Source organism: Contarinia nasturtii, unplaced genomic scaffold, assembly GCF_009176525.2.
Source record: "Contarinia nasturtii isolate CC-2019 unplaced genomic scaffold, AAFC_CNas_1.1 Cnas_scaffold_350, whole genome shotgun sequence".
In the NCBI taxonomy this organism is placed as follows: domain Eukaryota; kingdom Metazoa; phylum Arthropoda; class Insecta; order Diptera; family Cecidomyiidae; genus Contarinia; species Contarinia nasturtii.
The window spans coordinates 4,558,665-4,670,440 of NW_022197705.1; the positions used below are offsets into that span (position 1 = coordinate 4,558,665).

Consider the following 111,776-nt stretch of genomic DNA (forward strand, 5'->3'; position numbering starts at 1 on the left):
ATATTTTGTACAATGTTATACAGTTAATTATTTTTTCGTGTGTAATAAACAATACCAGTAAAACTTTATTATCATCACATGAAAAGCGAGGTTTTTATACATATTTCGTGAGAAATCAAAAATCAAATATATTTCGTCATACCATATTACGCATCATCATTGTTATCTAATAGAATTGTATATTAGTGGGAAAACCTTAACTTCTATGTCGTCAGAATGATTTTTGGACTCTGAAAAGTGACCCTGAAAGTTTTTTTTGGAGGCAGCTAAGTTTTCCAGATCGGATTGAACTAGTAAAAGAGGGAAATTGTTGGTGTTCATTCAAAATCCGATCAAAATTTAAGTAAATATAGTTTTATACAATGTCCTTCCAGAAATTCTAATATAACCTAAGAATAGAGGACTTTGAGTAAAAAAGAATACATACCTGTGGACATGGTAATGTGAGTGGCCAAAGAGAGAATGGTCGGTTGTGTCGTGCCGATTGAATTTCAAGAAAGTAAAAAACAAATGTAAATGCGACACTTGACAAATAAGTTGAAGTTCAAAATAATAATCAAAATAAACCAACAAAAAAATCGTGTAAGTAATAAAACAATAAAAATACAATGGAAAATATGTACGTTATCAATTTCGTGTACTGTCAAATTTAAATTATTTGAAATAAAATAAATATTTGAGAATGATAAATTTTGCTGCAAATTGCAAATTATTTAAGTATTTTTCAAACACGAATTCTGTGAAAATGGATCATTATTCTTGTCCACAAATTAAAATGTTCTTGGGTAGCCCAGAGCTTTTGTTATCTTCACTTCTCTACCAATCACCGGCAAAAGTGACTAAAATCAAGATTTTTTTGTGAGTGATCAACTGTGATTGATGAATACAGATTCTGAGAAGATCAAACCGCTCATTTACAAACCACTTCATTAGTACATTGATGAATCTATAATGATGTCCTCACTTGTGGCTATACCGTAAATTCACTATTCAAAATAAATTGTCCTTTATTTATTTTTTTAATTTGAAGTAGCCTTTCGATGACAATCCGATCAATTCTTTTTTTGGTAGCATTCAGAAAAAAGGTGATCGATATATCACAGTGAATCTCTCAGTCTCCTATGTGCGTATCATTAATGTGATCATTTTTTCTTTCATTTTTCTCCATCGATTTATCTAAATGACACTACTGTCTATCTTTGAAAGTGTACTTCAAAACAAACATGATCTTGCGATGGTTTGAAATTCGTCACGTGTGCAAAATCACATTAAGATACCAGAAAAACAATTAACTCGTGAAATTTATGATGTGGAAATGGAATTTCTCGTCGGACTATTCGAAAGTTGTTACGTCACAATGTCCATTGAAGACCAAATCGATCCCGTTTCAAAACGAACGATATATATTCAACGAGTGGCGTATCGAATGTCATAAATTTTGTAGGACACGACAAAAATGTGGTAAAACATTGTCGAGTGTCGTGCGTATTTGAAATAGAATAGAATCGGAATGTGCGGCGCTTACCTTTTTTTGTCTGGCTATCACTTTTTACGATTTATTTTTCTGTTCAATGTTAAATTTGCAGGTAAACGCAAACAACAACAACAAAATAGAACCGAAAAACATACATAGTGTGCAGCGTATTGTTGATGGCGACAAGGAGCCAGTAAAACAACAAAAATGGACATATAAAACACTGTAAACTGTCTTTTTTGGGAGTTTTATTTGGACTATCTTCTAACCGATTCTCGGTGCGACATTTTATGCGTTTTTTTTTCTATACTTTCTTCTATATTTCTGTATCGGTCATTTAAAAGTACATAACTTATGGCAGTGAAAGTGTCAGATAATTAAGACTTTTCGGTTTTGTTTTGTTTTCTCTTTTCATCAAGTGTTATCAATGACGCGATGATGATTCAACAAGAAGATTTGCGCAGTGAGACTTTTTTTTATGTCAAACGGAAGATATGTACCCAATCGGGAAGTGAACGGATATAGACGATAAGTGAATTGCGCCTACGGATGGTTGAAATTCATCTTCAGGCGGCGAAATGTATTGAGAATCGTTTTTTTTTGTAGTATTTAATATTCAATAACTTCACACTGTCAAGTGTCTCGATTCATGCCTCATTTTTTTATGCAAATCGCTTATTACAGTTGGTTGAATTGAAAGAAATTCGATCACTTTTCCTTTTAGTTCATCCAGCAAAATGGTTCGAATATAATAAGTTTTCTCTCTGTCTCACTCCCATTACGTCTTCGAGCCATAAGGTCTCAATGCATTGGACAACTGTTGTTCGAACGCGCGTTCCCTTTCAATCATTCACTGTTAGCTTCGTGATGCTCTTCTTCATTTCGGCCTCTCAAAAATCGTTCTCTTCGCGCAGAATACACTAATTTCGGTTTTGCATCGAAACATTTGATGATCGATGAAAGTAGTCTTATTGTTAGCCGTGAATAAATTGGATTATTTATTGAACGGAACACGTGCCAATATTTGACCACAGATTGATGGGTTACCTTTTGAGCTTCAGTTGAAATTAGAAAAAATTTCACCAAACAAAAACATCATCATTCGGGATTTCGAGCAAATGGTTCGATTGTTGTAAAGTCAAAAAAAGAGATGATGAACTCGATTCTTTGTGCACCTTTTAATGCGTTGGGTTGTTGTTGGTGTATTCATTTCTTTGGTTTCCGCACGAAATTCGAGCAACAGATGGGCTCATCCACCATAGACTAACCGAATTTCCAAAAAAAGAATATTACAAAAGAGGAAAACATCCAAAACACAAAAAAAAATGAATGCAATTTGGTCAATATATATTTTTTTTCTTGTTCATAATTCGAAGCTTAATTAATATTGGAAATCATTCATTTTTTTCGGGTTGTTACCTCGTTGTGCGAAATGCAAAAGCAGAGCGACTTAATAAACATGTGTAGTTTAATGAGTTGGAAATGCAAGCACACGCACGTGAAAAACATATGACATTTTTTTATATGTCCGACGCTCATCCTCACTCACACTGAACGAAGTATTGACGAATGGCTTTCGCACAAAAGAGTGATTGAAATGATCACAGACCATGACGTCGATCAGTGTGTTGGACCTGATGGTGTTCGCGCCACAAGGTAAAGTTATAAAGTCAATAAGAACCAACAACCAACATGAAATCGGAACGGTTATCCATTGCACATGTAAAAATGTCGTTGTAAACAAGGAAACACCGAATACCGAAATTCATTTCAAGTAAATTCTGAATTCACCGTCGAACTGCATCCCGCTAATCCTAGTGAGAGACAGACATCGTATAATTTAGCTGAATTGTGCATTATGCTTGTGAGCTGTCTGTGCACATGCACTTTACACTGAAAAAACCAACCACCGTAATTTTCACCGTCAGTTTGCTGGTAAGTAAATAATGACTTGTTTGAATTTTAAATTAGTCCTTCGCGCACTTAATCATTTTCATTGACTCGCACAAGCACAAATCATTGAAATGGCAAATAAAAGAACCACCAAACTGTTTCAAAAAGAAACAACGAAGTATTGTGCAGAAAAAAGGATGCTCAAAATATTTGGAGCGAGTGATCGGCGATTGTTGAAGTAGTTTTTTGCGCAGTGTGCATTTAACTCTGACGTAAAACGATAATAACGTATTTGTAAATTGCCAGTTGAGCAATCGTCATTCGAAGTGGACGTTCGAATGCGATTTATGCGCATTTCGACTGAATTAGTACATTGCGCGGTTTTATTCACGATTCCTTTGCTTCGCCAAATTTTTTTAATGAAATAATAGCCTTTCAAATTATTTATTTTGAACATTTTTACGCTTGCAAATTAAATTACGCATTACATTTTCGCTTTCTTCAGTTGCTGCATTCACCATTTTTTGCGCGTATTGTTTTTTGGTGGCAACGCATATCTAGGTGCAATATGCATTTAAAAAAAGAACGAAACGATGAAATAAACACAGGAAATGTCAATTTTATGCATGTTCAGGGCAATTATTTCTCTTTCTCAATTCAATCCTCATTCGATTGTTGTTTCAATTTAGTGGAAAATTCAAAAAAAAAAAAAACGACTCATTCTTGTGTCCTTTGTGCGTAACTTTGACGAATTTTCAAAGGTCTCTCATCATTTTAATGAATTAATTCGTCTCTCAAATAAGAAAAGTCGAACATTTAGTAAATTCGTCACAAAACAGTACCGATATTAAAGCGTGCAAATTGGATCATTGTTTGAAGTTTCTTAAATCATTGTTTGGAGTTAATTACCAATTTTATGCTTGATTCGGTTTAATTCCAAAGGATAAAGGTTAAGCATAAGCCAATATTGAATTACATTATCAAATTCGAAACCAATCAATCGAATATACAAATCGAATTTCCGATTTTCGAACAAAGGGCGCATGAAACAATTTAGTCGATTCCCATGATCACTCAGCAGATATCAGCAAAAGGATACGAACGACTTTTCCAGACGCTCAATTTCTCATATAAATGCGAAGAAAACCAATCCATGGTCTTTTGAATCCTTATATTACCTTCTAATCCTGGTGCGATTTGAGTCACATCAATCAAGCAGTTCAGTATTTGGAATGAATAAACAGCAGCATATCATTTTATCAATTTAATATGTATTACATATCAATTTAAGTAGAGCTCATACAGTCGAGACACTTGAAAATTCTATGCGGTTGATCGAATTTATCGAATGAAAAACAAAACAGTAGACAAATTGCACAATTTATCAAAACAAAAACACAAAATATTGAATTTCGTCAAAAGAGAGGGAGAGAGAGAGGGAGAGAGAGGGAGAGAGAGGGAGAGAGAGAGAGAGAGAGAGAGACGAGGAAGTAAGTTGAGTCATTCAAATGGAATTGAAGAAAAACGGTAAAAGATTAACCACCCGTAGCCGTTTGTCTCTGCCTACTGTTTGCAATACTTGACTCTTGTTCGATACAATGACGACCTATAAATCAATCAAGCTGAAAAGGACCTGTTGGTACTGTCGGCTATACAAGGAGTACAATGTCAGCTAAATAATCCACATTTTTTTGTGAAAAAAATATTGTTTTTCTTTTTTTCTACACACTTGTGCTCGAATGCATGACCGCACATATATTGACGCAGTCAAATTTGTAATACTAGTAAAAACGATTCGAAAGGGAAAACAAAACCGTCAACAATGATGCGTACAAGTATCAAATTGAAGCACTTCAGGTTTTTCTTTCAAATCGCGAGTGTCCTACAATCACAAACTTTTGCATAATAACAATAAGTCTTGCATTTGCCTTTTGAAATCATATTCAAGTCAAAGTTTTGTCGCAACCGCAAACACATCAAAGAAGCCTCCAATCAAATCATTTGTTCGAGTGAGTTTTTATGATAAGATAAATTATTATTATTTTCTTCTTTTTTTTCGAAAAAATCTCACGCACCCTAAGCAATTTTTTCCCGAATAAAATAAAAACAAGTTTTTGTGATGAACGACTCTGAACGAATCAACAGAGAAAAAATATTCCATTTTTTTCCCTCCGCTGATACAATAATGTTGATCAAAGGGTCCTTTTGTCGATGAGTTTGATATGAATGTAAAACTGCGCACGAAATCGAATTGGCACAGAGACGAAGCAGAGATATAGCCTGAATGTGAAGTAGCCAGTCAGTCAGCCAAACAAAACAATTCGAAAGAATGGAAACGAAGAGTAATAAAAAAACGTAGTAATCGAAGAAAAAAAATAGCAGGTAGATTATTGTTGCCGATTGAATCGAGAGATGATACAGGCAAAAGACATACATACGTATGATCTCTCTTTGATCGTAACCACGAAATGATGAGAGAAACTGAGCTGTTATGAGAAAAAACACATTCGTTCGATTCCTTTTCGATACAATCTTCAGAGCACAACATTCTCTCTCCGGGAAGGCGGAGCTTGCGCAAGAGAGTGAGAGAATAAAATCAAAGAGAAGAGAATAAACGAAATTTTGTTGTGCCGGTTGAATATAGCACGTTACCTGTGGCAGAAAGAGCAAAGATGAAGAACTATCGAAAAAAAGAAAAAAAAGATTTTGTTATTCTCTTGAATCAGCACACGATTGAATGGGAAATGATAGCACGCAGCATGCAAGGTGAACTTTCTTTCGAGCGATCAGATTTTAGTAAGATCAGTTCATCATCCCACTCTGGAGCGAGCACAAGTGTTTTTTGGAGCTGAAAAGAAAAATCAAGGTTCTTTTTTGTGATTCAGTGAATGCGATTTTTTTCGATAAATCAAAGAAAACAGAACGCATCTTCGATAAAATTAAACAAAGTTTTTTTTCAAATTTGTTTACAAAAACTAAGTTTTTTTTTTTTAAAGTTTGTTATCTGAAACAAAAAATCCACAATGGCATCATACGTGAATTATCATCCTGGAAATTACACCAGTGACTATTACTACAATCAATACAATCCAAACATTTACAATGAAAATATCAACAGCAATGCCATCGAACAAACATACATCGATGATCAATTGTCCGATGGATTGAAGAGTCCAAAATCGGACTCATCGCTTTATAGCGATAGTTACAGTCCGAAATCGAGTTCAAATTACTACAGCGATTGTTACAAAACAGAAATGATTCCATCGCCAGTGTCGATGTCATCATCAGGATCCACCGATTTGAAATTTTCACCAGTTCCAGATTTTTATTCAACGTTCGAAATGCAAAATCAAATGGTCAACATAAAACCATCAAATACCGTTATACCAACTAAAACATCAACCACCACATCGTATTCAGTTGCCACAAAAACAACGAAAAAAATGAAAAACACCATACCAAAAGTTACACCCGATGTTATGAAGAAACGACGATTGGCAGCCAATGCACGTGAACGCCGAAGAATGAACAATTTAAATGATGCATACGAGAAACTACGTGAAGTACTGCCGAATATTGGAGCTGATAAAAAATTTTCGAAGCACGAAACATTGCAAATGGCAAAAATGTACATGAATACACTTAAAGATCTTCTAACAAAGTAAGGCAGAATATTTTTGTTATCGGTGCACCAAAATTATCAAAATAATGTGTAAAATATTACAGAAATAACTGTGTCATATTATCCAATTAGAAATTTATACGATTTACAAAAAATTTCGTCCAATTTTCAAATGTTCATTCAGTTGGATTAGTTTTTTAAGGATTTTATATGATTAAGAAAAATAAATTAATAATTAAGTTTCAATTTTCGAATAAGATGAAAAAAGATAGGGAAAAATGTACAAATTGTTTATTTATTTTGAGAAAAAATTGAATTAAAATTTCAAAAATTCAGAAAAGAACACAACATCTTTTTTTTGCATTTGCGCTTTCAGCTCTTTTTTCAGCCTTTTTCAGATTTAATTGCAGCAATACAAGAGAAAAACCTATGTGTGTATTGAACTGGAACAATATACCAGTCTCAAAGGTAATGTTTGATTGATTGTGATTCGAACGAACAAATCTTTGATTTAACCCCATGTCATATGGAAATCTCGTCTTTTCTCTGTACTTCTTCTAATTTTGAATGGCAACACTTTGCACTTTACTTGGGAACAAAACACGTTCAATGTAATCGATTTCAAAACCCATAGAAATTGCCTTAATTAAAAATGGTAAGTATTGCATGTGATTTACAGGAACAAAAGTCATAAACGAAGCTTATCAAATTTGACTCAATGGGCTGAATCATCCCTTGAATAGGCTGATAATTTTTTTTGTTTCTTCTTTTTTACACTTTGGTTCTTCTTCTCTTTTCATACGGGTACTTCTTCTTTTTCTCCAAAAAACGAAACAATTTTGCTGCGATGCCGTTTTTTCGGTATCTAGTGTGTTCATGGGAAATTTATGGTTTTATTAAAAGACATTAATTTTATAATTTCCAAGCACCGCCGTTGTATTTTAACTCGACAGAATTAAGCGATAAAATTATGTGAAACAAATACCGACATCACGAACCGTTTTATAAATCGAGCACGATCCGATTTGTATCAAAAAGTGCTATACAGTGTGAGGTAAAGAAAACAGTTTGCATTGCAATGAATTATTATCAAATATACAAACTGGCTCGAAAAATTATTAATTCTTTTGCATTGTTTAAGTTTCGAGCTGTGTTTTTTCACGCTTATTTAGAAAAAAAAAGGTAAGAAAGGGCAGAAATCGGTAGGAAAACTGTTCAACGATAAACATATTTTTTTATGTGAAATATATGGGTCAGTTATAAACTGTGGTGGTCTATAGCGTGTGTTTTGATTCACGAAGTAACATGCACACCTACACGTGTTATACAAGTCACATGACGCGGCTACAGTTGTTGATACCGCCGCGTATCGAGCCTGTGTTAGGGGCTCATCTATTTGTGCAATTTTACGATCAAACATGCATTAAAATTTATTGCTTACTTTCGATGCACAGTTCCAAATGAAATCATTTATCAATTCTGAATGGTCAGTATTCTCTGTGCACTGAATCAAAGTGAGCCACACGTTGATCAAGAACGAAAAAAAAAACGAATTGAATTCTTTTGTGTAAAATATTTCGGTGCTTTTGTTTCGATGCCAATTAAATGCTCTTCTGGTCCCGACCATACACATTGTCATGCAATCGGCTTGATCAAACCGAAAATCTGCTTTTACAAATTGGATCACACCGAACATCGTCGAAAAAATTATACCGACTGTGTCAAGAAGAATATTTTGGATATATAACGCCAGCACAATAGGATAATCATGATAGTCTTTTTGTTACTAGAAAGGGTTTGTTGTCCTTTCAAATGTCTTTGAGAAATGAAAAGGAAGGGAAAATATTTTTTTCGGAGATAAAATTAACGGATCTTTTGAAATAAAAAAATAATTCGTCTATTTCTATTGTTTCGATTCAAACGGACCATCCAACCGTTTCACAATCAAAATATTATCGAATTGATATATATTGATTTATTTCACCCTTTCATTAAATCGTATTATTAAATGTTATTATCGATTTTGAACGATTTTAAACGATTTTAAACGATTTTAAACAAACGCCATCATTTAAACACTTTTTCACAGTTCATTCGTTGCAAAGAGAAAGATTGTGTGGTCCCAAAGAACTAATTATATGTTTGTTTGTTTGAATCGTTTAATTTTCCTGCATTAATTAAGAAAGCAAACCTTTTACATTAGCGTCTGAGATCATTTTGTGTTTAATCAAAGAAGAACTTCATCGATATGTATCACTTAATGGAATTCTATTCAAAAAATATCTTGAATCATTTGCAGGAGATGCAGCAGCCGGCATTTGGTCAGTCAAGGGCAGTTTTTAGCGATTTTCAATGGTTTTCCAAAACGTTTTTCACTTTCGCCAAGTATCTCCTATCGAATATCGTCTTAAATTTAATTTCCTCCTCAGCGTAACCACACCATCATTAACTGTTTCCAGTGTGAAAATCAATGATTGATCGATTTCGATCCGTTGTTTAAAAACCGTGCTTTTTTGAAAAGGAAAACTAACAATGTTTCAATTAAATCAAATATTGACACAGGATTCCCTGTTCGTTTGCTCTATTCTCACTTTTTTATGTATATACTGAATAGATTTTCGATTCCGTTACATTGTTATTTCATTGTTCGTCTATTTTTCGTTTTTTCTAACGTTTCGTTCCCGTTAACAAGCAATACGGAAACAAAAATAGTTGAAAATCATAACTGTACAAGTTGGTTTTATTGAACAATTCAAAAGACCAAATTAGTCGATTGGTTTTTATTGGTATAGAAAAAAAAGGTACCGTAAGACGTTTTTAAATACGACCCACGTCTTTTCAGGTTATTGCTTCGTCGTTTCCTGTAAAATGAACGAGATCATCAATATTTTCTCTCGTTTCGATCAATATCCTTTTTATAATTGGCAAATGAATACATACAAAGAAAACTCTCGCCTTTTGTTCGGTTCACACGGCGCAGCCGCAGAGTTACGCGAATGAAAAGTAGGTGATTCAAGAAACAGATAGATATCAGCGGATATTGGCTTTATTCAAAATGATGATTTTAACAAGCCACAGAAGAAAAAAAAACAGTTTTAATGAACTACGCAGTGGGAACAGGATGCACTATGACCATACAATGGTGTTAAGAGGTCACATTGTCTGATTTTACTTTTTTTCGTGTTGATTCGTCACTATTGCATGAATATAACAACAAATGTAATTAAAATTGCGTGGATTTCAACGATTAACGAATTTATTTAAGAAAAACATCTTTTTTTGCTCTTGAATCAAGAAGATAAGAATTTTGCAAAACCTTCTTGTAATTCAAGCCAATGTCCAAAGTGAAACGCGAAAAAGGATAGTACATAAAAGTTAATTATCAAAGGATTTATACGCAATGTATCTAGTTGTTGTCTCTCTTGTTCTCTTGTTAATTGAATTGCAATCGGATGAAATAAAATGTATTTGCTGTAATAGCATTTATCATAATTACATCATCGTTTGCACTAATTTGTGAAATGTTAATAGCGTGAAGTAAAACAACCGCCAATCAGTTCAATTGAACCGATGATTCTTTTTAATTAAAGCCGATACATGAGCGCAGTAAATGTTCTGCGATTGAATTTGTTGTGCCGATGGTGGGCACTTGTTGTTCACTGTCTGTTTTGACTTTGTTTGTCGTCGGTTTCCGCCGAATCATTCGAATTGTTACGATATGTGTTGCAATTTCATCGGGTCTTGTTATCAACAAAGTGATAAACTAAGAAACAACGACCCGAACGACAGAGCGAAAAAAAAACTCGCGAAATAAGCGATGTTAACACGGTTCAATTCGAATTAAAATCGTTGAATTGAATTTTTTAGCTCTCTCTGTTGTTTTCATCGTGCTATTACCGCATCTCATCATTCAGTCTTGATACGTCATATCCATCGTGCATCGATAATACATGATTGTGTGTGTATCAGTAGCATTTTGATGAGTTGTGATGTGTCGATTATTACGGTTGTGTGTTGTCGTTGTGCAAATTATCGTAATGCAAACCAACAGAAAATTAAATTCTAACTAAATGCTTCTGCAGTGCGCACTTGAAAATTCCACTAGAATCAGCCACAATCACCGGCCAACAACAGCAACATCAAACGCACCGATATCGGTAAAAGTATTTAAAAAGTAAACAATTTTTAAATTACGCGCAATTCGATTGTACGCGCGGCACTATGTCGATGCTACCTTTTGTTCTCAATTCATTTTTCTCAGTTCATGTGTTTTTTTTTTCAATTCGTTGGCTGAGTTCGGTTTCTGCTTTTCGCACTCGAAGTGCACTTGATCGGATTTCCAACCGTTTTGTATCGAAAACCAGAAAAATCAACTTCCAAAGAATCCATTTAATAGCGGAAAAGAGATAGCCTGAAAGGATAGTGCGTTTTTTTTTTTGTATCTCGCTTATGACCGAAAGTGTGAGATGTACATGAGCATAGCGCTTGGAATACACTAAATCAAATCAATTGATGGCTGAAGTTTATAAAAACGATTTTATACAAAAAATGACAATAATTTGCGGTTCAGACTGAAGGAGTAAAAGAAATATATTACATTCTCGATCACTTTTTTGATTCAATGGTAGTACCGTTTGACGCAAGCGCGCTCAGATCTCGTTGTAGAAAGTCCTGATTTCTTTTTAAATAAATAAAATCAGTGTTTTTTTACTGCAATATCACAACAAAACCGGAAAAAGACTGCTCGCAATAAATGAAGACGATGCACAACAAATCATTTTCTTGTTGCGATTACATTTAAATTAAAAACGCATTCATTTGGCGCACTTTATTTTTTTGCGTACCTTTTTTCGCGTAAAAAATTGATTTGCCGCGTTCCATTGGAGTTGAATTTGGGGTTCTCTTGAGATAAATGCACAAAAGTCCATTATATAATGATCTTCGGTCTGGTTTTTACAGTCATTGATTATGGATTGAAAAAAAAAAAATCAACTTTTTGACTTTGCCAAAAACGTTAGTTAAATCTTAAATATGTTGAAAGCCAATAGATTCCTGGTGTTATTTCTTTGAAAAACTTGAATGAGTCAACGAACTATTATCATAATTTAACTCCGTCACTGATGCTAAACCGTAAATTCGGCTACAAAATGCCCATTCATATCGATTGTAGCTGAACTTTGGTTTATCGTTACGAATTCGCCGAAACAGCCGATCGTAATTTAACAATAATTATTCACGCCCGTGGTAACGAATTTAACGTGATAATTACGGTGTTCATAATAATCCATCAATTAGCTAACGTGCTGTTGATATATAATTCGGCTTTGGGTCATTTAAACTGATTTGGTTAAAAATTCAAAACTAATTATCACACGGATGAAATCTACAATAAATGGTTTAGGCGTTAGTTTGATTTGTTTTTGAATTATGTTTGCCAGCGGTGATTTCATTTTGCATATTATAAAGCCGGCATTAGTTTCAATGTATAAATTCCAACACTTTCGAGCAAAAAAAGAAGGAAGAGTGTGAAGGGATCAGCGGAAGAGTGGATTGCATTTCGCTTTAGTCAACAAACAATAATAAATGCAGTATGTGTAATAATTAACTGGTTGTCTCGTGCTCGGCAAACTGCCACTGTTTCACCCGGTTTCACAGATGATCTCCATCATATTCTCTCTTCAAATGCACATGACTTTCGTTTTCGTTTACCCTGATTTAATAGTTTTTTTTTCTCTTGGCATAAGCAGACAGAATACATCACACATTATCTAAATGCCGGTTGTACAGAAAGGAAACGCATTTGTTACTTTCAAGCATCTGAATCGCATGCCAAAACTAATTCCCAACGTCGGGAAAAAAACGTAACCCTTCAGTTATTGCGTGAGGTTAATTTGAATCAATGAATAAAAGTGCGAGAGAAATAGAGACAGACAGCGCTCAAATTCGAAAGAATGCACTGAAGGATTTCTAACAACTGTCTCAGTTGCCGAGCACGAGTTATGGAAGCAATAAAAAAATGATTTGCGGCTTCTTATTATGTTCGGTTAAGTAATTTTTTTTTGTTTCAAATCATTAGCCAATTATAGTGTTTGGTTTTTATTGGTTAAGTACAACACGCTCATTGTTTCTATGCAGATTTTTGCGAATTATACCGAAAAAAGGAAGATGTGCAAATTTTGAGTGCGTTAAATTATGAAAATGTAGTTTATTTTGAATTTGTTGTGAATTACACTAGCGAACGTATACTGGAAAACCTTGAAGCAACATACATCATTAAAAAAACGAATGACAAAACGAGAAATATTTTTTCTGTATTTCTGTAATTTGATGTTTGTTTGAAATTACTTTAATTCTTTGGTTTTTCTTTTTTTTAACTACTTTGTTGCGGCTGCCCAACATTGTAAATTTTTATTGAATAAATCGAGAGAGTTTTCGTGTCGGTTTGCAACAAAGAAATTCTGAAAAATTGCTTGCGGTGAAATACTTAGAATTTGGTGAAATGATATCGTTGCGGCTATGATAAATGGTGATGTCTTTGCTACTCAGTTTAATGGCAGAAAATTCGCATGCATTTTGTTTACAGCATAAAACAACTGGTTCGCGAGCCACAAAACTAGCCATAGATAATTGCTAAATATCATCTCTAAAAGTAGGCTTATTAACGACTGTTAGCACCTATTTTTTCCTGTTTTTTTTTTTTCAAACAAAAAACAGAGTCCGCTAATCACAATAAATCAATCAAATGCACACGATCACTCAAATCTCAGGTCGATTTTTGGCAAAGTTCCTGTTGAAAGCCGTCTTTCTCTTCTTTTTTTTTTGCAAATATGTTCATTTCTCACCAATTCAATGCCATATTGATTTGTATTGATCTACTAAATTCACATGATAAACTTACATTTTCGTTTGGTGTTATTGTTGTTGGTTTGAAGGATGCGTGACTTATTATATGTCCATAGAACGTTTATGGTTTCTTCTCTTGTTTCGGTCGGGAACGAAGGTCTTTGTTCTTTTTCACTTTTACCGAAATATTTTTCAGGTTTTGCTCTATTTTTCACACTTGTTAATTATGTGGTGCAATGTGTTCATAGCATGCGAAAGTCAATCTTCGTTTCTTCTTTCATTTCGTCTTCGCTTTTCTCAATAACAAAAATTGAAAATGCAATGCCAAAAAAAAAAAAATATATTTCTTTCGATTTGAAGCGGTTTTTTGGGAATGTTTCTTGATTCATCTATTTTGAAACACTTGTAATATGTGGTGTGATTGAAACAAAGTAGACGCAGTTACGCACATATGACTCAAATGAACTAAGACTGATTGATTGAATTGAATGTGGCGCTATATCGTAAATTACAGGGCAACATAAACGTTTTTAAACGGTTTCTGCACAACCCACGTTAAATGTTTTCTTGGTGTTTTGGCCTTTGTTCAAGGATGCCGATTTGACTGATCTATTATTAACTGCATTACAAATCGGACATTGCACGCTGAATTAGTGCAAAAAAATGAGTTTTTGTGGTATTTTTCATCTTTGATTATGTGTCATTTTATGTATTCACACACTTTGTAGTATAGTACTACTGCTATTGATGTTACTTTGATGTCCGTAGATTATGGAAAATTGCAGTCAAATTATTGGTAAAGTTTCTTCCATGCCAATATTTCAAACAAAAACTTTCTTCTCAGCCAGCTTGTCAAAAGAAACAAAATGAAACGATTTTCAAGCGCAGACATTTTTGCACCGAAGTGTGTATTCGCACGTTAAAAGTGTGTGTTTCAGGTGCATATAAAAATCGTGCACAATAACAAACATTCATCCCAAACAATAATCACTAAATTGATGTGTTTTGAAATTATGATTTTTTTTGTGTTCGTTTGATCGTAATATTATGTCAGTTTTTTTCTCTTTACAAAGATTTGCACACAGAATTTCTTAACTTAAGTGATTATTGTTTGCGTGATTGTGCATTCAAGCTCAAAGCACAAGCGATAAATTGAAGTGTATTTAAATATCCATCACATCCTACCTGTTTTGACGGGCATTGCCTATTGTGCATTCGAATCTGAGGCCTCTTCACAAGCATTTGAAAAAGATGGAATATGCATAGAACATCGAATACGCAATACCTACCTCTCATATCCAAAATGTATCGAAACCTTTTCAATTCGTTTTTATTCATTTCATCATAATTTTTTTTGTTCTATGTAAGTAACAAGCGAATCCAATGAATAGTATTTTTTTTTTAAATAAAACGCACTGTGGTTCAAGAGGGCCCTCTCAATTGATAGTCTTCGCATAATTGACTTTATCAAAATGAAACATAATTCCTCTCTCTCTCTCTCTCTCTCTTTCGGTTCATCATGCCAAAGGATCAATAGATAATGATGATGGTTTCGTGTGTGCGCTACCAACAGCACACTTTTCTTAACTCGATATATATTAGCACTAATATTACGAGAGTTTATCATGCATTTAATTTTTGAAAAAGACGAAGAAAAAAAAGGTTTAATAGCTGCGTGATATCCTTGTGTCTTGCTGATCTTTCGAGAGGAAAACAAATTGTAAAAGACAACAGTCGCAGAGGAAGTTTCGTGTTTTTTTTTTTCTTTCACCCAACTATGATGAGGTACTTTTACTTTGAGTAGAACGAAATAAAAAATCACTTCGAAACACATTCAATTCGATAATAATTTGTTCCCTGGTTTTTGATGTGGACTAAATTGTATGCGGTTAAACACATCATTGTCTAGTAATTTTCGTTAAACGTTTCGCTTATTTTTGGATTTTAACATTTCTTTTCCTATTCTCACCGAAGAGAGAGTGAACTGAATTACAAAAATTGCTCCAGATTTATATCGATGTTAAAAAAGGAACCAACAAAACAACAGTTTTGTGGGCGGCTTCCAATTTTGATCTTTATTTTTTCATATTTGTTCTGGTTTGTCGAAATTAATTTTTTTTTTTGATATAATTTGTTTGTTATGCCATTGCGCCATGAGATTTTCTCTTCCTGAAAGTCTCTTTCTACTACTCTTTCTCTTACACGCTCGTTCTCTCTCACTCTTCTATCTCAAAAACCTTACTACACATTGATTATGGTTTCATATAAACCAAAACATAATTGTGTGACGGCAGACAATCATGATTCTATGCATGCAAGTTTTCCCAAAATGAGAGTGAGAAATTGGAAAAAAGGAAGGAAACAACAACAAATTTCTCATGAAATCGGAAATTAAATCACGGTAAATAAGTTTCGAATTATTATACGTCTTGCTGTGTTTGCTCAATTTGAGGTAAACACTGTTTATAAGTTACTTATTAATCAATCTCACTATTATCTCTCGATTTTCTTTCATTTTCATGTGAAATAAGATGAAATTTATAATAATCGGCTTACAAAACGATTCCTGAAATAAACCGTCTTAAAGATTATCCTCAGCCTTAATCAATGTGTTTATGGTCCCATAACTTAATTTACTTTTTTTTCTGCGGAACGCGAAATAAATTCGATTTTATTTGCTAAAAGACGAACTTAACTTTTTTTGGAAACAGAACACATTAACTGAAGAAGCAGTAAGAAAAAATCGATTCGAAATGTTAAGCACGTACGTGATGGTGATGATAACGTTTATTGCCGCACCGCGATGACGACGACTTTGCCAATTTTCTTCACGAATCACGTACTAGCTAAATTAACACTTTGGTTTTGTTAAAACAAACACGATATTACCGAAATTTTCTTATTATATGAAGTTATCAACGCACGGTATAGCACATCATTCAGCGAAAGAGGTGCAGATATTTTATGTGTTGAATAACACACGTTTTCATCATCATCTTTGGTAGCTTATTGGTTTTTGGATAATCATTCAAACTTCGGCGGAAGGATTTGTTTTTTTTTTTAAATTGCCTTCCTTTGAAAACATACAAAGTATTGATAATTTGATTGAGTGAAGATTTTACCTTAAGGCATTTTCTATCGCAACATTTTTAAAACAAACACCTAATTAAATACATCAAATAACGGAGTTCCTTGATGAACTTTAAAAAAAGGTGACTTATTGGCCCATAATATAAGATATTTAATCTTGAAGCAGTCTCTATTCCAAGTGAGTTCAAACTATTGACTGATAGCTTATATAGCGGCAATATCAAGAAGACTTTTAATGAAAATTCAAAATGATTCCTTTCAACAAGAACCGGTTATTTCAAAAGGATTAACTTTTTGGTTATTCATAACTTCAACTCAACGTGCATTCTCCACCTTTATAGGAAAAACAGCAAAAGCCGATATTCGTCAAATTCAATAGAAACCGAAGATTTATGAGATAGTGAAATGGTTCTCAAAATAGAAAATTAGCACGTGAATAGAACAATAGACTTCTTTCAAGCACCCACAGGGCGAAAAAACGTTTAAATTCACCATAAAAGTCGATTAATTCAAAATTGTAGCGTAAAATTGACCGTGATTTGATAAAAAAACAAAGTGCAAAATAATGCTGATTCACTAAGTATTCTTTTCTTGCTTCTGATGTCTTTATTTGAAAAGGGGCATGATTATTACATTCCGTGAATAGCTTCGATTCGATTTTAGCATTTGAATTTGGTCAAAGAAAAAATAACAATATCGTAACCCTCCGTATCGTATAAAAGATGCTTTTTTTATATACAGGTGAGAAGAATGAGTAGTAAGTATATTTTCAGGCGCACATCAGTACTTAACGTGAGTGATTGTACTTTGGTGTTTGATACAATGAAGTCAACAAGTCCTTGAACTTACATTTTTACGGTTTTGAATATAAACTTTTAAAATTCGTATACAAAAATTAACAAAAAAGATATACTTACTTTATCTCTTGTTTCTATCAAATGAAATAAACTACAGAACATTTGGAAGTGTCAAATCACAATTCATATTTTTATTATCTGTTTGATTATCTATTCTAAATAAGCACAAAAAATCCGCACTGACAATGAATGAAACGTAGAACAATCTAAAAATTCGTCTTTTTACGCAAAGAGATTTTTTTTTTTAAATTTCAAACAATATAATTTTCAATTTACTTAATAATGTGAATTTTCTTTTCATTTATCATCAAATTGATATATTTGATGGTCTTATTGATTTTTGGTAATAAAAAGATAAGTTTGAAAAATTGACCATTATATTCGCCTCTGTAAGCCTCATTTGAAAAGCGCAAATCCTAGTCTGAAATTGGAAATAAAATACAGATCAATGATAATTTGGGGGATTATTAGGAATTGGGAAAGAATCTTTAACGCGACCACTGTGAGCTCTTAATGTATAATGATCGATTAATATCCAGTTGTTCTCGAATTACGTTTCAACCAAAATGATGCATTTTTTGGTGTGACATGTCTTTTCATGGTTTCAATCTACATACATGGTGAAAAAAACTACTCTTGAACTGTATCGACAGATTTTGTGAAATAGTTGCGGTTATTTAAATCATATATGAGAGGCTGAGAGCAAAAATAGCACGTCGCATCCCACCTCCTTCTCTTGATTACAGAAATTCCCGTAAGTTTGAGCAAGAGATGAGATGCGAAGTGCTGTTTTTACTCTCAGCCTCTCATATGTGATATGATGCCTTCATAATCAAGACGTTTTCGATAAGCTGTTGTTATTCCAATCTTGAAGCGTTATATCGGTGGCAAATTGGTGATCTAGTTCTATCGGATCACTAGTGATAATGATCAAACTGAAATTGATTTCGTATATTAAAGAAGATTCTCGAATTTGGATAAAAACTCTTGTGAAACCTTAGTCTAATTACCAATTTGGGTTCAAAATTAATTTGGTATCACCAGAATGAATACGTGCCAAATGACACGTATGACACGCATTATAAAAGTTAATTTAAAACTTCTTATCATTATTATATAACAATGTTCTATGTACAATTGTACAAGTTTGAAATATAGATAATCTAACGATTAAATTCATCGATTTGTGATAAATAATCGTGTGTTCGAAAATATCATTTATTTTTGGGTGCCACCTTTTTTCACTAAAGAGTTGTGTTGTTAACACGATTATATCACATGCAATATTTAAAATAAGCTAATTACGAAAATTCAGACGATTTCTATTTGTTCTATAACTTTTACAACAGAAGTATTTTTTAACTGAGTTGCTGGTGACCTAATTATAAAATGATCCTACACGTGTAAAACTTCTTCAATCATTCAGTTAAATAAACTTTATCTTTTTTTTATTTACATTGAAATGTGAGAAAAACGTCTGGGGGGTATAAAAGGTGGCACTAATCGTTTGGAAAGGCACAGTTTTTTTTTCATTATCAAATGGAATTATAATTCTACTGTATTTTAAATTTGTAAGACTAAAGTTTTCTTCAATAAAAACTCACAATATCAACGTTGTATTTAATATACGAATTCCGATTCCATTTCTGCATATATCTATCCTTCTAGAAGTACAAAACCTTTGTTTCAATGGCATCATTACCAATTATCTTGACATATTTGACACTTTGCGTTGTCTCCAATTTTTTCGTATCGGTGACTTGTAATAATCATACTTCGAGTAATATCGGTGTTAAATTGATTGCCGTTCCCAGTAATACCAATAACTTGGTACATTTTGCTAGCTCAATTTCACCACGCGGTGATGACATTGACGTTACCCTTACTACTAAACATACATTTACTGTTGGACATCGTGTTAATGGTAAGTGTAAAACGAAAGCTACACCGAATAGCCGCAAAAAGAAGAATAGTTATATTTGGAAAAATCATTATTAACATTACATTTTTAACTTTAGGTGATCGTTTGTTGGATGAATATGTTCATAATTTACTTGAAACTGGATCTGAACAAGATGTCAAAACCGAAATGAAGTATCCAAATATGTTCCCAATGTCAGTCATCGGAGTGAAAATCACCTATGTCGAAGTCATCGTTGAACACTCGTCTAACTCTACTGGAATTGCTTACGTAACTGATGGTGGAATCGGGCAAAATAAAATTACATTCTGTATCGAAGTTAAACAGACCAAAGTTTTCCGAGCTGACGTAAAAATCTACGGGCATTAATCTGATAAAGGAAATGTTTTTTTGATATTTGTAATAAAATTCAGAACAGATTAAATCCTTTAAAAAATAAAGAGGTTATCCAGAAAAAAAAACAGTTATCTAATTAATAAATTTATTCCTAGCTATTGAGCGAATCCAACATATGTATAAATGAAAAGTCATCATCTTGTTAAATTACAAAATCAGTCATTTTTAGATGTTGTATCAAGTTAATTTTCGACTGAACGAAATCAATTTTGCAATGTGTCAAATATGATTGTTTTTATCTTGAGAAAGCTCAAATGTATTTTACATAGTAATTTACCTGGTGTTCTATATGGCTCAAAATATGAGTTAAATTACATTGGTTTTTTTAGGATCCCTGCCCTTCAAGTCCCCTCACCCCTTATGGGGGTCGGGGCTCAAAAACCCCCAAGGTGTGATTTTTTTTTTACCTGAAACCCCGAAATTCGGAATCAGCATGCAAAATTACCTTAGAATTCATATTTTTCTCATCCACGTTTTTTTAAAAATTCCGGACCAAAAAAAGTTTAAAATCGACTTTGTAAAGATTTGACCCCATATGGGGCACTGAAACTTGGCCAAAAAGGGGAATGAGAAAAATATCAATTCTTATAATAATAGTGCAGATTTCGCGAGTGGGAGTTAGTGCATGGTTTAATATAGTTTCCTGACATAAAGCAAAAATAATAGATCTTTTCCCACCAGCTCTCGGTCTATTTCAAAATAAGTCATTTTTAGATGTTGTATCAAGTTAATTTTCGACTAAACGAAATCAATTTTGCACTGCTCATACAGATTCTTACGAGTGTTAGGCTTATAAATGAATAATACTTCAAAAAACAAAGCGTTCAGTGGCAGATTATTAATAACATTGTTTACAATAAGTTAGAGTTGAATGTATTATATACGTTCTACAGGCACATGTGTTATTAAAAAAATTCCGAAGGTAAATTTTCTATTTGTTTTACAATTCAATCGTTACGGCGAACAAATAGCTCTTCTTTTTTTAAGTATTTTTTAACATTTTTTATTCGAATAAAGAGCTGGCGACATAATTATATCTTTTTATTTGTATTGAAATGTGAGTAAAAAAACGTCTGGTGGGTATAAAAGGTGGCGTGAATCGTGGAAAATACACAGTTTTTTTATCAAAAGAAATTATAAATCTATTGTTTAAAAAAAATAAGACTAAAGTTTTTACAACATTAACTATGTATTTTAAACGTTTAATACACAAAAGAATCATTTACGTAGTGTATATATTGTTCCAATTCAACGAAGCATAAAAGCTTTTATGGGAAGTATACATTCAGGCGTATACGTGACTGATGTGCTGCAAATGATTGTATGTAAAATTACGTCCATCGTTACCTATGTAGAATGTTCCATTTTGTTTGTCACCAAAATCTGCTGAGTGTATGAAAACTAAGCCATAGAAGATGAAACGCTGACTTTTTTAGTAGATATAGTTTTATTATTATTATTTATTCCATGTTATGCTTAGATCGAATGCATATTTTTCTTACACGTCTAAATATTACATGGATAATTTAGTATGTGTGAATGCTTTTTTTTAAATTTATTTTCTTGATATATATTTAAAAAATAAAATAAAATAGATAATTTGTTGTAAACGATTATTCCGTGAATTAAACGAAAAACAAAATCGTCATCATCTATTCTTTGTTTTCTTTTTTATCGCTTTTCTAATGTCTCTTTATTTCTGTTTTAAAAGTTTATACCATTATTATTTTTTATTTACGGTGTGAAACAATAAATAGTACAATTAACATCCATTAGATATTTTTTTACTACAGAATATTTTATTATTTTCGTTTCTGTTTCTTTTTCTTCTTCTTCTTTACTCACACAGCCATTCTGATTCATTTTTATTTTTACTTTTTTTTTCAATCGCATGTTGCTATCATTTTAAATTTTATTAATGTACATTCATTTCGTTTTCAATTTTGATTTTTTGTTTGCCTATCAACCAATCTCACATTTTTTTTCTCTCAATATGATTTTGTTTCAAATCGGGTAATTTCTCTCATGATTCACCGGAAATCGGACTAAACCATTTCATCCACAAGCAATTGGTGCCAAGTGTGTGTCGTTTCCTTTTTTTAATTATTTAAAAATAGATGGATCGAAAAAATGACACATTTAATGAGTATACCAGCACACATTACGTGACATATTTTAAATAAAATAAAAATTCACATTTATGTTTATAGAAAGCAAATATGAATTGCAATTGGTCTACGGTGTTCGTGTACATAAAGGGAAAAAACCATTTTCAAACACGAAATAGGATTTAATTACAAATGCTTCAATTTGCATGAGCTGCTTGTGAATTGCTGAGTAAATGGAACAAATGAAAGAAAAAACTATTTATTTTAATCAAATTCGGACACATGAAAAACGTAACTGCATTAATTCGTATAAAAATGTGAAAAATTATAAAAAGAATTTTCCAAATTGAAATCCGTCATGAAGAACATAAGGCGACATAAAAAAAAACTTCGCAAAAATTAACGCGTTTCCTGTGAACTATTTAAAAAAACTCTCTGAAATGGAAAATAAGATAAGGACGAAGAATTAAAAAAAAATACGAAATTTCATTTGATTTTTGTCTGATTGGACTTTTAGATAGACATATATATTTTTTACAGATTTTTTCTTCATTTTTTTATTGACTTCTAATGCATCACAAAGAATATGTTCTTTTTTTTTCAAATAGTATTAATTTATCAGTAACATATAGTATTTTAACAGAAATTAAATCTATGTATGTGTTGTTTTTTTCTTCATTCTTTTTTTAATGACTTCGGACAGAGAAAAAAAAATGATTTTTTAAATTTGCATGAATGTGCTATTATTATTTTGCTTATTTGTTTGTTTTCATAAAAGTTTTACAATATTATTTGCTGCTTGAGTGTGTAAGACTGTGTCAGATTCGTCAGAAAATGGTAGTAATATTATATTTAATATGAATTACAGTTCATTTTATGTAGTTTGTTCAATTTTTTTTTTTATTATTTTGTTGTATTTTTTTCGGATGTGGTTCCTTTCTATTAGCTCTCAATCTTAATATCATTATACATTTTAAATAATAAGTTATTGAATCTTATTGCGAAAGTTTTTAGTAGTAATTAAACTATCAACATTTTATATTATTGCAGTCTAACACGTCGATCAGGTGTTCACAATACAATCTCAATTAAATATATTGTTTCTTTTTTTATATCTTGGATTTTCATAATTTACAAATCAAATATTGTTTTTTTTTTCTCATTTATGTTCATTTTTATTTAATCATTTTGTTGGTTCTTATTTGCAAAATAGAATCGTTCCCATCTTTTTGTCAGACGTTGAACGTATTCTGCATAATGTTGCTGATCGATTGTGGCAGCTGAATTCATGTCATCCACATATCGTCCATGTATAAATTTTTGCTGCACATCCAACACTGCTGTGTGTGTGTGTGTGTGTGCGTGTGCATGTGAAACACCCAGCCGAACAAAAAAAATTGGCGACCACAAAAGATTTTCCCTATCTTCTGCTTATCACACGTCCTGTTAGTCGAGAACTGTTGTGTGAATGTGTTTGTGTGTATGTCTTTTTGTCTCTGGCATCATCAAAGTCCAGCCGTGTTCATTTAAAAATCTTCAATTTTTGTTGGAGAAATTATCACAAAAAAAAATTATCAAATATATTTGCTTGTTCATTCAATGCCTATGTTGCTTCAATGGATATGCGAATGTTTTCAGTTGTGAATGATACAAAAGCAAATGTGTTGTTTTTTTGTTATGTTATCGCAAATATTCTTTTGTTGCACCAAAAAAAGCCGAAAAACTTAAAAAAATATAATTCTCATGATGATGATGGTGGTTTTGTTCCGCTGATGCAAATTAAAATCTCAACGTTCGCAATTCAATCGAAAGCAGTGATCATTTTTCTAAGTCGAGCATTCGTTAACATTGTTTGCAAATGGTGTGTTTGGATTTTTCTAGTACAATTTGCGATAAATCATTTCTCATTCATTCATTTTGATAGATATTTTTCGGCGAAGAGAAAGGGGAAAAACGACGAAAGCGCATATTTATATATAGATATTTTTTTGTTGATTTGGCGCATCAATTAAGAATTGTTTGTCCCATTGTTTTCGTGTGAGAGTATGTTTATGATATTGTGCATTTGTGCTATGAACACGGCTTATGAAATTGGTCCATTTGATGGGTTTGAGTTGGTCGCAGTATGTGTTGTTTTGGTTGGTGCGGCCGTTGTCAATTTTGTTAAAGTCTCTTGCGATGCATTCGCCTTCAATATCGTATTTTCAACTTCAAGCTGATTTATCCGATCCATCAATTCGGATATTTTCTCCTTGAGTACTTCGACTTCTTCGCGCACAGCGAACATTAAATGCGATTTTACAAGATCCTGCAATGAAACGAACAAATAAAGAAAAAAATTATTTAGTACATTTGAATTGAATACGAATTATTGTATATTGTTGTTGTTTGATTGAATGCTATGCTTAACAAGTATAATTGAACAGAAATGGCAAACTCATTGACTTAAAGTTCATTGAAAAATACAATATATATAACAACGTCGTTTTTTCATTTAGGACTCGTTCGAAACGAGTAATGCCAAGAAGGCAGTCACGAAAAAAAATATAAAGAACCAGAACACCGATTAAAAATAGATGACAAGTTGTGCCAAGTTGAATAAGGTTCTTGGTTCGATTTTGCGACTTATGTTCAAGTGAATGTTTTTCGGCATGAAATTCGACCATTTAGATATCGTGTAAAATACTACGCATCTAATGCCATCCCATTTACAACCGAATCAGGAAGTGTTTTCGTCGGAAAATTCCGCTTCCAAAATATTATGCGTATATTGCGTACACGTGCCGTTCAATTTTCCATAAACAACTTGTTTTTCCCATTTTCTCTATCGCCCCCCCCCTCGGGAGAATGGAAAAAATGCGGCAAAACAAACTTTGTTTACAAAATTCGCTTCAATAAACACATTTTCTGGATAAGAAACATGCGCACTACGGCATTGCGTTCGATAAATTGCGTTTTCCATCTCTCCACCAATCCCAAGAGCTGGAAAACCAAAACAACCTCATCTGTTCGGCACGTGTAAACAAATTTCGCATAACTTTTTTTCTTTGTATGCTCGCTTGGTTTTTCGCTCTTTCGAATCATATATGCAATGGACATATTACTTTTTACGAGATGATTAAAGACAAAATGAAAACAAAACAAAAATGCGTTTCGAAAATAAAAGACACCTACTCTTGCGTGTGGAACCATAACGTAGCAGGTGCTGTCGTGGCCCTTTTGACGAATTTCGTACAGCCAATTTTCTGGCTGTGGATTGTATGTGAGTGTATCAATCATGTTGGCTGTGTTACTTTGAACGGTATTTGTGCAGCACTTCATTCGGTATGGGTTTTTTTAAATTAAAATTCTCAGTTTTTTTTTTTTGCTTTTCAAAATTACTGCTTTTGTGGCTGCTTCTCTGTTATTTCTTTCTTGAAGTGCTTGATAACGCTTATCAGGAATGTTTTAGTTCAACAACGATTAGATTGGGCGACTCGTCACTTCTTCTCTCTTATTTTCAATTGTTCACAAAAGTCTATCGCTTTTATTTTGTTTTAATAATTTTAAAATTTTGTGCACTTTTGTGTATCTCGCGAGCAGTTTTGTTGCGAAAATTGATGTGAGTGTTTTTTTTTTCTGGTATAGCCTTGACTAGTTTTGCTTTGCTTGTCGTTGTCGCGAACGAGAATGATAATTATAATAATGTGTATTTTTATATATCGTCGATTTTTCTTCTCTTGGGCTTTATTCAGTTGCAGTTTGTGATTGCAGTGTTAAACGATTTGTATTTTGCTTTTTTTATAACTGGTTTTTTTATTTGTCAAGAAAATGAACAAATTTATTCGCTATTTATTTCTTCCTTCTTTTTTTTTGCTTCGCGTATTTGCGTTTTGTTCAATTTAAAAATTCTGTTATATTTTTTTCTCTTTATTGATAGAATCACAAGTTCTTACTGCTATTCAATTTAAAACTTCACGTTTTTTTTTGTTTCTCTGTGTCAAGATATATAATACTGTTCGTTCAAAGTGTATTTTGTTGTAGCAAATGTTCAGGTTTTTCTTTTAATTTTACAACGATTTTAAAACGAGTTTTTATTTTGAGATAATGTTCAACTTAATAGCAAAATCACAATAATTTCAGTTCTTGAGTATTTATCTCTTTTTTTCTGTCACTGTTCAATTTTTTCAGTGTAAAATGATTTCAACACGATTTGCTTTTATTTTGCTTCAGTTCAAAAATTCTTCTCTTTTTTTATTTGTTTCGCACGTAACAGTGGATACGTCTTCTTGGTTTGCGCTTCGCTTTGCGATTGAATGGCAAATCGTTCCCCAGCTCGGTGTTTCTATATAGCACTGGTTGCTCGCTTCGATTCGTAAGCTGCTGCTGCAGTCAATTGGTTCTCTCCGTGTGTGTATTGGCGGTTGCTGCTACGTCGCAGATAATGAAAAAAATATTAAAGGAGAAAGATACGGACCGCGATTGTATGTTTACGTTAAAGACGACGTTGTCGTTTTTTTGTCTTTCGTTGCGTCGAAATGAATATATGTATGAACTTTACAATGTCTTCCGCCTTGGCGAGTACGCGTTTTTTGAATCTTTCTCAAATACTTTTTGAATCGACTTTTCGAAAAGAAATGTTGTTTCGTTTTTTAATTTTTTTTCTTCCAACACGAATATCTATTGAATAACTGAATCGTTTTGAACGAATTGCTTAGAATATTTATACACAAGTTGTTTTCTTTAGTTCAAGTAATTATTTCGTTCAAAATGAAAATTTCAATTGATCTTTCAACGATTTGTGTTTTTGTTTTCTCTCAATAGTTGAGTTGTTCTCTCTATGATATTTAGTCGGCGACTGAATGTCTGCCATAAATCGCAGACCCACTTATATGGTAATCTCGAGAGCGTTGTAATTTGCGCATTATGTGTGTGCTGTGTGTGTGATTCGGATCCGTCTTGTTTTGGTTTGTTTGTCTCGTTTTATTCTATGCGCGCTTTATCGCTGCTGCTTTTTTTTTCTGTTGTTATTATTGTAAATGTGTTAGCGCGGTACGGAATGTGTAATCGATGTTGCTGTTGCGCTTCAAGCACTCTTCTTGCTGTTGTTGTTTTCGTTTCTCATTTTATTATAATTTTATTTATTTATTTTTTTCATGCCCCGCATTCAGACCCAACTCGGTGTCACTGTGTGAGTACGCGTGTATGCGCTTATGGCTTGTTTGTACAATTTTGCCCACATATTCGATACGCATATTAGCGTACAAATGAATCGAAACTATTAAAGCGTTCGGCAAAATGTGTGTGTGGTTTTTTTTTACTCGTTCGGCAGATTATATATTTTTTTTTTTTTTCAAATTGTTCGATTTACTTGGAACCGGTCGGTATTTATTACATTCGCATTCGGTTTTCTCATTTGTAATATTTGCATAGAGAAACAGAAAAAAACTCATTTAAAACTACGTCGTAAGAGAGAAAGAGATTGACCCCCACTTTTTTATTTATTTTGTGTCTTTCATCACCGTTGGAAAATATTGCTGAATCAAGAATAGAACTTTATAACTGCAACTCATGTTTCTCTGCCGCATCAACATGCGACTTTCATTTTTTTTTGGAAAATTATCAAGGTGACGAAAGAATCGGAAAAATTACTGCAATAATTACTAAACGTAATTTGTATGCACTGTTTTCGACTGACAAATGACAAAGCACATTGCAATTACAAGAAATAATATGACATTTTTTTTTATTCAGTGAAGAAAAACATTTATTCGTATCATATTTCAATTGAAATGTTTTTTTTTTAGCATTCTAACTGGGTTTTTGAGGATCCATTACTCATATTGGTTGTATGTGACAAACAAGCACGTAATATGATTTTCCTCGTTTTTGTTTTTTTTTTATATAAATTAAGTCGTTATGAATTTTGTCCATTTCAATTCGTATGTATATTAGTATCACCGTCAATCACCTATGAGTTATAAGGCAAATGGTGATAATTTTTATTAAAATATGTCACTTGAAACGAATGAAAAAAAGAGTCACCCGTTTCTTGTCTTATAAATTTGCGGTTAATTGTAAATCATAAACAAATTTTTGTATGCATATCGGTTGCAAAACCGAGTAAACAGTGGAAACTAACGTAAATCCATTGACTTGATTCATTTCAATCACGTTTGCAGACAGTGTGACTAGTTATTTCTGTGTTTTTTTTCGTGTACTTTCAACGTCATACGGGGGCCATAAAGTGATCTATGCAATCTAGGCATGCAAAATAATTAAAATGTGCAGTGCACAAGCGTTTTTTTGCTTCTCTAGCTGTTGCATGCCCCGTTCTCATCTAGTTGAATGTAGCTCATTTGCGGTGTCGTCATATGACGTATGAAGTAAGTAATTAGCCATGTATTAATGATCAATCGCACTATTCGGAGAATTCTTCAACTCAATTAATTTTCTACGTTGTTCGAAGCAATCGAACTGCATCTAAACTACATTTTGCCAACCGATTCAAATTAATTCTCGATTCGAAACTGTAATTTTCCGCCAATATGTTAAGTTAAGTATTTTTCCCATATGAATCATGATTCTGGCCATTTTAGCATGTTGATTGATTCATAAAATTGAATACAATCACAGTGTGAATCAAACGAATATGCCGTCGAATAGAAAAAAATTAAAGCATTGTAACTAACGCCTTTGTGCGGGAATATAACATTCCATTTGATTGCATAAATAAATGCGCGTGCGAGCCGTAAACAATTGTTTGTAATAAATACGTTTGATAATTGAAAGAGTTCTGTGATCATATCAAATCAACAGGGGAGGGATGACGAATAGCGGTGACATTAAGTCTTTGCTGCATTCAACTGAATGTGATCGGTTTTATTTTTCGAATATAATATTATATGTTTCGTATTGTCACTCTCAATATTCGATGCAATCGATCAGTTTTCATTACGTCGATGGAAAATTTGAGGTTAGCAAGTGGAATGCGCTGCAAATGAATGTATTTAAATGGTATTTGCATTGAATTTTCTTTCACTCACTCGCAAGCAACGGCATGAAAAACAATTCACTTTAAATCACCGTTCATTCTCCGAATGCAGCTTCTCAGTCGCTTGCAAAATAACTTTGGCATTTAGTCAAGTCGGTTACATCGAGAGAGAGAGAGAAAGAGAGAGAGAGAGAGAGAGAGAGAGAGAGAGACAAAACCCGAAACAAGTGCAAAATAGATGTACAAGCTAGCTTGAGAGGGCAAAAAACAAAATGCATTTAATTGTTCACTTGTCGACTCAAATCGAAAATAAAAAAGAAAAATAACTTGAGGCGAAAATCGCGAGTTGCAATCGATTTAATTACACGCGAGAGGATGTTTTTGTTTTGGGTTTTTGGCACTCAATCACACTTTTGAATGGTGTAAATATGTGTTTACGTGATCTTGTGCATAATAAAATTTGATGCTGCCACTGTTGCCGACTCGGCATTCAATGAAAATGTTCCCCCCATTTATTGTGTCGCATTGATGCGTTACAACATTGGATCTATGATCTTCTTCATCTTTTTTATGTCTATATTTCTCGTGAATTTTGCGTTGAAACTACTAGTTTGATTGCATGTGCCAAGAAAGATGAAGACAAAAAAATAAACATCAAGCACGAAAACAAGGAATAAAAACACGCAAAAATTGCACAGAATAAGCTGCAAAATATTTATTGCAATGACATTTATATTGTGTGGTGATGATGATGATATGTTTATACGAGCGGTGTGTGCACTCGCAAAGTTGCGCCCCGCAAAACTCACACACACATTTTTCGCCGCTTAGAACTTCTTTTGAAATGGACATATCGTAAACGAATGATGACAATGTCATTGTAAAATGTGATTTGTTTTGTAGATTATATTACACGGCACCCATCATTTTGATTTTTGCCTGACACACATACACAGCGTAATGTGAAATGATTCATTTATTTTGCTGCTTTTGTTGAGCGCATTCAGTTCGGTGTGCATTTCTACATCATTATATTATACTGCCGCCTTGTGGTCTCTCTTGTGTTTTAAAACGCTCAAAATGATTAGTTGATGTCATTTAGAACAAAACAAATAAACACTTTAATTGTGAGCGCGGAATGTTTTTCTTTTAAATCTCGCATTTGCAAATGTTTGACTTTTATTTGCTCGACTGTCATATCGCTTTGTAATCACCATGTAATATATTGTGCGATATATTTTATTAGATACTCTTCGATATGAATGTGTGAATGCAGTTGATGCATTTTCAGTCGATGGAAAGTTTTTAGCAAAACCGACATAGAGTGAGAGAGCGAGGAAGAACGAAAGAAATTTTTGATCGAAAAATGCCACGCTGACTGACTTGTACAATGCATGCTTCCGACAGTGTGCCGTACGGCGGAATGTGATTTTAACGTTCCAACAATTATTTATAGAGAAATATTTTAAAATTTCATATATATATTTTTCTCGCAAATATCTTCAAGTTTCACTCTGATTGAAGTCAATCAAACCAAAACTGTTGTGCTGAGTCCGTAAAACTTGAGCTGTCAACTTTGACAGTGCGGTGATATTGGCACATCAATTCAACTCAGGCCGGTCCATATGTACTTGACGTGTAACTATTAATTATAGTTACGAGTGAAGGAAGTTCATTTGCGGCCTTTTCGAGCGAATCGACAAAAAATGCGTTCAACATGCATTTCGACTGAGTCAAGAAACGGCTATCATCCCATTCCACGTATTTGATCACGTTAAGAGGCATAGGGCTATTCTCATTTTTATTATCGGTCAAATTCATATAGACAATTCAAAAATTTTATTCAAACAAATAACAAAAATTCGAGAGAGAGAGATATCGAACGCAGCGACAGCTTTGTCTACATGCACTTTTTCAAGTGCTTCTGTTGATTGAACGGCCTTGGTTTATTATTTGCATTCTTTTTTGTTTCATTTTCTTGCTTCTCTTTGTTGCTGTTGTTGTTATTTCAATCATGCGCCGATACGAGAAACGAAAAATCTCATGAGAATTTTTTTTTCAGATTGAGTATGTCAATAGCTTTGAGCGCAATGGCAAATATTTTTATTTTCGACAGATATGTAAGCGCATTCAAGTGAAATGTAAAATATAAGTGCCAATCGACCGGCCTGGATTCAAATGCTTTAGAGACAAACTTCGAGCACATCGCAGAACAGGCATAGATACTGCACCGCATTGATAAAGTTAATAAGAGTTTGAAAAAAGCTAGGAAAAATGGCTCTGTTCCAGTAAAATGTAGTAACGAAAATCGATTGAAGGCCTGTCTAGTTAGTAACTGTAGGGATGCGCACGATCACCATCAGTGCAGAGGATGAATGACGTGTGTTGACAATGCTCGATTGATATTTCAAGACTTCTTGACTTTTTTCGCATTCGTCTTCATTTCTCGCACACGCTTCCATGTCATATTTTTTTTAGATCGTATGCCGAGTGCATTTGAAGTGTGCCAAAGAGGTATACTGATTCTGTGTCATATTTTTTTCAAGAATCTTGACAAGAAAGCACTCAGAATATTGCCGCGTACAAAATCTGAGCAAAAATATAGGTTGAGAAAACTCGAAAAAATCACTTCACCGGTTTCTTTTGTACATGTCAAAGACGGAAGAAAAATGTATGTGAAATTTAGAACGAAATCTTGTCACATCAAACCCAAAATAGATAAAAAATGATTGACGAAAGTATAACTCATGTCGATGAATGTCAGTGTGCCGTTCTTCCAAGAATAAGACTCATTTCTGTCCCCATTTCTTTTTCACATCCCAAGTAAGCTCAATTTCACTTGACAATATCGACGCAAGATATTTTTAACATTTACAGCATCTCCAATGAGAAAAATTAAGCATTTTAGCGACTTTTCAAGTAATTTTTGGCCATGGTTTTCGTCTATTTTTTTGAATTGGTCGCTTTTGTTTTTTGCACATCGTTATCGGAATGCATCACAAATGAAATTCCAACGATGCATAATCCAATCACTTTTTCGCGAATTATTGGTGCAAAAAATGTAATGAAATATTGAAAAATTATCGCTAATAACATCATGAAATCAACAATTTGTTGATGTTGTCTGTCTTTGTGTAAACAAAGCATTCAGGAACAAAATGAAAAAAATGACGAAACACAAAGCACGTTCGGAAAGAATACGAGAGTGTCTCATGTTTCGTTATCGCACCAAAGTTTCACTGAAACTCATCGTAAATGATTTAAATGTATGTAAGTTTAATTTATCTCATGCAAATTAGTCAATATCACAACAATATCAATTGATTTATTAATCAATGCACGAACGAAAGACGAAAACGTCTTAGTTTGCGTACATTCTCAGTGATCAATTACGATGCAAATGTGTGTGATTCTCTCTCTTGCTCACTCTCCCTCTCTCTTAATCTCTTACTCACTCTTTCTATCTGAATATTCAACTGGACTCATGATTGAAGTATTTATTCCGGCTATGAAGGCGAACAAGCACACTTTATTCAACAAATTATTGCATATGTGCATATTTTGCTATAATATTCTATCGATATAGATAAAGCTTTGTGTGGACAAATATGGTGATTGTTTTCTTTCAAAATGATTCATGTGATTGTCGAGAGAGAAAACGAAAAATTCCATGCCGATTTAACTTGTAAATTACATTTTATCTCCGAAAATTCGAATTCCCTGGGAAACACTTGCTACGTGTAGATAAAAAAAACACGTATACATTTTACTATACGTACTGATTGCTCGTATTAAAGATTGAATATGAGAACTCACACACATTTTGTGTGAATAATCATTGTCAATTTGACCCGAATCATAAATCATGACATCCCTAAAACGAACAAAAATGTGATACATGTTGACTGATTATAAAATAAATATACTGAATTTTTGTCCTGTCAACAATTGATTTGTCGCATATTGCACAATTTTTTTAATTGGTGCGACGTTTGTCCAGTTTATTTGTTTACAGAAAAGCTTCGCCAGTGTAAAGCAACATTGATTGGTATGTTGTCACTAAAAGTTGGCTGGCGGGTTGAAAATCGCATAAAATTTAGGTTATCGCTTCAAATTGATACTCATTCGCTGAGCCTTATAGTCTGTTAGCGATGAATTATGTGATGAGTTGAGTGTCTAATCAGTGCACGCCAAGAAAAATATAATAAACAACTCGTATGTTCGTCAGCATTTCGCCAGCGCCATTTTCATTTCGAGAGAGAGAGAGATACTTTACTCGAACCGCAAATCAAAATTTATCATCGCTTGAAATGAACCGTGTGAGCAAAATGATTTGCATTGAAATGAAAATCAGCATGAATCGATTCAACTTTTTTTCTATCAATCGATTACATTCCAAAGGTAGTGACAGTGAAATGAAGAGAAAAAAAAGCTTCTAATTTCAAAGTCATACATATTTTCGGATTGTAAAAGTGCAAAAATAGTAATCTGGATGTTTGAAAGATGTGTCAATGTTTCATTGCACTGATTAGCAGAACATTAGCGGTTGAGTGAAAAATAAAATAAAAACCATCGTCTATTTTAAGTCTTTGAAATGATCCTGATGTTTGATTTAACATGTACACTTCATCGCACATAACATTAATTGCGCAGTTGTTCTTTGAAAATCATCATATTTTTAAAAAAATCTATTCAGTTTGTTGCGTGTGGCGAGTGAGCGTTCATTTTTTCGTCTCACATTACTGTCAAACCGAATCAGTTCGAGGAGCTGAACTGTGTCAATCAAAGCCTTTTTTGTGTATAACATGAACATCGTGTGCGACGATGTGAAATCTATTTTCAGCAAATGTTCTCACTTTTTTTCGATCTCATTTTTTGAAATTCAACTCTGAATTCCATTCATGTTCCTTTTTTCGCTTGTACACTTTTCTTTAAAAAAAATATAATTCGAGCGGTCTTCGTCCCTCGCATTTTATTCTTTCTATTCATACGAATTTAAGCGCAGAATATATTTATTTTTATGAACGAAGAAAACAAGAATGAAAATTTTCCGAACAACTTTTATAAATAAACATACGGCCAGTGAATACTGTATTGGGCAAACATTTTGTTGAAGTGTTTTGCCAGTGATTGATTTAATTTTTTTTTTGGATACATATACAAATAGATAGAGAGAAAGAGAGACATTATTAAAGATATATTCATAATATTATTGTTTTTATTTATCAATTAAGGCAAACACATTCCTTCGGACGGTTTTCTTGGAAGTCGAATTTTGTTTGTTGACGATCAAAATGTGAAAATTTTTGTTTCGTTTGTTTCGGGACTGGCACACATCCATCAAAAGAATCCAAAAATGAAATTCAAACAGATGTTTGTGACACGAGTTTTCAATATGCGAACGAAATAAAAAAAAACTGTGTCGATGGCAAAAAAACAAATTCTTCTTCGATCAACCCATTGTTTTCGATCGACTTTTTTAAATATGGTTTTCGCTTAAGCATACGATATTTTTTTTCGACAACAATTGACACCGATTTAGTTAATTATATACAAAAGTTTACTCAATGCATGTGGAGTTTGGTGTTTATTTAGTTTGATGCTTTAGATAAACATATCGACACCGGATGGATCGATCAATGAAAGAGAAAAAAAAAGAACAACAACCGGACACCTTACATACACATTCATACGTAAACATCAATAAAATGAAGTGCTTTATGATAAACCACCACAAAAATGTGCAATGCTCATGATAAAAATATGGTCGGTACATGGGCGAAAAAGTAATAATATGAAAACACTTGCTACTTTTTGCCGCGTCGCTTTTTTATATTTTGCAACGCAAAAATGAGTCAATAAAAAAACACAATTTCCATATTATTTTCTGGAGGTACCTTTATACCTTCTTTTTTATTTCGATCAAAATATTTACCGTTCTCGAATGAATCATTTGAGCAAACAACACACATGAGACAGGATTCACACAGTGCGAAATTAAATTATTGTACAAAATGGGTTACGAAATGAATTAAAAAACAACAACATATTTGTCGAAAGTTCGATCGAAAATACGTTTCATTAAAATAGAACTGAGTTGAAAGTGAAAATGTTGCGCATCGGAACCTCCATATACAAAAAAAAAAATATCTTTCGTCTCGTAATAGAAAAATCGAACGTAATCAGAAAAAAAATCGCATTTGATAAGTCAACTATAATTATCGATTCAGTTTTGAATAGAAAAAAAAAACCATGTCACGCTGCTAGATGGAAGTTACGTGCCCAATGCCGATTTTCGATTATATGTTAAGGCAATCAGCCGAAGAGATAGAAACAAATGCCATTATATGAATGAACTGTCACACCATTGCAAGCCATTAAATGGTCGAGGTTTATGTCGCAATATTTTCGCGTACCCAATAATTTTCCGAAACCAATTTGTTTCTTCAAATCGTTTTTTTTTTCTTATAACATCAACCGTATAATTATCAAATAATTATTCAAAAACAGCTGCCGGATAGAGTTGGCCTAATGCATGATATACGCTAATTCTGCGAAAAGCCTCTGTAATCCGATTGAATCACCGAGAGGTACGCGATTGCTGCATTGCATTTTGCATTATCGATGTCAAAAATCGAATTTCGATAAATGCAAAAGAAGCAGAAACAAGAGATAGAGAAGGAAGGCATCGATATGGTTCGATCGTTGTATATTTTGCTTTCAAGATAGCCAACGTAAACAATGTGATTGCAATTTGTCTAGATCAGCTTGTCAGCTGCGTTTCCCGTGCACAATCACATAAAATATTTACTTTTCACACAAAAAATACACTCAAACATTGACATGTGAAATGATAAGAGCTCTACTCTTCTTATCACGTACACACAGACACACACCACTGCAAAAAAAATGTGCACGGAAACTCCAGAACGCTGAATAAAGCGTGTTTGACATTCAACGAACCGCACCATTCGTTTAGAAGAAATAGTATACGGCTTAAGAAGGAATTTATTTCAACAATTCGCGCGATAAACATTGAAACAAAACACAAAAATGTGTAAACAAAGCAGGTTTACGATTTCGGTCTAATCAATTTTGAATTAAATGGCGTACTACATGGCAAATGGAAAAAAGAATTGTGTTATACGTTCACTTTTATAATCTCATTATAAATTACAACAAATCGGTGATTCTTTCTATTATTCTTTCAAACGATTTGCGAAGAAATTGTGAATCACTTGCCGCTTCAATTGTTTCAAATGTGAGGGATTTTTAATGGAAGTAAATGGATGCGATGAAATGATCGTAATTGGTGGCGTGATCATAAAGTCGATGACTACACTAAAAGGTTTAACAACCTATATCAACATAAAGTAGCGGGTCAATTTACACGTATTTTGTTGATCATTCATGCCGATTTTTGTTTTAATGACAAAATTGAAATGCGCTTCGATGCTATAGGCACGTTTCCCAATCGGTCGCTGCAAACAAATACGAGGGAGCAAGCGAGATGGAAATAGTGAAAGACGCAAGCCACGTGCAATAGAATTCAATTCTCACCTCTGATATAATGTTCTTGACCGAATGAAAACCGTTAATTTAAACACCAACGTTCTTCTTGCCGCCGTTTTTTATGCGATGAACGTGATGTGTGACAAAATCCAATTCAATCAAAGCATGAGATCGAGAGAGAGAGAGAGAGAGAGAGAGAGGGAGAGAGAAAGAAAGAGAAGTGCAAGCAAAAAGAATGAACAATGATTCGATATGATTGTCGTTTCCTATTCGCCAACCAAGTGATCGCGGTTGTCGTGCATAAGTCATCGCCAATTGATATGCAATGCCTGAATAAGAGTGATAAAGACACATTGTATCTGGTGTGTGTTACCAATTGAAATTAATCCCATTGATTATTATTTTTCGCGAAACGGATGCAACAGAAAACTTGTATATCTAACTGATAAACGTGTTTTTTTTCATACATATATTTTGTCGATCTGGTCACTGTTGTTCGTTTTTTTGGTCTCGACTCTCAACAAATCCACTTTCCAATGTATTCAAGTTGTGCAGTTACGTGCTGATAATGTGCGGAAAAATACCGAGAAGTACGAAGTCGAACCATATCAAGTCGAGACAAGTCTACTTGCGATGCAGTAGCAAAAAATTGTCGATTAGGAATTCGACGCTGAAACTGTACTCTCGGAATCGATTCACCGCGCGTCCAAATAAAATGGGCCATTCTGAATATGAGGCGTGCACGCGACGACAACAGAAAACTAGGACCGAACTTTAAGCGACTCTGTTTTAGAAAGAAATTTGCCATTTTGCCACAATTTTCTCTGTGAACAAGAAGTGAATGCGTCTAACGGAATAGCATAGCATCGATTTGATGCCGTCTCCGACACTATGTGATGAAGTTTTATGATCTAGTTTCACATTGGAGCGGACTAAAGAAGTGCATAACTACTGTTTGCCAGTTGCGGCACAAGTGACAGGTTGCATGCCACACAAAATCGTCTATTGACATATTACAAATGGAAGAGATAAATCATGTTTGTTATATTTCAAGTGAAAGACGAGATGGAAGAAAAAGTTTTCATCACGATCACTTTTTTTTCATAGTTCTCTCAAGTTTGAAAGACTACATTTTGATTGATGCAGTCATAATTATGAGTCGGTTGGAGAGTCATTTCTTCTTACGCCATTTGATCTAGGCGAGTGTAGAGCGGATGCTATTAACTATCCTTCTTTCTCTTTCTCATTCGATTCTTTTTTTTACGCTTATGGTTTTATGTAATTTTCGACATCAATGTGACTCTTTCACTCTAACAACATCAATCAATTTCGTCACTTCCTATGCGTCAATGAAAAGTACATGATTCGTAACCGAATTTACAATCAAACGTCATTCCAAATATTTAACGACATTTTGTTTTATAGTGGCATTTTTGTTTAGGGCGTTTGTGCTAAACCATGCGATAATTTTTTCAAATGCAGAAACAGAGAGTTGGTTTGAAAAAAAACATACATTTCCTGATGGAAGCCGATAAATTTTACAGCCATAATTTCGAGAATATAATTTTTATAGAAAGCACAAGCTTTTGCTTTTCAAATACTATTTACAATATGTTGTACGTTTGTATGACGTACATGCAAAATGCCAAACAACATCAAATCATATTTTACATATTGACAGCAATAAAAAAAAATCATTCTCAATCGAGCCACGAATAAAAACGAAGGAGAAATTAGGGATTGACGTGATTGCTGCACGAGAGTTTTGAGTTAAGAATTTTTTCTTTCATCAAAAATTAAATGACCATGTTTTACACATGTTTTTGTTGTTGTGATTTTTGCTACTGCTGCTCGATGCATTTGATTTTGGATTTATTTCTAAATGGTTCTTTTTCGTGTTACACGGTGTACTGCCTACTCCGTATATTATACGCTGACCGATTCGTGTATATTCATAAAATATGCGGATTGCATGTTGCATGCAATTATTTTTCGACATTTCTCTTTTTTTCTCTTGCGCGCGCGTTTCACGTAAATTATGCAGCATTTTTTTTTCTCGCGCACACATATTTTGCCGTTGTTTTCTGCAAATGCGCTTAGTGCATGCAGCAAATGGAAACAAAAATATTTCGAGCATATTTTTCGATGCTCAGGGTAAATACCGAAAGAGATGGTTATCGTTTGAGGAAGTCGGTCACACAAGGGTGTGTGTGTATGTTTATTTCAATGCATTTTGTACTTCCAATGTAGTTAGGGAATTGCCTTCACATTTTTTTCCTCTCTTCTTTGGCTCATTTGTTTGGGTGCGACCGCAACGAAGGACATCATTTCATGAATTATTTGTTTTTTCCGCCAAAAAATACAACTGAATCATTACTTTTTATGCAGAAAAAAAAAGTTTTGTGATTTTTGAAATTGACCCAACAAACATTTTTGTATTGAGGAAAAATTGATGGAAAGTCAGTCTGACATTCATTTTTCAATTTATATGAAATGGAAAATGTGTATTGAGTTGTTCGCAATCTAAATTGATTCATTGACATCAAAATGAAATAGAAATCATTTTCTAATGCTTGACTTTTATCCGGATATGGTTAAATAGAATGAGAATATGGTCAAATGCGAGTGAATACTGAGCAAACACCATGACAATTGTATCTGGTGATTTCAGTGAATTTAAAACTAGAATTTTATGTCATCGAGCCGCTGACATGGTTTGACATTCACTTATTGTGCACCGGATATATTTAACCAGATTTCATTCTTTCGAATGTAAAAGTAAATGCGGAAAAAACGAAAAATCTGGAGAAAAAACGGAACCAATTCTTAAAATCGATTAACTACGAATAATTACACTGGAAATGATGTAGGAAACGATGAAATTACATCTGTTTTGACCTTTTTCGCACTTCTCGGAATCAAGGTGAAAGACTCCATCATGTGTGGTGTCTGCTTTGGTTTGATAGCCCGTACATAACAACGATTTATGACTGAAAGATTGATTTTAATAATTTATATCGAGACATACAACAATTTCACACAGAAAATTGAATGAATGAACAATGTGTACGATGAATATTCTTATTATGTGCAATCGGCTCCACGAAAGAAGCGGAAATTCAATTAATGCTTTTACATTCCCATTCATTTCAATTGAAGTCCGGAGTGTCGAATCTGTTTGTTTTATGGGTCATGTAAGACGTTCAAGAGCCGCTCAATTTATGAATTTACTTAATCTGACGGTTTTGTTGACGTTTTCTAGACATGAATGAATAGCACGCAACATGCTTCGCGTATTATTTGCAGGCATTCGAAGGAAATCGGTGTAAATTACTCTTCATTCATGGCAAACATTTTTGGCCGCCGACTTTGTTTCAATTTTTGCATTGTATTTACGTTAATTTAGTGTATCATGTGACAACATAAACACGACTTATGAACGAAATTACTGTTATTACTGATAAAATGTGATTCCGGCCAAATACCAGCCACGACCACTCTCAATGAATTTTTCATCACAATGCATGTCTACCATAATTTATGTATACATTTCTAAATTGTTATGATTTTAAGTTTGCCATTACTATTCAAACATAAGTCTATTCTAAATAAAATTGTAAGTGTACTTACCATTGCTTGTTCGATCTTATTGTCAATTGCAACTGCACTGGTTCCAGAAGCGCTAAAAAGAAAGAAAAAAAAACATCAATACCATTAATTGAAGCATTTACGATTGGTGATGAGTGTGTCTTGAGCGATTTATCGCATCATTTGTGATCATCTGTCATCTCGAGCAAATATTCTATTGCTAACTAAGCGACAAAGTATTTAATTTCAATTGAAAACACTTACGGTTGAGTGGCAACAGCAAGAGGCGTGTGCCAAGCGAAGTATTTAGGGGAAACCAATTTAAAAACAAGTTGCTTAAACCGCAATCAATGTGTATTCGTTAAGTGTAAAAAGCATAGCATTTTATGTAAGTCATGTATATTTATAACATTAAGTGTGGGGCGGTGAGACACTTCGTGTTCGGCTATGGATGAGCTAGAGCGCGAATTACGGAAGTAAAATAAACGCACACGGCAAGATCCGAATACAGTTTGTGTTTAATTGTCACTGTCACATATCTCAATCTGTATGCGATACGTGAAGCCTTAGTTTTTTGTTTCGAACAAAAAATTAAAGCATCGAAGTTTGTGTGCATAAATTCTCTGTTCGAGCACACTAAAAATAGCATTTATTATCGCACTCAAACTTGGCAATGGGCGAAAAGAGAATATTTATTAATATTGTCACATTCATTTTTTTCTCTCTTCTCTCGCTTCCTTGTTAACATATTTCATCGATAAAGACGGTAATTTATCAACGCGCAAAGTAATTAAGATAAAAAAAACAATTTTACAAAAAACAATTGATCTTGGTTCATGATCATAAAAACGCTATAAACAACATTGCTATGATAACAGCTGTGTTTTCATCGTCATTTAGTGGTCTGATAATTTTGGTTTTCAGATTTTTTTCAGTTTGTAATATAATGAATTTAGCCTATTTAAATGAGGAAAGAAATGGTGCATATATAAGTAATTCAATCAACTTAAATGGTGGTGTGCACGAATCAAAGAGTAAAATGTAAGCTATTTGCTAACTGGTCTCGTTCACATCAAATGGCTAATGGGATTGAAGTAGAAAACAACATTCATATTGATACCGCGAGAGAAGTCGTACAAATTTGGCCCATATTTTCAAAGTGTTATTTCACAGGTTTCTGTTTGAAATACCATTTGAGTTTATATGCTTTTTGTTTATTTCGTTCGACCGTTTTTTTTTTTGTTGCACGCTTTTTTTCAATTTCAAATGTATTATTCAACGTTATTTTAAAAACACTAGACTAACTGGTGCATACGAAATGATTTTTCATCTTCTACTTCGTTTCATACAAAGTGAATTTGGCTTTGTGAAAAGACGACAGAATAAAGCGAAATATTTCAGTCTCGTTGAAATGTCCTTGGAATTTACGTTCGTTTCGCCCTTTGTTTCCACAACGATGGCGATGGAACAAAAGACGAAGAAATTGTTCTTATCCGTTTCGGTCGCAGAGTGAAAAGAAAACTGGTTTCATTTATATGCAGATGTTTTAAAATGTTCGTTCGTGCAATTCCTTTGCATCGCTCTGATTGGAACAACTGAAGCGTGCATCGACAAAAAAAAATATGCTTTCAAAATTAGCAAGCGAGAAACCAAAGTTAGAAGAAGGTTATTTGGTCCCTAACAAATGACTTTTGCAACAACATCATCATCATGCAAGAATGCTTCGACTTTGGCATCGGCATGTGTATCCTTGGACGGTTGTTTTTAATTTTCTGCTACAAACAAACAAACCCAAATGGATTGCAGACAGAAAATGAAGAGATGAAAAAGAACAAACAAACGAAACATTCTTAATGTATTGCGCAATCTCAACGCCTTTTCATCCGTGCTGTTGTTGCATCAAAACAATATGCACTTTTTTTTGCGACTCCTTTGCATTTTGTGTGCAGCCACATACGAAAAATATCCAAAAACGAGAGCGAATGGAATTGATTCGGCTCTGTTTTTTTTTCGGTGAAATTCAATACACACGTGAAGAACATTTTCGTTGCGTCTTGTGAGTATGTTTTTGGTGTTTGTGCAAAGTCTGAACGCATGAGATCACCATATTTGTTTGATGTTTGTACACAAAAGAGAAGTTGTTTTGCTTCATTTTTCTTTCTGGCTCTACACTCAAAGAGTAAAATTCTACAGTGGTATTTTGTTCTCATCGTACGTTCTGTACGTCGTTCAACATAATGACATCACTTCTATTCTGGATTGACTCATATGGACGAGTACGCAAACAGGCGCACACACAATTATAAACAAATATATACAATGAAACCGCCGATAAATTTCGTATGCATGCGACGTTGCCAATTTTTGCGCCATCGCAAGCGCTCTCCTTCTCTATCACTCGCCCGTTCGCCAGCTTTAAAAAAAAAATCATTTGCGTTTTTATAGTTTTGTTTTTGTCGAATCTCCGGCAAAACTCCGCACACTACAATATATTCATTATTCCAAAATCCACACGCGCTCACGTTTTATGTGTTATTTAGCTAGTTTGCTTGCCGAATCAATCGACATGGAAAAATAGTTTACAGCACTCCAAAAAACAACAACAACAACAACACACAATATAACAAACCATCAACGCGAAATAAATGTATGGTTTTCTGTTGTGGTTTATCAACTGGAAGGAAACCCGTGCGCTGTGTACATTATGGGTAATTCAATGAATTCACGTTTTCGTCGAGCTCTGCCATTTATAAATTATTGTGCAATTAAAAGCATATGGAATGGAGCGCGCAGACGATTTTTTGTCCCCGATCGCCGGCATACACAGCCGATTAATATGTGATAAGGAATTGCATTAACTCCATGTGAACCATGTGGTTTTGTTTGTATACATTTTGGCTAATGACGCATGTTTATCAAGGTCTCAAATCATACGCTTGTTCTAGAATAATAGAAAAAATCATTCTCAACACATCATTTTCAATATATTCAAAACCAGATCATCTTCAATTTTACAATCAAACGTCATTTGCATATGACATTAAATCTCGATCAAAAACAAAACCCACATTTCAATGGCACTTGTCAAATTCATGTATAAAATCTCATATCTTTCGAGAGATTAGTTGTGATAATTTGATGAATATATGGACGAACGATGATGATTTATTATACAAAAAAATATCGGATCAAAGTATAAACATGTGTGTATATCTGTGTAAATTTTTCGACTATTCAGTTTGTTAAGTATTTTTTTTTACTTTGATGCGAATTACCGGAATTAACACCGGCAGCATGTATTCGGTTCTATTGTTGAATCTATAAGTTAGCGATATCAAGACTTTTTTTGACGTATTCACTATAAATAATACTTATTTGGTGAAATGATGAGACCGTGCCGCGAATCGAAAATAACAAACCAATCAAATAAGCATAGATGTGGCGAATGAAAAAAAAAAACGTACTAATAAACTGTAATATCCATTAATTAGCATAAATTTTTGTATTCTATATTGATTGCGACTGCCAATAACAACATAACAATTATGACGTCATTGATTTGTAAGCGTACGTATGTGTCGTACGACTTTTTTTTGGATGCGGCAGCCGATTGTGAAAAACAACTCTCCAAAATGGATGCGAATAGATACAAAAAGTGATTCACCGCCTGTAACACCTTTTCGCGTACGATGCTTTTGGTCGATGGTGAGCGATTCGTTTTCGAGTTAATGTATGTATTTAGTTTTTTTTGTTGTTGCTGTTGTAAGCATCAAAACAATATGGCATAGTTTTTGAATCGATTAATTTTTGTGTATGTATCTTACGATAGTCCTACTTTCAACACACTCTTCCAATTGTTGATTGTAGTTGAACTTCAGTTTGAATGTTTTCGACATTTAAATAGTTTGACTGATTGACATCGATTCAATTCAATTCGTATTTCTTCGGTTCAAATGGAGTTTTTCCATTCACTCGATATTCGACAGTTAGAGGCATATCAATTCAGCAATTAAAATTGCTTTGATTTAATGATGAGCGGAGGTTTCGGTTCAATTACCTTTTGCTTCTTTCGAAATTCACAAGAATTGCAGCTATCTTGTGTGTGTGCATGTGATGTAATTGAATTTGGAACAATGGACACATAAACACATTGGCTCCAACACCAATCCGGTATTGAACAAACAAAGCACTTGTGGGATTTCGGTTGTAAATGGATGGTGAAATGGTTAATTAGACTCAAACAAAAAGAAAACCTTTTGAACTGAGCTGTTGCTATGACGATAGTTGTCGTGTCGAAAAGTAATAGCGTGTAATTGGAATTGCAGCAAGAGACGAAAAATGATTACAATAAAACATATATATCGTTAGTTTGATCAAAGGTTAATATGACAATGTGTCTCATAAATGCATATTGTACATCATGATGTCAATCAGACCACAATCATCCAACTAATGAGAGTGCAAAAGCGTGCGGAAAGCAATCAATAATGCCCAGTGCTACGGTTGCATCTGCGACTATGCATACTAATTAAGAGCAGCAATTTGATACAAAAAAAAAACATTGTAATCGCTTCGACTTTTATGAGCTGCACGTGTTACAACTACATCCAAATAGAAATCCATTAACACCCTCATATGTACAGAGAAAAAAAAGCGCGATCAAAATGATAGAATTCATTGACGTAATTTCACCAGCAAGTTATTAGTTTATGGACCTCTTCGGTGAAACAACTAGCCGATGCGATGTGAACCGGTTTTTTTTAAATCAATAAATCGGCAACACCAAATATGAAATACGTTTATTGCTCAATGTCAATATAATAGTTTTTGTTAGTGTTGTTGGAAACTATGATCATAAATGTGCATGAGTTTCCATTGGTACAAAGTCGAATATCTGAAGGGGCTCCAAATTGAGATTGAATGGGTTTTATTGCATCAGAAAGGCATGGTTTGATTGCCAAGTGTGTAATTATCAATCATATAGTTCTGAAATGGGCGTATTTTCACCTCAAAAACTACTTGAAAATCAAAACGGTTTTCGATCTGTTTTACTTTTTGAATGTTGTTTTACAACCGCTTTGATTAAGAACTAGTTGAATGTACTTTGTTATTTGAACAAGTACACACGATTAAAAGTAAACTTAATAAAACTCATTTTGTTTTTCTTTGGAACGAAAAAAAAAAAACCAAATGGGTTTTGCCCAATTGAGAGAGCGGTAATTTTCTATACATATCATGCACTGATCAGTGAATGCAGTAGCACATTTTAATCAAACATCTAAATCAAAAATGCAATAAAAACAAACGCTCGTGCATATTAAGCCAGAAAAATAAAACATTTTGATCGAATCGCATTCGTCTCTCTTGCATTACTGCCTCGAATTGTGTAAAATTGATATGTGATAAATTATTTTCTATTTATTGTCATGACACACAATATATAATATTTATATATAAATATGGTTGCAATGACAAGATTTCCAGTTGAATAACGAGAAAGAGATAATTTGTTTCAATTACAACAAGTTCGAAACGATGAAAAATTGCATTTCATTTTGACATGCCAATATCATCTGATATTTGTCCCTGAGATAATGAAAAAACGAACTCCATATTGTCTCCCATGTATCATTTTCTGTACACGTATCACCGAATTGAAAAAAAATAGTACTCGCTCATTTTATTCGGTCGAGTAAATTTGTGTGTGCATTTTAAATTCGATGCAGTTAATAGGTTTGGCACTGCTATCTATCATCGTATGCGAAACACTCGTAGCGATTCTTCAATTAAACAAACAATTTCGATTAATTAACTTTGTGCATTCTATATGGATATTGAATTAAGTCTTCATTGTAAAAATCGCTCTTTTTTGTCCAATAAAAAGTTTGCGTGCACGTGCCACTTTTCGTTCGATATAAACTTTTTTTTTTATTGTCAGCTGTCAGACAAATCAATGAACTAAAAGGAGGAGATCGAGAAAAAAAAATAATTGTGTTTCCATTGCTTATGTTTTAAAATTTTGTGCGTATTCTATCGATTTTTATCGAAATCAGCAAACTTAAGTGCAACGAAAATGAGTGCGTAAACTCGAATGCATATGACATATGTCATCAATAATTTTTTTTTACTTACATTGGATAAAAATGGTCAATATATTTGCTAACCGCTTCTCGTAAAATATCCGGTTTACCAGCCGAAACCACTACCGGATACTGTTTACGTTGCATTGCCACTATGTTCGATTTCATTTAATTTTTCTTCGTTTCTTTTCAAGCAATAAATTATAAAAGTTTTCTTCTTCTTCAAAGTTCCAGTTTTTTATGATGTCATTTACTTAAAATGCCATTTGTCGAAGTGGTTACATCGCTTTTTTTCTATAAATTTCTGATTTAATGTGCTGTTTTTTTTAATTACGAAACTAATTCAATTTGATAATACGTTGATTAAATCTGCTGCGGGCAGACAAATGCCGTATGTGTTCAATTGAATAGAAAAAAAGATGGAAAAATTGTCGCACATAAAAACAAAGTACATTGCTTTCATTTTATGGGCCACCGGTTTTCCACTCTTTTTGAATTCTCTCTCTCTCTCTCTCTCTCTCTCTCTCACATCTCAGTGCAAACACGAACAGAGTTTGCCAGGGCACAAAAAATGAATTGAATTTTTTTGTTACTTTCGCTTTTAAATGCCAAATGTGAGCTACATTTTTCTACATCTTTTAATTAAAATCGAGTGTGGATCGTGTGCTATTTTCCCGGTTTCGGTGTTGAAGCAACAAAAACAGGAAGGAAATTGAAGTCGATTTCTTTTCCAAAAATGCACCGTAACCACGATCATGCATCAAGTGAACAGAGAGCATGTGAACAAATTCACATTTACATTATGATACAATCAAAGTTCAGGTCATTGTAACGGTTACAGGCAGAGAGGGAGATAGACAACTACGAACAATACGAGACATATGCTCAAAACATTTGTAAGTTGTACACGGCGATTTTATTTTATTTCTTTTTTTGTCGGTAAATGAATTGGCTTATGCAATGGGCAAAAATGCATGCTTAAATGGGTTGCACGCGTGCAGCGCAAAAACCGAAGCAAAATCAATTCCAAAATAATTTGTAATTGAAATTTTTTTCGTGTGTGTTCCTCTCTCGCTGCACTGTCTGCTTAGCGCTTTGTTTTAGTTCATATATGTAGTATGTCTATGCATGAACTCATTTTCGGTTTCGAAATGAAACGAAAAATTCTCGCTATGCTTTGAAATCGAAACACAAAAAAACGCAAATATTTCCCGTGTTTTTTTTTCGTTGCCGGAATGAAAGAGTGGCTGGTAATCGTCGATTGACGACAATAACCATTTTGTTTTATCTATTTGTTGCAAACAGCGCGGTGAAAGGCTGAATATGTGAAGAAAAAACACCATACGACTCAAAGACGAGAGGAGAGAAAAAATAACGTCGGCAAATTTATGTCTATTGTTATGGAACGGTCATAAAACGGAAATCGATTCATTTCCAATATTTTTACGATCTAATGACATGAAATGGAAACATATTCTATATTCGAAAATGTTAGTTGTCTATTTTTAAACTTTGATATCACATCAGAAAAAAAACGCATAAATTATATCGATTGCGAAAAGCATGTGTAAAACTTCCGCCGCAGTGCAAATGTGTGAATTTTATTGAAGTTTTTACTATCAGCATTCAGTGCCATTCACAATGTTTCACGGTTTGACACCTGAGGCGGGCATGAATTTATGGACGTTCGATGGTTTTTTTTCTTCTTCCAAGTTTTATGTCGTCTGCAAAATAAGCTCGATAAAAAGTGTGCCTTCATTTTACACATCTCTATCGAAACAACAGACTGAACTTACAAGACCCACTGTCTGAGCAGAGAGTCACGTAAAAATACGCGGAGAGAAAGAGAGTGATATGATAACTGTGACGAAGATGTATTTTTATGAACGCGAAAAAAAAAACATATCGCGCGTCGTTAGGTTTCACATGTTTTATTGCTTCGACGCTATATATCTAAAACATACGTAGACATGAGTACCGAGAATGCACACAAAATGGCGGCGTATAAAAACTCTCACAAACCGATCGAGGTTCGGAAACCATTGCGTTTTTTTTTTCCTCGCACAAACATTGTGGTGTATGAATAAGAAAACACCATGATTCTGAATCGAATACGACGGTATTCGTATCGTTCTCACTGTCACACTGCACATGCATGCGGTTGGTTGACAGTTTCATCATTATCGGGTTTTATGTTCATGTTGGCTGTCATCTTAATTTATTAAAAATGACATAAAACAAAACATAAATCCAAACTGAAATGAAACACGAACCACGAACCACTATCACAGTTAACACTTTCAATCAAAATAAACGACATTGTTTCTTTCAAAGAAAATTCAATTTGTTTCACCTTATCGATTTTAATTGTACGCGCATAAATGCACGAAATTTCAATTTAAATTGTTTATACATAAACTATGTCACTAAAACCGTTTTCTTTTTTCATTCATTGATCAGTCGTCGCTGACATATTTGATAATTTTCGGAAAATTAATTAAAAAAGAAAAGAAAAAAAAGAAAAAGCAAATCAAATCGAAATGCACGCATACAAATGAATATTACAAAAAAAAAACGCTTGCACTACTGTCAAATGTACAACGAAAACTGCGCTTATGCAGATCGTCGTTGAAAATTCATGTCGTTGATGGACGAGTTGCGGGCATATTATTGAGAATTCAGTGTGCAATTGTTGTTGCTTATCGTCATTGCGTCTTCAATGTGTTGGGCTTTCTTTGTCGATGAATTGTGAGAAAACCGCAGCCTATTGCTGATTTTCAAGCGAAAAACAACGGCATGCGATGCGTGTATTTGACGTGTGTGTTAAACGTATCAGCGGACACACAGAGAGAGAGAGAACATGGTTTTGAAAAGAGAGTTGCGATTGTCTTGGCTCTCAAAAACAGTATTTTAGTACGCATGTCAATGAATGTACGGCTATTTTCCCTTTTTATTCTCGATGTCGATGTGAAGACGCGATTGCAATGAGAGAATTTCACATGAAATATGCGCTCTTATTTACACATACAGTGACGAACGCGCGCTAGCTCACTGGTACTTCTTTCCACCGTTGGATGTGCGTTGAAGAGCCACAACACACAATCACAGAGACATTTGTGAGCATTTTCATTCCAATATACATAGATATTTTGGTTTTGACACAGCTGAATGCGTTTTATGGTAAGCATTTCAATGCATCAGCTGTTTTTCCGTTCAGCCTAAATCGTGTTCGACAGTGCGTATGTGTGTATGTGTTTGTTGTTGTTGTTGTTATTGTTGTGTTTTTGTAGAACAATTGCGAGCGACCGAACGCACACATTACGTGTAGTATATCATTAGAAAGTATCCATAACACATTCCGCGCTCTCACGTACAATCCAATGCATATATTCTACGCGCGCTCTCTTTCTCTCGCTTCAAAGTGATATGATGTGTCGGTCGTCTTTGGTTTAACTTTCACGAGAGCCGTTTAATTTGCGACCGAACCGTTCTGATAACTATTACCGGTTCATGTTTTATTAAACTGAATTGCAAAGTTGGGAAGGCGAAAATAGAAAATAAAAAAAATCAATAGAACGCTCATCACTACAAATTGCTGGACATCTAGTTTGTTTTTTGAAGTTGGTCAACACTTATCGTTTGGGCCTTCGATGTACTACTGTGTGCATACTAAATATTTTATGAATTTTTGAGAAATTTACTTGTGCAAATCATAAATAACGGTACAACCACTCAACATTTATGATTTTGTGTACTTTTTTTCAGATTAAACCTTTTGATGGTGATTTTTTTTCCGAATGGCACATTTAGTATGGTCGAAAGTTAATGATATCTGTGTGTTTGTCTTGTTTTCAAATGGCCAAAGAGATATTTGTTCGTTTGTCAAAATGCCACTTTTCAAGTAGCGAAGTGGCGTTGTGTCCATTCATTTTTATTGATTTACTTTCGAGATAATGTCAACGAGGCATTGAGCAATAGACCAAGGTTTATTCTGATTATCATTTATGTTTCTTTCCTTGCTTATGTTTGCATCGCCGCTCACTGTACTGATACGACAATATCACATGATTTTACATCAAACAAATGTATATACTCCAAAAGCAGGAAAAAAAACGAGTTACACATGTACATCGAACAGTGTTTTAACAGAATGTGAAAAGGTTTGTTATCAAAAAGTCAACTTAGCTGATAAATTCGGAAGCACAACATTCATTTTGAAATTCTCGCAGGAATATCGAAATCAACACACTACAAATGTGAAATTGTATGAGCCATCAATCATCAGCCGGCAAAAAAAAACTGTACACAGCTGTAAAAATGGCTTTCCTAATCAAATGTTTTCAATGTACAATTTTTATGTTGAGCTCTGAACAAACCATCATATTTATGTAGAAGAAAACACACTAATTTTTCATCAGTTCAGAGCTGGTTTTTAACCATGGCTGAAATAATCATGTGTTGTTTTTTTAGCAAGCAGATAAACCAGATGAAACCGGCTACCGAATAATTTACTCAACATCAACAAATAAGATTACACATAGCCCGGCGCTTATCCGCCTCTGTGACATTTTAAAGTTTGTCGAAAACATGGCAGAATTCGAAAAATTAACGTCATCAAAAAGCGAACAGAGATGAACAAAAAAAAATAATTAACCAAAAACTTCAAATTGGTGGCGAGTGTGGATTTATTAACACATAAACGAGTTTTTGTTGCAAGTTTGCGGTTATTTCAACTTGAACTTCTGCACTATTTTGCAGTGCGAAAAAACTCTTCGAACCTTCTTTTTCGGTTTATATGGCATAATTACGCATATTATAATCAGGTTTTTGACCATTACATACGATGATCTTTTGAAAATGTGTACACGTGTTTCAAGCATCTATTTTTAGAGTACTCGAATTTTAAATTGCATCATGAAATAATCATTCGGCAATGATTATGTGAACGTACACACACATACACACACACACAATTTAAGGTGTGTTCTGCGATTCAAAAGTCGTCAAAAACCATTCGAATTTCAAGTTCTTCTTCGTCATTATGCTTTCAATTTACGTCAAAACGCTGTTCAATGTAGATTTTTTCTCATTCATTTTTGAAAACAAATTCATGATAAAAAAAAAGGTAAAATGAATAGAATTGATGCTGGAAAGTCGAGATCAATCGATACAAAAATATATCGCGTCATATTCATCAATATACAAGTTTGATGGTGTTGGTGTGTTTTGAATATTGTTTTGCATGCTATTTGCTATCGAAAAAAAAATCGTGAATCGCAAATGGGCGAATGTACAAATAAAACAAAAAAAAAACGCCAACCAAATGTAAACAAATCGTTATGATCGCTTAACATGTATTCTATAGACATATGGATATTTGAGAAAATATCTTTTATGCGATTTGATATACACAAAATCACATGCTGAGGTGCGATCAACACACGATTGCCTCACGAGATATGTGAGTATGTGTTTCGAATATATTTTTTGTGTGCTCGTTCTCCATTTTGAGACGAGCTTAATGCAAAAAACACACTTAAATTGAATAAAAACCGACTAAAAAGTGCGTGTACGGACTTTGTAATGATGTGAAAACCAGTTTTTATACATCCAACAAAGCTGTTGAAAACATTAAACTGTTGTCTATGTATTGAACAACGAATTCGCCTCCATGTACGTATACATACCAGCATTCAAAAGGCGTTCTTTTGTTCAAGTTCCATATTTTAACAGAGAGAAAAATATTTTTTTTGGATTTTGACTTTCATATATCCTTTAAATGCGCCAGTTGAATGCTTTTTTTTCGATTCTAAATCTTTAATTCAATTTCGATTCTTTATTTTTGATTATTTCGCTTATCGACGAAACAAAAAAAATTAAAATCTGCGCATTTCGAAAAGAAAATCACAACATATGACATTCACGCGTTGAAAAAGTGCTACATTTTAACATCAATTTTAACAAAAAGCATAATAATAATAAACATATGTCAATCAAATGTGATATTTACTGCTACTTGCTTTACGTTGCTTTTGTTTGTTTTCAATTTTATTCGGTGATTTGTTTGGTTCCCATCGTTTGGTAAATACATGCATTACCGTGTCGATGATCGTTTTGTCAAACAAAATTTCTATTGTTTTTCATATGGTTCGTCGTATCTCAAAATATTTGTTTTCATTTAAAATTGTACGGTAAAATCATTTAGTTCGACAGTGTTGCTTGAGAGACAATGTGTACTTTTGGTTGAAAAACACAACGAATCCCGAAAATGAAATCGATCAAAATGCAAACAACACAAAAAGTACAATCAGCCTTTGTAAACGTATCGAATTCATGTTGAACATCACATCGACCAGAGCAATGCTAAACAAACACCCAATTTTCAAATCTAATCTAAATGAATTTTAATCGGTCCTTCGACCCTGGCTAACTTTTTTCTCTCTCGCTGGTATGTCTGTTTTACGTTAAGTACATAAGCAAATGATTTTTTTGTTGATTGAGCAAAACAAAACATAAATTGAGTATCTCATATGAAATACGATGCCGTTGCAAAGTAAATAGTTGATAGAATATCCATCGTCAAAAAAAATATCGTCAAATAATGATGTGTTGTTTTGACAGTGCCAAATGGGCAATCAAAAAGCATATGTATAAAGTTTTTCTCAAACATATTCTCAACCCAAATATCAAAAGAGAATAGACAAGAGCCGAACAAAAGTACAAAGTATATGATTTTTGGGCCCAAAAAAACTGGTTGTTATTGAAATATCAATGTTTCGTCTTTGCATTTTATGTGCTGTTTTCGACAAATGATTGTTAGTCTGTGCCTTATTCGTCTCACTGTTGTCGTCATCGTCGTTGCTGCTTCTTGCTTCAGGCTTAACAGTTAATTTATTATTCCACATTGTCTACAATTACTGGGCAAAAAAAGCATATCATACAGTGTTTTTTGTTAATATCATACACGCATCGTATCGCTTTGTTCTCTTGTTTCGATGCGGTTTTTTCGTTGGCCGCAATTTTTCTCTCTCTCTTTCTTGCTTTTAATCCACAGGCACACAATAGTGCAGGCTTTGAAACAAGGGCATAAACGACATTTTAATGGTAATTACAACGCATTCATTTTTCAAAATTGTGTGGTTTGTTTTAAGCTCGTCGCATGCATATTCATCAGTTGTTTGGCTTGATTTAAGAAATGAAACTTTTGATAATTGACTTTTTCGTTACCACATGATGACATTGATTCAAAATTAATTAGATTGTGTGGATCTATTTAAATTCCGATGGTTTTCTTGGTTTTTCCAAAATACACGTTCTTTTTGATCAATCAAAATTCCAGACACATTTTTTATCGAACAATTTATAGTTTCTGAGGACTTCAATTAGGATGAAATATGAACAAAAGCAAATATATTCTTGAACAATAACAACAAAATCGATGAAAAACATTTCCGAGAACGATATTTGATCTATAGATTGTTTACCGATACATTCGTCGTCAGAAAAAGTGATCTGCCTTTGTGTAACTGTTTTGATCGTTTAACATTTGGAACAAGGACAAAAGTAGTCGACTATCTTTGAATTATATTGTCAACTAAACTCCGAAATTCTATAAGCGAGATAAACAATGTTCGCAGCTTTTGATTCACAAAACGTTAGAAGAATTTTCGTTGTTTGTTTTGATGTTTGAAAAACAAAAGCGGACACACAACCGCAATTCATTCATTTAAATTTCATTTTAAAAATATGAACACATTTTCGCGCTAGAATATTAGAATAGCAATGGTGAAAACGATGAAGAGAATAAAAACGAGCGTAGCGAAATGAATAAATTAATGGGCACGCCTTAAATCATAATGTCACCATCGTCAAATAACGTAGTTTATAATTAATGCATGCACGTGTGTCCCACGACTCTTTCGGAGGAAAATTACTTTTAAATAATGTCAAGAAAGATAGAAAAAAAGCATATAACAAAAAAATGGAAACGATGAAAGAGAAAAACAGATTCGCTCAATACACGAAGACAGACAGTTGCTTCATTTGTTTATCTAATTTTGAAACTTTTTTTTTATTCGAAAAATGCAAAGAACACGCGAAACAGCAAACAAAGCTGCTATGGTGCTAGTGCTCCGAGCCAAGCAAATTCAGTGGAAAATTTTCATTTCGAAATTAGAGGGAAAACAACAACACAGAACTATCTACATGAATGATATTCGATATGACTAATTTATCGCGTCGGTGTTGATGACTTGATTCACATTTATCGTTCGATTATAAAGTGATATTTGTTCAAACCAAACGAAAAAAGTAAAACGGAGTTTAGGTTTTATTTGGCAAAGTTGCTGACTTCTTACAAATGATTCAGAATTCGTTTGTCAATTGAAACCACGATTGATTGAGCTTTATTTTTCATTGCCAAAGCATCGGTGTCGTGGCATCGTGTGCAATGCATGATTACAGCGTGGAAAATTATATGATCCTATACTGAAAAGGTATTTTCAGGTAATCGTGTTCGGTAATCAATCATTGTCACAAAATGGTGGGCTTCAGACACCCCCTCAGTCCTAAAAATAGCCATTCGATTTTCGATTCGAAAATATTTCACTTTATGCGTCTTTACATCAGAGTTTTTTTTTTCTTCTCATTTCCGTCTCGAATGCGATGACCAATGCATTCCTGTGATAAAGTTGCATTTATCAGACGACAATAATAAAACCAGATTAGACGTGAGGCAATTAATTTTGATGATCTTCGATCAGTCAAAAAGTGGCATTCTTTTCATGGTTATTTTCGATCATGCTAAGCACGTTATTTGGTTATATCGTTTGAATCGTCAATCGAAATAATATCAATTGACGTTTTACAATACGCCTTAATAGAATGACATACGTCAGTCAGATTTAAAAGAAATAAGAAAAAAAAAATGTCGAAATGAGCTAATTATTTCTTGACGTGATAGAAAATTGAGATGATTGAGTTTCATGGTATCAACACATTTTTTGGCAGCATTTTGATATGAAATTGTTTGTTAAATGCACGAAATGTGAATCGCATCAGTGATTTTCAACTGCTGCTACTGCTACTGTCCGAAACACGATGACAACAACGACGACGTTGTGAATCTATTTCGGTGGCTTCAAATATCGATGCCAAGTTCAAGGTAAATGTTGCATATTTTTCAGACGAGAATTTTTCATCGAAATAGATGAAGAGCAAACGACAAAAAAAGCGATGCAACGAAAAGAGATCAAAAGAGATGCACTCAATGAAATGTATTTCATGCCGTTTGACGACGCTCATCATCATTCGTTTAAATGAATGGCTGAAAATTTATGATTAGTTGCAGTCACACATCATTTTGATAGCGAAAATGCAATTCATAAACATCCCACCGCAAGGCTCATTTCACATCAAGGTCAATAGAATTCACTATAGAGTTTTGAAAGGTCCAGTGAAGAAAAAAAATTTATCTCTTTTTACCTGTTGTCATCGACGTCGCTAAACATTCGAACGATGTTTCGATGCAAATTATGACGAAAATCTTTTCGCGGATGCATTGGCGTATGCTTCGTTGTAGCCAAAATATCTTTTACTTCCAAAAGTTCTTTCTTTGTTAATCCCATGACACAATTCAATTGATTAATAATATCCAGTGCCTCGAAAATGGAAATTTTTTGAACGTTTTTTTTTGTTTTCACTGAAAATTATTAGCGGTATTTTTGGGGAAAAATCCACACACTAATCTATATCACTGAAAAATAATAAAATCTTCTTTTTCGGGAACACGTTCAAACAAATTCACTTGCGATTGCTAAGAAAAACGAATCGAAAATGATTCGTAATCGCATCGAATTTGTCTGAGGTTATTTCATTTCGTATAGATTTGTTTTTTTTTTTGCACTGTATTTAATTGTTACATGCATGTGTATTACTCTCGTTCAATATTGCTGTCGACCGTGTTCCTTTGCCTCGAAATCTCGAAAAAAAAAAGATGAATCAATCTCAACTCTCCTCGGATTAGTTACGAGAAAAAATGTGCAATTAACACTCGTATAAATTAATTTACAATAAATCCGTCACTCGATTCTTGTTGTCAATATATTCGTCAAACAGTCTAATGAATTGCAAACATTCGGTCAATTTCACTCAAAAAAAAAATCACAACACGAAATAACCGGCTGATTTGTGGGACGCTTTCGGGACTTTTGTTTTGCTTTGTGTTTTCGGCGGCGATTTCGATGAAAAGGGTCGAAAAAAAAATGATGACACTTGATACAATGAAATCAACAATAATAAATACCAAAAAGCTTTTCTTCACTTCGCTGCGTTCGATAAACAGTGTCTGAGCAAACACATTAAGCCTGCAACAGAGTGTTTTCAGCGTTGATGTGTGTTTAGTTTTTCGACAATCAACAAAATGGCCGATCGAACAACAACATCACATATTTTCATCCGTTCACTTATACACTGACTCTTTTCTCGCCCCAGCTCTTCATCGAGTCATTGGAATGAAAATAGCAAAAAGCCACTTGGAAAATGCACAAACGAAAGCACACACAAATAATTGAAAAATCGATTAGTATTTCACTCACACCGTCGAAACGCGCAGAAATTTCAAAGTGTGCAAGCCGGCCGTTCCGATATGTGCCAGTATGAAAATCAGTTGTGAAATTTTGCTGAAATTGTGTTTATTTTGCTTCGATCAAAAAGCAAGAAAACAAAATCTATCGAAATTTTTCGATACAAGCTTGTTTCTCATCTTAATTTTCTTCGTATTCGGTCGAACTGTCTTCGTTGTTTCGCATCATTGTATATGCTAATTTTAGAAAATTGAGCCGAGAGACGAAAATGTTTAACAAACAGATGAAGCGAAAGAGAAGAGAAAAAAACATCATAGCTAAAGCTTCGGCCTTTTTTTTGCGTAGACATATGTAACTTTTATCGAATGATATACAGTCTCTTTCTCCCACCTGTCATCTCTCGTATTGTCTCTTTCGTAGCTCGTCAGACGGTTTAGATTTTGGTCATACATCAACCGCGAAATATTCAAGCGTAAAATGGCCTGAAGTGATAACAAACGGAATCACAATGGCAAAAGCAAAACAAGATGATAAAAATGACATTTTAAATGTCACTCATAAATTCGAAATTGTATGCGGCAATACTGTGAGCGAAACATCATCAAAGCCGATAAGAAATAGCATTTTGTGTACGTGAGTCAAAGCAAAATGTTCACGTGCCAATGGCTTCTATTGCCGGTACTGCATCAAATTAATGCCATTTATTGATAAGAGCTTAAGATTTACTTTGGATGTATAAATTCAATCTTTGAATGGAATCCTCAAAATGAAATAAAATAGAAGCAAATTTGTTGTTGCTTAGTGGATAACATTTTTTGTAGCAAATTTCAAACTTTCTGACATTGATGTGTATGTAAAAGAGCATTTTATAGTCGTTCAAAGAAACAAAACAACAATTTGCATACATTAACGACGATTTTAAATACGTGGCACAGTCATTTTGGAAAATTTCCGAATAATACTTTTGATCGATATATGAGCTGCGGAACGAACACATTATTTTGTTTTGTTGTCGTCTCACCACATCGAAAAAAGCCAAAAAAAAAAAATCAATAAAATACTTATAAGTCAAGCTTAGATAAGGCGGAATTCAGATAGAATTCTGATGGGCACTTAGAAATGGATTGAACAGACTAGCGCTTCACTTTCTTTCATGCTTTTGTTTCTTGTCTTATCTCAAATGCTAATCAATTTAGTAGATTCCAAAATCAAACGCTTCAGATTTCAATATTATTATGAAACATTGAATTGGGCGCTATAGTGAAAAACAGTTTCCGATAGCGAAACAAAAAAAGCCAGCACTCCAAAGCAGTTTGTATTCGATTAAATCAATTGACAAAAGAGGAATGAAATTTGGAATTATATAAAGAATGTTAATTTTTTTTCTATTCAATTCGTATGCCGAAGTGTATATAATTTAAAAACGTGATTCGAAAAATGTGATCAGGCGACTAAAGCGCATAGACATTCAAAAATACACGCAACGTCTTATCGTTTCATTTTCTTTCGCTTCGTTTTGAACGATTGATTAGACGCGAATAAGTTTTGCAAAGCAAACAATGTTACGTCAATTAAATGCTATGTAGTGTGTGGATGGACGAAGTCGCGATTCAATCCACCATAGAAAATAAAAATATGTAATAATACACAAATATTAAAGACCGCAAATCATTTGGGTTATTATTATTATAGTCAAGCATGAAAATGGAATGCGTGCTCGCGTGTATATGTACGATTCATGTTTGCCAACTTGATTAATTTAAATCAACTAAAATTACACACTATTCGGAGAGAATCCGAAAAAAGATATTGTTAACGAAAATGGGAATCGCGTGAATTTGCGTGGACTTATAAATAGAATGTTTGAAAGAGTGCGTATATGCGCGGCTCCCTTTTTTATCATAATAAACATTGTCTAGCATGCATATTGCGTATGGCTATTTGTGCTTTAATTATTTCATTTGCGTAAGTCGTCTTCTTTTCATAATTCTCAGTTATATTCGCACCGAGTTCTATATCTTGCTAATTTTATACCACGCATTCATATTATTGTTTTGAATCGGGCGACTGCAAGTGATGAACAACGACAGAAACATATACACTTTAACTGCTTGCAAATGGAAAACAATTCAATTTAAATCAATTGATTTTAATTGATTCGAGTTCTGACGTCGTCGACACACATACAGCTCTGCCCAGAAATGTTCTACTTCCAAAACATGCACCGAATCTCTCTCCATTCGAATGGGTTGATTATTGTCAGCATGAATTTCTTGGTTTTAATTAAACACAGTTCCCATCACTTTAATATAGATTCACATTCGAATGACGTCGAACGGATGCTCATTTCTTGGAATCGGAACTTCAACAATATACGAAAACTCAATTCACAGCTAAAATATCGCATTCGAGTTACCTCTTAAGAGAAGTCTTTTATATCATAAATCTATCATTATATGTACATATATGGGTGTGCGTGTGAATGTCTAAATCTAATTTATACAAAAAATTTATGAAAGCAATGACATATTCTATTAAGTTCCAAAGCTCAAACATTGCCAACTTCCGCCAAGAAGATATATTCTTGGTCTTGCTCCATTGCTCTTTTATCGATATTCTTACTTACGCACCACTCCGAATGTTTATGTTTAGAAAAGGCGCTTACCTGTAAATAGAAAAGAGAATTTTATTTATAAATTGTTTTTATTTGATAATATAATAAAATGCATGTACATTTTGACTATGGAATGCACTGAGCTTCATCAAATGATCTAATAATAAGCTTTAATAGCTAAATCTAACAACAGGTTTGTGGGAAATATCTAAAATTATTTGAGTTCAAGTTGGTTTTTTCGACTAAAATAGACATCTTCTGCTCAAAGTCGAATAGAATTTTTGTGTGAGGAAGCGAAAAATGTGACCGAGAAGTAATTAAAACTGAAAGCAATTAATTATTCCATTTGGATCAAGTACAAAAACAATTCACAAGCCTCTCCACGAAAATATAAAAATTCCAATGAACGAGAAAAAAATCCTTCAAACTATAACCTGCATCTGTCACAATAAGTTTTACTACAAAAAATAAATTGTGACAATTCAAGGCGAAATTGGGCGCGATTTTATTTTCCAAATTTCAATTAAAATATTATTATTAGTTCAGTTTATTGTTTGTGTTCAAAGTATAAGTCAAATATCATATCAATCCGTTCCATTTTGTATAATTTGATCATTAGCCCAAAATGATAAATTAAAATTATCTTTCACTCCGTCCTTTCATTCTTTTCGCTTCGGTTTTATTATCATCGCGAACGAAAGAGGCACGCATTTAAGTAGCCTGATTTTTTGTTTATTATTTTGATTCGCACACGAGCGCTTCTCTGTCAAAGCATCGCTTACAATTTCAGACATTAAATTTGGGCTCTTTTCGTTACGAATGTATTTAAAAACAAAAGTGTATACAATCTCTGCGCGATATATTTTTATCGAGAAACAAAAAGAGAGCAGATTGTGTGCGTTTTGACCTAAATCGACGCTTTAAACAAATGAAACAATGATATTTAATTTGATGCAAACAACATTTTGTGTTCGACGACGGAAAAAGCGCAGCTCTCGATTCCGTTCTACATGTCGAATTTAATCCGCGTTCAATGGCAACGACGATGGGTAGGAGGCAGTTTGACGGAGCTGTTACTTTTATGATCTTCTTTGAATGCGATCAAAAGACAAATTTTATTGGAATAGTGGTGTTTCGTTTGAATACAAATTGGCTATAATTTTGTATATATATTCAGTAATGAATACGTTGAATCGTTGAATTTATAGGCACATCTCTCTAAAAATAGACTAGATATAAGCTTGCCTGTCGAACCGAATCAATTGATATCAATTTTGATGTGCTTGTTGTCTGTATTCACACTTCAACTAATCGAATATGGTCGACAACGGCACACTGGACAGACATTTAACTTAATTGAACTGATTTGTAATTACAAGCAAACAAACAAGCTGTTGCACATCAAACGATATTATTTTTATTTTTAGTTCATTTTCAAGCAAAGATACATTAATTACGCAATATCGAGAATTAAAGAAACCGCACAGTTGCGTTGAGTATACTCGTTTTGTATGAATCATTGTTGTCACAAAGTGGGTACAAAACTTAATCGGTACCGCAAACAAACTCTCTCATTTCACTCCAATGGTTCGATGTGCGTATTTTTCACATCTTCTAAAAATAATATCCACAAATTGACAAAGGCGAATATAACACGAGGCCTATATGATCAGATTGGTGGTATAACACGTGTGTATATGTCATCGAATCATCCGCATTTTTCACATTGTGTCAAAATGACATGATAAAATGTGCGATTTCTCACAGTTTTGCAAAGCGGCACTATACAAAAAAAGAATGTTGTTTACAGATTTTATTGCCTCGCACAAGTACGAAGAATTTTCACCCCATCGCTTAAAATAAAACTGATATTTTCGGAAAACGACGTGTTGTTTGGTGTGCGCTCAGATTATCTATTTGCACGAAAGCTGGCAAACAAAATCTGCGGCTTAAAAAATGATTTTTTGCGCATTTTATGACAAATGATAAGTGATATGAATCATAATTCATAATGGTGATCTTTCTCTTCATACATCGTAGCTTTTCATTATCTAACACACTCAATTGCGTATTTTATGACTATTTTGATGACATGGCGATGGTGATGATGATGCGAGAGAGAAAAGATTTGTTGGCATAATTTTGTCACGGACTTCGTGGAATTGTTTAATTTTATTTATAAGCCGACGACAAATATTTACACACAAAAGCCGTTTTCATTTAATTCACTTTTTTAATTGCGCGATAATAATTTTATTATCATCATATTTAGAAGCCATTAAATCTAAATGCTTTAAATGCGGTTGAATAATATTCAAATTAACGGATTGAAGTGATCATTGATCGTTACTTATAAGCTAATTAAATTTGACCAATTTACAGTTTTATAGAGAGTTTCAACAGTGCCGCCTTAGCCCAGTGCCCAGGGCTGGGCTTGATTAAGGAAAGAAAAATTAAACAACAATGAAAAAACGCAGATTTAAGAAATGATAGAGTTTTTGTTACATTTTTTTCAAAATCTAAACTTGACTCATGGAGTGAAGTCGGTAATATTGTGTGGGATCACGATAGCGTATTGAAATATTTCAAAAATTCGAAAATAATCAGAATTCAGATTTTGTAAATTATCAAAATGGAAAATACTACAGTAGCTCTGGAGCAATAAAAGTGGATTATTGGAGCTGTTGATGTTCAAGCGACCCTTTGGTGGAAGGAGACAAAGTGTGGCCAAATCATATTTAATACCAGCAAAAAATCGAAAAAACTTACATATCGCATATTTCAAATGACTTAATTTCTTTCATTTATTCATCGAGGATTTCTTGAAATTAAAATATTTTCTTTTAAACACATTAATTCACCATTTAATCTAAAGAAAAAGTGGTTATTCGCATGTATTTAGCCAAAATAACGAACATCGATTGTCAGATTACAGAGCGTCAGACTCGCAACCTGCTTCCAGAACGATCAGATGTTTAATGTGTTTTAATTTAAAGTGTGAATTTTTCGAACCGTCCAACACTCGAAAAAAGTTGTTATTGTGCTCCGAGATTTATTTGTTTACTTTGTTTTAACGGTCAAAATGTCGGAGATTTATTAAAAATTGTATGGTTTATTTTTGGAATTATAATCAATTAAAAAAAATTGGCACCTGCGCCGCTGAGCACGAAATGTGCAAATTCAGACATTTTTTTCTTTGTTTTTTTTTGCTATTGTTTTCATGTTGTCACACCCAACTAACTTTTGGCAGAACAAACAAATCCAAAAAATATGCAATAAATAACGAGATAAGTATACAAATGAAAATCGATGTTTAGTTTAAACACACATCAAACGCCGAGCATAATTGCTAATTATACTGAATATCCGCAATAAAATGTTCATAACAAAACAATTTTCTTTGTTTTGAATATTTGTTTTTATGTTTTTAAATTCCAGTCCCATTCTAATAAATTCTCTATCAAAACCATTCAATTCGTACTTAAGGAAAATGCTCAAGGGTAATGCGGTTTTATGAAGAAGAAAACCAGCAATTTTCTATATCTGAAGAACCATAAATAATACCGTTCGATCAATAAACAGTTCGTTAAGTCGAGCGACAAAAAAAATGAAACGAAAGAAATGTGTGTGCAGTTCGTGTTTTGGATTGTGTGGACCTTTGCAATGAAATATGGCTAGATAAAACAGCCACGAAGTGGTAATAATTTATTCATTTTTATCGATTCGAAAGAAAACGGCACATCCATAAGTTGAATATGTATAGTAGTATTGCGCCGTTTGTTATTCGCCGTGTAGCTTCATTATAAAAAAAAAAAAACAAATTCACGTGTAACAACTTCAACAAAGCACAGGAATATACGACACAAATGAATCATTTAACGGGCTCAATGTACGCTGTTACCATTTAAGCTTTTTTTTCGTTCCTTCTGTTATTTAAAAAAGTTTTCATTTAATTATTGAAGTCATTTAATGTCACATGGAGCTGATGAAATTTAAAATATTCAATGACGCAAATATTATCAGATGATTCATGGAAAGAGGTGAAATTCTATCTTTTGCCACTTTGATCATGGTCTGGGTTCGGGTTAAGCGAATCGTCTAGAAATGCAAAAACAAAAATGTATTTGAAATTGCGCATTGTAATAATGTCTCTGCAGAGCACCTGGTCAATTTTGCGTTCAATCGAACAACAAATATTTGATTCTCAAAATGTCAAATGAAGCAAGTGAATGCTTATGTGCATTTGTAAAATGAAATGAAAACTTGTTGTCATGTCACTGGTTACCATCGGCCATATTTATTTTTCTTTTCATCAGCAAATTCTTCTGCTCTGCATGATTTTTTGTTTTCGTTTCAATTGCTTTCTTTCTGATTTTGTTCAATAATTTTGATTCTGCTGAAAAAGAAAAATCTTCTGCAATGCCAATAAAAATATGTTTCGTTTTTTCCGGTACATTTGCCGCGCCATTTGGACGTTTTACATTTCAGAATAGAGTGTATATGTGATCTTTACTTACCCAATAAAACTTTTGATGAAATGATACACACCAAACAAACTTGTATCGGTCAATAGCAAATCGGACTTAAGTGATGGCAATGCACTTTGCATTTGCACTTTTGGTGGTATTAACAAATCGCTTGTACTACAACTTGACACCGTTTTTGTCGTTAAATTTGCGAACGTTGTTGATGTGGTAGTGGTTGATGCGGTTTCAAATAAAACACGTTGATTGTATACACCGCATAAATAATTTGAATACGAATCACTTTGCAGCGCGATGTTATTTGAATTATTCGAAAAATTTGTGTTGTATTGACTGGTTGGTGTGGTTGACGTTGTCATAGTCTGAATCTAGTAATAATCACACATTCACATCTATTTTATGCATTCAAACTTAAAAAAAACTACACTTTCAATTTCCGGCCTCCTTGGGCTCTTTAGCGTCTTTTCGATAGGTCTCTTTCAATTTCGATACAACTGAAAACCAAACAAAATTTATTTTCGTTTTCGCATCAACTAAAGGTCATTTGTATTCAACTTCATTCGATGGCATAAATGTTTTCATTTAATTCTGATTCTGAATTTCATTCGCCAGCAAACAGAGCACGTAAGAGATAATTTTTGTTGCATGGAAAAAGTATATATTCACGGTCAATGAGTTAAGTATAATTGTGTGACTACTAAATGGGTCCCCTCTCACCTTCGGTCCCTTTAAACTGGCTCAACTATATGATGAATATGCATACACATCGACCACGCCAGTGTTTTCATATCGGCCGGAGAGACGTGAACATGCATTGGCATCCTTGACACATTTTTTTTTCATTGTTTCCAATTAAAATTAAGCGCAAATGACAATCGAGGTGAAATGAGAAATTTTCTCCGCACGTTTCTCAACATTATGATGTGACACATGTGGCAAATATGTCATTCTGCACAAAAAAGAGTACACAATTTTTGAGAAAGCGAATGAAGATTGATAAAAAACTTTCCATCTCGATCAAATGACAATAATATTGAATTAACAATTCAAATTGAATTAATGCCTCGAAATGAATGTTTCTTTGTTCTAGGCCAAAGAATAAAATCAATGGGCCGCATAAATGACTGAGGAAGAGAGAGAGAGAGTACAGTTTGCACACCAAATTCAAGCTGTTTTTAGATAGATTACTCCGTGTGATGGAAATTTTGTTTCCATGCTCCAGCTAAAATATTGTATAATATGCACATATATTCTATATGCGTACGGTTGTGCCTGGTTACAGTGAAGTTTATATGGAAAACTTCAACGATCTATTTAAATCCAGCGAGTGTGCTTAACGACAAACAAACAACGCTACACAGATAATAACAACAACGGGAGATCTCTTTTTTTCACAAAGAAAAACATTCTTTTTGAGGAAAAAAAGCTTTTTGTCAAAGAGTCTATACAGTTTTGGTCTTTAGTTTACTTTGGAAAAATTCTTAGTGCAATTTGATATTTTTTGCAGATTATCTGCCAAGCCATTCTATTTGCATGTTTTTCCTTTGAAAAAAGACGTTTCTAGTGTATTTTTTGGTTCGCCCTGTAGAATGGAGCCGTAAGTTCCTGACTTCTACGTAATTCTTGCGAATAAAGAAATATGGCTGCCGCGTTCTGATTGCTGCAACCATAGCAAGGCCTATATCGTTAAACGCTCGCAGGCAAACGAAAATTTGAAAACGGCCTCGAAGAAATCGAGCACCGAAAATGTATGGTTTCTGACAAAACCGGGTAAAAAAAATTCAGAACAAGAACTGCTCTGAAGATTTGCGTCTTGTTCATCTTCAGTCGGAAAACATATATGTCGAACAAAAAATGAAGTGGATAAAGTACCTTTATCTGGTTTGAACCAGTTTCGAGCGGTTTTACAAACCACCAATCTCCGTGGAAATTGGCATAGTCCTTCTCTCTTACATACAACACACAACCCAATTTCACTGTTGAATTAAATTGGTATTTATTTGAGAATGTAAAAGTCACATTATTGATTATCTTTGTTTCGTTTACAACTGAGCACAATAATTTGTCTGAATTTCGACTATTTATATCTCACATCCCATTGAATGGATGTGAAAATTATCATTATGTGAACAATTAAGTGCAACGATTTATGAATTTTGTTTGATGTGAGAGTGTTCAAGTTTATTTTCGATCATCACGGGCGAAAAAACTTTTGCATGTGCTTTATTGCTTTCTCTCTTTTTTCTTAGTTCGCGAAACCGAAAAAACTAAACTAACTGAAATAATAAACACAACACAACTCAACAAAAGTCTACAATACGAGACAAAAATAAAACGTTCTGCTTTCCTTCTGTTTGGTCGGTCTCCATTCGATTCAATGAATTTACTAAACTCCACGGAATTTTATGCACACGCACGCATAATGTGATATTACATTGGGAAAAGTAGTAGCGCTACGAGAGCGCAATTAACATAACGCAAAGCCATGCACACCCATACACCAGCCACACACACACCGAAACACGGAGATGTATAACAAATTTTCTTTATTTTCCTACTCTCTAACTGTATCTTTCTCGCTTTAGCATTTCCTCGAAAGAAAAATGCTTCTCCTGCTGTATGGTATATTGTCTATTCTCTTTGATTATTATTTCTATCCTTTGTCAGCCAATACATTTTCACGAAATGTTATTCTACCCGTTTTTTCGGGTGAACCGTTTTCGTCTCGAAAAACCCATTCGATCGATATAAACACTATGCTACAGTATGGATTTTTTTCCCATTCGTTATTGTTTATCAAGTCGGTGTGTATGTATGCTGGAAATGCTGGTGTTGGCCATACACACATTTCCATATTGGGAAAAATTCGTTTATATATGTATACGTTTCCATTTTGGTGAGTGTAAACTCAATACAATTTCGATGGAAAAGCGCATGCGATTTATTGCGTCACTTTATCTATGAAATGGTTCGATTCAAGGCAACACAAAGTCTTTTTTGCAAGAGAGAACGAGTGATTTTCCTTCGGAAAAATGGAGAAATACACACGATTTACTCTCTTTGCAAGAGAGAAAATTGGAGAACGTGAAAGATAGAGCGCGCGTGTTCAATGCATACATAGTGTACAGCCACATGCATTCACCATAAAGCGCGTACATTTTGTTGTTTATTTGCTTGCATATTCCACGTACGTCCCTTTGCCGCCGCCGCCACCATCCATTCACTTAACTTTTACTCTACATTTCAGCAGACGCTGGTTATTGTTGGAGAGTCTCTCATAAAAATACAGTGCGCAATAGAAAGGAAAAGTGATCGCTTTTTCCTTTTTCATACCAAATGCTGACAGATTTTATTACCCAATATTCTTTTTTCTTCTTCTTTGTCTCTACAGCTCATTTATGTTCTTATTGCTTATTATAAAACCACCATTTTAACTATAAACGTTTACACAGTTAATAAACGAATGCGGAAACATTTCCATATATGCGAAAATAGCAATCATACATAAAAATCGATTGAAAAAAAAACGTCGTTAAACATTTTATTGGCTATTTTCTTCATTAGAATTCGATGGTAATTCTATATAAATACTTTATTTTTAATGATACACTGGCGAAACTATCATTTAACGTTAAAATTCAATTTGAAAAGGCATATTCTCTAGCATACGGTTTTGTGCTTCGAAGCGGGTAATTATAAAATATCATTAGCAAACGATTCGTTAGCTTATAAGTAGATTTTTGTTTGTCTCATACATATATGTACTGCTCAATGGTTCGAAATCGAATTTCACAAAAACAAAACAATAACAAAAATGAACGTAAACAACAGCTCATTTGGGATGCGTAATGTATTGGATAGTGTCATTACAACTCATCTGAAAAGCGGGGCTTATACATACGACAAAAAAAAACAAACAAACAACCAACTCACTCCCGAGCGTTGTTTACGCATCACAATGTAATAAAAAGGGAATTGCTCCAGTTTTATTTTTTTACTGTGTTACGCGGAACAAGAGACACAAATGGGATAGAAGCTGGCACGTGTCGCACATTTCGTTGCGTTAGTGAATGGTCCGAGGCAATTGCGTTGCAAAACAAAAGTGCGCGCGTATATGCGAATGGATAAGAACCCAATGGTCCAAAGAGTCTTGTGAGACTTATGAGGAAATGAATTCTCTCAAGGAAGTCACATTCAGCGAACATTCATTATGCATATGTGCAAAGTGTCTCTTATCATCATCTTGGTTCCAACAATAACAACTTTCATTGTGCATAAGCCTCGTATAGATTTGGCACTTTGACATTTTCAGCATATATATTTTTTTTTCTCTATGAAATATCAAAAGATCACCGATGAAAGTTTATTGCGTTTTTCCAAATGGCCAAAATGGTTTTGTTTACATGGGAAATGCAAATCGAAAACGATGCAATGCAAAAGCAAATGTGTAGCTCACGTTTTTCGCGTTTGATCTGAACTTTCTCTTTTCATTTCGCCTCTTTTATCCTATCGCTCGAGAGAGGCACTTGCTTCAGGCCATTAATCGTATTCGATGTAATATTAAAAATAGATTATCAATTTTAAGTTTCAATGCACGTGCAATCAATGGAGCTGACAATTTTGAACTCGAAAACATTTTCCAAACATCAAAGCGTATAACTACACTACGGTGGGCCACACTTCGTTTTTTTTTATTTATCTCGTAGAAGATCGGGAAACGTGGCAAAAAATGACAATTCCGTATACACTTTTCCTATATATATTTTTTACTCGCTGCACATGTTTAAGATTATGATTTGAAAGAATGGCAAATGTTGCGTGAAAAGTGCAACAGCAGCAGCAGTAAGTGACAGTGCAGCATATTCGGCACAAACAGATCACTGTTCGTATAACAGTGATTGTCATTTCAAAGAAAGGAAAAAAAGGTGGTTAAAACGGAAGATAAAAATGATTGAAAAGAATGTATGAAAAATAGAAATTGTTGCAAGTAGCTGTAAGTAGTTAGGATGGTTTTTTTTTGTTCAAAAAAAAAAAAAAAACAGATAGAAATGATGCGCACGGTAGCAATGTAATGGCGCAAGCATGTGTCGTAAGTTCGTGCAAAACGGTGGCTCATTTTCTCTCTCATTCTTTCTCCATATATGCTATTTTCAAATTGTTCAACTGGAAAACTACGATAAAACCATTATTTGTGTGCTCTGCATTCACTTTTCCACGTCCACAAAACAGACACACACACACAAACGTCGTGTGTGTTTTCTTCATCATATCGTAGGCACTTTGGGTTCATCGACTTGATGCGAATGAACGAAACAAAAAAATAACACACACACACTAGCTATTCTACGCGTCGCGCTTTCGAGTTTTCGAATGCAGTTGTTTTTTCTCTCTTCAACGATGATGTATGTATCGTTTGCGCCAAATGCATAAATAATGAGAATGGAGTACACACAACTTATATATAAAATGGACAAGTTGGAAAATGATTCATTTAAATGCACTGGACTTAAATCAAAACAACAACAACGACGAAAAAAAAGACGTGCTCGCTGCCAATCGTACACACAACGGCAAACTGCCCATGATCTAAAAATAGTAACTTTAGCTTCAAATCTAACAATATAATTAATTCTAACCAAGCGATTCAGTGCAACATGTCTTCGCTTACTAGTGCTCTGTGTGTCATATCAATAATAATTTGACGAATGTGTATTCAAAACCAATCTCGATTTAGACCAGTGTGTTGGTTTTCTCTTTTAAAATACAAATATTGATTGATGCGAAATTAATGTATTTAGTTACGTTTACCTATTTTTTTTCTTTCGTTTTTGTTATGTGAATGCTTTCGAGCCGCTACGATTCGAAGAGTATTTCGGTTGCTACGACCCACAACCACAACGATCACAAACGATGTGTTATAAAATCAACATGGCGAATAACAGTGAACCGATCAAGATGAGCCAAGGGCACAAAATTGAAATACACAAAATCACGGTACTCATTTCAAATGGCGTTTGCACTAACCGTGCACGTTAGTTTTGGTTGCAACCGAGATAAATCAATTTTTCATATATATACAAACACGGGCGCTCGCGCGCGAAAAACAAATATATGTTGATCAAGTGCGAAAACTCGTTCACAGCTCTGTCCAATTCGATGTGCAAGTCATGAAAATTTTCGTGCGTAAAAATACGAATATAACCACGGTAGCCGAAAATTGTTTTTTGGGACGAATTTTTTTTTTTAATTTAAAATCGAGGGCACTTGTGCAGATACTTGAAAACTTAACTAAATAATAAAACCGTTGCCAATTTAAAAATAGCTTTTGTTGAACTGTTTTTTTTATTATTTTATTTTCGGTAACAACATACGCACAAGCGCGCACACACACCCAGCCAATAAAAAAATGAAGGACTTAATACAACGAATCAATCACGACCAAAACACGAAAATCGAGCGAAAAAAATGGTATATCAACTTCACATTAAAATTGTCGAGTGTTGTGTAGAAAATGTGTACTGTGTGGCAAGTGCACACAGAATTTATTACACAAATGTTGTCCCGATGGTGAAATGCAATGACTAAATCGAAAATAAACGTGCTCTTCGCTACAACGATGCACGGGACACTTGTACAGCTTCGCTTAACTGGCTTACATCATAAAAAAGTAGTAGTGTTTTATTTGTTAGCGATCATGTAATTACAACTGTAATTCCATGACTTTTTCTACTTCTTCGAAAAAACCATGCTTAGCTCGTCTTGCAGTCATAAAATCCAATTCGATTTTTAAATAGTTTGTTTTTATCGATTGTCTCAAATTGAATGCACAAATTCTATTTAATTTCAAACACAATTTTATCACTTAGATAACAACCACAAAAATGTGAACCGATTCCGAAATCAAAACGAAAAATGAACAATCGAAACGGAATTAGTGCTACAAAACTGTTCAACGCAACGCGGTAAAATGTACAATGCGCAAAGCATGAATGAAAAAAAAAATCTGTCAACAAGTTTACAAATATGTGACTTGGTTACACGTAACCTAATAGACGAAACGAAAAAAAAAGGTCTGAGAAACCACAATGAAAACGTTTTTTTTTCTACACATGCACACAATAAAATAATACATCGGTTTTCTATGCGCTGTAAAATCGGACTGCAAGCCAACCAGTCAGCATAAAACATATAGAGGTATAATATGCTTTGAATGCGCTCTCTCAATCGGTTGTGTCGGTTTTGACGTTTGCGACATTCACAAAGCAACACTTTGTTGTATCGCTTCAAGCACAGTTCAGATTAAAAGTCTGCAACAGTATGGTTTTTTTAATTCTTCTTCTTCTTCTTATTCATTTGAGCTCGAAATTGAAGTGTGTATTTAGTTGCGTTGATGTTTTGGATCGATAACTCTCGCCAATTTGCTTGCAAACATATACGAAGGCAAATTCAATGTTGTATATTATGTGCTGTTGGCAATAAATACCTGTCCAAAGCCAACAAATGCATCTCTCGCACCGAAGAAGAATGGCATGCAAGATGCTGGGTACTTCAACCGCGAATCGTTTGTGCTCAAACAAAAATTCGATATAAACGAATGCAAGACAGCGACAGAGAGAAAGAGAGAGAGTGTGTGAGCCATGCAGCAAAAAAAAAACTGCAATCAAAACAATAAATTTTGTGCCAGTTTATTATATTTCTTTTTTTTTTAAATACGTTTAGCATTTAGTTACTTGAATGGTATGTTATTACGTCGGCTGCTGTTGACACACACAAACACAAGCGCGATATACATCTCTGGTCTGTAGTTCAGCCTAAACTTTCCGTTGTGCATACATATGTTATGACAATTGAGGAAATAAAGTAAAACAGAAGAACGATACAAACAACAACTGAACGGCCCGAAAACCAGCATCCAAATGTATAACGTGAATACTTTTCTGCAAAAACTGCAACATTGTATGCACGATCGAATTGGTATATTGCGGTAAGTAGATTCAAAATTGAAACGGAGATTCTGATTCAGCGTATTATTCTCATTTTGGATTGGCGTTTCGTATTATAGCTTGTCATGATATGCGGGGTGGCACAAAAACGACGACTGAAACAACAAAAATAACAACAACCACGTCGACACTGTACCAAATATAAAACGATCAAATGATATAGCCATTTAATTTGAAAATGCCATGTGATTTGCATAAATGTACAGCGATATCCAATTCCAGCATACAATGTAGTTAAATGGACAATTCGTTTCACCCATCATCATCAACATCGTTTCGATTAAGCTCATTATTATGTGGTATGCTTGCAGTTTTGTTCCTTACATTGTGATACCATTTTCCAATTCACTTCTTTTTTTTTCTTTGATGCATGTTCAAATGGAAATCTCATTGCACATGTCGAGCCATGATCAAATTTTGAATCAAAAAGATTTTGTGTTTCGGTTAATTTAATAAAAAAAAAATTCCTTTTTTCTTGTCTTTCATTTAGTTTAATTCGAAAAAAATGTAAAATTGTATAAATGGTGTGCATTTTTTTTCTCATATAAGCGTAAACGGTATAATTTGTCATTACTCAATCTTCTTTCATTTACCTCGGCATGGCCTTATTTGCCATAAATGTTTCGTACAAAACACTTTCTGTTCAACAAAATCAACAATAATGGCCATTTATGTGCCATTTTTTTTTTCTCTCTCGAAAACATGCGAAAAATACACAGCGGTTTGATTGATTGATTAATTTGAAACCGTCTTTTTTTATTGATTTCTTGGCTATATGAAATCGAATGTGAAGGAGAAATACGAGAAAAAAACATTAGCGTCTCTCAATTAATCAGAGTTGCCCCCGGATCGATGAGGCAAACATGTGATAAAAATGATCACTTTATCGCGTCTACTGCAACGAATGAAACAAGAAAACGTCGCAGTGTAGCCACAACATTTAATCGCAAACAAACAATGTTGCAAAACTTGTATGCGTGGAAAAAATATTCAAATTTTTGTGTGCACTTTTTTATGGCTTCTCTGCCATCAAATGGGATTATCATGCCTATTTTAAGCCATCGAATTGAGGGAAAACAACAAAAGCAGATCACAAGTGTACACCTCGAAATTCAATCCGAAGCTATGGCTTTTGACATGTGTTTTACCATTGTATTGTATTTTTATGCAAACCTGTTAGGTTTCATTTGACGGTTTAGATAAAGTGATCATGCCATTAATCGCGGTTTAAAATGTATTTGGAAATTGATGAGCTTGAATTTTGTAATCCATGCCAATCAGCGATTCAATAAACAATCGCCAATAAAACGGCTATTTATAATTTAAAAAAACAGTGCGAAAAAGACCGGTAAAATATTAGACAAAAATGTGTAATTTAATGTTCAAAGTGTTTTTGAATTCTCAAGCCATTATAAGTAAGCATCAAAAGCATTCCCGGCGAAAACACTCAACACTCATTCTCTAGATGAATCGTTTTAATTGCATTTAAAGTGTTTCTTTTCAATTCATAAATTAATTTTATGAATTTCGTTTTTCAATTCTCGGTCAAAAATTTCGTCTCGTGATTAAGATTGAAAAATGAATGCATTCCTTTCATTATGAATTACGTTAAATGTTGGTGGGCATACGAAAGGATGATTTTTCGTTTTGATGACGTCAACGGAATAAGTCTAGAAACTTTCTAAAAAGGCGTATTTTATTGGCTTAAAATTCGAGATTCGTCTCTTTTTATGATTCATCACCACTTGGCTACAAACCAATTTTTTCTTCTTCTTCACTGCCGTTTCAGCAGCAATTTTGATGTTTTTTTTTCGCTCTTCGTGCCATTGATGTACCGTGCAAAGTGTTGTGGTTAAAATAACCGAATAAATGAATTTAATTGGCAAAGTTTGTTGTCTTTTTTTGTTGAAAGAAAGTCGTTTCTGCAATTCGGGTTTTATTTTCAACTGTTGGTATAATGGTTATGACGTAAGGCCGAGAGCTAAATAAATATGTGCCACACGGCAGATGTAATTATGATAAAAGGCAATGAATGCCATTTCATTCGATTGACTATATGATTGAAAGCGGTTCGTCATTGTAAATATGCAATTATCTGTCCTTTTTTTATTTCAATGCGTTTCGTTTGAATGTGGGTTTTTTCCGTTTATTCTACATTTCCTTTTGTTTCGCATCACAAGGTAAAAATGTCAAATCGACGATTCAATATGCGATTTTTCCCCGACAATTTAATTGTCGCCAATTAATGGAGAATTTTAACACCTTTTCATTGCGAACGAAAAAAAAAGACTACTTTATCATTCTACTTACCACCTTTTCGTCATTGTATCAAGCTCAGTTATCCATAATATCAACACAATGTCGAGTGTCAAAATAGTTGCATACATTAATACTTGGCAAATGAAGGAACAAAGCATACATACCTGCAATGAAAAAAATAAAAACGAAAAAAATGGATTAAATTCATGATTCAACATTCGGCCGATATATTTTTTTTTTATTCATAAATGTGCGTCAAATTTAGCAAAATATGCCTCGATATAAAAGAGCATACTTGTCATGTGAAAATATCTTATTTTAATGTTACTCGAAATTGAATTCCGAAATAAGTTATATGTACAAAATTACAGATTACAATCAGATGGAAGAAAGTTCAATGTAATTTACAGCAAACGAGAACAATCAACGTGTTTTTTTTATATCATGACAAAAATTGATAACGACAAACAAAGTTATAAGATTCGTGTGTCGCATGTGTGGTGTGTTGATAGAAAACATCAAACAAAGAAGCTTTTTCAACAAAGTAGAAGGCAAAGCAGTCTATATAAGTTTATATTTCTATTTTTGTCACTTCTAAATGATATAAAATACATGATTCATGATAATATTCGATCATACATTCACAATCGTTGAAATGCAAACAAGATAAAGACAAACAATGTGTATGTTCCTTTTCTCTCGACTGATGTGAAAGATTTATCTGGTAGCTTGAACTCATTGGTATCAAAGGTGACTTTTCTAGACCAGATTGAAATATATGACTTGGTAATACCAAGAGATGCTTGATCTAAAATATATGATCAAAAACAGTAGAGCGCATGGAAATAATAAACTTTTGCTTGCTGACAAATGCATGATGCGGATAAATGTACACGTAAGATTTTAGATAAATTTTAGAAAAAAGAAGAAAAACGAAAAAAACAAGCGAAAATGGTAAAAAATAGAAAAAAGAACAAAATAAAAGAAAATTTGCGAATTATGTAAATGATGTGTGTTTCAAGTGCAAATCAAGAATCATCTTCAAACTGAACAAACAAAATCTATGCGATAAATCATTTTCAATTGATCATAAAGTCGTCTGCCACTTCAGCCATCATCTCATCCGTTTCTCCTATTCCATCATTTTAGTCTGTAAACTTGGCTGAAACTTATATTAGCTCTTCATGCGTGTTTCATGTTATATTCGTTCTTATCCAGATACAGAACAAAAGATAAAATAAACACGATCGACATAACCCTCTTTTATTTTCAGTATAATTATATCGACACACATATATATATTTCTTTTCCGGTGATTAAATAACAATGCCAGCTGAATGAGAGTGAACAACGGAGAAGAGAGAAGAAGAAAAGAGCTCAAAATCCATGCAATTTCTTAAAAGGCAAATACGACAAAACTCGTCAAAATGCCCATTTCAGAAGGAGAAAATTTTTTATTGACAATCGAAAAAAACATGCCCTTTTAAAAAAATTGCATGTGAAAAAAGAAAAAAATACAGAATAAAAAATATATAAAAAAACGATGTACATAAAATAAAAATGTGTAATAAAATAAATACTGAATGTATGTATCGCTATGTCTGGTGATGATTTCACTCATTGTGATGCGAGTCTAGATTGGCATTTTTTGTGTACTACATATAGAAGGGAGTACATAAGAAGTTTCGAATTGAGGCTTTTGCGACGAAATAACGAAACACAAAAAAATTCACAGAGAGAGAGAGAGAGAAAGAGAGGACGCACAGAAATCGAAAACAAATTACAATATATAACAGAAAGGAGCGATATGCGTATCACATGCAAAACACTCTATTCAAAATGGTGTAAACAAAATGGAACCATTGTACCTAGCTGTAATAATCAAACGAAATAGTCATACAAAAATGTGTTCGTATGTAAGAGAAATGAGTACATCCACATAATATATTGAATGTGAAATTTAATGCCAAAACAAGCTAACGTACATTCAAATAGATATATTCAGATATCGTAGCGAATGTACCATAAGCACGCAACTAGATTGCGACAAGTATGTGCACATAAACAACTATAAACATCACAGATTAAACTAATGACACATAGAGAAGACAAGAGCTTGATATTGATGCGAAATCAGTCTGTGTGCGTGCGCAATAAATTAATATGTCGAACAAACCAGGCAATATATTGAATTAACTGGTCAGTTAAGCTGAGAGTACGTTAGCCAGCTAAATGGGCTAAAACAATAGACGTTATTGTTTTAATGATGAATCACTTTTCTTGTTTTAATAGAAGTGATTGTTCATTATAAAAATAACTTCTATTGTTTGAGTCCATTTAGCTGGCTAACGTACTGTCAGCTCAACTGACCAGTTAGTTCAATATATTGTCTGGAACAAACACTAAAAATGGTGATAACAAAAGCCAAAGTCATGTGATAATTAAGATTGCCGGCTTTTCGTTTGAATCCTCTGAATCGTCAAGAAGGTATATAAGCCGAAACACTCAAATTTAAGGATTCTTAAAAAAAACACGATTCGCGTGGTGCGGTTAACCGAAAATTTTCATTGCCATTGATTTATCAAAAAACACATAAAGAAACGAATGTGTATATAAATGTATATAAACAAAGGAATTTACTTGTGTCTGTTATGTACAGCCAATTTACGATTTTTTTTTGCACGGGAATGTTGATATGAAACGAAAAGAACTTTGTTCGATTGGATTTTACATAGATCAAGATTAGCGTTTTTTAGAACGCACAAACTATATTATTTTTCTTCGCTCTGCTTGCGGTGCAAAGGAAACCGATTTGAAAGAAGAAAAAAAGAATGTGTAAACAACGATAACAGTAGCACATTCTAACAAAAAACATCCTATTTTTCTATTTTGACATTAGAATGTATTAGTGCACGTGCACGTTTCCAAACAATCATCAAATTTGTATCAATATGATTTTTCGCATATGTGTGCGAAAGCAACGATTGAAAAATATGTAAAGAGAGAGAGAGAAGAAAATCACTCAAAACTTGATTAAAATCGAGTTTGTCCATTTAAAAAAAATGTTTCGGTTTCTATTTACAATCTGTTTTCCAGCGTTTGCTGTCAGATTCTATTTACTATCCACATAGGCCCAGATTGTGAAACCAAACAAGCTGAACATATGTATACCTCTAATTGTTTTGATTAATGACGCGAATCGAGCGCGCGTGTATGTACTGTAAATTTTTATCGTGCAAAGTAAATCCGGTTTTTTGTTTCATCCATTCGGGATGGCAGACTTTTATATTCTAATTTATTTGCTTCTCATTTTGATAATGACGTATAGTGAATAGATGAGCTTGAATAAATTGATGATGAATTTTTTTTTCTCTTCTTTGCTGCTATGATTACTTTTCCCTGTAGAAAAATATTACACATATTGTAGACCTGTTGTGCGAGTATCGAGTCAGATCACGCTTTAAGCACGATTTTATAGTGTAACATCTAAAAATGAACGATGACGACGATTTATATCCAGACAAAGAACACCATTTTTAGTATATGCATTCGAACACATATGCTTGTGCGAAAGTCGCTACACGATGAGAGAAGAAAAAACGAAAAACACTGGTATCCTCGTTCACTCATGCCTGTATGTATGCACACGTTTTCGAAAACATTTTATGTGATTGTGCTTTTGATGGGTCGGCCATATTTAGCAACTATACTCAAAAAGTGATGTCATATTCTTTTTTATTTGTTCGACCGAAAAAAAAGGAAAGGCACGGTTTTTTTGCGCAAACATTTTACAGCTGAGCAATTTTTTTTTGGAGAAAGATCTCGATGCACGAAGTTAAAAACATGTTTTCTCACTCCAGCTTAAAGAAACAAACATAATATAGTCGTAATTAGGGACGGTTGAATGCATTTTTATGGCTTACTTGGTTTATGATTTCATCTCATTCAAAAATGCAACAAAAATTATTTAGTGCTTTTTGTATTCATATGCAAAAAAAAAAAACAGTGATAAAATCCTTCAAAGAGAAATTTCAATGAACGATAATGAATGGATGCGAAAATAAAAGTTGCGATCTGAAAATGAATGCTTTCGAGCATAAATTATAGCGCTATAAATATAATATTTACAATTAGTTTACTTAAAATAACGATAAACCACAAACCAAATTCAGAGTTTTTGAAGCCACAAGTATGATGTCTCAAATTACCGTTATGGGTTTTCAAGTTAAAGACGTACTCATTGTCTTGAGATTAGCACGTCTTTTTCTAGAGTTTTTTGCCAATTTTTTCGATTTTTTTCTTTGCCAAAAGCTTCAGAAACTCTGATTCGAAATGGAAGACAAACTTCAAAGATAATGATAACCACAACCGATATGATCAAAACTGTTTTAAAAATGTGTGTTTAAATGTTCTTTGCACAAATGCTCTTCAATGTCAGTTAAAATAAAAAGTAAATTGAAAAAAAAACAGAAGAGTAAAAATGAACGTTGATGATATAAACAAATGATGAATAGCAGAGAGTTAAGTTTAACTTTTGCAACAATCACAATTAGAATATAAATATATAGAATATAACGGTCAATCTTCGTATTGATTGTTTGTGTGCGTATGTTTTGTGTGTATGGAAAAGGACACTATTTGGTCTGACCTGCTGCAATTGTTACTACTGGCAGCAATGTTTCGGTTGTTTGAACTGGAACTGAATTTTTGTGCATTGGTGATGTAGGTGTTGCTTGGTACACTGCTTGACAGTGGTGATGTGGCTCGACTGAGTGCACGACGTGCAACGGTGAGACCACCTCTTGTCGAAAGATACGAATTATTGTAATTGATCGGTGGTGATGCGTTCATTCCGACCGGCGAACAACCATACATATATTGTCCGCGTGGACTATTCGGGCTAATGCAATAATTCGAAATCGGTGAATTATAACCGCTGCCACTGCCTATCATACGAATATCATCATGACTTTGTGCGCGACCAGGTATTGGAATACATTCCGATTCTTCGCGTTGCAATCTTGGAATGATACCTTTTATTGGGGTTGTTAACGATTGTGTTGTATACGATGATGATGGCAATGGTTGAGAGCCTGATCGATACATATTATAATCCATACTTTGTGCAACATAATTAGTGTATGGTGGCAATTCATTTGCTGCATTTGTGACTGTTGCTAAATTTGTGGGAATTTCTAATGGATTTTGTATTACCATATTTGTATAAACATTTTCTCTCGGTTCTAATGTGATTTCATTTAACGGTAGAACAAAGAATTGAGATTCTATCTCATTCGAATTACTGCTAATTTTTAAAAAGAGAGAAAAAAGAATACAAATAAAAAATAGAAAAAAAATCATAGAAATAAAATTATAAGAAAATCGAACAAAATATAACTTAAACGAAATTTACGAGGAATTTGAATACATCGAAGGGTTCTACTCTACTTTTTACTCATGAATCAATTATAGACTCTCTAATATTCAGGCATTCATGAACAACTCTTGAGATGGAACTTACAATTTTTTTAAATCCAAAGTTTCACATGTAAATTTACTGTGTCTTCCGTTACTCTAAGCTGAATTTATGCAAAGTCTAGACGCTTAAAACTTATTTGTTTCGTCATTTTCACGAAAAACTCAGCCTTTTCTTTTGATTGTTCATGATATTTAAAGTTTCATCTCAAAGTCGATTCATCTCAGTGTCAAAGTATTTAACAATAAAAAAACGAGGATAAATTAAAGTTTTGCTGGCTTCAGAGCATATACTAAGCATAGATATATATCCTGGATATTTTGTCAGTATCCGATATTCATTCGAGCCAGACTTTAAAATAGAGTGAAAACAATAGAAGTGATTGTTACAGGTCTAAGTATAAAAAATATACTACAATCACTATAACAATAACTTCTATTGTTTTCACTCTATTTTAAAGTCTGGCTCGAATGAATATCGGATACTGACAAAATATCCAGGATATATATCTATGCTTAGTATATGCTCTGGCTGGCTTATATAAAAACCATCCATATGCATTTTGAAGAGGATCGACAGAAAAAGTACATCTATTTGAATCCATTTTACATTTGTTATTCTCGTTTTTTCTATACAAAGGGACAAAAATCCTGCAAAAATGTGCAGCGGTAAAATGGAACGACGTGCAAAACATTTGAAAAACATCGAAAATCAAGTTGAACATCGATCAATCATTTGCATTGGTCTTACATCTACCAAATATGATGATGTGGGTGTGTGTGTGTGATTGTGTTTCATTCTGTGTTTTTTTATACATGGTGTCGACGAGGAAAAACAAAACGAGAAAAAGAAGGCCATCGAACTGTAAGAGTAGTGATATTTACGCTATTCGTGCTTGTTAGAGTTGTATGTGCATTGTGCCTATCACTAGGGGAAAATATCGAATAAAATAAGAAACGAATATGCTGCGTATAAGAATATAAACCGTATATACCGAAGAATATTTGCAAATAATATTTGCAAATAACTCCGTATATATATGGTTTATACGCATATATGCAGCGTATATGCGGCATACTTGCGATGTCTTCATCTATTTATAGTATATTCGGTATAAAATACTTGAGTATAAACCGTATAAACGTATAGATAATTCCCCCTAGGCCTATCACAAACAAAAACAACAACAACAACAAAAATCTTTCGAAGAAAAACGGCGAGCAAGGCGAAAAACTCAAAAGAGAAATTTGCAAATGGAAAAAGGAATTAAGCAACAAAGAGCGTAGCACTTCGACCATGTTCTTTTATTTAGACGAGAAACAAAAAAAAAATAGTATTAAAAAAAACCATGAAAGAAACAATGAACCACATTGCAGAATGTGGCAACTTGCCAAACTCGATGAAATCCGATGTAAAAAAAAAAAACCAAACAAAATAAAAGCAGGATTACATTTCGTTGAGTCAGTGGTGTGTTTGAATATCGAATGAAAAATCAACGACGACCGTCGTATACACAACACGGATTTAAATAGAATTAAAATTTCTTGCTTGCATGTCTGCAAATGGCAGAAAAACTACACAACGAAAATGAGGAAAATAAAACAATGCCAAATGGCATTTTAAAAGGCATCAAAAAAGCTCATTTTGCGCGCTCACTTTTCCCGGTTAAGCTTTCGCGAATGGATATAAACTTCCATACTTACAAATTGATGAACAACATTTTCGTCGATACATACCTGAAACGAGAAGAATAAGAACAATTAACAATTCATTCATTTGACAAAATATGGCATTGGAGCAAAGTAGAAATTGAAAGAGATCCAAATGTTAAGCAACCCAATTCAATCAATCCACAGTCAAAGTATTTCCGAATGCTATATTCAAATACCTCGAATCGAACGAGTTTTGCAAACCTTAAGCCAATATTAATTAGCAAGGGTGCATGTCAAAATACTTTCGCTTAAAAATAGTTCGTTAGCGACAAGTCGATCGTTCTATACAAATTATTATGAATAAACAATACAAATAGCCGATGTCACTTGCCATATGCCCGTCTCTATTCGAATTGACAATTGAGTTTCATCGCGTTAAATACAATCAAGAAAGCATTATATTTGAGACCGACACAAAAATCAGAGCAAGGACGCATCTCTTTCGTTTGTTATTGAAAATGGCGAAGAAATGAAAACACACACACAGAGAGAGAGAGAGAGCGAGAGACCACGAGCGGTGTGCGGTTTCTTCACAAATTCAATCATTTCGGTAGACAGAATCGCCAATTCTATATGTTTAATCAATAGGAGGCATAGTGTCTCTATTATTTTTCACTATTTTTCGATTCGCTCCGATGATTCCCGTCTAAAGGGAGATCGTATCTTCGGCATGCAAGTTGATTTTCACATGACATTCCCTTTTAAAGTGCACGTATACATGATCGTTTTAAAAATAGATTTGTAACGTGTAGAATGTGGGTATGCGACAATAGCAAAGATATATACCAAATAGCATAGAGTGAAACTAGGCCTTTTCATTAGCACCAAGTGTATCATATCGTTTTCTCTATCACTGACAACAAAACAGATGATGTCAATTAATTTCTGTTACACTCGTTTTGTGCATCCTTCACCTGAGTCTTCTCCCTCATAAACAACAACAGCAGCACCGTCAACCAATATGAATTGCATAACGGAAATGGCTCCCCATTGCAGCAATGTATTAAATATGAATCATATAAATATAAATTCACAGGATGAAAAATCGATAAATTCCCGTGCATGCCACTGCACAATTGTGAATATACGATGTATTTGTTGCAAAGCTGTTCAAAATCGCGCTATAAACCACTTAAACCCATAGAAATTGCCGAGATGTTTTTGTTTTGTAGTTGTTTTTTTTTTCAACTGGAAATGAAACGCTACCGACACGCAAACTTCGAAACAACTATTAGGTGACGTTGAATGGCAAACATTCAGTTCATTAATATGTGTATATACGCCATTCTATGTTGTTGAACACAAAACATTCCTCGCAAAATTGCAAGCTGGGGTTTTTTGTTTCACATTGTTTTATTCGGTATTTTACATTGCGACGCGATGTGCCTTTGTCATTATATACATGCAATCATAATAATTTTACCACGAAAACACAGCGATTTATTTTAAAAGTTTCGCTGTGCACGGATTTCTCAATGAAATTCATAAGAAACAGGCACATAATGTATATATGAGAGTGGCGCATAAACGAACCATTTTCACATGAAATTAAATGCCTCATCGGGACTATTTCGTATGAATCTTGTGCTGTTTTTACTCTTTCAGTTCAGTACTATTAACCTAATAAATATCAACCTCTATTTCTTGATTTTATTTCCTTCTCCCTTTTGGCAGGTGGAAAAACAACAAACTCTCTGGTGGCAGAGATAGTAAGCGCAAGCTCAAAAACAAACAACAGCATCGTGAAAGAAGAAAGTCATAAACGAATATTCGCAATGAACAGTTCCTAGAAAATTAAATTAGCCACTTTTTATTCGTGTGTTAGTGTGACTGAATGACATGAAAATGTATCGTGTTGCGTTCCTCCTTCTATCTCTTCCTTCTTTTTTGAATCGACCCATTGTGATTATAGTTTAATTCAAATGGCAGTGTGCACGCAGATTGATTGGATGAAAAACACTTTTCAGCATGCAATACCGATAATGATAATAATCATTGATCGTATGTACATATCGAGACTTGTGAAAAACATGCAAATAAATGAATAAAAACCGATATAAACAACGAAGGCATTCAGCTATTCGCTTCGATCATAAACATTTACACAGAAATTCATGCAATCTATTTTATTTTCTTCAAACGACGTAAACATCTTTGAAGGTTTGTTTATTGATAAAATAACACTATATATATCTAGACCAATTGTCGTCTCTTTTCACATCTATTGAATGGGATGAATGATATGACAAAAGTGTTTTGATCGTTTCTGTTTTTAATGGGGTCTTATTTGTTCAGTTCAGAAATAACAAGGCATAAGAATATTAGTTTCCCCCCCATTTACAAATCAAACAACGGGTTGAAACTCTTTTGTCGATGCGCTTTTGAACTTTGTATTATTTTAATGAGAAATTAAGAAGAAGATAACTGAACAATTTTCAATAATTGGCCAATCGAAATACATTGCTTTGATTGCAGATTCAACTTTGAAATTTCATTTTGCAATCGTTCGTTTTATGCATTCACGATGAATGACGTCAACGATGCATCGTCAGTTGCATGTAGAAATGTGACAATCTCACATTTCATCCGTTGAGCGCAACATGAACAACAACAGAAAATAAAAGAAAAACAAAATAACATTTGAAGAATTTGTGTTGATTCATCACTTTAGCACTCAAAATTCATCCAATAGAAAACTAGTTTGATTTCAAACTGCCTTTCTTGATTGCATTTTACAGTTTTGTTTCGTGTTTTTATTCGAAAAACATTAGTTTGATCGAAATGATTCAGCTCGAAAAGTCATTTAAATTTCAGTTACTTTGGCTGTAAATAAATTACAAACATTGTGTATAATCATTAAGTTTTTCAAATTTGAAAAAATACATTAATTAAGTAGGAGTCCGAAGCGATTCAACTTCAAATGAATGCTTGTGAGTTTTAATCTCTGTACGAGATAAGAAAAAATCTAAATATACAAATATATCAGTAATAATACTATACAATTAGGCTTTCGTACACGAATCTGTACACGAATAGAACCGAATAAATACATATTCAATTTTGTTTCATTTGTTTTAATTTTGTTTTATTTTTCTGCTTTTCAAACGCGATTTTTTTTTGTTCAGAACGATAAATCCACACATCACTCTTACTTTTTTTTCGCTCCGATTTTAAAGCTACAACGCAATATCGCATAATCACGGTTGAAAATTGAGAGGCACGAAGAAAAATGGTCAAGCCAAAAACAATAATAATCGATTCAAAGCCCATTCGACACAAAGCAATTGTTGTAAATGGAAGAATAAAAAACACTCACAATCCATTTAAAATGTTTCGAAAAAAGTGTTTTTGTAATTCTTCTTTGATTTCTGTTTCTTTTTCCACAGCGTTTTTTTTGTTCTTCGAAAAAAAATTCCTCTTTAAAAAAAAAAAAAATGTACAAGGCGCTGAAATTGCGCCGTAGAATTTGAAACGATCAAGACATTCTTAAGCGAACCTCAAGAAAACCATTGCATATAAAAGAATATTACATAAAAACATAGCCACTCGCACAACGTACAATACATAATGTAAACAACTATGTTTCGCATCGCAGGCCGAATTTTTTTTCGTAAACAATGATGACGATGGGAATTGGTAATGTTGTCAAATATGTAAGGGGAAAAGAATGCGAAAGCATTACATAATCATCCCGGTAAACATACATGGAATCCAAATATCGAGCGCATGAGAGAGCGAATAAGTCGAACACGTGTAGAAAAAGAACACATCACGGATTTTGATACATACACACCAAGGGAATGATTCAATGTCAAGGTCACCTTTGTGCGCTTACTTGAAAAAAAAATACGTTTTTGTCCCGTCGCTGTTGTGTGTTTAATTGGAACATCAACTAAAGTGACTCCATGTTTATATCTGGTTTAAATTTTGTTTGCATCGGATATATATCTTTTGCAGAGATCTAAGTAAAATTCAATAAAAGACTCGATATTCACTCAAATATACCGGTTGCATCTAAAATGGGTTCAGTATTGCTAAATGCAAAAAAATCAATATTGTCACATATTTGTTATTAAATTGTGTCTGATAAGGTGAAAAGATTCATTTTGGTTCCGTCTCGACCAAACTGGCTCTTTTTCTAATACATTCCCTTCCGTAGTTGTCGTTGTCGTTGACCACAATTTAATCGAAATCAATTGCAGTTAATTGGCATTTGTACATTCGAAAAGTGGGAGACACACCGCAGAACGAAGCCGACAATTGATATCGACGTTTGCATTATGGAATCGATCGGTAGTCGCATATTTAAAAATGTCATACCACTATTCTCGTTTTCTATTCAGTTCAATGTGTGGTGAATGGAACAAAGTGAAGGGGAATACTTTCACAAAAAAGCGCATTTTTTTATTTGCCTCTTGACCGGATATATAACTCTAACTCTCCGAAAAGGAGTTTGTTATTCTTCCTTTTCATTTCATGAAACAATTATTAACTTATGCATTTTTTACAATCTAAATATTGTAAGTTGTACTTTTAAATGATTTTTTGCATGTCAATTTAATTAATAATTTCAAATGAAAAATGAAAAAGTTAGCGATCATCCCCGAATGACAGTTCCTGTTCAATCGTATGCATCTAAATCGACTGCATAATAAATAATAATAAATATTCCGTATTCATATATTTACAGTGTGTGTTATTGTTGTGGTTGCCGTTTGAAAACTAAGTAAAACCTGCCATTTGCACTTAATTATCCATTGAAATTATAAACCGAATAGAACTCAAATGAAATACATATGAAATGAAAAAAACAAATACAAATGATATTTACTTTTAACCAAAGTTACAAAAGCAACGGAATTAGGCATGCAAAACAACCATATATAATTTTAGAACATGTAATACATCGATTAATGTCGGTTAAATATGGTTGTCTGTAATCTTAATTAGTTCTTATTTTTATGTCTATTTGAAATGTGCTGTTCGCACATACTCGATAATCAATTTGATCGATGTGATATCAGACACGAAGTACATATGTGTTTTTCTCTATTTCACGCGCTCCATGCAATTTCAGTCTAAATTTATCAAGTTAAAAATACATCGTTTTTCCCTCTACGTAGATCGATCATTTCATATATAATCGAGTAGTAAATTCTGGAATGAATAACTGTGGGGAAATAAATTGAAATGAGATAAAACACCTTTCACGTTCTCGTTCACCTTGAAAGAGTTACACGACGAATTTTAGCGCACCGTATTAAATCGCTTCATCTACGAACTACATGCTAACTCCAAAATTTGTTACACGTTACAGTCTTTCTATGTCACACAGTAATTCTACTCATTTCAAATATTACACTGAGTAACCGAAAGTGAAATGAGTGAAAAATTGTGTTAAAAAAACTGCCATCTGTAAGTTTAAGCTTGAAACGTTCGAGTCAAAATCGCAACTTGAAACATTTAAGTTAACATTTGAAGTCCAACAAGCCTCGCGCTTGAAACCATACAACAGAAGTAGCTTTCGAAAAGCTAAAATAGACACATTGCAATTGCTGGGTACTGGCTTTTTTTGCGTCGCAGAAAATTCATTGTCCCAAAAACGTGATACGTTGAACAAATGACGACAATGTGTATGACTAAGAGCCGATGTTATGAGGTTTCGAGTAAACAGTGGTGATGTGAGGTTTACTATTCGACTACATCTGGTGGCGAATGGCCGAATCACCAACTATTAATTCGTTATCATTGACGACGCAATGGCATGATTATTAAGCCCAATAATTTTTTTTTTGCCTGTTGAGAGTCGCTGTTTTATACGCAGTTTAAAAAACTGAGAAGGAAAATGTGTAAAATTAAATTACAGACAATAAAAAATATCTGTCTACTTGATTGCCCACATTTCAAGGTTTGAGGAATAAAACAGAGTCGTCCACACATATACGACTAATACAATTGCGTAGAACACGAGTGAATCGTTTTCAACTTCTACATCATTTGTGATGTTGGATTGAATTTTATACATGTGTAAACGGTTTTCAAATTGCTACACTATATGTATATATATTATAGATTATATTTGCGGGCTTTACCAAATCACTTTTGCTCTTTCTCGCTCACTCTCGTTGGTGTGTTTGTTTCGATCTATAGTCATCGGAATGTATCGTCGGAAGATGTAGATGTGGTATCATGTGAATGTGTAGATTAACTAATGTTTAGCAAATAATATCAAATGGTTATGATAGTAATTTTCATGACAAATTCTCAATGAATGAGAGGTGCCAGAAACGATTGGACGAACAAACAAACGAACACACACACACCACACAATACATTTAACTAGAGATGGCAATGCATGAATCAAAGCGAATAATTAATTGCATCATTTGTTGAAATTTAATAGTTTTAAAGATAGAAATATTGTGAAGTAATATATTTTGTTTGCTGTTCTGAATTTATTTGCTTTTTTGTTTGGCCTTCTTCGCTACTGTCACCGCCAATTTTAAAGTCGTTAAATGAAATTTTAATAATAAAAGCCACTCTTGATTATATTGGCATGGAACTCACATTTGGTCATTGTTTGTCATAGAAAAGAGACTTCTGTAGAAGATATACAATTTATGAATCGCAAATTCAAATATATTCATTGAATCATCCATAATAAAGCAAGAGAAGTGTTCTATTGGTCGTGTTCTATACAGAGTGAAGATGAGCTCTTTAAAAACTCGACAAGCAGTTAATCTGTGTTCAAAAACTAAAACAATCATCACTGAACGAAATCAATAAACAAAACATTCGCACTTAAAGTATTTCGCTAATCCCACTTAATTACCAAATCATTTTCAATTAGTCGGTGCGCTAAGCAACGCCTGTCCATTACTCGAAAAAATATATAAATATATAAGTTTTGATTCAAGCTTCAGTGAGTTTTTCATTTGAAAGAACTAATTACTTTTTGGCAAGGTTATTCATTCCGATTTTGATGCATCTTGAAAACTGATCACTGAACCTTCCTTTCTTTTTCCGCTCTCTCTTTCTATCTCATTGCTCCTTTAACTTTCTCACTCTCTCCCCTCTCTTCTGCTCTTCATCAATATTGAATAAAATAAATGTTCTTGTACATGAAGTGCATGTGAGAGAAGAGAAATCGACCGAGAATATGGTTAAATAGTAACTGAACTTGTTTTTGTCATCGAAAGAGAGAAGATTAACGTACAAGTAACATGCGATGATGCTGATATAAAGATATCGAACGCATTAATTTTCAATATAATTTATAAAGTTGTTGGTTTCATTTTAATTGAAAGGAAATATACCGCTCACAGCGAGAAATGGAATTACGTTCAACAACAGCAGACACTTTCCATTTTTTTCGTGTTTCCGTACCGCATTCGTCGCGGTGCAAACACACACACACACACATAAACACTCACAAAAGTATGCATATTAAATTGACTAAAATATACTGGTTTGTTTTTGGCATTCTCTCTATCTTTTCTGATTTCAATTTGTCTGACGTTAAAAAGCCGTATACTTTGGTGTGCGTGTGACAGTGCAGTATATATAGGTATTTTAATGCATGCACGCCTACTCATGGTCAGTTCTGTATTCATCGTCAGCATACACGCGAATGTATTTCACTACTGTGGGAACCGGAAGAAAAGAAACAGTTTTTCGGCATGTGTCGCCGACCCTTGAACAACAGGCAACAAAAAAGAATCAAAAGATTTTCATTCGCGTGGCAATTGTAATGTCACAACAAAAACAAGGATATGACAAAAAAAGATAGAGAGAATAGTAGTTGAAAGCGGAAACTTCAATCGCTAGCCAAGTCTCAGAGCACAACTTATTGATTGTGGTTTTAAATAAAAATTCAGCCGCAACATGAAATGTGAATTAAAAGATCTTTCGTGTTTTATTTTTCCATTGAAGTTCTTGAAGTTCAAGGTGACAACATTTTGCATATAATTTGAAATAATAGACACGGACGAAAGAAACGGTAACAAAAAGACATCACATAGGGTTGTCAAGCTTTCGGGCATTTATTTATTCGGAGTAAACAAGCCAAATGTGATCATCATTCTTCACACAATTAAATTAACAACAAATTCATTACATCATCTCACTAATGAGAATTTCTAAAATATTTTTTTTGGAGAAATATACACGAAAACCAGATACGATCTACCTAGCGACCTTGAAATTCTTTTTAAAAAAATATTCGTCGTTTTTTTTTTTTGTTGTCGTTGAATATGATTGTGTCGCATCTTCGAATAAATTGTCATTTCAGCACTAACCACGTTTAATATGTGAATGTTGTGCGAAGCAAAAAAATGTGAATTTGCATTTGATTGAAGCCAAAAACTTAACGACACAATATCAACTGGAATCATTGATTTTGATTTTAAACAAATTTGAGTGAAAAAAACCAGTCTGCACGTGTGAGGCAAACAAGAAAACAAAATCGATACAAGCTTTCCATACATGCATACTCAGCAAAAGTACACAGGGTTTATATTGACGGATTTGAACTTGCCACAACCCAAACACAACAATGCATACACACATACATTCGAATCAATTCCGAGAATGCTTGCTCGCTCGCATGCAATGCTAATTATAACGTAAATTATTATTATTATGAGAAATCAATGAACGTGTTAATGTGGAATGTTTGAAATGCGTTTCGCTGAACAAATGCCATGTTAGTTTTCAATTCGAAAATTTATTCATTTCAATTCAATCATGAAATATTTCGAGAGTGCATTTGCACTATTTAAGTGCTGTGCGCCGTTTGCGATGATTAGAATGAGTTCAAATCTCGTTTTGCATTCAATTTGACATAAAAAATTCTGTATAATATGAAACGAAATCTTTTCCAAATTTGGTCAGCGACAATGACCCATTGAGAGCGCAAACAAGCAAATTGCAAAATGTTCTGGAATTTTGTTTTAGAAAGGTATATGTTTCTGGAATAAAAATGAGAGACAGAGATCAAAGACCTACAGTAAAATTTCGATATCTATATAGAAACAGCGTTGAATGTGTGCGAAATGAACGACTATGACCGACATTATCGCCACGATGATTTCATTGTACACACAACATATGGTGTGCATATGTGTGAGTGAGAGTATTTGTAGATCGTTTCATTCACATTCTTTTAGCGGTGAATTAGAAGGCATTGTTTGAGAGAGTGAGAAGCAAATTGAAAAGAAATCGAAAAAAATAAAGAAAGAAATATTATATTGAAATGATAATGTTGTTTTTTATTCTCTTGGAGACGCGCATTTTTTTTGTCAAAGTTCATAGATTCTAGATTCTTGATAGTTGTATCTTTCCACTTTCGAATCATGTTCTTGCATGTTTAACCAGAACGATCATCAGAAATACAGGGATTCTTGTGCAAATCTTCGAAATTTCGGAGTGAATTGGTTTGTGGCTTTGGGAATGTCGAATAATTTCTCGAAATTATTTTTTTGCGAAAAATGTTTTCATGAAAATTTTCGAAAAAAAAACATCATTCAAAAAAAATTGGTATTCGGCCTCAAGATCTGAGATAGAAGATCTATCTACCTAGAGAAGAAGCAAACTTTCGGCAAAACTTGATTATGATGGCCCGATTAAAAAAAAAATCATGATCTAATGACACACATATCGTACGCTCCACAAAAATCGATTGCATTCTCTTATCAAAACCATGACAAACAAATTTTACGAAAGAAGAAAGGAAATAAAGTGGAGAGTGTTATGACCGACTGTTTCTATTCAATATACTAGGAAATGTATGATTTTAGCTCTGACTTCGCATACACAGGCAATCTTTTATTCTCTACTGTTAGATACGTGTGATAAATGAGCTTTGTATTTTTATCAAACCAATTCAAAGCATTTTATCGGTGTATACGATAACACTTGTTACAACAACAAAAATTGGAATGAGAAGCAACGCTCGAGTATGTGGCTCACGGCAAGCGATAGAGTGATATCACTTCAATCTAAAAACCCGTCGTTTATATTCAATTCGTTTTCGTTCAGTTTTTTCTTTGCCAATTGTTTTCTTTGTTTTTTCAACTCACTGGTGGGCTCATGTTGTGTATTTTACATGAGAAAAATAATCAAATATTTACTCAAAATCCACCGCACTTGAATGATTATGAATAATTGCTACGTTTTATTTTATATTCATTGGAATTGTTTTTAGTTTTGCCAAGCCGTGTACATATGCGGACAACGCCACACTGATTCTCAGCCCTTTTTTCGACAACATCGTCATCGGAACTTTATTATTTTATGAAAAAATCACTTTCTCGTTTAACAAATGAAATAGTTATATTAGTATTTTAAGTACGATGACGAAAGCTACAAAAAACACTCTCAAAGGGAGTCAAGCTTTATCAGTGGCTTTAAATGTATTACGTCAAGAGAATTCTTGAAAATCTTTTTTTCTGTCATTTCATGTGAACAATGACTCGATAATTTTGGATTACAATGGCGTCAATCGTATTGGTTACGGGAGAAAGAAAAAAAAATAACAACTTCGGCAATAAATGATGGTCATAATGCGCAAAACGCTTGACTTCATCAATTATCATGTGATTTGATGGGAATGGCGAACATTTTTATCGTCTCCCTATCATTTTTAAATGACGTAAAATGGGATATAAAGTCAGGCATGCAGTGGATTTGAATTGGATACTGTAAAAACTCATCGATGAAAAAAATTATCTGTTTTATGGCAAATGTAAAATACGTTTAAAGAAAAGTCTTCTGTACATTGGGTTTCATCCGAGAAATGGTCCTATTTGCAAGTTAAAATAAATTCCATCCATTCAAGACACAATGGGCATCAATTGAGATGATAATGGCGATTAAAGTGACAAACGATGATTCTTATGTCATATGAATTATTCATCTTGATCAGCGGTCTTTTTCAATTTTTTAACTACGCCGCTATTTATCACATGCCAAAAATGTGCGTGTGCACACCCCAATGTATTTTGCGTCGTTATTTTGCTTGTTATTTCTGAAAACTGATGACGAGACGCCTAAATTAAGTTTATCGTTATCGTTGGTCTCAAATATCGATGAGATTTACGCAAAAATTATTAGCACTAAATTAGGCACAGTTCGTTTCCACTTGAGTTCGTGATGTCAGACATGAAATTCACACAAATTTTATTTATTTATTTTCTGAAAATAAAAAAAGCACGCGCACATTTTATTAACTTCGATTTGTTTCAGATACGAGTCACATCGGGTGAGTCATCAACATAGTTTTACACGCACGTAGATTATAAATGGAGTCACCCACAATATAGAAATAAGTAAAAATCGAGTAAACTACATTTCACGCGCCCGAGAGTGCACACATAGCTCGAAGAGAGAAAGTGGAACGATTTGAGAGGGTTTATGAATGAACGAATTACGATGAGAAAATAAAATTTAGAGCAAGACAAGTCATTAAGTTGAACGACGATGATGCGATGAGTTAGACTATTGTAAAATAGTGAGACACATGGGACATTTCACACTGAGAGACAACTGTCAAAACAAACATTGAGCACAAATTCATAATGGACGAGAAGATTGTAAACACATTTAAATATTTAATTATTATACCATTGTGCTAATCGATACGATACATTTTGCAAGGCAAAAAATGGACAGATGACCGACGGACAGTGGTCATGGTTTTTTCGACGTCAGTGCTAATGAGGGGATATTGACGTTTTTTAATATTTCATGGCAAAATCCATGACAAAGTCCTTTTGATCAATGAATCAATAAACCGAGGTGAAATGACGTATTGACAGTTGTGTGCATTAGTTCAAAAGTATCTTTATTCTGTTTAAAAGACGTCTTTAGAAGACACAGCGGATCTCAGTCTTCAGGAGATGCTTAGTCTTTATTGCAATAAGGACATAATTCCGTCATATTCCAAGTACTATTCATGTTGAGCACACAATTTTTGCGTCTTTTTTTATTAATTTTTATCAAAACGCTTCAGATACCGCACATAAAATAAGAATGAAAGTAAAACTGGCGCATATTTGAAAACGGCACTAATTAATACCCACATACACGAATTTTAACTATCGATTTTTTTTTGGAGAATGCAGAATCATTTTCTTAAAATAGATGTTCCTGAAGGAACGTTTTCTCGAAAATGTGGGAAATCTTCTTCGAAAAATTGCTCAATTTTCGGTAAAACATTCGTACGAGAAAAGTATTTTCCGGCATTATCCGGGAATCGCACTCAAAACTCAAGTTGTTAATGTTTCTGATCTACTTGACCTGTACTGCAGCATAAGTCGGAGAGGCAAAGAATAACTCAAGGTGATAACTCTTGAATTCGATTAGTTAGCATTTTGAGTGCTATCAATATAAATACCTCAATACAATTTCGATTTAAAAAGCCATTTTCATGTTCATTTCGATTTGATTTTTCTTCTTTCGTTGAATAAATTAAGAAGCGTTAGTATTATATGCACTGGCATAGTATATTTGAAAGAAAAAGAGAAGGCACAAAAAATAAAATAAAAGAAATAATTCAAAGCGAGGAATGCTTAGTAACAAGGCGGAGAAAATTTTGTCGAAGAAAACGAAGTGAGGAAATAAAAATAAACAGACGTTCATCGTGTGAATGTGTGTAAAGATTAAATTGGCACCGAAATGTTCGTACCATGAATCATTTGCATGTTAAAGATGGCGTAGCGCAGTCACATCAGAGGCAGTAGCATATATAATACGGTGTGGCGGAAAAAAATGAATAAAAACGCCACATAAAAATCTCTCTTATTGTTTCTTGCATTATTTCTTCTTTTTTTTTCGTTGAGCGGACGCATCACTATTTTGTTGAAAACATAACAACAACAAAAATCGAGAATTCGGGACGCGCAGTTTTCAGTCGGTGCGAACAAAATGAATGGCAGCTTTTATAAAAGCTGTTGTCCGACTCACTTTAGGCGCCACAAGTTCAAACACATTTTATCGCAAAATGTCTTGTATATTGTAAAACGGCCTCGTAAACACAACGGCGATGATGTAGAGTGACTATGCGGGGCAGTGGTGTGATGACCACCGAAAATTCCTTTATATTAGAGATTCTAGCGCATTCGCATATGATCTGATGCGAAAGAAAGAGATAAAAATAACGATTACGAGCGAATGAACATCAAACGATTCAAAACGAACTGAACGTCGTTCGGATATACATATATCGCTGGTTCTAAAATAAATTCACAATGAACAAATACAGCTGATTGTTCGGGGCATGCATTTCTTTGATACACACTGAAAGAGCGAGTGCCCGCGCGAGAAAAAAAGCGAGAGAACAGGAGAGATAGTAAGAGCTATCTGCCTATTTTAAAATAAAATAAAATAGAAACAAACAAAAAAAAACACAAGATAAATTTCCCGCCAACAGTCAAAAAGCCACACGGCGACATCATACTAAACAAAAGCCAATTGCCATCGGTTTCGTAATTGACTGTATCTCTTTTTATAAATGGAAATTCAATAAAAACGAGAAATATTTGGATGCACCAATAAAAGCGTTTCGCTAATTTTGTCTTCGTCATACTTATCTATTGAAAATATCGAGAGGAGAGTATGTTTTTATTCAGACATTACTCAGCCATAAGCACTGAATAACATACTCTCTTCTCGATTTATTCAATAGTTATAATATCAACTTTTCGTCAATGGCCCATGAAAAGAAAACTCCGAAATTACACTCGATTGATCTACATTTTAAATGCTTGTTACGTCTGGCACTCATACCATTATTATTATGACTCGCACAAATGGCCAAGATTCACTGACGTTGTTATTTTTTGCATTCAAATGTAAATTGCGTGAGATCGTTTGAAGCCGTTGCTATGCTTAATTGATAAAATTGACGATAAAAGAGGAAATGTCACGCATAAATTTAATTGTTTAATTTCATAAATTGATTGACTTGTAAATATTATTATGAATGCGTACTCTTTTCGAGACAGTGACACATTTTAAGTGTGTTTTTGCGTGCAAGCAAACCGTTTTAAGCGACCATTTTAGCAAATTATACGGTTCTTTTAAGCACTTTGTTTTGATTAATTTGAAATATATATTTTGAAAGCAAATAGAATACAGCTGTGTGTTTATTTATCTAAGTCTTCACCGAACGCATTTAAATGTGAGTGGAAATTTTATAAGCCGATACACGTCAACTGTTTTGCGCTTTTCCGATCTATTGAAAATAAATAACAGTCGCCAAATGAAGTGTTGAGTCATTGGTCATGACAGTTTATAATAGTTATGGCATGTTCAAGCTAATAGAGATACATTAGTCATTGAGATGGCCTTTGACGATTCTGCTGTCTCTTGCATTGATTGCCCATGTGCGAATGAAATGACTGACTAATTTATGTGACCCAATCAGCTGACTATCATTGACTTCTCTTTTTTTTTGCTTACAACAACAAAGCCAGCACTTGACTATAATCACTTTTTCGGTGCTTATTTTTGGTAGAATCGATTGATTGTGATTGGTTTTTATGAAGAGTTACTATATAGTGCATAGTATACACAGATATGGAAAGTTAATTGAAATATAAATGGAAGGGCGATTTGGTCATTTTATTCAAGGAGGACTATTGTAGAAGCTCACATCGAAACATTGACGATCTGCGCCCGTAGTAAAATTTCGATGAATGAATAACAAGTGTTGCTGCTTTTCTGTCACGTATGATTCAAATCAAAATCGAAACCACTTGCACATCCAATTTTAATTCATCACATTCATTCGTTGACTTCATCGTTTTGTTGAATCAACAAGCTAACACTTTTAACTGCTTATGCACTCCATTTCTCACAAACTTAAAAAGGAACATGAGTAAAAATTTGATAGCGACTTTCATAGTAGTTTGAGAGACTCTCATAGTAGTTGAGTCAATGCATTTGAAATGTGTAATCAATTGCGAAATGTGAGAATTGTTCATTGAGTTCACCCATTCTAATAGTGATATAACGTTCTTTTCATAATCATTCGGATGAAAGATCTCTATACTACTTATTACATAGATGTATATATATTTTGATGACAACAAGTCGAATTTAATATTTAACAAAATGATAAATTTGTGTCCGAATAATGTGTTTTTGGGACGGGGAAAGAATCACGTTCGTTCTATTTTTAAAACGGTCAAATGAAAAATGTTAAAAAAGACACACACACACAAATAGAGAAAAAACGCACAATAAAGAGAGAGAGAAAGCGAGTATTTTTCGTCTAAAATGTTTTGTTTGTGCGTTTGAAGTGTGTGCAACACAGAAACGACAATAACAACTGTCGTTTCAACGAGTTTTTTGTTCGTTTGTTTTTGTTGTTGTTGTTGTTGTCGTTGCTGTTTTTGCTATCGAACACTTGTTTGGAATGTAAACGTCATGCACTGTTTATTATCTTGTTTCGTTCTCAATGCAACGATTAAATATTTGGATTAAAGTATGCATGTGCAATTCTATTTCTAATTCGAAATTAAGATTCACTTTGGATGCTGATTCAGTCATCGATTAGTCATCGATTCAATTCGATTGAAACATAGTATATATGATGAGTATATGTTTGTGTCGGTGTCTTTGGATCTCTCATTCACACGTCAAACATTTCAATTCAATTGCAATGAGGTTTTTCGTCTATTTTTGTTGTACATAAGGTTATAAGAGCAACGATACTTGGTGCAAATCAACAAAACGGTTTTGTCATTCGTTTGAACTGAATTAAATGGCGACGTTAAATGGCATATATATTTTGTCGTACATATTCCATTTCATGCCATTCATTCGTTTAACTGATAAATCTCTCATTTTACTCACTTTGTGATACGAACTTTGGATTCGGACATATTTCAATTTCATACTTTACATCTATTCATCTTTATCGCTCTAGCCGTTCACGAATCAGGAAAAAAGCATTGTCGTTGGCACTTACCTAAGAATAAAAAAGAGACAGAATGAACAAACAAAAAAAATATAATCATTAGTACTTGTTACTTTTATAATCTCATTTCGTTTTAAAAATATCAAATTGTGTTTAAAAATAAACCATTCAGTCAAGCGGCGTTTGTTATTCATTATTTGTGAATGTGTGTGCGCGAGCGCGCGTTTGTCGTTTCACTATCAATTTTTGTTCATTTCGAGTACGATTCGAAGAATTTTATTTTCATTGCATAGAGCGCAGATGGAGCGTGTGATTTAATTGAAATAATCTGTGATGTGTGTGTGTGTGTGTGTGTGCGTGCATTCGGTGGCCAAGATCTCAATCTTTCACTCAACGATCATTTAATGCGAAAAATCAACGATCATTCAAACGGATCGTTGAATGGAAAAAAACAACAAATTGGCTTTGCTTTGATTTATGCACATCGTATGAATCTTTCTCGTGTATATTTTATTCACGAGTTGACATTTTAAATTGTCCAGCCACACAGTCCCACAACATCAGTATACGTATAGTCAGCAGAATGGAATAATGACGATATAGAATCATCGTCGTTGATTGTTATGTCTTCATTTTTTTTTCTTCGCTTTGCTCTAACATTATTTTGCCATTTCGCGCATAGTTCAAAGATGTTAATTTGATCAATTGAATTAATTTAGCAGTGTTTGCATAGAGTCGGAAACTAGCTCGCTCCCAATATTTCCATATGACACTCAACAATGAGTTTGTGTTTTATTTTATCGGTCAAGATAATAAATTCATTCGAAATTGCGCGTATATAAATCATATCATTTCTATAGAAGCAACAGACACATATTCATTCAGCTCTGGTGTTTTTTTATGTCACAAATGAAAATATGTGGAAAAGAGAACTTTCTTGCTTTATTGAAATATGCATTCTAAATGTATGTTGAGAATACAATGTTCTAGTTGCTTTTTTACAGTGGAAAAGTTTCTTTTTCGTGAATATATTTGCAAATAGCTTGCTCGACAGGAAAAAGTCGTAAATCAGTATTTGCCAGACGAAGAAAATGCAATAAATGCTTTAACTTGTGTACGCTCTCTTCCTCTCTCTCACTCGACCCATTTATTTAGCTATAAAATGTAACTGTATTTCAATGTCTAAACCAAAATGTTTTAAACATTTCACATTTTATCACCATCACCACACCCGCGCAATAATTTTTCCTTGAAGCGCGAGCGCTTACGAGATTTCAAAGAAAAAGTTCATCTAAATTATATACATATATTTCATTAAAAATTAATATTTCAATTAAATTGTATCGAATATTAAGAAATCATTTAGATCGCATGTTAAATGGTGCATTTTAGGAGCGGCGCCATCATTGTGGTTCTTTGAAGCTACGATTTTCTCCGTAACGAAAATGACGTGAAAAGGGAGAGAAATGAAAAAAAAGAATATATAGAAAATAGTGAAAGGGAGAGAAAAGAGAAGTTCAAAACATGATTCCAAGAAATGTGCATGTTTATGTGCATCTTTGTACAGAAAAGACGAGAATAAACAGCGTGGGTAGAACTGTCGATTCGAAATGTCGATGAAGCGTGTGTGCACCATTTAACGCAACGAACGTCATCATCGCAATGTTCGTTTAATAATATTTCTTGACATTTTCTAAATGATGACAGAAACGATTGGCTGTTATGAAAAACTAGCATCCGATCGATAAATAAGTTTTTATCAAATGCGGTTTTTAAGATGGACATTTTCATATTTTCAATATTGTTCATTGTCACCCTGTGAAAGTCGGTTGACATATTGCATGAGAAGACAATCGTTTTTTTGTTTACATCGAAAAATTGTGAAAACGCAAAACACAACGGCAGCCAGTGAGAAGCTGAAAAAACAACAGCAAAACGAAAGAATAAACAAAACGTGGCACAAAGCACAAGTGCATGAACTACTAAAAATAAATATCCTACTTGGTGTTGATTACGACCGTTTCAGCTCTATCTTTTCTTTTTTTCTGTCGTTTTTCTTGTTATGTTTTTATTGACAATTCTATACAGAAATGTGTTATTCTCTTCTCTTTTTTTTTGTATGTGAGTGTGGTATTCAAATTGTATGCCATTCCAAAAGAGAATAAAAAGAAAACCGAGCAGAGACGTAATGTACATTCATGCGACGTCATTCCAGTGTAGGCTTGTTTCTTTCCTTTTTATGCAATTACAGAAATGGTTTTTGTTTTGTGTGCAGAAAGTGGTTTGAGTGCACGCGATTGTTTCCAAAAATAGACGACTGTATGTTGTAGCGCAGAAAGTCGTCAAACCATCAAGAATATTCGGTTTGTTTCTATTTTATGTTTGACAATTGAAAATACCATTTCTAAAAATGTTAATTTAATAAAATAGGTAAATTAGTGTTGGCGTTCAAAGACTAATCGCTTGACTTTGAAAGTGAACATTGAAAAAAAAGTCGCCTAATTGGCCAAAAGTACACTGTTCGAATGAGTCAATGGATGGAAATGTGGCGCCAATCAAGCTAAAACTTCATTCGTAAAGTGCTACCATATAGTAATCCAATTTAGAAAAGTAACCGAAAGCGGCGCAAGCAAATTCCCTTGAGAATTGATCGAAATTGTTGGCCGGGCCACGAACCCATTTCAAAAATTTAAATGGAGGTGTCATAAATTTTAATTAGTTCCATTCAATTGAAAATGACCGCGAAATGCAATGAAAATTTATCTAATTGTTTATATATTTTGGTCAACAATCACTGGAACTCATGTCACAAAGTCATCATTTGTTTGAATCATGTGTAATGTTTACAGTTTCTGTGTGACGCAATAAATGTAAGTACACCCATTGGAATGATCCGATTAATGCCAGTCGAAAATATACAAATGCTCACAGTTAAAGCACAGGTGACTGAAGAAGAAGCAATAAAAACATTTCCAGGTCTTCAATTTTACCACCCTTAAAAATAATTCCGTATCAGAAATACATCGAGTTAATATGCAACGTTTAAACAGTAGCCATATATGTAAGTTTAATTGGCTGCTTACTTTCACACCTTTTGTGCGTCTTTTGTTCAATCGGTTAAAACATATGGATTAAAACTCGAGAATTCATAAAACAAACTTTTCTATTGTTCACCGTTTATACATGTTTTTAATTCTGTATATACAACTACTTTTTTATGACATTTATTTATGTCGTCACGGAAAAAAGTTGTAAAAAACCGTTTTATGGCTCGGCAACAAATGAAATTTTTTCGCTTCTAAAGAACAGTTCATTCCGAATGCATGAAATAAGTTTAAAAATAGGTTGTTGCACTTGCATACATGTTTTTTAATCAATACACACTGTCATGACTCATACGACGTGTCATTGTGCCTCTTTTTCTTTCTCCAGTAAATTTCCATCGAACGTTTTTTTTAAATTCCATCGTTATTTAAGTTTTATGGTTCCTAATCATTTTCATCATTTTGAATTCAATTGGAAAAGTTATTCAAATGATATAAAATCGAATTAAAAATTTATAGACCAAACATTTATCATAGGATTGTTCATTGATGTAATATATTTTCATTTCGACTTAGCGCGAAAGCAAAAGCAAATAATGATGCACGTGCACTTTTGTGGTCACATCGACACAATGACGTGACAAATGTTAAGTACTATACGCGAAATATTTGAATAAAAACATCTTATTCAGAATGATTTTCAATGACATACTCGTGACAAAATCTTTTATGTAAAAGGCTCTTTCCTTCCGAATTCAGAATTGCGTAAAAAAAATTCCATTATGACACTATTGGCACTGTTTTCGCTGCTTTTTTTATTACAACAAAATTGACTGGAACAATTTGACATGGTTCCATTTTTCATGCTGAATAATGTTGCAAATAGATACTATATATGGTATTATAATGGGAGATAAATTCTTCTTATATTTTATGAAATCACCCAAAGATGACCCAAAATCGAGAGAGAAAGAGAAGAAGAGCAAGAACATGCATCCAATTCAATTAGAAAAATAAAAAATTCCATTCGATAAAAATGCGGTGGTTGTCATGGAATTTGCAAACAACCATAAATACTTGAATTTGAAGAGAAAATTGTGAATTTAATGATGAAAATTTTCAAGGTTTGTTGGTAATGCGTGCCGTTTATAATCGTATTCAGTTCGCCTGCATGTTCGCCCAAGAAATTAAAACTTTTTTCAAGTGGTGGAAAAACACACAAACTGTTTTGTAGATTAAAAAAGAAAACAACCAGAATTTGAATTTGCGATTAAAAAAAAAAAAAAACAATATTTATAATGAGATCGATGAGAAATATTGAATTTACGTAACTATGGCTATATACATTCACGTATATGTAATGCTATGGATATGACGTAGTTATCTAGAAGATAGAATAATGTACATACGTCTTTGTAAATGATGAAAAAAAAAATTAGAACACGTACATACGAGCTGACAAATGTTTGGAATTATTCTATCGACGACCTATTAAAAAGCGTGCACAACCAATCCACACAAAGTTCAAATTGTAAAAGTACTATTTCTTTTTTGGCATTATAGAAATTTTCGTGCGATAAATTTTAACTTTTATATTGAACGTCTTTTTCATAATACATGACATGTATCTAATATATAAGTCGGGTCACATAATGGAAAGCATACATCACGAAGTGTTAAATTCAATGAACATTTCAAAAGCAACCGCAATTCAGAAACCAACAAATATTTTTTTTGTTGCACACAAACACACACACGGACAGTGTTGATATATCATGAGCGTGAGCGCGAACAATTTGGACTATAGGTAAAGATCGTTGTGTGTTGTCGACTAAACGAGCAACAAGCAATAAAGTAACAAAGTAAAGGTCATTAACACGACTCTCTTTTCGCACTTAGTTTGTTTCGCTCTCTCTGTCCCTCTCTTTACACTTCCAATTCTGGTTTGCGGTTTTTTTTCATTCTTTACTTAAAGCGTGTGCATATCATTGTCGATTAAAACGACACTGTTTAATTTTATTCGGTCGGTTGTTATTGCTTAACGTTTGCATTGAAATGGCAGGCCCCAAAATTGATAGCTTATATTCAATGCACGAATGCCATATCCGTTGTTTGTTCTTTATTATTTCGCATATTTGCTTGTGACATTCGAATGTATTTATGTCAGAGATGGAATTTTTCACGCGTCTCATTATCCCGTTGTCTCGATCATTCAACAACGCTCGATAAGGGATATTTTTCATTTTTATTTATAAGAAATGTGTATGGATGCAATCACAATTCGTCAAAATTGTGTAAATGATGTGCATATTGAAGTATAAAAAATAAAATAAGATGAACAGACATGTATATATAGACGATTTATTTATACATCGCACATATATTTTGACCACACCCCATGCTCAATATTCTTGCATGAAATGGTATTTTGTAACTTCGTTGTCTTCATATTATATTCATACGTCGTGGCACAGGCAGCAACATCGAACAGCACCTTTTATATCACCAAGACTGCATCACATTCGAATGAGATGTGCGGTAACAAACACACACACATATGTTGTTGTGGTCTCCAAAGTATTTTGAGAAATATTCGACAATATGTTTTGTCTCTAAACTTTCAACGGCGACATAGCTATAGCGAATTTTCACGACACTCATTTTCGTGTGAAAATGTGTAACCAGAGCAAAACAGCATCATCAACATTTATGTTGATAATAATAACAAAACGATCCTTTTTTTCGTTTGATTTTATTTTGTTTTGACTTGACCTTGAACCATTATAGGAAGAAAGCAATCATGCAATAATATCATACAAATTCATTTCAATTGTGCGGCGCACATTTTTCGTTTCGGTATGAATACACGACGTTAGTACAAACGACACTGATATACAAACAAACAACGTTTATGCTGCTGGTGCTGCTGGTTGTTCGTATCATATTGTACCGCTAAGTTTGTGCAGTAGCAGCCACCGTACTAATAGAGAGAAAAACAACACACACAGAGATTGCATTACTTGTTCGCCGTCATTCGCTATATAGTTAATCGATATCAATGCCATTTGTGTCGTTTGCAATGTATGCAAATCGAAAGAAAACAAATCAAGCACATTTTTTTTATTTCTTTTACCGTAATCATAAATGCTATTATTATTTGTCTTTTCTCAAAGACTAGAAAGTTGCTTGAAAAAAATAAAAAACAATCATTATTAATTAACAACAACAAAACAAACGTCGGAATATTGTGTGCATACTACGTAGTACGTATTAGGAGAGCAAATAACTATTGATCTGACGGTAACACAAACAACAGATTTCGAGGCGAATTAAATGGAATGACAAAATGCATGACTATTTTACTCGATGTCTATCTGTATGGAGATGTATCGTGCATGGTAGGCACGGCAACCGATCGAGTTTGATGAGCGATGAAATAAACAAAGAATCGCCTCTCTTCGTCCCTCAATCTCTCTTTTTCTATCAATTCAACCGATTCTCCGATAAAATGACTCAAAGTTAATAAAATGTTATGCTTTTTGGCATGTGCTTTTTTTTATGTGTGTGGCGGTGATTTTATTACAAATTTCAATTTTTGGGTTTTTTTTCTGTGCAATTTATTTATGATTACATAAGACAGAATAAATATATAAATCGATCAACCTTGTTTCTAGTTTAATCGATTGCTACATGTGCGCTTGTTTTCGTGTTTATTTTGTTTATTTCACATTCTGACTCGCTGCTTTTAGTCGTACGCTAATTTAAATTACAATGTGTATAAAGCATTGAGCTCAGCGTCTACTCCATCCAAATTATATTAACAGGATTTCTAATTCAAAATGATTCAAAGCATTGCTCTCTGTTCGTCTCAAAAGGATTGGATTTTCGCTACTTTTCTAGTCTTTAATTAGAAGCTCGGACTTCATTAATTTTATTTTTCCAACACACCAGGGAACTTGAACTTTATTCTGTGTCGCCCGTATGCAAACTTCAAATTGCTTTATCTCATCACAGTCTCAATTTGTAATTATAGTACAGAGATAAATGTTTTATTTTAACTGGACGGAGATTAGATGTAGAATTTCTATTATTAATCGCACATGAAATGAAATCCATTGCTTTGTTATGTCTATTTAAAGCGATACACTCTATATATATAATGTGCAACAATTGTTGTATTTTATCGTTTGGCTAGGCTCGCACAAAAAAAGGAAGACAGAGCATACACAAAGCATGTAACAGAAGGAAGAGAGTAAATCAAGAGTGCGCCATAGAGTGACAGAGACATTTGATATATGTCTTGGTTCGTTTTCATATCTGTATTTATGTATTGTTTAGACTATTTTTATCGGTGCGCGCACCTTATGAAAATCGCTTGTTTGTCAAGCGTAAACGCAATAGTACATTGAAATCTCGATATTTTTTTAAAATATGCAAAATATACACAAACAATATTTCTCTCTTTGTTATATCAGTCTTTTTTTCATTCTTTTTTCTACGCCGCTTTTTTTCATCGACTATGCGTGTTTCCTGCAAAACTGAATGGATGCCCCTTAAGTAGATATGTAGCGCTTGAAAAATGTCCGGTTGTGAATTCGTTTTTTATCATATCAATAGAAATGGAAAGGAAGTTGTATTCAGTTTCCTTTTGAACAAAATCAAAGAATGAAATATGCCAGCAAAAGGCCAACAAAAAACCATGAAACAAAATCTAGATTGTATATCGAAGAAATCGTTTATTTTGTTTTACAACAAAATTAAACTTTCAATTGTCAAGTGAATGAAGAGTTAACTTTCAATAGATGTTTAAACGAAGCGTTAGCGTGCCATTACTTTCGAATAATAAGTTGATGGTCAAATGAATGGCATTGGATTGGCATGTACATGTTGTCATAATTGTGCAAAAAAAAAAGTAAACAATTTTGCAAATTTTCTGTTGCTGAAGGTTAATTTTCTCAGATTCGAAATCACGTGTTTAGAAAGTCTTTGTCATTTTCGTGCAAAACGAATGACGGAGAAGAAATGAGAAAGAAATAATGGATTTAAACGAAAAGAAAATAATGTGTCTCACCTTTCACTCTCGTCGACCGATTGCCCGTCATCGGTGGCTGCTGCAGTTGCGTTGACTACTGGCATTTTTGTTGGTCCATCAACAGAAACCGTGTCTGGGTCATTGTTCGTATTCGCATTCGCGACCGATATATTCGCATTTACATTGTTCGCGTTGCTTACAACTGGCGCAATTGTCGATGAAGACGATGTAATCACGTTACTTAGATTTTGCGCAGCTGTTCCTGCAACGAAAAATAAAGAAACACACACACATATGTAAATATATATTTTTGAATCAAATATAAATTTGTATACAGACGTAAGTTCTACGCGCTTCGTTCCATTTCGCGTACTAAATGTATGAATGTACAAAATAGAAACATAGAAAATGACAATAAACTCACCTGCTTCACTGTATATCACATTATTTCGGTTCGGATTTGTAACGACTGTTGCTTGAATTGGTTGCACTAGAACGGGTTGGGTTTGTTGAACAATTGTCGTGGGTTGTGTGGGTATCGTTGTTGAGTTCGCATAATTCGTCTGAAGATTTACATTATTCATTTGACTGGTTGCCTGTTGCAAGACGCTTGTATCATGCGTTGCTTGCATTGCTATCGAATATGGCACGGCAGCAACGTTACTGGCGTTTATCGTTTGATTTTGGTTTGCATAACTTTGATTTGTTGGCTGAATATGCATTGAACTGCTAACGGACGCTGGCTGTGAATGCATTTGGGCTTGTTGCTGTGAATGTGGAACGGGCTGCTGTTTTTTTGTGTGCGAATGAAATTGAAGAAGAAAAAAAGTGGTAAAATTTAAGATACACGGTATATACAAAGGTAAAAAAGAGTAAAAGTCATATCCAAGTCGATTCGAGTGAAATTGAGTGTAAACAAGAGATAAGAGTGTTTTACCTGCTGTGGAATAAATCCAGAGTGATTGACAGCCATTGGATTCATTCCAGACGGCGGCATATTCATATTCAGTTCAATGTTGTTTGGTAAATGGCCCATGCTCATAGCTTGTTGATGTGACACATTCACCATTGTCGGGGGTATTTGTGATGTGATGGGAAGACCAGCCATATGAGTTCCAGTCGTTACAATTCCCTGCAATGCATTTGCTGGTAGAGTTTGACCATGTGGATAGCTAACTTGTGGCTGTTGTGTTTGCATTTGCATTTGTTGGGCCGTTGGCATGGCCGGTTGTGATTGAAATTGTTGTTGATTTGTTGGGATTTGCTGTTTGGACATGAAATGAAGATAGAAACAAAATTGAAACGTAGAACATATTCAGGGTCACGAGAAGAAAATACTAGTCAACAAAAAATATGCGCACGAAACAAACAAATTCATCTACAATCGATATTGAATAACGTACATGGGCACGTACTTAAAACATTCACACTTCTCATGCTCTATAATTCAAATAAGAGAATAACAAAAATGTCGAAGAGACCGAAGAAAGAATTTCTAATTACCTGTTGGTATTGACCAGAGAATTGTTGCATTTGCGCTGGATATTGTGGTTGCTGCTGTTGTTGTTGTTGTTGCAATGGTTGAGACTGCTTTTGGTATACATTGTTTGTGTTATCGGCTGTGGCTATTTGGCTATAGTATTGCTGGGCAGCTTGTTGCTGTTGATTTTGTAGATTATTTTGATATTGTTGTTGGTATTGATGAATTTCGTGAATTTGTTGCATTGGAATTGTTTGTGTATTGTGGGCACTTTGACTGCCGCCCATTGACGTATTTGAATATTGTTGTTGCTGTTGCTGTGGTGGCGGTTGTTGTTGTTGCTGTTGGAAGTTTGGTAATTGTCCATGTGAAACAGCCATTTGATGTGGTACAGCGTTTTGTGTGCCTTGGATTTGATGATTTTGTTGCATTTGAGGTATTACATGTGACATTATTTGGGGTGGTAGGCTTTGGCCTTGTTGCACATTATGTGCACCGACTGGGTGATGAAAAGAGTTCACAGGTTGTGTTTGATGTTGTTGTGGCTGTTGTTGTTGCTGCGGTTGCTGCTGTTGTGGCTGTTGTGGCTGTTGCTGTTGTGGCTGTTGCTGTTGTGGCTGTTGCTGTTGTGGTGGCTGTTGTTGTTGTTGTTGTTGGTGAACTTCTTGTTGCAAATTATTTGGTTGTTGTAGAACAGGCGCTGCCTGAATATTTTGATTATTCACAACAAAATTATTTTGCAATGGTTGTTGCAATGTTTGACCCGGTGACGTATTTTCATTCGTTATGTTCGGTGTTGCTGCACACGGTGCACTTTGGCCAGAAATTAAATGAGCAGCGGCTGGCACCGTATTTTGATTTTGATTTGGCAAAATATCCGTTTGTACCGTTTTGCCTTGTTTCTTTTGTTTTGTTGTTGTCGTTGCATCTGAATATGTTTCGGTAAGCACAACGCCACTGTCATTCGTTGCAACCGTTTTACCATTACCACCAAAATTCATTTGCACTTGTTTCGCCGATTGATCCAAATAATCCATGCACGTCCAGCGGCCACGTTTAAACGGTTCAATACTTTCGATTTTGACAACCTTAAAACGTTCACTACCTTTTATTTCGACACCTTTGTTTTTATCCACGGTGGCGGTCGTAACACAATTAACACGAACGTCCGTTGGCAATTTCTTACCACCAACTTGACTACCACTATTCACACAATTTGTTAGATCAGCTGACATATTGTTCTGCATAATTGGAATACCGTGCGCATATGCCGTTGCAAATACGTCGTCTTTTGAATACATATTTGAGTCTTCTGAATAGCTAGGCGTTTCATTTTCCATATCGGTGATTCGGCTATTTTCGTCTGTCGTATGAGATTCGTCTAAATCGTCAGCTGAATCTTCATCGGCACTCGTTCTCGTACCAACTGTTATCGATGTGATTTGATATGATGATGTTTTTGGTTTCAAATCCATATTAATATCGGGCAAATTTACGTAGGCTGCCGTTGTTGCACTGGAATTTGTTTGAAATTTTCCATTGTTTGTCATTAATAGCGTTGCTGATGATGGGGGTAAAACAATTTGTTGATGTTGGGCTGAATTCAATATTGAACCGACAACGTTTGTAGTTAAACCACTACTGCTGTTTGTATTTCCATTTGCCACCACATTACCACCGTCAATACAATTGCTATTCATTGATAACCGGAGACTTTCGCTAGTCGTTTTCTGTACGACTTTTGCATTGGCTTTATTATTATTTCGATGTTGATGATGATGATGATTTACTGCTGTTGCATTGGTTTGCGAAGAAGACATAGTTTGGCTTCAACGCTTGCTAGTAGGTTTTTTTGTTGTTGTCGTTTACTTGTGTGTTTCGTTTTTTATTTCTCTCGTTCTGCTTCTTTTTTTATGTCAGCTGAAATGCTTGTCTACACAGAATGACGAACCGTATTGCGCTTCAACACACACTCACGAACAATATTATTAACACAGATACACACTCTTTGGGTTCTCTCTTTCTCACACTATATCGATGTGAACTCAGTCGCTGTGTGACGAAATATGACGTTTTTCACTGTCTCTATCGCGCGCTCTCTTTCACTCACTCTCACTGTATACGGTTACTGTTTGTGACTGTTTCGAGACTATCTCTCACACACATAAATACACTCGCACCAACAACAATGACACACTGAATGAGCACTGAACTGAATCCGTTTTTTTGCATGTGTACTTGTACGTCAATGTATTTGCATGTGTGTGGACGTAATTTACGTTTATATTTATGTATGTGTTCTATGATTTTTGTGCAATGTTTTTCGTTTTCGATTTTTTTTCTTCTTTTTTTCTCTTTATCGAATTCGTTTTTTTCTCTCTTCTTGATGGGTTCTTCTTCTTCTTCTTCTTTTTATTCACAGTTTTACCCTTTTGTTGTATGTATGGTATTCAACTTTTAATTCGATTTCAGATTGGGGTTTTCGTGATTCAGCCTATCTCACTTAATATTGCGTTGAACACAAAATTACAAAACTTCGTTTTTTCTTCTTCTTCTTCTTTTATCTATTCTTTTTTTGGCAAATTGCACTTTAGCCAAACCAAATAAAGAAGAACAAAATAAAAATTATTGTATTATTTAAGCAAACAAACTTAATACACAAACACACTCAGACACATACACGAGGCACAGGGTAGAAACAGAGAGAGATAGAGAGAGAGAGTATATCGAACCGATCGAAAATATGTTCAAACTGAATCGAAACTAAAATATTGAATTTCAGAATGTATTTATCGTATTTTTATAGCGTATATAAATCGTCGTGAATTATTATTAAAATAGAAACGAAAATACAAACATTCAATGAAGATATATGTTTTTCGTCTGTATTGCGTTAATTATTCTGTGTTGTTGCAAACTGACTTTTATTTCGATTCTTTCAATGTGTATTATTCACTGCACAAGAAGAAATTTCATCAGACTTATTTGAAACGGTGCAACAAAACACTTCTTCTTCTTAAAGCCAAATCAATTCTGTAATAATGCACTTCGTTTACACTATATAAAAAATTCCACCGTGAAATTGAAGGAAAAAAAGATTTTCATTCTTGTCTAAACTCTTATTTTCCACACTGCACAGCGAGATGTTCAACTATTAATTGGTGTGTTGTATATAGTTTTATGCTTTGAAGTTTTTTCTATATTAAAATCGACCACAATCATATTCCCATAACAATTTTTATTTCTATGTCTTGCAAATGTGACGATGTATGTAGAACGATGCGCACATTTTAAAAACTCCAAATCAGTAATCAGGAAAAAAAAATAACTTCTTAACACGAATTCTTTCTTCCTATATGCACTTCAATTGGTCAATAACAACAAAAAATATTCACTCACACTTGAATGAATACAGAGAAAATCACACGAAAAGAAAGGAAAAAAAATTCTTGGTGAGGTTGCAAATCGAATTTCGAACACGAAACTTTAATCCATAAAAAAAACTCAATAAATAGCCATCGAAACACTGTTTATTCTCGTTTTTTTCGCGTTTCAATCGATGCTATCGTTTACGGTTTTTATTTCGCAGGCGATAAATCAAAACTGAACCACCTATATAAAATTATGAACAATACTGTGTGATTGAAACAAGACAATTCTCAACAAAAAAAATTTTTCTCTGCAGCTTTTCGGCCATTTTCTGTGCGCTGTGAAGTGAGCGCTGAATCAACAATCAATTCTTCTTTTTTTTGCAAATACATACAGCCACACAACGAACTAGAGAGAAAGAGAGAAATTTCTTAAATTCGGTCTGTCACAACACCATCGTGCTCATGTGTCAGAACTCACGCGACCAACTGACTGAATATTATTTCACAACGTTTGTGTGTGAGTATACATTCCTTTGTCTAGTTTTTTTTTCTCGTTATAATATTTAACATGCGTCACAAATCGCATAGAAAATGCGTTTCATTTTTATTGAATCAAATTGACAAATGATTGCGATACGATATCGACACGTGAATGGAAAATTTACTTTTGAAATTAATAATGAAATTTTTTATTATACAATATGAATTGATACGAACTTTAAGCTGAATATTTCAAGTAATATTCGGATTGGAAGGTATGCAGCGGCATCTGGTGTAAATTAATCAATTCAATTTTAAGCTTATATTTGTGTTTTTTTGTTGAAAGGATGTAAGATTATTTTGTGTGCTCGAATATGAACCGCAATAAACGTTTTTCATGTTTGAAACTGCACAGAAACTGTTCTTTATGAAGGAAACTTCGATTCACGACAAATTCAAATGAATTAATTACAAACCTCCATTAAAATATAACAAAAAAAAATTTGGAAGAAAAACGCCCGCACAATTTTATTTTGTGTTCTTTAATTCAAATTCATTTTTAAATCCAGTTTCAGATTTAATTCAATGTTAATGAAAAAAAAAATGTCAAGATGAAATGATGAAAAAAATGTGTTCAATTAAAAGAAAATTTTGCAAAACATAATAATAAGGTCAAACGATGTGTTGAATGACGCTTATCATGTTAGGAATCTAATTGCCTATTAAAATCCATGAGAACATATTTGTGAACGATGCTTCGTATTTCTGATTCGGCACTGTTACGCAACGTTTCATCTCGAATGTTTTTCAAGATCGATCCGATGAAGGTACCAAACATCAACTCTGATACCAGATTTGACGCAGATGGCATTTGCATATGAGTGGTTATTGGTAGCGATTCGGTTCGTTGGTTTTCTACATTTTCGGCAATAGCACCAGTGATCACTTGAAAAGGA

The 111,776-nt window shown here is 33.7% G+C and overlaps 3 protein-coding genes across 6 annotated transcripts; 2 read left to right on the top strand and 1 right to left on the bottom strand.

Moving 5' to 3' along the window:
- Window positions 1-6,163: 6,163 nt before the first annotated feature.
- On the top strand, window positions 6,164-7,101 carry LOC116338188 (protein twist-like). Its single transcript, XM_031763296.1, has one exon. It carries the CDS (start codon window positions 6,391-6,393, stop codon window positions 7,033-7,035), a length of 645 nt encoding a protein of 214 aa, XP_031619156.1. The 5' UTR covers window positions 6,164-6,390; the 3' UTR covers window positions 7,036-7,101.
- Window positions 7,102-19,331: 12,230 nt separating this feature from the next.
- LOC116338152 lies at window positions 19,332-20,164 on the top strand. The gene is made up of 3 exons (XM_031763238.1): window positions 19,332-19,353; window positions 19,451-19,706; window positions 19,801-20,164. Exons 2-3 carry the CDS (start codon window positions 19,472-19,474, stop codon window positions 20,070-20,072), a joined length of 507 nt encoding a protein of 168 aa, XP_031619098.1. The 5' UTR covers window positions 19,332-19,353; window positions 19,451-19,471; the 3' UTR covers window positions 20,073-20,164.
- Window positions 20,165-22,707: 2,543 nt separating this feature from the next.
- LOC116338029 (protein bunched, class 2/F/G isoform-like) lies at window positions 22,708-110,644 on the bottom strand. 4 transcript variants are annotated; one of them, XM_031763063.1, is made up of 7 exons: window positions 106,993-110,644; window positions 106,427-106,753; window positions 105,914-106,274; window positions 105,529-105,751; window positions 78,952-79,608; window positions 40,323-40,374; window positions 22,708-24,515 (listed from the first exon to the last, which is right to left on the bottom strand). In XM_031763063.1, exons 1-7 carry the CDS (start codon window positions 108,787-108,789, stop codon window positions 24,291-24,293), a joined length of 3,642 nt encoding a protein of 1,213 aa, XP_031618923.1. In that variant the 5' UTR covers window positions 108,790-110,644; the 3' UTR covers window positions 22,708-24,290. The 4 variants fall into 4 exon arrangements, with proteins under 4 accessions (XP_031618923.1, XP_031618922.1, XP_031618921.1 ...); XM_031763062.1 differs by having other exon boundaries at window positions 78,952-79,605; window positions 105,914-106,277; window positions 106,993-110,642; XM_031763061.1 differs by having other exon boundaries at window positions 105,914-106,277; window positions 106,993-110,642.
- Window positions 110,645-111,776: the final 1,132 nt, after the last annotated feature.

Excerpts from the sequence above, each read along its gene's own strand:
- LOC116338152 (XM_031763238.1), top strand. The coding sequence starts at position 19,472 with ATGGCATCATTACCAATTATCTTGACATATTTGACACTTTGCGTTGTC. Across the intron at positions 19,707-19,800 it reads TGTTGGACATCGTGTTAATG|GTGATCGTTTGTTGGATGAA; the intron begins GTAAGTGTAAAA and ends TTTTAACTTTAG.
- LOC116338188 (XM_031763296.1), top strand. The coding sequence starts at position 6,391 with ATGGCATCATACGTGAATTATCATCCTGGAAATTACACCAGTGACTAT.
- LOC116338029 (XM_031763061.1), bottom strand. The coding sequence starts at position 108,789 with ATGTCTTCTTCGCAAACCAATGCAACAGCAGTAAATCATCATCATCAT. Across the intron at positions 106,278-106,426 it reads CTGGATTTATTCCACAGCAG|CAGCCCGTTCCACATTCACA; the intron begins GTAAAACACTCT and ends ACAAAAAAACAG. Across the intron at positions 105,752-105,913 it reads TGTGATATACAGTGAAGCAG|GAACAGCTGCGCAAAATCTA; the intron begins GTGAGTTTATTG and ends TTTTCGTTGCAG.